The 144,179-nt window shown below is 44.0% G+C and overlaps 1 protein-coding gene and 1 long non-coding RNA gene across 2 annotated transcripts; both read right to left on the bottom strand.

The window, feature by feature from the left end:
- Positions 1-30,587: 30,587 nt before the first annotated feature.
- On the bottom strand, positions 30,588-127,444 carry LOC148542644 (uncharacterized). The gene is made up of 2 exons (XR_015877701.1): positions 126,908-127,444; positions 30,588-36,810 (listed from the first exon to the last, which is right to left on the bottom strand). It is a non-coding gene; the product is annotated as an uncharacterized LOC148542644 (long non-coding RNA).
- A 258-nt stretch (positions 127,445-127,702) lies between these two features.
- Positions 127,703-130,074, bottom strand: LOC148542643 (potassium voltage-gated channel subfamily A member 1-like). Its single transcript, XM_088467449.1, has one exon. The coding sequence runs from the start codon at positions 129,837-129,839 to the stop codon at positions 128,253-128,255; it is 1,587 nt and encodes a 528-aa protein (XP_088323575.1). The 5' UTR covers positions 129,840-130,074; the 3' UTR covers positions 127,703-128,252.
- Positions 130,075-144,179: the final 14,105 nt, after the last annotated feature.

Raw genomic sequence — 144,179 nt, 5'->3', positions numbered from 1 at the left:
CTGACAAGGTTCCCGGCTGCACTAAACACTCTTTCGGAGTACACACTGGAGGGGGGGCAACTCAGGTAAAATAGAGCCAGCTTGTACAGGGGCCTCCAAATTGCCTCTTTTTCCTGCCAGTACAGGTATGGACTGTCTGACATGCCTACTTGGATGCTGTCACCGATGTAATCCTCCACCATTCTGTCAATGGTGACAGTATCATATGCAGTGACAGTAGACATGTCAGAAATTGTTGCCAGGTCCTTCAGTCCGGACCAGATGTCCAAACTTGGTCCTGCCTGCCCTGCATCACCGCCAGCGGGTTGCTTAGGATACCTAAGTTATTTCCTGGCAGCCCCAGTTGCGGGAGAAAATGAAGAAGGAGCCGTTGACGTGTCACGTTCCGCTTCAGCTGACAGTGTGTTCACCAGCAGGCCTTTGCACCTCTGCAGGCTTGTGTCGGCCGGAAAGAGAGACACCACATAGGCTTTAAACCTAGGATCAAGCACGGTGGCCAAAATGTAGTGGTCTGATTTCAACAGATTGACCACCCTGGAATCCTGGCAAAGCGAATGAAGGGCTTCATCCACAAGTCCCACATGCCGAGCGGAACCGTCTTAGCTCCTCCTTCACTTTCTCCAGCTGCTTCTGCAAAAGCCTGATGAGGGGAATGACCTGACTCAAGCTGGCTGTGTCTGAACTGACTTCACGTGTGGCAAGTTCGAAGGGCTGGAGAACCTTGCACAACACGGAAATCATTCTCCACTGCGCTTGAGTCAGGTGCATACCCCCTCCTTTGCCTATGTCATAGGTGGATGTATAGGCTTGTATGGCCTTTTGCTGCTCCTCCATCCTCTGAAGCATATAGAGGGTTGAGTTCCACCGCGTCACAACCTCTTGCTTCAGGTGATGGCGGGGCAGGTTCAAGAGTGTTTGCTGGCGCTCCAGTCTTCGGCACGCAGTCGCTGAATGGCGAAAGTGGCCAGAAATTTTTCGGGCCACCCAAAGCGTCTCCTGCACGCCCCTGTCGCTTTTCAGAAAATTCTGCACCACCAAGTTTATTGTGTGAGCAAAACATGGGACGTGCTGGAATTTGCCCAGATGTAATGCCCGCACAATATTGGTGGCGTTGTCAGATATCACAAATCCCCAGGAGAGTCTAAGTGGGGTAAGCCACTGGGCGATGATTTCCCTCAGTTTCTCTAAGAGGTTGTCGGCGGTGTGCCTCTTACTGAAACCGGTGATACACAGCGTAGCCTGCCTTGTAACGAGCTGGCGTTTCTGAGATGCTGCTACTGGTGACGCTGCTGCTGTTGCTGCGTAAGGTGATACATCTACCCAGTGGGCTGTCACAGTCATATAGTCCTTAGTCTGCCCTGTTCCACTTGTCCACATGTCCGTGGTTAAGTGGACATTGTGTACAACGGCATTTTTCAGGACACTGAGGACACTTTTTCTGACGTTTCTGTTATGTCTCGGTATCGCCTGCCTAGTGAAGTGGAATCTAGATGGGATTTGGAACCGGGGACACACTACCTCCATCAATTGTCTAAATCCCACTGCACTAATGGCGGATACCGGACGCACGTCTAACACCAACATAGCAGTCAAGGCCTCAGTTATACGTTTTGCTTCAGGATGACTGCTGTCGTACTTCATCCTCCTCGCTAAGGACTGTTGGAGGGTCAATTGTTTAGTAAAAGTAGTGGTGTTCCTACTTCCTCTCTGGGATGATGAACGACTCCCAGCAGCAGCAACAGCAGCAGCGGCAGCAGTAGGCGTAGCAATGCAGGATCCTCCAGAGGAATCCCGGATAGGAGAGTCAGTCATGCCAGTGACATGGCCTGCAGGACTACTTCCGATCCTGACTAAGGAGGAAATTGACGAGGAGGGAGTTGACGGTGTGGTTTGCAGGCGCTTGGATACAACAGGACAACGGGATTTAGGTGTCCCTGGACTGCTTACGGTCTTAGCCAAAGTTTCTGAACTTGACAGTAACTTTTTATGAACGCGCTGCAGGTGCCGTATAAGGGAGGATGTTCCTAGGTGGTTGACGTCCCTACCCCTACTTATTTCACCTTTACATATGGTACATATGGCAAGACAGTTGTTGTCCGGATTTGGATAGAAATATTGCCAGACCAAAGAGGTGGAATGTTTGGTCTTCTGCCCAGGCATGACCGTGATGGGCTTTTTCATCCCACGGACAACAACTGTCTCCCCCGAAGCCTGATTTAAACAAACCACATCACCATCAGAATCCTCCTCGCCAACTTCCTCCTCAGCGCCAGCTACACCAGTATCCTCATCCTGTTGTACTTCAACAGTGACATCTTCAATTTGCATATCAGCAAGTGGACTGTGGGTGCTCCTTTCAGCACTTGCAGGGGGCGTGCAAATGGTGGAAAGAGCCACCTCTTCCCGTCCAGTGCTGGGAAGGTCAGGCATCGCAACCACCACCACACTTGGACTCTCCTTGGGGATTTGTGATATCTTCTTAGAAAGCACAGTTCTTCGCTGTGCTTTTGCCAGCTTAACTCTTTTGATTTTTTTAGTGGGAGGAGGGCTTCCATCGTCATGTGAAGCTGAACCACTAGTCATGAACATACTAGGGATCGACCTTAGCCGTTCCTTGCCACTCCGTGTCGTAAATGGCATATTGGCAAGTTTACGTTTCTCTTCAGCTGATTTAAATGTCTTTTTCAAGGTCATTTTCCTGAACTTTGCCATTTGGGATTGTATGTGCCCTCTACTATGACATTGGGCATCGGCCTTGGCAGACGACGTTGATGGCATGTTATCGTCTATGTCATGACTAGTGGCAGCAGCTTCAGCACTAGGAGGAAGTGGTTCTTGATCTTTCTCTATTTTATTTTTATCGGAGAAAGTTTGGTCCTCCATTTATGTTATATCGATTTGATATATACGTGCGGCTAAACACAGAAAATAATTTTTTTTTTGGTTTGGACTGGAGTGTACTTTGGGGGTTACAGCACCCTTTAATGGTCAAGCCAGCCGGCCCTTTACTTATGACACAGGCGCACGCTTGGCACTACTTTGTTGATGCACGTGCGGCTACTGCGCACACAATTCACAAACACAGAAAATAATTTTTTTTTGGTTTGGACTGGAGTGTACTTTCGGGGGTTACAGCACCCTTTAACGGTCAAGCCAGCCGGCCCTTTACTTATGACACAGGCGCACGCTTGGCACTACTTTGTTGATGCACGTGCGGCTACTGCGCACACAATTCACAAACACAGAAAATAATTTTTTTTTTGGTTTGGACTGGAGTGTACTTTGGGGGTTACAGCACCCTTTAACGGTCAAGCCAGCCGGCCCTTTACTTATGACACAGGCGCACGCTTGGCACTACTTTGTTGATGCACGTGCGGCTACTGCGCACACAATTCACAAACACAGAAAATAATTTTTTTTTTGGTTTGGACTGGAGTGTACTTTCGGGGGTTACAGCACCCTTAACGGTCAAGCCAGCCGGCCCTTTACTTATGACACAGGTGCACGCTTGGCACTACTTTGTTGATGCACGTGCGGCTACTGCGCACACAATTCACAAACACAGAAAATAATTTTTTTTTTGGTTTGGACTGGAGTGTACTTTCGGGGGTTACAGCACCCTTAACGGTCAAGCCAGCCGGCCCTTTACTTATGACACAGGCGCACGCTTGGCACTACTTTGTTGATGCACGTGCGGCTACTGCGCACACAATTCACAAACACAGAAAATAATTTTTTTTTTGGTTTGGACTGGAGTGTACTTTCGGGGGTTACAGCACCCTTAACGGTCAAGCCAGCCGGCCCTTTACTTATGACACAGGTGCACGCTTGGCACTACTTTGTTGATGCACGTGCGGCTACTGCGCACACAATTCACAAACACAGAAAATAATTTTTTTTTTGGTTTGGACTGGAGTGTACTTTCGGGGGTTACAGCACCCTTAACGGTCAAGCCAGCCGGCCCTTTACTTATGACACAGGCGCACGCTTGGCACTACTTTGTTGATGCACGTGCGGCTACTGCGCACACAATTCACAAACACAGAAAATAATTTTTTTTTGGTTTGGACTGGAGTGTACTTTCGGGGGTTACAGCACCCTTTAACGGTCAAGCCAGCCGGCCCTTTACTTATGACACAGGCGCACGCTTGGCACTACTTTGTTGATGCACGTGCGGCTACTGCGCACACAATTCACAAACACAGAAAATATATTATTTTTTTAGCACTTGGGGGGAGCACCCCTGATGGACAGAGCACCCCCTGGACAACACTACAGCACCCCTTTAGGACTGGGACACTGCACAGGACTTTGGAGTGGACACAGCCCCTATGGAGAACTGACTGCACAACACAGTCCAGCCAGCCCCTATGGACTTTGAAGTAGTGGACACAGCCCCTATTAACAACAGCAGCACAGCACAACACAGCCAGCCCCTATGGACTTTGAAGTAGTGGACAACAGCAGCACTACACTACACTACACTACACTACACAGCCCTAACTCCCACCCTCCCTCTTCACTGTCCACAGCCGAGTGAGAAAATGGCGCCGACGCGGGTACCTTATATAGGATCCAAAACCCGCGAGACTCGGAAGGCGGGATGATGACGTTTTGCCTCGATTTCAGATCCGAGTCAGGCGGGAAAAGTCGAGCCTGACTCGGATCGGACTCGGATCGGGGGGGCTCGGGGGGGTTCGGATTTCAGAAATCCGAACCCGCTCACCCCTAATATATATATATATATATATATATATATATATATGTGGTTTTAATCTAGCTTGGGAATTTAACTATTAATGTTGCGGCTGAGGTTGGTGCACGTGATGGATTGAAGAATTTTAAAATCCAAGTGTTGCTAATACCAGTCACATGGAATTGGTATGGCAGTTGTGGTGAGGGGTTAATAAGAGGGAGTACTCAATATCCTGAGTGAAGTCTCAATTAAATAGTACAAGGAATATTGGGCCTGATTCAGACCCACTCGCGAGCGGCTGTCCGCTCGCAAGTGGGTCGATGTTGTGCACTGCGCATGCGCACGACGGCGGGAGCTCCGTCGTGCGCATGCGCCAGACGCGACGAGCGATGGACTTTCCTTTGCTCGTTGTGTCTGATCAAAGGGGGCGTGCTGTCGATGTTGATTGACAGCACGCCCCCTTTGGTGGGTGTGCCGGGGGCGTGCCTCCCTGACGGGGGCGTTCCCAAGGGAACGCCTACCGTTAGAAGCCAGCCCACTGACATCACTAGTGATGTCAGTGGGAGTGATTTTGGCTCTGATAGAGCCACAATCACTCCAGGCCTTGCGGTTGAAAACCTCAACCGCAGGCTCCGGCTCGCAGTGGCGATGGTCGCGATGGTCAAGACCATTGCGGCCATCAAACTGCACGCTCGTATAGACTGTGGGTGGTGACCCACAGCTATACGAGCGTCCAGGAGGACGCTCCATAATTATGGAGGGCGGCCCTCATTCAGAGCGTGCGCTCTGCTCAGAGCGTATGGCTCTGAATGAGGGCCATTGTATCTTAAAGGTTTCATTAGGTGATGATTGTTCTATGCAATATGCATCTTCAGACGATGAGACAATTAATCCGTGACTGTATGATACTGTAACTCTCTTTACCTGTCTCACAGATCCTTTGATTACAGTGGGGGTTTTAGGTAACTTGTGGGTATTAATTTTTTGCACTGACTGAAAATAAAAATCCTGTCAGTGTAATCTCTAAATAGGTCTAACACTGCTGCAATTTCAGATAAAGCTGGTAAGGGGCTCTTGACTATGGGTCTGATTCAGTACCGCTCGCAAGTGCATAGTGCTCGCAAGCGGGTCAATGATGGCCTAGTGCGCATGCGCGTGTGCAGGGGCCCCGGAGGGAGCACAAAAAGCACTTGCTCCGTGGCTCACTACAAAACCATTTTGTAGGCGTGGCGGGGGGGGGCGGCTTTACAAACGGAGGCGTTCCCATGTGAGCACCTGCCGTTTGTGGGCAGCCCCAATGACATCACCAGTGATGTCAGTGGGAGAGCTTCCTGCTCTATTAGAGCCAGAAGCTCTCTGGGGCTTGCGGCCACGAGACCCTACCACAAGGGTTTCGTCGCAAGCCCGATGGTCGCGATGGTTTTGACCATCGCGACCATCATCCTGGCCGCTCGTAATAGCTATTGCGAGCGGCCAGGAGGCCGCTCCAAAAAAAAAAAAAACACCCTGATGCAGAGCGAGCGCTCTTTCAGAGCATCCGTCTCTGAATCAGGGCCTATGTCTAAAGGAATTCCTGTGAAGAAATTCTGCAGCCATGAGGTTATTCTCAGTCACGTTACTGACTTTCTCTCCTCCTGTCTTTTCCAGCTATGCCACTTCAGAACTGGATAGTATTTTAGTAATCTAGGCAGTCCTAACCCAGCACCGCATTGTCTCTTGCTGTGTGTCTGAGGAGAAGACTGGGGCCCATTTATCAAAGTGTATTTGAGGTAAAATCCTCCAAAACACCCATTTTCAGGGGTTTACCTCAAATACTAAGTATCCCCCGTATGTATGAAAGAGGGAACGCAGCAGGTATCTCTGATACATAGTATTCCTATCTCTGATACCTGCTGTGATACGTCCATTGCTGCTGGCAGCCGCCTCCCCCATAGGTTTCTATGGGGGATACAATGCTGACAAATTTACCAATATCCAGAATGCGATGCATTCCAGATATTGGCCCTTGCAGCTAACGCCACCTGAAGATGACGTTGGCCGCTGTAGTCTATGGGCTACACCGCGCACTATTAGCTGGTGGAGGGATCCGTCAGAACCCCCCCCGGCTATGGTGGATGTGCATATGCGGTCCACGGGGCTGCGCATGCGCACCACCCCCTGCACTGGACGGCAGTTCTCCAGAGACATCGCAGGGATGGGCTCCTTTCGGAGCCCGTGTCTCTGTATGTCCCAGATGATAAATCCGGCCGAACAGATCTCTTTTTGCAATGCGATCAGGGGTGTTACTGGCATGCCCTGACCGCATTGCAAAAGTGATCATTGATAAATGGACCCCTGTGTGAGAGGAGAGGAGGAGATCTGAATGAGTAGGGAGGAGGAGAGCTGTGTGTGTGAGGGGAGGACTGTTTGAGGGGAGGGAAGCTGAGTGAGGGGGGAGATCTGAGTGAGGGAGAGAGCTGTGTGGAAAGGAATCTGAGTGAGATGAGATCTGAGTGAGGGGGAGTGATGTGTGTGTTTGAGGAAAGGAGAGTTAAATGAGGGGGAACAGATGTATGTGTTTGGGAGGGTCTGTGTGAGGTGAGAGCTATGTGAAGAGATCTGAGTGTGGGGAGAGAGCTGTGTAAGGGATATATATATATACTGTATGTATTTAAATATATAGTAATATGGGGCCCGAGGCGGTTTTTTGTATAGAGACATATGGGGTCTTAATAAGGCTCTGGGACAGAGTAGAAGGGAAGAGGCATGGAGCCACAGGCAATAACATTGAGGGAGGAAGAGTTTGTCTGCTCCCATTATCACCCATGGCTCCTCCTCTTTGCCTCCACTTAGCTGGGTTCCACCTCCCACCCTGGCAGTGACGTCAGCCAGCCCGGGTGGCAGAAATTGATCACCAGTCGCACAGGAGGAGAAAGTATGGCAGCTGTGTCCCTGCTGCTGAGAGGAGGCCTGAGCTGAGTAATGCTCCTGAGAGCCTGAGTCACGGCACCTGTGACTGGGAGGATCCAAAGTTGTGAGTCTGGTGAGGTCACCCCTGACTGCTCTGATGTCACATGCCAATAAGGAGCACTACTGTGACATAGGACCTCATTCAGAGCCGGTCGCACAGAGCGTGCGGTTGGTCTGAATGAGGGGAGGACCTCTTGAATTTTCAAGATGTCCTCCTTTGCGGTGGTAAGGCTGTGGGTTACCACCCACAGCCTTACGACCGCCTAAGGTGATGGTCGCGATGGTCAAGACCATTGCGACCATCGGGGCTTACGACGAGACCCTAGGGTAGTGTCTCCCTTGTCGTAAGCCCCGGAGAGCTTTCGGCTCTGTCTGAGCCGGAAGCTCTCCACTGACATCACTAGTGATGTCAGTGGGGCCGCCCCCAAACGGTAGGCGTTCCCATGGGAACGCCCCTGTTTGGGCTGCCACCCCCCGGCCTGCCTTCCAAACAGGGCGAGCTGTCAATCAACATCGACAGCTCGCCCCCTTTGGATCAAGACCTGCTACGACCGGCGCATCGGCGCTAACGACCGGGTCTGAATGACCCCCATAATGTGTATAAAGGACCCTTTTGTGGCATAATGTCAATTGTGGGCACTACTGTGGGGCATAAAGTGAAAAAGGGCCACTATTGTGTTGTATAACATAAATAAGGGTCACTACTGTGTGGTGTAATGTAAATTTTGGGCACTATATGTAGCTTAATATGAATTGGGGCATTACAATACAGTACTTATAAAGTAACGTTGCTTATATAAATGTTATATTACTGACTAGCTGGGATACCCAGTGTTGCCCGGGTTGAAGACTGGACCTCTGAAGTACATCTGCAGCCTTTATTTGTTTACATTGTCCTCACCTATAACCCCATTCCATTGATCCTGAAAAGAACTCCACTGTTTGCTAACAAACATGCAAACAGTGGCGTTACTACCATGAGTGCAAGGGATGCAGCTGCCTCTGTGGCCTGCCGCTCCCTCTGCACCCAGTAACACACACAAGATAGGCCGGTCCAGACAGGGCCGTCGAGGGGGGCCGGGGTGTCAGCAATGTTGATTTGGTTCAGGCTCGCCAGCTGGCATAATCTGTAAAGGGCATTATTGTGTGGTATTATGCCGTGCCCTCTTCCTGGGCCCGGGGTGGCTTTCTATGTCTTGGTTAAGCCCTTGTATGCAAACACAGAGGCTCTGGATTTAATATGAATTTGCATGAGTCATCAATTTTTCTCAGACACTGAGGTGAAAAAGACACTTTTGTTGCAATCTCACAGGTTTTTGGCAGACTGCCAATTTCCACTGGAGCCAGCCCTGGAACCTGTGTAATTTAAGAGTGTTGCTATTTTTAGTGATTGTGTGTCAGTGTGTGGCCCTGACAAAGTTCAAACCTAGGCAACAACCTAATCCTGGTCAAACTACACCACCATTCCAAATTTGGTGGAGCTAGGTCCATGCAAAAAGGACAAAAAGCTGGACAGATAGACACACTATAGAGGTATATATTTAATTAGTGGAATTACTTTAGTGGGTTGAAATATATGTAGCCCTCCACAGGGGCATATTAAGAGAGGAGGTGGCCCATACGCACTCCCTGTGCGCCCGGGGCCCCTCCTCTCTCCCCACGTCGGCCATTTTCCAGTGTTCTGAGCAGCGCTGACACCAGACGCAGGACCACGGACAGGCAAGTTTTAAATTAATATGGGTGCAGGGTGTGCGGTGCAGGGCCCCCCTGGAGCAAGGGGGCCAGCGTGCCCTGCATACACTGCACCCATTACAGATCCGCAACTGGCCCTCCATACTCCAGTTTGATACTGCCCCTAAATTGTCCATATATGCTGGGCACACCCCCTACCTGGCACACTGGGGGGGGGTGCACCTTGACTATACGTTACACCATTGCTACATACTACACCTCTGAAAGCCTTTCCCAAAAACTGCAACCAGTTTTTTTCAGTAGTTGCTAACTAAAAGCGGGCCAACATATTGCCTTTTGCATTTAGTTTAAAATAAAGAAATAAATCAATATCTAGATTAAATAAATCTTGTGCAAATGAAATTACATTGGATGGAATATTTTAAGCATTTACATCACAAAAGTCTGCTTCAAACTAGAGAGATCAAAATGAGTGAATTCAATTGTAATGAATTTCTTGAAATACTGGTCGGCTGTTCTAATCCCTTAAACTACATGGAATCTCTGCCACCATTATCATTACCTTTAAAAGGGCTATGGACATTTAGATGAGAAAAAATTAAAGATGCAGGTTTAGAAAAATGTAATTCTATATGTTTCAAACAGAGATGTCATAATGTTTCCCAGCGCACAAAGACAAAGCTGACTGTATTTTTATTATACAAATGGGCAGGAACGGACTAGGGCTGCTAAGCAGCCTTGGCAGTCCCCCTGTGCATGCACTGAAAGCTTTGTGGTCTCATCGGGATTTATGCAAGGCCGATATTTACGCAGATCAAACAATTGTTTGCCATTGAGCATGCGTGAAAGCCGGCATGCAGTCGGGAAGCCGGCGAACGTAATCCCGACGGCCCGCTTCCCGACTGCTTTATCCAGGCGAGGGTTAAATGACAGGTGTCTAAATCTAGACACCTGTCATTTTACCGACGCCGGGAGACTGACGCCCGGCATCCCGATCGAAGTGATGCCAGGCGCCTAGCATGGACAGCCGTGGGGGGGGAGGGTTAGGTTTAGGGCTCCTGGGGGTACTTAGGGTTAGGCACCCCCCCTGGGAGTTAGGTTCAGGCTAGGGGAAGGGAGGGTTAGGGTTAGGCATCCCCGAGGGGAGGTTAGGGTTAGGCACCCCCCCGGGGACTTAGGTTTAGGCGGCGGGGAAGGGGGGGTTAGGTTTAGGCACTTAGACTGGGGATTAGGGTTAGGCACTGGGGGTAAGGTTAGGGTTAGGCACCCCTAAGCAGGGTTAGGGGGGGAGGTTAGGTTAGTAAATACTTACCTAGGCACGATCAGGATTTTCACCCATGTCGACTTGCATCCGGCGGTAAATCATACCGATTCCATGAAAGCCATACTGCGAATGCGCAGAGATTGTATTGCAATTATGTTCATACAGAGAATTAATTTGCAAACTGAGTGAAAGACAGTCAGTGTTTGGGGGAGGTAATGGGGGATAGAAAGACGTAGGTGTGTCTGACTGTTTAGATGCCATTTCATGGCTGTGCATAAATTAGCAATTGTGATCTCCTTTGCAGCATGAGAGCTCTAAGTGTGTCATGAGAGCCGTAGTGTTTGAGGCAGGTCAGGTTTGACTTACATGCTGCATCACTGCCCAATGTGCTTCAATTCTACCAATGTTTAGGCTGTTGTACGGTGTTGGACGGATATGAAAAGGCAGCAGTGGACTTTCCTATGCTCGGCTAAGCTTTGAAAGGCATTTGCATGTTTTTAGCAACTGCGATCTGTAAGAGATTGCAGTTCCGATTGCATTAGTGTAATTCTCAGAATCAGGCCCTGAATCTCTTGACAAATCAGATTTAAAAAAAATATATCTTATACTTGTATATAAAATTCTTTGGCCTGTTTGTTTGTCTGTCAATCTGTCTGTCCGGTTATGCATTCGGACACCCTTGCACTGATTGGGATGAAACCAATGCGAGGTGGCCCACTTGGATCCTGGACAGGTTTTAGGGGGTTAAGGGTCCCAGTCGGACCTCCTGTTGGTGTACGCTGGGCAGAAGTTGGGAAGCCTATTCTGAGTCTTCCACTGGATGGATTTGGACAAATACTTCACAGAGTGGTAACATTTGATTCCAGAAGACATACTAGGGGGTTGACGTCCCTTTGGTCCTGCCGTTGGTGTATGCTGGACAGAACTTTGACCCATGGATGCTGGCCAGAACATTGACCTGTTCTGGGCCTTCCACTGGATGGATTTTGATGAAAACTTCACAGAGGGGTGGCAATTGTTCTAGGATGGAGCCTAATGGAGTGGTTGGGGTCCCAGTCAGACCTCACAGCAGAGTGCTTCAGGAAGAACTTTGACCCATGGAGCTTGTTCTAAACCTTCCACTGGATGGATTTGACGACATCACAAAATTTAGACGAAAAGTCCACAGACTGGTAACATTGGATCCCAGAAGACATATTAGGGGGTTGAGGTCCCGGTCGGACCTCCTGTTGGTGTATGCTGGGCAGAACTTTGACCCGGGGAGCCTGTTCTGGGACTTCCACTGGATGTATTTGGATGAAAACTTCAAAGAGGGGAGACAATTGGCCTGGAATGCCTAACTTAATAACATGAAGACACCAGGTACTTCAGCTAGTATAATTTAAATAAATGAACTTATGAAGTTAGCTTTATCACATTTCTTCAAGACTAAGGTTTTTATTTAAAAAAAAAGTCTAAAACAACATTTTCCCAGTATACAGTATAAGCTAGAGAAAGCTGTAATTTTTTTTTTATTAGATATAGTGAAAAGTGCAGAGAAATCACTGATTTTTTCAGCTTTTCTTTTCTCCTTTAAGATTCCGGAAGCTCCCATTGATAGCAATGGGGGCTTCACTGGATCTATATTTATAACTGTTGATACTGTATGTATGTGCTATTTGGCGATGGCATGAAGAGGTAAATAGCAACCCTAGTGGGATTGCAGATACACCAAACAATCCAGGTGCTTAACTAGGTGTCAGGTTTATTGAAGTGTAGTAGTTGTTACTGGTACAGCCATTCTCACAGTGGCACACAGGTTAATCTGAATGGATCTGATCTTGAGCAGAACAAACAGAGCACCAGCCGGTGATGTATGTTGGTAGAGGAGCTGGATATGCAGTATATACAGGCCAATATACACAATAATGTAGCATGGTCTCTGGAGCTAAGTGGAACACGTCCATGTCCCACTGTGGTACTTATACAGTGACAAAAAGACCAAATGGTGACCATCTTGATTAGCAACAATGCATCAACTATGGAGCATTAATGGATGCAGCACAGTAGTGCACTCAATATTTCAACAATAAAAATGAGAAAAGCTTTGCTTCTTTCATCTTTTGTCAAAATAAAATGACCATACTGTGGACAATAAATAAATAAGTTTTCTGAGCTTGACTATTGGAAGGAGGTAAAAGCCGCTGAGGTAAAAGCCGCTCAGTTACATATAAAACATTCAGTAGTTAGAAAATGAGCGCTATCATTGAAAGCACAATAATAACTAATTGATAGACTTTATTCTATCATGGTATTCATGAAAATAATGTTTATTGTCCTTTTATGGACTTGTGGGAGTGGGTATGAGCGGCTTCTTATTTCAGTAGGTGCAAGAACAGCCGTTGTTGGACTGAGAGTGTTGAGTTTCTTTTCTGTCCCTGGCTGCCCCTATCTTGAGCAACAAAGTGCAGATATGAAACAATAATTCATAATGAAGTGTATCTCATTGCACTCTTCTCACAGTGCCAACATATCCGTGCCTCTCATTGTACACCACGTGCTGTTCCCACAGTGCCTATACCTCAGTGTGCCTTATTGCACGCAAAGTACTATACAAATAGGGCAAACATATCCGTGTGCTGTATTGCACGCTACTGATTTAAACTTTCTCCACAATTTTAAATTGGCAAGATCCTTAGTCATACAAACTTCCTAACTTTAATTCCAATATTGTTTAATTAGGTACAATTAAGTCTGAATTGCATTGTTTATTTCTGTTTTCTGTTTAATTGTTTTTGCTATCATTGCTCAAAGTAATTAAGATAGGAGGTTATGCGGGATTTTCACGTAGTGTGGCTAGTTTACTTAATATTAGTGATGAGCGGTTTGGTTTTGCGGTCTTGACTCGGTTCTTTTCGCCAAATTACTGCAAGTTCAGATTAGTTTGGGTTTAACTTATTGGCTATCCAAAATACGTGAGAGCCAGAAAGCCAATATGATGCCATTTTTGAGAGCCAAACATAACAGAGTAAAACCAAACCATTCATCTTTACTTAAGATATACCTGTGACCAGAGGTAATGATTTGAATTCACTAATTGTATCATGTTTTAGTATATACTGTAACATCTACATATATATTGGGAGATGCAGAGTAAAAAGGTAGCTGCATACAACCTCTTGTTGTGTCATTGTCCATAAAGCTCTCAGGAAACTATCATTGTGTACTAACATATTTTCACTTTAAACAAACTAAACATCTCTTCAGGGAGTATCCTCCTTTCCTCTCACACCTTTGGCCCTATTTAAAGTTGCACATATGGCAATTTAATTTATTTTTATTTCCGTACTGCATATGCACATCAAAAATGCGTCTGTATCAAAATGTTTGCGTAGAACCACCACGCCCTTTAACTGATTCATGTGAGAAAAAGACCTAAAACTATTAGGATGCAAATTACTACTAACAACATTTTGGTATGGAAAAATATAGTAAGCAAATCTTCAGGCCAAGGGGGGCAAGACTGTAATATGGCCCACGGATATGAACATCAAGGAGGCCTTAGAAGATGGTACATGTTATAAGAGAAAACTGTTCAATCTGTCAGACTACAACATCATGTTCACCAGGATGATTGACAAAATACTCTGTCATGAAACATGAATATCTCAAAAATTCTGAACCCCAAAACACCTACATTTTACTTACTACCCAAGGTTCATAAAAACCCTGTAGAATCCCCAGGGAGACCAATAGCCTCTGGGTGAGTACGTTTATTAGAATGAGCCAGTATCTTTTAAGATTTACATCTATGGCACCATGTCCTAGACCTACCATCCTATCTAAAAGATAATTCATATGTGCTACGTAAATTCATCTATGTTAAATTAGCAGAAAGCCATCTCCTCGTGACTCTTGATGTTAAATCACTGTCTCGGCCAGGGTTTCTTGGCATGGTGGGAACTGGGTCTTACCTGTGAGGTCATTGTGGCGAGGGGTCTCTGGCAGCGGTGCTGGTGTTTGGCGAGGGGCATTGGCTGCACGGGTTTCTGTGTGGGCACATTGTCACTGAGGCCTGGTGATGCCTGGCGGTGTTTCCGTTCCTTCTGGCATGGGCACTGCCATCTTGCCTCCTGTCATGTGATTCAAGCTGTCCAATCCTGGTAGGTCATGTGCTCATTGCAGCCAGTCATAACGCGGCACTGAGTATTTAGGAAGGTCCAGAGCCTTCCTTCCTTGCCAGTGCAACGTGTTTCTCAGCTGCAGCTGAGAGAGAGTACCTGTGCCTTACCTATCTGCCTGGAAGCATTATTTGTCTGTTACCCTGCCTGCTCCAAACCTGCTGGACTCACCCTGCACCCTCCATTTTCCTATCACCTGCCTGAGTACCTGAACCTGCTGTTTCCCTGCACCTTGCCTCACAGTCTAACTCCCAGCTGCACTTCATTACTTCTGCCTGCACTTCGTTACAGCTCACCAAACCTGCATACTGGACATTTCCTGCCTGGCACTATCTGGACATTCTCCCATTTGCTTCACCACAGTTATCAAGTGCACTTTAGTGCTAAACCTGGACTTTTTCTTTTGCCATTTCCATGTCAGCTAAATCACTTATTAAAACTCCACCTTTTTATTTAAATCTGCTTCTGTGTCTGCTCCTGTCACCACCCCGGGTCCACAACAAACTCAGAACGTCACAGTTTGCACTGGCCACATGGATCCAGCCATGGAACAGGAGTCTGGAATGGATTTATTTCACTGTATTGCTGGTCGTTTAGAAAACCTGGAAACCATGCAGCATCAAATGGCTCAGTTTCTTCAAGAGATGTCTAAGTGGCAAGATAATCTGCAAACCTCGTTAACCACACCTAGGGTATCAGAAAGTACACCTCCTCCTGTGCCTGGTAATACAGGGACCAGGGTATCCCCTCATTTACACCTACCTATGCCAAGCAAATTTGACGGCAATTCTAAACTCTGTGGTGGTTTCTTAAATTAGTGTGACATACACTTTACCTTACAGCCTGATAACTTTCCCACAGCTAGAACTAAAGTGGCATACATTGTATCCTTGTTATCCGGCTCAGCTTTGGATTGAGCCTCCCCACTCTGGGAGCATTCAGACTCACTGCTGGATAACTATGTGGACTTTGTGTCATCATTCAGGAGGATTTTTGACGAGCCTGGACTCACTGTGTCAGCATCGTCCAGTATCATGACCATGAGACAAGGAACCCGTCCTGTCAGCCAATATGCTGTACAGTTTAAAATTTTGGCATCGGAGCTTAAGTGGAATGAGGAGGCCCTCACCTCAGCCTTTTAGCATGGCCTTTCGGACCGACTAAAGGATGATCTGATCACCCATGAGCTTCCCACTAATTTAAATGAGATGATCTCACTCTGCAACAAAAATGACCTACGCTTCAGAGAACATCAGGCTGAAAAGCAAAGAACTAACTGGCAAAGGTCAATTACTCCTCCCTTGCCTACCCGTCCTCCCCATCCTCCTATAGATGAAGAGCCTATGCAGGTGAATCCTCCTATAGATGAGGAGCCTATGTAGGTGAACCAAACCCATCTCTCCAAAGAGGAACGTCAGAGAAGGATGCTAAAAAACCTCTGTCTATACTGTGGAGATTTGGGTCACCTGGTGGCCTTCTGCTCCCATAAATCGGGAAAACGCCCATTCCTAACTGACCCTGGGGACATCAAGTTGGGAATTATGAGCCCATCCCCAAATACTAAAGATTTCAAGATTTCCTTAGCTTTGGATCTTAAGCCTAAGCCTGTTTTCGTTTCTGCTCTACTGGACTCTGGAACAGTCGGAAACTTCATGACTTCTAGTCTAGTGGATAAACTACAGATTCCTTGTTCATCTCTCAAGCATGCAATTTCCCTGACCTCTGTAGATGGATAGCCTCTAGCTAAAGGGGTACTCACCAAAAAAACCGAACCAGTATTAGTCCAAATTGGGGCACTCCACTCCGAGTCTTTAAAATTCTTAGCGATAACTGAGGCTTCCCAATAAATCATTTTAGGTCTACCCTGGTTACACCAGCATAATCCCAGGACAGACTGGTGTTCAATGGAGATCCTTTCATGGGGAATCGACTTGCAGAAATCCTGTCTTCCCCAGATACGACCTGTAAGAAAGACAGTTTCATTAATATCTCCAGCTATTCCCAAGGAGTACCAGATGTTCTCTGATGTTTTTTTTGAACAACAGGCAAATATCTTATTTCCCCACAGAGAATGGGACTGTCCAATCGAGCTGATGCCTGACAAGATGCCACCTCGTGGTCGCACCTATCCTCTATCCTTGCCTGAAACTCAAGCCATGTCTGAATACATCCAGGACAATCTAGCGAAAGGGTTTATTCGACCTTCCAGCTGGGTTCTTTTTTGTCGGCAAGAAGGATGGTGGCCTAAGACCTTGTATCGACTACCGGGGCCTTAATGATATAACAGTCAAGAATCGATATCCTCTTCCACTGATCATAGAGCTGTTCGACAGAGTCAAGGGATCCATCATATTCTCAAAGCTGGATCTGAGAGGGCTTATAACCTCATCTGTATTCATGCCGGTGATGAATGGAAGACTGCCTTTAATAAGAGAGATGGACATTTTGAATACCTTGTGATACCCTTTGGGTTGTGCAATGCCCCTGCCATGTTTCAGGGCTTTGTTAATGAACATTTCCGGGACCTGCTATATGTCTCGGTTGTAGTCTACCTGGACAATATACTGATTTTTTTTTGTCTTCTGTAGAGAAACATCATGAACATGTGAAGGAAGTATTATCCCATCTAAGAAAGAACCACCTTTACTGCAAGTTGGAGAAATGTGTCTTTGAAGTACCCAGTGTGCCATTCCTTGGTTACGTCATCTCCGGCTCCAGTCCAAAATGGTGCAGGCAATTTTGGATTGGTCCCGACCTCAAACCTTGAAAGCCATCCAGAGATTGCTTGGGTACGTCAATTACTATAGATGTTTTATTAAAGGATTCTCCTCATTATTGGCTTCCATCACCGCTCTGACCTGTAAAGATACTAATCCTGCCCTATGGTCACCTGAAGCAGAGACTGCCTTCCAGCTTTTAAAACAGGCTTTTATTACAGCTCCAGTCTTACATCAACCAGATTTGGACAGGCCTTCTTTATTGGAAGTGGATGCGTCTTCAAAGGCCGTGGGTGCAGTTCTTTCCCAGCGTGATGAGGATAATCGAGTTCATCCCTGTGGGTTTTTCACTAAGAGATTCTCCCCTGAAGAAATAAATTATGCCATAGGGGAACAAGAACTCCTGGCAGTGAAATTGGCATTAAAAGAATGGAGATACCTGCTGGAAGGGGCTAAGTTCCCCTTCACTGTTTTCACAGATCATAGAAACCTCCTATTTCTCAAGAATCTCCAGTGCGTGAGTCCTCGTCTGGCCCGATGGGCAATATTTCTTGCTCGGTACCAGTTCACCCTGACCTTCTGATCTGGAGCCCTTAATCAAAAGGCAGATGCTCTGTCCAGATCTCTCATCTGTGATGACAAATCAGAGAATCAACAAAACACCCCTGTCCTGGAGTCAAGAGTATTCGCCACCCTACAAGCACAGCCTCCCACAGGGAAGTCCTTTATGGCCCCGGAGTTAAGGAAGCAGCTCCTCACCTGGGCTCATTCCTCTCGCTTTGCAGGTCACTCAGGTACCCGGAAGACCTTGGAATTTTTAAAGAGAGGCTATTGGTGGCCATCCACGATAGCAGACGTGTCAGAGTTCATTTCTTCATGCTCCTTGTGTGCTCAGCATAAGTCTCCACGTCAGGCTCCGGCTGGTGAGTTGTTGCCACTACCTATTCCGTCACGTCCATGGACGCATCTCTCCATAGACTTCATCACAGATCTCCTGAATTCTCAAGGGTTCACCACCATCAAGGTCGTAGTAGACCGATTCTCAAAAGTGGTCCATTATATACCACTAAAGAAATTGCCTTCAGCTCCTGACCTAGCTCATTTATTTGTTCAACATATATTCCGTCTCCATGGTCTTCCTGCCGAGATAGTCTCTGACCATGGTGTCCAGTTTACAGCAAAATTTTGGAGAGCCTTATGTTCAGTATTACAAGTCAAGCTAAATTTTTCTATGGCTTATCACCCACAAAGCAATGGTTCCACTGAGAGGGTTAATCAAGACCTTGAGACCTTCCTGATAATTTTTATGACATCTTCCCAAGACAATTGGTCTGTATTGCTACCATGGGCTGAATTTGCACATAATGCCTCCTACCACTCTTCCACAAACCAAACCCCATTCCAAGTGGTTTACGGCCTTCATCCTCGGGTCCCTGAATTTCAAAGCCTGCCTGTCTTTGATGTACCTGCTGTGGAAGACATTGTTAAGAGATTTGCATCAATCTGGACTCAAGTTCGTGCTGACCTGGAGAAGGCGTCCTCCCGTTACAAGTTTCAAGCTGATAAGAAGCGTAGGATAGTACCACGTATGCAAGTTGGAGACCAAGTCTGGTTGTCCACCCGAAACCTACGGCTCAGAGTACCATCTATGAAATTTGCTCCACGCTTCATGGGGCCCTTCTCCATCATAGAAATCATTAATCCCTTGGCTTATCGCATTCAGTTGCCCCCTTACCTGAAAATCCCCAACTCCTTTCATATCTCCCTGCTTAAACCCCTGGTCTTGAACAAATTTCACAGAGTTCTGCCTGCTTCTCCCCGTGTCCAGACTGAAAGAGGCGTGGAGTTTGAAGTTTCTCAGGTTCTGGATTCCCGTATCCGCAGAGGACATCTGCAGGATTGGAGGGGTTATGGCCCAGAGGAATGTTGCTGGACTGATGCCAGTGATATCCATGCTCCTGCACTCATCAAGACGTTCCATGCCGCACATCCGGAGAAGCCTGGTGAGTATCCTGAGGCCACCCATAAGGGGGTGTACTGTCACGGCCAGGGTTTCTCGACATGGTGGTCACTTGGTATTACCTGTGAGGTCATTGTGGCAAGGGGTCTCTGGCAGTGATGCTGGTGTTTGGCCAGGTGCATTGGCTGCACGGGGTTCTGTGCGGGCACATTGTCACTGAGGCCTGGTGAGGCCTGGCGGTGTTTCCGTTCAGTCTGGCATGGGCGCCGCCATCTTGCCTCCGGTCATGTGATTCAAGCTGTCCAATCCTGGTAGGTCATGTGCTCATTCCAGCCAGTCATAGCGCGGCACTTAGTATTTAGGAAGGTCCAGAGCCATCCTTCCTTGCCAGTGCAATGTGTTTCTCAGCTGCGGCTGAGAGAGAGTACCTGTGCCTAACCTGTCTGCCTGGAAGCACTATTTGCCTGTTACTCTGCCTGCTCCAAACCTGCTGGACTCACCCTGCACCCTCCATTTACCTATCACCTGCCTGAGGGCCTGATTCAGAGCCGCTCGTAAGCGGCCGCTCGTTCGCTCCGAGCAATGTTCGCACAACTGCACATGCATATGCGCGAACCAGTCATTGCGGTCGGAAATTGTGTGCTCACAAAATAGCGAATGCCTGCTATTTTGAGTGACAGGATGAGGTGTTTGTGGGTGGTAACAGGGGAAGGTGCTTGAAAACGGGGAGTGGAGATCCGAACGCCGGCGTGCCAAACGGTCAAAACGGGCGCTTTAAGGGTGTGCATAATTAACAAAGCAGCGTCATCGACCACGTCACTTGGTTGTCTTTTAGCCTGAACTGCTCGCATGATTGTGATAGGAAAATCCTACCACAAGCACTGCGAGCAGTTCATACGCCTTTCGATGTACTCGATTGATCTAATAAATAGCGGAGATGACGTAGGATGCGAGCGGCCAGGGGGCGTTTTTTAACAAATAGCGAGCGCATGTTTCGTTCGCTCATTCAGACATAGAGGATTCAACAGACCGCAAAGAACGAGCGCTCTACTTAAATATCCAGCCCCTTTTTCTGAACGAGCGAGCGCAAATAGCGTCCAGCTCTGAATCAGGCCCAGAGTACCTGAACCTGCTGTTTCTCTGCACCTTGCCTCACACTCTAACTCCCAGCTCTAACTTCATTACTTCTACCTGCACTTCGTTACAGCTAACCAAACCTGCATACTGGACATTTCCTGCCTGTCACTATCTGGACATTCTCCCATTTGCTTCACTACAGTTATCAAGTGCACTTTAGTGCTAAACCTGGACTTTTTCTTTTGCCATTTCCACGTGTGCTAAATCACTTATTAAAACTCCACCTTTTTATTTAAATCTGCTTCTGTGTCTGCTCCTGTCACCACCCCGGGTCCACAACAAACCCAGACCCTCACAATCACTCTACATGAGCATAGATCACAGAACATGCTCCATGATGTCATCTCCAAGCACAGGCTCTGCACCCATGTGCTGTGTGAACGGCGCCGATAGGGGAATAACTGGTGGCACGGTGGAAAAGGGTCTGGTGGCACGGTGGAAAAGGGTCTGTCCTGGGTCTGACCCGGTTTGTAACTGTTTTCTAAATCCCGGGCGGGTCAGACCCAGTACTTTGGTGGAAAAGTGGTATTAGTTAGTAAAAAGAAAATCTATTATCCTACTCAAGCCTTAGTGTGTTGTGTGTGGGCACAGAATTCTGCTGGATTAATCATAAGTGCTGAATATAATGGTAAAATATTTGGGAATGTGCTTAGTTCTTTTTGTACACACCAAGTAATTTATGAAGAGGAAGACTCTATAGAAACGCAATTTCAACCATTTTCTAGGTCAGCACATACACCACGTGTCCTGCAATGCCCTGAACTGTAGTTGTTGATGTGAACAGCAGAGCCATTTAGGTACCGGGATCAATAATCCAGATACCTTCATTAGTTTCAGAGTAGATTGATCCAGTCATATTATGATAAGATATAATAACACTGAGGACAAAAAATAGTATAGATTCTTTGATTTAGAAGAAAGGTGAGAGTATTAGGTGCACACCGAGAACCATTAATGTAAGGCTTGAATCATGTTGTTATTAAAACTTGACTTTTATTAACTCTTAGTAAATTGCATAGAAACAGTTTTAAAATTCAATAGAGTGGTGAAAAAGATTGGAAATAAGTGATATTAAAAAAAAAAATGTAAAATATTTTTTATGACCACTGTGTCTGTTTTTGCCCTGATGAAGCCGGGCATCCGGTGAAATGTGCATAGGCAATTGTACTTACTGTGTCTCTTTATGTAAAAACTTAAATAATCAATGTGTCAGCTTTAATATATCAATATGTGCTCTAAACATCATATGTGAATACAATGTATCAGCGCAATGTGTAGCGCTAACCTGAATTACTTGTGAGTTTCAGTCCCACTTGAGCATTGTCCTGCCGACTACATGACAACTCTCTCTGCAGTAACAGCAGAGAGATTTAGCAGAGGGACATGCTATACACTAGCGGTAATCCCGAGTGAGATACATGTACAGTGCCCGATAGTACAGGGCGGCACAACACAGACAGGAGGACGCGGCCACGCTATACACTAGCGGGAGTCCCAAGTGCGATCTATGCGCAGTGCCCGGCTAACTGGGAGGCACGGCATAGATAGGTAGACGCGGGCACGCTAACTAGGTGCTTCTACAGCCGCTTGAATCAACGGCAGGGAGAGATCCATATGCCCTATATTAGACATCCATTGTCAATAGGAGGCTTTACAATAAACTGTACATGACATCTGTGTTTCCATTGCATGATACAATTTTATAGCACCAAATGATTACTCAGCTCTGCATACCAAAATCTGTTTGAAGAACATACAAACAGAATTGAGCAACTTGTAGATATCTCTACAAAAGAGATTATTGAAACATTGTTACTTGAGACTTTTGAGATTATACTAGCTATATAAATATCTTGGGATTTCTGCTACATTGTTTGAGGGAATTTATCTTGTTACTCCATTCAACTTGATAACCAATACCACCACAATTGGTGAAGGAAATATTATTATCCTCATGGAGTTTCCCCCGTCTGAATTATAGCACAACATACTGATATATAACACATAATATACAAATAAATAACAAAGACACAAATTAGAGACACAGTGGTCATAAAAAATATTTTTTATTATTTTTTTTTTAATATCACTTTTTTCCAATCTTTTTCACCACTCTATTGAATTTTAAAAAAATTCTATGCAATTTACTAAGAGTTAATAAAAGTTAAGTTTTAATAACAACATGATTCAAGCCTTACATTAATGGTTCTCGGTGTCCACCTAATACTCTCACCTTTCTTCTAAATCAAAGAATCTCTTCCTTTGATTTTATTTGTTCTTTTCATTATAGGTATATATGAGTATACAGTGAGATAGGGAGCAACCCAATATCTCATACGGAATAATATATATTAAAAGATCTGTACCTTAAACATAAATTATTAAATCCTATTAACAATAAGAGACATCAAAGAGACGTGGGAACCTTCTTTTCTTGTAAATACAAGTAAATAAATACATCTATATGTAAATTCTGTGTGGAACTACTTCCATTGTATTATACCAAAAAATAGTAGCTAACTCCAGCAGGTTACTCATGTCTTCAGATGGTAACATGTGCCCTCTGATTCAATCTTGTTAATATCTTTGGGTATGATGGTTACTAAGGTTTCCACCTCATCCCTTGATTTACACAGATTATGTGGCTGGTTGACTTCAATTAGCTACAGGGCTTATACTGCAGGTAATTTGTCGCACTACTCAATTCAATTAGCTGCGGGAACCTGGCCCACTAATAGCCAGAGCCAGGATTTTTCCTCACAGCCACAAGAGCTGCGAGGAATAAAAAAAATGCATTAAAATACAGATTCTGCATTTTAAAGCACAGGGAAACCCATTGATTCCATACTTTATGCAGAATCAGTAGTTTAGCGCCCATTACCTAAGTGTTTACAATGCGTGGAACAGGCTAATTTATTGAATAGCTATTCCCCGTCGGCTAGATCAATATGGTGTGGGGAACATCCTGCGGCTAATTGAATCCCCCCAAGTCTCCATTTCATCTGGTTTTAATCAGCCACAGGACCTGTGCAATTCATATGTGTATCTTATTAAAGGGATGATCTGGCAACTCTAATGGTACTGTAACTGTTAGAGTGTGTGTTTCTCTCATCAGTTAAACTCTGATACAGAGGGCCTGATTCAGAGCCGCTCGTAAGCGGCAGTACGCTCGTTCCGAGCGATGTACGCCCATCTGCGCATGTGTACGGTTTATAATACGCATGCGTGAACCAGTCAGTGCGGCCGAAAATCGTTTGTTCGCTATATAGCGAATGCCTGCTATTTTGAGTGACAGGATGAGGCGTATGTGGGTGGTAACAGGGGAAGGTGCTTTAAAACGGGGAGTGGAATTAAGAACGCAGGCGTGCTTAAAGGTCAAAACGGGTGTTTTATGGGTGTGCATAATTAAAACAGCAGCGTCATTGACCACGTCACCTGGTTGATTTATAGTCAGAACTGCTCGCAATATAGTGGTAGGAAAAACCAACCACAAGAATAGCGAGCAGTTCATATGCTGATCGATGTACTCGATTAATCTAATAAATAGCGGACATGACGTATGATACGAGCGGCCAGGGGGCGTATTTTTCAAATAAACGTCCGCATGTTTTGTTCGCTCGTTCAGACATGGAGGCGTCAACAGAACGCAAAGAGCGAACGGTTCATTTGAATAGCCACCCCCTTTTTCTGAACGAGCGAGCGCTAATTGCGTCCGGCTCTGAATCAGGCCCAGTGTTCTTCCCTAGCAAAGATCCCATTAGGAGGAATTTGTCCTATTCTGTGCTCTGTCACAGAGAAGGTCTTCGCTATTTGGCTTCTATTTCAGGATTTCAGTTTATCAAGGCAATTAGATGTACTGAAACTATAATTCCAAAACAGCCATAAAACTAGCAGTACCATGGTATATTGCTCTGCACTTACACTTTATTGGCAATGCTATATAACCTTCTTACTTTGTTGTCACATCGGCTTGTTGAGGAATGACTGACTGCACAATTCTATATTCCATTAGTAAACACTTAACTAAATGTTTGCATATGTTTCACAGAATCCTGGTTCTGAATTAAACAATGAAGCTTTAAATGGATAGGTTGATTTAACTGCGAAAAGGGAACAGCTGTGATGACTAAATATAAATTGGTGGTATCATTTCAGCATTTTGTATCATGTGGAGGCATTTAGCTGTACCTGTCACATGTTATGAATGATTTCCCTGGGAAAAGCTAATGGTTTAGAATGCAAATCTACCTTACCTAAAAGTCTCTTTTTCACTTCACTACAGGGAGAGAAATGAAATGTTATGTTGTTTGGGGTATATATATATTGTGGCAGTATCACCAGAAATGGCACTGGTGAGCAGCAGATTCTCTGTAGGGCAGGAGAGATCCACCCACACAGGTTAGAAATGCTAAGTTTTACCACACCTAGTGGCTGCCTTGTGGAGAAAGCTCAGGTGAGGGCTAATGAGGCAGACCTACAGTCAGGCTGCATGTGGAATCAGTCCAAGAAGGACTGGCAGCTACAGAGCCCAGTTTGCCTGGAGGCCATTGGGAGCCTGAGTCCAGACCTGCAGGTGGCAGGGAGGACCGAAAAACTCCAAACACTGTATACATTGAAGCAGCTAAGCTGCAGGCTGAGGAAGCCATAGCCTATACAAGGAAGAGACAGGGAAGGCCACCAAGACTGACTGTGTTGTGTAGTTGTGGCAGCCAAGCCAAGCCAGGCTGGAGCTGGCGATAGACCTGCAGAGAAGCAGGCAGAGATTTTATTGGCAGACTAACTGCACCATTATAGTCAGGGGTTAAGAATTGAGTTAGACTCCCTAAATAGGGGCTAGGCTGTTTATTATTTTATTTTCATTTTTGATTCTCCCTGACAAGTAAAGCTCCATTTATTTGATTTTACCACGGAAGTTGTGTGTGGACCCTCATCAAACCACCTAAACACTGCACCAATCCACCCTCTACCAGTAAGTACATGTTAAGAAACTGTTTTTGCAATCACAATGTATGTGGCTTAGATGGATTCTTTGTAGGCCAAATATATACTGTATAGCATGCATTAACAGTTTTATCAAAATGTGGTCACATAGAAAATTATGATAAACAGGTCAGACATTTAAAACTAAAATAAATAAGATACTGTACATGCTGTATAACTGTATTGTAAAAATGTGATTATGAATTGTAAGATGCATAGTAACGACTGCAGGCATGCAACATGCATCAAGTTATGCACCACATGTTTTGTATGAGCTCAGTGATAGGGCTTATTGAGATGAGCAGCTAATGAGCAAAGTATTTGTTCAACCATGTTTATTCATGTGAAAATGTATAGACTCCAAGTCATAATAAAATGATATTGAATTTATGGTCTGCTTCCTACTGGTAGATAACCAGGCATACATTAAAGCTGCATTGCCATCTAATGCTATTTTACTCTCCCCCCTTTACCAGGACATCAAAGCCTGCTTGGTGGTTTGTTTCAAACCCGGCTGGGGACTAGGGAAATGTAAAGCTATGAGGAAGATAACCAAGTAGAAGCCTTAAGCACGGACATTGAGGCTTCTGATTGGTCCTCTCTCCTACACCTCCTTTTGCAGCCATTATTAAATTGATCAACAAAAATAATTCATCACTTCAGAGGGAAATGTGGCTTTAAAGAGCTTCCTATTCCCTAATCAGCCTGCTTGTGATGCAGAACATGCAACAATCCAGTGTATATAGGATATACATTTACATAAATACAGTATATTTGTGATAACATTTCTCATAAGGGCTCAGTCAGTAGAGCAATTAGAATTTGCTAGCACAATGGGACTAATGCAGAGTTGAATGCAAGTTGGCCATAATAGCACCCATATTGAGTATAAGGAACTAGATGAATATATTTTCCCATATGTAGCTTTGTAGTCATCTTTGTGAGCGCATTGCCCCTATAACTATGTTTTGTTTCATAGCCATCTTCATTATCAGGGTGCACTTGCAGCAGCATGTTCCCAGGTGCTAGAGATCTGTGTGAAAACAGGCTTAATTATGGGTTGGGTATGAAATACCAGTATTCGGGATACCTGCTGTCAAAATGCCGAGAGCGGCATCCCGATGCTCAGTATCCCGACAGGGATTGGGTAGGTATACTAACTCTTCCCCCTTCTTAACCTACAAAGCTTTCTTGAAAAAGCTCCCAGAGCTGGAACGAAACGCGTCAAAGGGGTTCTATTGATTGTGACAAGCTCTGACAGTACTTGAAAATTGATTTATATTTATTCTCTATTCACCACCCAACTCTTGCTACAAGAGCTGGGATTGCCAGCTTATTGAGAGTGCTATGAGCTGTGAGCCAGGACGTGTGGGAGAGCAGCGGTAGCTACAGCTACAGCGAGGACACGAAACCGCTGCAAGTTCACCACACCAGCCAGGTAGGCCGCTTGCCTGAGCCATTGCCCCATACAGCAACCAGCTACACCTTAACAGCTGACAGCGTTATCTCAGGGAGAGAGCGGTGCAGCTGCAGCATCGACGGGGACAAGAGACCGCTGTCACATTGCGGTGCCGACCAGGTGTGTGTCCTGTCTGCAACCGCCACCTCAACTTCTCCAGAAAAAGGTGACTTGTAGCAGTGGATTTACATTGTGTGGTCACTATTTGAGTGAGTGTGCCCAAACATACTGAGCGTTATATTCATTTACACAAATATCTCTGGTGCACTACAGATAGCAGCCAGCTACGGATATACTTGTGCAACTGTTGGACATCCAATAAAGGGAGGTTGCTGCCGCTATCGCTACTAATTTACATATTCACTGTGTGATAAGGTGCTTTGGTGGATTTCTAGTGACATAAAATAAACAGCATTTCTATAAAAGGAACTTTTATGCAGCAATCACAAAGCTGTGACTTGGATGAATTGAGTGGCGAGCAACTAATAACAATTGTATCCAGGTATAGATACATTTATTCCAGTGATTCAGAGCTGTCACATCAATTGCAATTTATTTGCTCATTTTATTATTTTTATAGAGATCTACTATGTATATGATTATGTCATATTTATTGTTATGTGTATAATAAATGTTTTTGTGATTCAGAGAAGTTTGGGAGTGGATCAATCAGGTTAGGTGGTTCTCTAGCAGCAGCAGTGCAACCTATTTCTTATCCCTTCTTAACCTAACCCCATACCTCCCAACATGACCCTCTCCAGGAGGGACAAAATGGTCTGGTCCTGGACTTCCCTGGTAATTTATGATTGGTGGCGGCTCCAGGGGTGGGGCTGCAGTACAGTACAATATTCAAATAGGGGAATCACACCAACTACCAGTGAGTCCCAGCCAGTGATGTTTGGCAGTGTTTGAAATGACAATTGGTGTGGCTCCCCAATTTGAATTTTGAACTGCGCTGCAGCTCCACCTCTTACCAGGGAAGTCCAGGACCAGAGCATTGTGTCCCTCCTGAAGAGGGTCATGTTGGGAGGTATGTAACCCTCCATTCTTTCACCCTAACCCTCCTTGTTAGTTCCTAAACCTAACCATCCCCCCTTGGTGCCTAACCCCCTCCATTGATGCCTAAGCCTATCCTCCCCCCCAAAGCCTAATCGTAACCAAGTCATAGTGTCTACCTAAACCTAAGCCTCCCCCCACTTGGCTAACAGCTAAGACGTCCAGAATGTCGGCTGCTGAGATTTTGCATCGGAATCTAAACTGATAGCGGGATTTTGATGCCTATCTTCAATAGCCAGCATCCTGTCCGCCGCTATACTAATTACATCCTCTTAATTATGTGTATGCACAATTCTGCACCGCAGAAGCTCCATGAACACTCTGCTTTCTGATCTCTGCCTATAAGTGAGAATACATCATTAAAGCCATGTTTTACCCCTTCAATCTCAAGTGCGATACAACAGAATTGCAAAAATCTCAGCTTGTGCATGTGATTGGTTCCAGAGCATCACACAGTGAAAACATGCAAATGGACTTGTGTTGAACTTTTCCATTAGCATTTAAAAGTGCACGCCTCCTCTCCATGCTCAGTACTCACCTCTGAAAACTACAAGTGGGCCTTGGAAATGGTAAAACAGAAAATCCTGGATTGGCGCTAGGTATAAGAACCAATAATGAATTCATATATTGTACAGAGATACAGAACAATCTGTAAAAGTAATTTTTACAGTTGTGTAGCTCTCATTCAAGGAATATGTCTACTTTAGAGATCTCCTCAGAAAATATATAAAAAATGAACATAAACACAATCTACAGTGTAATATGTCAAATTGCAGAAAAATTAACCCTGTGTGCATGCACTAGGGATGTAAATAAAAACTGCAAGCAATATGTTTGGTGGAAGATATAGATAATTGCCAGATCCCTGTAGGTAGTGACTTATCGGGAGACACATATGAGGGGAATCGATATGAAAAGCTGGCTGTCGGGATGCCTCCTGTCTATATACTGACAGCGGCATCCTGATGGTTGGTATCCTGACAGGGGTCGGGTAAGTATATTCACCCTCCCCCCTAACCCTCCCTTCTTGTAGCTTAACTCTAACCCTTCCCACCCCACACCCTAACCTTCCCCGTTAGTGCCTAAACCTGTCTTTCCCATTTGTGCCTATACCTAATCCTCCCCCCTTAGTGCCTAACCGTAACCCCCCAGTGGTGCCTAACCCTTCCCCCTAGGGGTGCCTAACCCTAACCTCCCCAAAAACCTAATGCTAACCCCGCTATGCTATCTAAACCTAAGCCCCCCCCTCTTGGCTAACACTAAGGCGCGCCCCAGACTTACCTTTTTTGGGCTGGTATCCTTCTGTGTTCTGGGATCGGAATTAAGATAGGCATTGGTAGTTCAACGCCTATCTGAAGTGCCATGTCACACTTTCAGCGTTGGGATTGATACCGACGGCATCCCGGCCACCGGTCTCATAACTACATCCCATATGAGGGCATATATTGACGTATTTAATGTCATTAGCTCCAATGTCAAGTGTCCACATTAGAACATAAGGTGTCCAAATAAGAACACCAGCAGTAGCAGCAAACAAAGTACTTCCAGAGAGGGGGTTTCCGAATTATCGATTTTAAAATGAGTGTGGCCAGCCCACGAAGAGGGCAAATTTAGCACATAAGAAGCTATAGTCGGTCTAATGCAAAGTACAGTGTATGTAATACTTCAGACATATACAGTAAGTTGTTAGATGTGGCAGTAGTGCCAGCCAACCTGAGCTGTTTTCTTTTTCCAGATGTGGGCATCATTCCACAATCCAAGTCCTGTTCTGCATAGCATATACATTTATGAACACATTGGTCTCCTTATACTGTACAGTGGATAGTGTATGTAATACAGTATTTATGAACACTGAATATGGCCTATAACAGTGTCTCAAACTCAGTTTTTAGGGACCCCTTAGAGTGCATGTATTCCAGAACTAGTTGGTGCACAGATGTATTAATTACTGTCTGTCATAGGTGGTGCTAATTATCTCAATTGTGATACTGAGTAGGGATGTAAAACATGCACTTGTAGGGGTCCCTGAAGACCAAGTTTGGTAAACACTGGTCTATAGTATAGGCCGTAGGGGAGAGTCTAACAAAAATCAACTTTCTGTATCCAACATATTTATCTCATATAAATAACATGTGGTCAGGAAAATGTTAAACATCCCATAATACATTTACATGCGTAATATACAGTAAGCAGGAGATAGAACTGAACTTTCTAAGCACACATTTTCCCAGCTCATGGTAAGATGTCTGTCCCTTGCCTGGCAGATGCGCTCTAGTCTCTCTGGTCCGGTGTGCTGATTGGGCTTCAGATCTACAGACACAGCAGACTTGGTAGTAGATTCTGCTGCCACAAGCACAGCAGCTCCATTCCGCCCCTTATACTACATGTTGTAGCCACAGATCTAGTTAAATTGTTATTAGATACTTTGCTATAGTCATGATTGGAGCTGCTGGTGGAACTGGATGAATTTCTGGTCAGCTCACTGACATCCACAATGACCCAAAATAGAGAGGCAAATGATAGTGTAATATCGCTTTTTATTCCAACACACAAGTTAACATACAATGAGACTAAAGACATGTATCCAAAAAATAACTGAAATAAACTCCATCCACATACAGAGGTAATGTATGTTTTTTTATAACAGGTGTATCGATACTGTATGTTAAACCCGTGTACCGCACAGCAGGACAGCATCCAGAATTAGACCTGAAGTTGCAGTGTCTATAGTCTCAAAAATTGAAGAGCTTTGCATTGTATGACCTCAGGAATACTTGTACAAACTGAGGTACACTTTGGCTCCAAGGGTGATTTTGTACTCTCCAATGGCCATGTTGTGTTCCACAAATTGCATCCACTGTGTACCACTTGTTGTGGTAGAGAATTTAACCCCTAGTAATCTTTCCTCCTGACAAGCAAAAATCATCTGTTTTTCTGAACATTTTTGTGAGTATTACCTGACACCAACATCTAACAGTGAGATAGGACTGCAGACATACAGTAGGCTACCTACAGCATACACATACATTACAAATGTTAAGATGTAGCAACTGTAATATTCATCAAAGATGCCTGTGTCAATGGGGAGACTTTTTTAAAACTTTATTAATCTTCCACAAACTGTATACAACCAGAAAACATTTTAAGAAGCCTAAACAGTTTAAGCTAGAAATAAAATAACTTGTAAAAAAGTTCAGGAACATTGATTATTTTGATATGACAAAGTGCATACATAATTTAAACACATATAACATTTTACGTTACTATGCTTCAACAATTCCTGCATTATGCGTGTGTAAATAAGTACTAATAGAATGTAAATTTATCACCAGGAACCATCTAAAAAAAAGTCAATGTGTGTGTGTGCGTGCGCGTGTGTGTGCTAGTATCATTACACTGCATCTTAGGGTGAACGCTTTTGTAAGCACACTTTTTGAATTACCTCTTCTTACTGGTGTTTATTAATATATTTTTAAAATCTTAGGATAGAAGTAATTGCTGTGTATCTGTCACCAGTTGGCACAAATTCATCTATTTCAGCATGTAGGGTCCTCTTTCTGTCCAAATTATAGGGTCTGTTTAGCAATAATTGCAATATTGGCTCAAATATTTTCAGGCAAAATTGACACATTTATTAGCTATTTTTTCCTACCTTTCAGGGACAGCGGCTGCATTAATGCGCTGACCATGTGGAGCCCTAATAGGTAGTCTTTTTGTGTTTTCAGAAGATTGTGCTGCTCCGATTAGCATTGCACATGTTCCAACTTCAGATCGAGAAGGCACATACTTATGCCTATCTCTTCACAGCATATATAGTGTATAGTGTAAATATTTATATGTACTATAAAGTATATAGCCCTTTCCGACACTTGTCTGGCCATATGACCCCTCCCCATATGCTCCACTGTCTCCAACTAAGCTGTACTGGCTATATTATATGTGTGTGTGTTATACACACCGAGAGCGACATGGATACATACATATCATATGCGCTGAACACTAGCAGTTTTATTCCCGAATGGGGGAAGGAGAGTGGGAGGAGTTACAGCCGCCAGCAAGGACTGATTGGATGAGAGCCATCTGTCCCTGCAGTTTTTAGCTGAGATGAAGATTTCCCTCATATAGTGCCACTTCCAGATGGTGTTATATAAGGTAACTATGTAGGGATTTACTTAACGTTTTTCTGCTTGTGTGCAATGGCTTGCTCTCTACACCGCGATGTTATAGGAGTCAGGCCTAAATGAAAGAAAATAATTGTGTTATTGAAACTTTAGTTTCTGCATGTTCTAAGACCTAAGATACTAAATAGAGCACTTAATCTAAAAAGAAAGCTCTGCTGCTCTCCCCCTGTAGAATCACACCATAGGTCTTGGCATCCACAGTCAATATATTACTGATAGCAATTGCAGCACTTCAGATCAGGCTTACATTTTTGGAGAGGAACAGATCTAAGGAGGCAGTGATGCAGGGATGACCTTCTGTTCACTTTGCACTTTATTGGCTCTATTAAGGCTGAATTCTATCTATCTCTGTCTGTCCATCCATTCGTCTATCTATCTATCTATCTATCTATCTATCTATCTATCTATCTATCTATCTATCGTATCTCTCTATCGAGAAAGTGAGAGAAATAGAGAATGCTCATTGGGTCCTGGAGTCATAGAGAGCAACACTACGCAGACAAAAGTGATTGGACACTGACAGCAAATAGATCAACAAGATTTTACTGACGTCAGTACTTTGTAAGTCCACCACGTGCAGAGACCCTTCTTGGCAAACTGTCCACAAATTCCTGGACAACAGCAGGCGGTATGTTTTGCAGTACAATGACCAACTGTAACACAGAAGGTCGAGTCGGCCTAGAATGTACCCATCACTCCAATTCCTCCCATAGGGTCTCAATGTGGTTAAGATCTGGACTCTGAGCTGTCCAGTCCATCTGGGTTACCGAATTTTCTGTATACCAGTCCAGTGTCACTCAGGAAACATGACAGGTGGCATTATCGTCCTGATAAAAACATTCATTGTTGCCATAGAACTGCCACAATGTAGGGAGCACAGAGTTATCGAGAACATCTCTATACTTCTTATTTTATACCTTCACGAACACGTGTCTGCTGTAGGAGCACAACATTTTGCTTGCGCTGGGGTGTCCAATCACTTTTGTCTATATAGTGTATATCTGACCCTGCTCAAGGGCAGTAGCCACATCTATTACCAAACTCAGGAAGAGAGCAGAGCTTTTTCTCCTGAATGAATTTGGACAAAAATCCCAACAGATCCTGAGTAGGACTCTTCCTGCAACACAGATTATAGATAATACTTATTAATATCACTTTAATATCATTCACTGAAAACAGCCCATGACACTGGAACTGAGAGAAAATATAATCGATTTATTTCTACTAAATGTAATAGCAAAATTGTGGACTGAACGATGTTTGGGAATCTGCGCAGGTGACAGACCCGTTCTGTGCATATGCAGAATGGGTCTGCGAATCCACTTGCAAACTGGCAGCAGACTGTCAGTGATTGACAGTCTGCTGCCGTTTGGGGGCGGTGACAGCCTTCGTTAGCTGAAACGGAGGCGTGTCGCCACCGTTGGGGGGGGGGAGAGGCCAGGATTTCTGTCTGGTGTCAGAGATATCATGGCCTCTTCCGCTAAACTCCGGCGGCTGGCTGCGGGACCCTATGGGTCACCGCAGCTGGCCGATGGTTCCCAGATTCGGTTAAGTAATGCACAGGGGGCGTGATGCCTCCTGTGCATTACCATATCTGCCTAAATGCAGCTTTGCAATTACGATCCTTACAGAATCAGGCCCTGTGTGAAAACAAATTGCTTGTCTGTTAAGGTTTACAATTTATAGGTTCATACACAAAATGGATTGTTTTGTACCTGTGATGCAGTATGTACAAAGATCTACAGTATAGTAGATCTATAGTAAATGCAATTTCAATGCACACTGACACTTCCAAATACCTGATGGACCATGAAGGCAACAAGCAACGTTCAGGTTTTATATAATGCAGGTGTGGTGCCCTTGACTATCAGCTCTGCTTTTGTGTGTAACCTCTGGCATACATCTGATCATGTAGAATTTAGTTTGCAGCTATGGGACTTGCATTATTAAAATGTGGTATGCAAGGGAAAGTATGCAGCCAGGGGTTTCCATCTCAGTGAAATGGCATACCTAGCTGATGAGTGTGTCCAGGGTTCGTAGAGCCACGAGATGCTCACATCCAGCTAACACTTAGTTACCATCTTGGATCAGGTATGCCAACTGCTCATTAATATTGTGATGCAGCCCGAGTTTTCTGTCACCTTTATTGTATTGAAGATGCTAGTGGAATCGTTGTCCCTTATTATTCATGGGAAATGCTTCATGTATTCTCCATAAATGGCTGCAGGCAGATCCGTGTGTGTGACAGTCATCCCCAAGAGAAGCAAACTGCTTATCCCATGTGCTGCAGGCAACTAATGGTTAAATCAGTTCTTCAAGTTCAGAAATGTATACACATTGCAATGTAACTACCATTGTAACCCCCAACTAGCAAATCAGAACAACTACCACATTCACCCAAAGGTACAGTACCTGCACTATGGTCAATTCGCATGCTAGAAAAAGTTTTCAATTTGAGTGTTCAACACCTCTTGAGTCCGGAGCACTGTTTGGACCACTGCCTAGCCATTGGGTCAGTGCTTTTGACACAAAAAGTGCTGAGGTGTTAATTTCACATGGCTGGAGAATTAACCCCATGGTACAGCTAGTCACAGCAAGATGAATTTTCACACTGACATTTTATTTAAGGCTTTTTATATGGAAGTTGCAGCTATCATTTACCACTAACGTAAAAATCTGTATACTTGCTAAACTGTCATTACCTCCACACAATCAGAATTTTATTTATCAGTTTAATGTTTAATGCTAAAGCTGCACACACACACAACGATTTTGTTACCAACAATTTTATGAACGATTTTATGAACGATTATCGGTCAGATTTTTTAAAGTGTAATGAACGATTTTTTTGAACTACAAACGATTTTTGCATATTCACTTAATGAAAATCGTTGAGTTGACAAGTCTGACTAAACTACAAACCACAAATGTGAACGCGCATGAACGATAATCGTTCATCGTTTGACTCAGAAGTGAACGATTTTTTAAAACAATTATCGTTAAACGATATCGTTTAACGACAATCGTTCAAAAAATCGTTGTGTGTGTGTATGCTCTTAAGTCATAATATGTAGACTGATTGTGATTAGGATACAGTTGCCTTCTGTAAATAACCACTAGCATTAATCACAAATAGCTAAAAAATTTTATTTTACTCTGGGGGTGGAATGTTTATCTGCTGATTAAAATATACCTATGTGAGTGTGCATGTGCCTGTGTATATCTGTGTGTATATGTGGTAGGGAATATAGATTGTAAGCTTCAATGGTGCAGGGAATGATGTAAACTACAAATATTCTCTGTACAGCGCTGAGTAATTGGTAGCACTACATAAATAAACAAAAGATATCTATGGTAGTTTTTTAAAACATAGCTGTGAGCAATTTTATTGCTTTTTATTTTGACGTTATTCTGCAAGTTCTGAGGCCTCCAAAGGCCAGTTTTGGATAGACTAATAGTTTAAGGTCCCTTTTAAAATCATGTATATAGTATTGTTGCATGCCTGCTGGGTTCTGCTATGCCGAGTTCAAATATACTGTATATGCACCTGCAGTGGACACTGAATGTAACATTGATCATTAACTTGCAATGCATTTCCTTTTTTCACGCAGACAATGCACTAAGGACACTGCATCAATATGCTCTATGTTGCATCACATTTTTTTCTGCAAATGCAATCAGTTTGGAACACACCAGAGCAGAATGTGGCTGACACACTGCAATAAGCGTGAATGAGCTGGAATGTGTGGCATCTCTCCTTTTATATAGATACGAGGCTACTACTGGAAGTCCATCTTTATATTAGGACTATTTACAAAGTCAGCAGGTAATTATGATTATGTTTTATAAAATGCAGATTGTCTGGGACTATAGTGGATAACATATACACAGGGATCTGTAATCATATGAAAGAGACAGAACAGACATTTAAGCCTTTGGTACTATACACTAATAACGTAATGCTAACACACATAAACATAAATATATTACTGCAGTAACCCAATGAAAAATAAAGCTTGTAGCATAACTGCAGAAAGGACATTGATACATCAACAATGCTGAGTTTTTAACTGTTACAAACAGATGTACATTTTATATTTTCCCATTGTAATCACAACATCAATTAGCAGCACTTAAACTGTTACAGTTTTCATAGTTTTTCTTGGGATGGCAACGATCACAAAAAAAAAAAAATTGTTTGCATCTAGATTTTGTCTTTTCATTCTAAGACATATTGCACTGAATCTGGGTATGTTTCAGATTTCAACAGAATATCTTCACCATAATGCACTTGTGTAGAACAGAAAACTAACAACATTATAAAAATAGAAAGAAAATATTACTAAGAGACCAAATCTTCAATTGGTCGACATACTGCAATATCTCTTGATATGCAGTGTTTCACATTTTGTTCATTCCCTTCTGCTGTTTGAGGCTTCTTCTACTGCAAGTATTTCTTCATGAAGTTACAGTTTACTGTACTTTCCATTTATGGAAAATGACTAAGGCAAAACAATCTTGCATTATATACTATGCCGGCCTTTGGAAATCTTCTTTTGCTGCAAAATAAATAAATTAAATAATTAAAAACAAATATAATAAATGCCCACACAGGATTGCACACATGATTTTTACATGCTGATATCTACACTAAATTTCACGAGGAATACCATTCCAAACTCTATATTTTAAGAAGTAAAGTACTCATCATCTCAGGTACCTGTATTGTATTATTTAAGTCATCAATATTATTACTTCACATAATGAATATTTGTGTGCTATATATACAGCAAATAAAAACATATATATATATATATATATATATACCGTCATCGCCGCAACTATTCTTGAAATCTTCCTTATACCACTCTGCTGCTTGTATTGTTAAGTTACTGTACATATTATTGTATTATGCCATTATACAGATGTACTGGTTGTACAGTACTGGAGGAAAAACTGCTATATAGCATGGACAAAATGCATCATAGATTAAGTCTGTAAATGTAGCATGTTTTGACTGCACTGCATTGCACCATTGAAGAAGATTAATAGAAAGTACTTCCCGGGGTGCACTCACCAGTCCTCATACAATTTTTTTTTTTTAATTCCATATCCATCTAGAAACAAAGCAGCATCTAGATGGATATGGAATAAAAAAAAATTTGTATGAACACTGGTGAGTGCACCCCTGGAGGTACTTTCTATTTTTGTAAGGACTTTTTGGTCCTATTTGGGTAGTCACCCCAGCATATTGTGAAGTATGACGTGAGTGTGGACCAATCTGTGTATATATATATATATATATATATATATATATATATGTATATATATATATAAATATATATATATATATATATATACTAGAATCAAACACATGGGTGTTATGGTCACTCATTAGCATAGCATATCATTTCCTTTGATGTACTCTTACTTTGTCTAAAAAGTAATCTGTAATTATTAACAAGTGAAATAAGTTTTATGGTGAACTATAAATGCTATTTAAATCTTTACAAATTTGTATATCAACAGTTGATTGCTAGTCTGATAACACTTCTACCTCTTTCAAACAGGCAATCAGTAGTATGATAGAGCTGAGCAGAGCAGTATCATTGGGGTCTTCAAAAGAACCCCCATATCGAGAAAGCGCAGTGCACCAGTTAAGTAAAGCTATGTGTTTTGTCTTAACATACTGAACTTTAAGTTTTAGCTAGAATAATTTAATTGTTCTATATCAGTAATGCACTATTTGTTCTATCATTAATATAATTGTTGATTTGTAAGGCAATGTGGTGCTCCACAGCACAGGATATACATAAAATGGATACAAAAGTTAGACAAAACAAGTGTACACATGAAAACAAAAGGCAGAATCGGACTTGCTCATGAGAGAGCTTACATTCTAATTCTCAGAGGGCACAGCTGAAACAACAGGAGGAAGTGTAGCGGATATTGGAACAATTATGAGAGCCCATTAGTGTGGTTATTATAGATGGAAGGATGTAAGCACTAACGAAGAGAGGTGTTTTCAGAGACTGTTTAAATATTTGAAGGCAGTGGTACAGTTTGATCAGCCGTGGTATGGAAAGAGTTTAGTGACACAATAATAGTATAGTAGGCGGGAGTGAGAGGTGGGGCAAGGCACAGGTCAGAGGTAGATCTAAGAGGCCAAGATGAAGAGTATTTTGAGATGTGCCTTGAGATGGATAAATAGGTGATGTTGTTGATAGCTTTGAAGAATATTTCAATTTGATTCTAGAGGAAATATGGAGCCAGTGTAGTGATTTACAAATTGGTGCAGCAGATGTGGAGTGAGGAAAGAGGAAAATTATTTTTACTTCAATATTTAAGATGGATTGAAGCAGGGGTATGGCTTGGATGCCGAGCTGAATGGTAGCAGTGCCATTGAGCTCCTCACTTTGTGGCACTGTTTGTCTACTCTTACAACACCACAGTCAGTGGTCCTGCTCTCACATACCACCTGCTGCCCCTGTGGACATTGTGGTTTGCTGAGGGACGACATTTGAGACACTTGGAGAGCTCAGCATACTGTGGCCAACATGTCCGGACCCTGGCGACAGCTTGGCACCAGACATCAATGTTTCACCAAGCCGGAGCATGTCTGCCAATGGGGAGAGCTGTTTCACTGTCTCGTTGACTACTTCTGATGAACGGCCTTCTGCCCCATCACACCAACAGCTGCTGGAGGATACAGACAACCAGTGAAGATGACAAGTCCCTCCCTGGCTCCCATGCCAGTAAAAAAGCCAGTGGCCATCTTAGAGTACAGGAGCTCACAACGTCTTCCACCTTTGCAGAGCCTGATCATCCCTCTGGATTTTCCCAAGCAAGTCACAGACACAGCTATCCTGGGGTCTTACTTTCCACCCTCTAACAACCCCTATACATTTTTTATCAATAGTTTGTTTTTCATTGCCCTCCTCATGAGATATTGTGACCCCAGATCATGGAACTTCCCTCACCTGCTCCTCAAAACTCTTACATGGAAAGCTGATTTTTGCATATCTTTTTCACTGACTCTCACTCTACAAGTGTATTTGACACTCTTAATTTACATCAAAGGATTTACTCTTCTCCATCGCATATTACCATGAAGGGTTATGGATAATGTTATTATGCCATCTACTCTAGCAAAATCCCAACTCCCCAAACCTGGCAAAATTGTGGATCCCACCTTGAACTCTGCATCCCCTGCTGTTTCTTCTGTACTATTGACACCTTCTACTGCATCAGTTACTGCTTGTCATCCTCACCTACACCTCAATCAACCTCTGCATCATCCGCTTTCCCATTGGCATATGATGACATGCTGCATGCCATTAAAGATACAATGGCTCCTATCATGAAACAACAGGCAGCCTAGTTCACCAAGGCTATTACAGATGTCAAAACCCATCTGGCATCCACTTGTCTCCAAGTCATAGCAAATGAAACAAAAACAAAACGTGAGGAACAACAGCAGGTGGCATCTCTGTGAAAAAAATTTAATAAGGTAGATGACCTGGAGAATGGTTTCCACAGAAACAAATTGCGAGTAGTCAGTCTACTTGAAAGCTTGAAGGGCACTGACCTAGACAAATTTATCCTTACAGATTTACTGCAGATTTTAGGTGCTGCATATGATATCCACAACCATTATTTGGGTCCATCTAAAGACTCTACTCTTCCACGTATGGTGATATTTAGATGCCTCAGCTTCACCCACAAAATACTCATTTGGTCTGCATCATATTAACTAAGTAGGATTGACTGAATGAATCATTGTTTGTTGCTTTTCCAGGATTACTCTTCTGAGGTCACTCATGCTCAAAATGGAAATAACCCTATCTGTGCTAAATTAATCCAGACTCAAAGAAAGTTTGCACTTTTATATCCAGCAATATTGAGGATTTTGCAAGGCAAAGACTTGAAGAACTTCACCTCTGCTGAGAATGCTAAGTCTTTCCTGGAGGAAGATGCCATTGAGTACACAGTCACTTCTACCTGAAGTGCACCCACAAGATGCTTGTTGAGTATACTTCTGATTATTACTGGTTACAGGATCTTTTTTATTGTTTTTGATACTTTACTAGTGAGAATTACTACATAATTCCATTAGTATTATAACTAGAGATGAGTGGTTTGGTTTTGGCTCGGATCTTCCCGCAGAGTTTGGGTCACATAACGAGGCAAAACTTCATCTTTCATGGACATCTTGGCACAGATGTCTGTGAAAGCTGAGCCATGCCTCATTCTGAAATCCAAATTTGGCAGGAAGATCATTTCCAAAATTCAACTGCTCATTTCTAATTAGAACTCATGTTTAAGAAGTTATCGCCCTACAATTTCCCTCTTGCCAAATTTCAAGATGTTTTGTTCTGTTAGGTCTACAGTGTAATCTTTTCTTGTTAACATGCCTTCATTCCAGATGTTTTTCTCTTAAGTTTAGATGAGTAGGTGGGCAGCTCCATTGCCCAATCCATCTCTTCAAACTTCATTCCTTATATCTCATTGTTCCCTTTCTGATAAAGTTAATGTTGCTGTTGCTATATGTCGTGTTTGTTTATGTCGTCATTTATGTTGCCTGAGTGCTACGATCAGCCACATTTCTTTGTTATTACTATTACTTCCTACCTTATTCTTTCCTACTTTCTTTTTCTTCCCATCCCCTGTTCATATCTCCCTTCCACCCATGATCCCAAGCTTTCTCATTGTTTCTCTTCATGGTATCCATTGTTTTTTACAGATTGTAGTATGGCTCATCTTTGGGTTGGATCTCAGCTTTGTTCTTAAGTCCCCACTCCCCCCTATGCCTAACATCAGAATCTACTCCTAGAATGTCCAGGTTATAAACTCCCCAGCAAAATGATGTCAAAATTCTCCTACTTGGTTTGAATGCATGCTGATGTTTTCTCTCTACAGGAGACTCATTTGACTGATTCCAAACACCTTAAATTAATCAAACTCAAGCAACAGGTTGTTGCTTTCTCGTCATATAATTCCAAATCTCCTGATGTTGCTTTTCCTGTATGAAATGGTACCCCTATCAATATTATACAGCTGACATATGAACCAGGTAGCTGTAAAATATAACTTAGAGGGGAGTACCACCCTTATACCTTTGGTAATGTCTATGTCTCAGCTGTCTATGAAAAGTCCTTTTTTATATCAGTTGCTGCTCTGCTTTACCCCTTTTTCGATACTTCCCTGGTGCAGGTGGGTGATTTTAATGTCAATGCCTCACACTTTATGGATAGAGAATCCACCATATATATGTTAAGTGCTTCAGTTCTGATTCTTAATTCACCAAATACTTACCATTGTCGGGTAATCCAGACTTTAAGCATTCACTCAGCATTTATCACTACATTAGTGGAGAAGAAACGCAATCACAGCAATCCGTGACTTTTTTAGCCTTGGAGGACGGCTCTATTTTTTTAAAAGAACTTAGGGACATGTATGATATACCCAACTCAAAGTTTTTCTACATTCTAGACACTACACATTCAATAAGTTACCACCGAGCACCTCTTTTTATTACCTCTGACCCAGTGTCCCCTTCACTCTATTTTTCCCACTTTGTACTAACTATAAGTTTAAATTGAGATTCTTGTATTATGACGTTACCTACTAATGCTGAGAGACTATGGCCCGAGCCTAGGCAGCCTGGACCCATGACTCTCCAGAATGCATCTTGACATCTATGCAGTCCACTATGTGCTTTGTTGACTTAGCCAAGTTGGAGGAAATCCATGTTAAATTTCTTAACAGGGCCTATATTTTGCGAGCCCACAGACATTATATACTACCAGAAGAGTCCAGCCGCTGCCCAAAACATCATGCAGGGTCTGCAACTTTTATACATAATGTTGGCAGTGTACCAAGATAAAAAAATTGGTATAAGCTCTAACACTTTATTACGCAACTACCGGCATTGTTGGTACCATTCGCTTGGGAGGCTTTACTGTTAAGCTAATTTCAATTCCTGGTCACCCAAGCTTATATTTGCCACTAATATCCCCTTTCAGTGATTATTAATTTAGCCAGGAAGGTGCCTATCTCCAAACCCCTCCTCCTGGGAAATAGTGAAAGCAGAGCAACTTTCCATCTTATACTTTGAAAGGCACACCGTGATGTTTGATACTGAAAAGGTATCACCAGATTCTATGAAGGTTTTGCAAAATACCACATTGTCCTTATAGCGTAACCTATCTTGATATTTAAAATAGAGACGAGCGGTTCAGTTTAACACAGTCATCTTCGGATCTCAAAAATGGCATTTTATCAACTATCCAGCTTTCACGTGTTTGGTATAGCCAATAAGATAAATGTGAACTTGTGCTAATTTGGTGAAAAGAACAGAGCCAACTTGTCACTTTCAAATATAGCTGTGCTCCCTAAGGTGAGGAACTCGCCTTCTTTGTGACTTCAATTAAGCATGGTTCCCCTGCCTCCCATTCCTTCTCCTTTTACCCAACTCTCTGTTCTTTGTTTGATTCTTCTTTCTTCTTTTCTACTTATTTTACCCCTTTCTTCTTCTACTTTTAATCCTAATGTATTTAGAAATTAAATCAAGGCTGTGGATTTTGTACAGCCTCTGATCCCCTAGAATTGTGTATGTACACTATGTAGACAAAAGTGATTGGACACTGACAGCAAATAGAGCAGCGAGATTTTATTAACGTCAGTACTTTGTTGGTTCACCATGTGCATTGATTACTGCAGACACTCTTCTTGGCAAACTGTCCACAAGTTTCGGGACAACAGCTGGTGGTATGTATTTCAATTCCGTCTAAAGTACAGTGACCAAATGTGACACTGAAGGTCGAGTCGGCCTACAACGCACCCGTCGCTCCAATTCGTCCCAGAGGTTCTCAATGTGGTTAAGATCTGGACTCTGAGCTGGCCAGTCCATCCGGGTTACCAAATGTTCTGCATACCAGTCCAGTGTCGCCCTAGAAACATGACAGGTGACATTGTTGTCCTGATAAAAACATATGTTGTTTCCATAGAACTGCAAGTGCATGGGCCTCTCTAAGAGGTGTTCTTGTTGAAATTGCCACTTTAAACCCATGTGTAATGGTATGCATTTTGTGGGGGTGTCCAATCACTTTTGTCTACATAGTGTATATTTGCTGATGTCTCTCTTTGTTTATTTATTTATTATAAGTTCAGCTATGTGCAGCATGGAAAGATGGCTGATTCTTTACAAGACTCTATAATTACATTTTGCTACTGCTTATTTGTCGCCCCCCCCCCCCCCGCCATTTCTGTATTACTTTACATATTGCCTTACACATGTATTGTTTTGAATCTTTGTAGGATGGATGGGGCAGGTGTTTTTTTTTCCACAAATTCTTATAAGTGGCTTCAAATGACACAAAAATCAATGTACAGACATTTTTATTCGCACCAAGTTAAACTAGATCATTTATTTACTTGGAAAAAAAATTGTTTTTTCACTTTTTTAATTAATTTTTTATATCATTTTAAACATTTCAAAGCCCCAAATATTTTTCTTTTGGCCACTAATAGATCTATACTATTATTCAATATTTTGCACATGTTTAGGGTACAGGAGGATTTCCCTATTTTTCTACACACTTAACACGGCTAATAACAGACAAAGGGGTCTATTTACTAAGCTTTGAATGGAGATAAATTGAATGGAGATAAAATACTAACCAATTAGCTCTTAACTGCCATGTTACAGGCTGTGTTTGAAAAATTGATACCACAAAACAAAAAGCACAAAAGGGGGCGCTATACTACTAAAGGAGCAATGATGTTAAATATAACAAGTGTTAAAAGATGCTGTAAAATAACCTTAGGAGTCTTAGAGATTGCTGCTGCCAATAGAGGAGCTGACCCTCTTATAGAAACAGAAACAGAGACAACTTAAATATGGAGCGCTATCACTAAGGGACATATTAAGCACAGGTGAATATTAAATCATAATAGAAGGTCCTAAATAATTCACTGGAAAAAATGTAATGTAAAAAGATCATTTTAATATATGAATAATGGATCGAAAAAAAGGGGGGAACACTTGGGTAAAAATAATAAAATCAATAACTAAAAGGGTAAGGATTAATCAATAGTACTAATAAATAAATAAAAAGACATAGACAAATTAGAATAGGTATTAGCATAAATAAAACTAAAGAAATACATACAAATCAATAAAGCCATGTACATTTAAGTATAGGTCATAAACACATTGATAGAAAAAATTCAACCCTGTTTATCATCAATGTCAGATCCGTGCTGATGTGCAACACTGTTGCCAAATCATATTAAAATGCCAGACACTGTTGCCAGTTCATGTTAGCAGTGTTATTGGATTGAAAAAAGAGAAAAGAATAGATAAGAAAAATAAACCACTACCGTATTGTACTTTATTCCTGGACTTCAGGGTACTGGATAGGTTTGTAAATATGCACTGGCCAGTGATAGGCGGATTTAAATGGGTTACAATCCTTATGCACAGAGACCTCTCTGATAATCCACAGTAATTGTATTGAGTAAAGAAAGTCAATACAGTTTGCCAGTGTAATAACATTATTATGATCTTCTCTTTAGTATATGTTATTATAAGAGAAATATTCCAAGCTTCTAAACACAGTCTAAATTATACCGGTAGTATGAGAGACAACACGGAGAGATTATTGTCAGCGCATGCTTAAATCAAATCACATCTTCTGACAGAAAGATCTATCTCTGCCAATTTGATTTGTGTGGTACCTTTATACTCTGGTTCTGTTCGTCTTGTGGGGTTGGTCTAAATGCGAGTGCATCCATGGACAGGGCCATCAGTCCCTTGAAAATTCTGATAAATCAGACGGATTCTCCCTGTATCATGGGCCGGCAGTAATAAGCGGTATTCCAGATATTCTCTCTGTGAACTCTACCCGTGGTCTCTGTAGACTGAGCCAACCGATAATCCTCAGAGGTCTTATTTATTCCAGTGAATTATTTAGGACCTTCTATTACGATTTAATACTCACCTGTGTTTAATATGTCCCTTAGTGATAGAGCTCCGTAATTAAGTTTTCTCTGTTTCTGTTTGAAAAATTACAGGACCTGATTGGCTGATACTTTATCTCTGTTCACTTTATCTCCATCCAAGGTTTAGTAAATAGACCCCACAATTACAGCACAAGTGCTTTTTCCAGTTAAATTGGCTGAGAATAGGGGACATGAAGAGACACAGCAATCTAAATTACCGCACTAAAGAGGCAAGTTAATTCCATTAGCAGTGACATTTTTTTTTCTTTTACCAAGGATAATTGAATATGCCCCTAAAGGAAAGCAAATGGAAAAAAAAAGTATGTGAGAAAGGGTGATTAACAATGTAGAAAGCAGCAGCAGAAAGGTCCATGGAGAAATAACCTTTAAACTTTGTAGAAATAGACCATTGATCATTTTTAACCTACCCTTGATCCTAACCTTCTTTCTAACTACAGACCCCTTTCTCCTCCCTTTTGCCTCCAAACTCCTTGAGCGGATTGTCTACAAATGCCTTATCGCTTTTCTTTCCTCCCACTCCCTCCTTGACCCTTTTCAGTCCGGTTTCCGTTATCTCCACTCCACTGAAACTGCCCTCACGAAAGTCAGCAATGACCTCCTTGCTGCCAAATTCAAAGGCCACTACTTTCTTCTCATTCTCCTTGATCTCTCTGCTGCTTTTGACACTGTGGACCACCCTCTCCTGCTGCATATCCTTCACTCCAGGGCCGGACTGGCCATCTGACAATTCTGGCAAATGCCAGAAGGGCCGATGCCAAGATGGAGATGCAAGGCTGTCGGCAGACCATATCTCCTTTGATAAAATCACATACTGTAGAAGAATCCCTCTCAAAATGGCCACCAGAGGGAGAGGTTGGCTCTAGTGTCTGCCCGGCTGGAGGCGGATTTATTGCTGCCAATCAAAGGTGCATCCACCCCCCCACCCCCGGGGGTCACAAGAGCACCAATATTCCCCCTGCGATCACAGCCCCCCTCCCATGATTACAACACCCCCTCCTCCTGCGGGTGCCCCTCTCCCGCGGTTACAACAGCCGCTCCTCCCACGATTACATCAGCCCCTCCTCCCACGGGTGCCCCCATGCCCCCCCCCGTGATCGCAACAACCCCTCCTCCTGTGGGTGGTGTCCCCCCTGCACCGATCGCAACAGCCTCTCCCCCACGGCCTCTCCCCGTGGGTGTCCCCCACGATCACAGGAGCAACCCTGCCTGATGATGACAACAGCACCAACCTGCAGGTAGGTGCTGATGCTGGAACCCCCTTGCAGTGCTTAGTTTTGTGTGTATATAATTTTATATATAATATATATATATATATATATATGTATGTGTGTATATATTGTATATATTTATATACATATATACACTGCTCAAAAAAATACAGGGAACACTTAAACAACACAATGTAAATCCAAGTCATTCACACTTCTGTGAAATCAAACTGTCCACTTAGGAAGCAACATTGATTGACAATAAATTTCACATGATCTTGTACAAATGGAATAGACAACAGGTGGAAATTATAGGCAATTAGCAAGACACCCCCAATAAAGGAGTGGTTCTGCAGGTGGTGACCAAAGACCACTTCTCAGTTCCTATGCTTTTTGGCTGATGTTTTGGTCACTTTTGAATGCTGGAGGTGCTTTCACTCTAGTGGTAGCATGAGACGGAGTCTACAACCCACACAAGTGGCTCAGGTAGTGCAACTCATCCAGGATGGCACATCAGTGGGAGCTGAGGCAAGAAGGTTTGCTGTATCTGTCAGCGTAGTGTCCAGAGCATGGAGGCGATACCAAGAGACAGGCCAGTACATCAGGAAACGTGGAGGAGGCCGTAGGAGGGCAACAACCCAGCAGAAGGATCACTACCTCCACTTTTGTGCAAGGAGAAACAGGAGGAGCACTGCCAGAGCCCTTCAAAATGGCCTCCAGCAGGCCACAAATGTGCATGTGTCTGCTCAAACAGTCAGAAACAGACTCTATGAGTGTGGTATGAGGGCCCGACGTCCACAGGTGGGGGTTGTGCTTACAGCCCAACACTGTGCAGGACGTTTGGCATTTGCCAGAGAACACCAAGATTGGCAAATTCACCACTGGTGCCCTGTGCTCTTCACAGATGAAAGCAGGTTCACACTGAGCACATGTGACAGACGTGACAGAGTCTGGAGACGTCAAGGAGAATGTTCTGCTGCCTGCAACATCCTCCAACATGACCGGTTTGGCAGTGGGTCAGTAATGGTGTGGGGTGGCATTTCTATGGGGGGCCGCACAGCCCTCCATGTGCTCGCTAGAGGTAGTCTGACAGCCATTAGGTACCGAGATGAGATCCTCAGACCCCTTGTGAGACCATATGCTGGTGCGGTTGGCCCTGGGTTCCTCCTAATGCAAGACAATGCTAGACCTCATGTGGCTCGAGTGTGTGAGCAGTTCCTGCAAGACGAAGGCATTGATGCTATGGACTGGCCCGCCCGTTCCCCAGACCTGAATCCAATTGAGCACATCTGGGACGTCATGTCTCGCTCCATCCACCAATGCCACGTTGCACCACAGACTGTCCAGGAGTTGGCAGATGCTTTAGTCCAGGTCTGGGAAGAGATCCCTCAATAGTCCATCCGCCACCTCATCAGGAGCATGCCCAGGCATTGTAGGGAGGTCATACAGGCACGTGGAGGCCACACACACTACTGAGCCTCAGTTTGACTTGTTTTAAGGACATTACATCAAAGTTGGAGCAGCCTGTAGTGTGTTTTTCCACTTTAATTTTGAGTGTGGCTCCAAAACCAAACCTCCATGGGTTAATAAATTTGATTTCCAATCATAATTTTTGTGCGATTTTGGTGTCAGCACATTCAACTATGTAAAGAACAAAGTATTTAATAAGAATATTTCATTCATTCAGATCTAGGATGTGTTATTTTAGTCTTCCCTTTATTTTTTTGAGCAGTATATATATACATGTGTTTATAAATATATACGTGCATGTATGTATGTGTGTATATATATATATATATATATATATATATATCCAACAAATCTCCTAAAAATAGAAGCAGGCGGCACTCATCTGGACTTGATAGAAACAAAAGGGAGTTTATTGTTCCATATAAGCCGACGTTTCAAGGCCTGAACGGCCTTGTCATCAGGGTGTAAAGAAACAAACAGTGAAACGTGCTTACCTTATATAAGATACCTCTAATGGTAGTGATTTGGGAGTTCAGTGGTATCGAAAGCTGCCAAAGCGTTGTGGCCTATTATTCGCACAGACAAAGATTTACCATCACTCCAGGACAAAACCCCGCTAATAAGTTACAAAAGGGGAAGGAATGTAAAGAATATTTTGATGCGAACAGAGGGCCGGATTCAGAGCCGGACGCTCTGACCAGAGCGCTCGTTCTGAATCAGGGCCCTCCTACATCAAAATGGAGCGGCCTCTTGGACGCTCGCATAGCTGTGGGTGACCACCCACAACTATAGCGAGCGTCCATGATGATGGTCGCGATGGTCAAGACCATCACGACCATCGGGCTTGCGATGGAGACCCTGCAGTAGGGTCTCGCTGCCGCAAGCCCTGGAGTGATTTTGGCTCTATCAGAGCCAAAATCACTCCCACTGACATCACTACTGATGTCAGTGGGGCCGGCTTCAGACGGTAGGTGCTCCCATGGGAACGCCTCCGTCTGGCAGCAACGCTCCCGGCACGCCCACCAAAGGGGGCATGCTGTCAATCAACATCGACAGCACGCGCCCTTTGGTGCGAGACCCGGAGTGACGGCTACCCCGTCGCTAGCCGGGTCTTGCGCATGCGCACGACGGAGCTCCCTCCATCGTGCGCATGCGCAGTAGGGCACCATCGACCCGCCTGTGAGCGTCCTGCGCTCGCGAGCGGGTCTGAATCAGGCCAAGATATCACACCTATGGTACAACAACAGACAGGAAGAGTATATAAGAAACCTGGATGTTATAGATGCTCGTCATGCATAACTTGTGGTTACCTCGTATCAGGTCCACAGTTTAAACATCCACACTCGGGAAAATATTTCGATATTAGGCATGTGTTAACATGCACCTCCAGATTTGTGATATATCTGCTGACCTGTCATTGTGGACTTAGCTATGTTGGCCAAACTACCAGGATGTTTAAAGAACGTATGGCCTTACATCGTTCCTCTATTAAGCTTGCCTTACAAGGAAGACAATCTGATCAGCCGGTAGCTCGGCACTTCAAGGATGCTAATCATCAACTTTCAAGCCTCCGTTATAAAATAATTGATCACATACCCCCCTCACCGTTGGGAGGAGACCGGGCTAAAAAGTTGCTCCGAAGGGAAGCAAAATGGATCTGCATACTAGAGACCATCCACCCAAAGGGACTGAACGATAAAATCGTCTGGTCTGCTTTTATGTAGCAATGGACATTGCTGTGTTGCTATTCTTGGGTTATAGTATATATGTTGATTTGGATATACATTTTGGTGTGGGTGTACACGTAAGGTATATGGACATAGTCGCTCATACATTTATGTACCAACACGCATACAGTGAGATTTAATAAGGATGAATTATCTGTATGTTATAGTTGATGCTAGTCTGCATTATTGTTGTTACTAGCATGGGGATTAGCCCTCATTTATGCATGAAATATGATGCCATCGATTGTAGCATTCAGACCCCATTGTTTCCAGATCCATAAACAGATAGAATATGTCCCTTTTGACGCTTATAGTTCTATAGATTTAATGTTTTGTAGTTGACATTAGTATTTTATGCTTTATGTGCTAATTTTTAATGTTTTCACATCTTTCTCCCTCCAGCCGCGGCGCCTGTGTATGTTGTTATGGAGACTGAGTAGCCGGGAGCTGAATGCGTCCCTGGTTACGTTCCCAGAGTACCTAGCACTTGGTCACTGGATGATGATGTCACGACCTCACGGCGCCCGGTGAACGGAGACACGTGCTCACATTTCCAAATCACTACCATTAGAGGTATCTTATATAAGGTAAGCACGTTTCACTGTTTGTTTCTTTACACCCTGATGACAAGGCCGTTCAGACCTTGAAACGTCGGCTTATATGGAACAATAAATTCCTTTTTGTTTCTATCAAGTCCGGATGAGTGCCGCCTGCTTCTATTTTTAGGAGATTTGTTGGACATATTTTCTCTTTAGGAAGGCACCACGGCAATTACTGTTCTTTTTATCCAGAGTGCCCATCTACATGCAGTTATATATATATATATATAGCTATATATGTGTGTGTGTGTGTATATGTGTTTTTATGTATATATGTATGTAGTGCTCACTCTAGGTCCTACGCTGCGAAGGGCGTCGGACCTAGAGAAGGAGCACTTGTGCGTGTGCATCTGAAAGGGGGCGTGGCCAAGGAAAAGGGGACTTGTCTTTATGACGCGTCACCTTGTCGTTAATCTTGGGGGCGTGCCCGGCACTTACGGATATGCCAGGCAGCCACCAAGCGCTGCGGTCACTGTGAATGGATACCAGGCGCATGCGACTTGCAGCCATTCGCCGCCGGTGACGGCTGCACCGCCGTTTTCCCCACCTGCAGACACTGCGGCAGGTGGGTGGGGATAGAAACCGCAGGCTGTTTCAGCGGAGTGCTGCGCCGGAGGGCATGGTGCTTTCTGCCCTTTAGAAATAGTGCAGGGCGTGGCATCCCGCTGAAACAACCTAGCAGGAACACTGTATGTATATATGTATATATATGTGTGTATGTATGTATGTATGTATATATATATATATATATGTGTGTGTGTGTGTGTGTGTGTTTAAGTATATATACATATGTGTGTGTATGTATGTATAATATATATATATATATATATATATATATATAAATGGGGGCACTCACCAGATTTTAGAAATGCACTAAAAATAAGGTTTATTCTATACTATACTCATCACATCATATGTAGGGCTTGAGGTCTCAATGTTTCGGTCCCCACAGAACCATCCTCAGGTGGCACAACACGACAACAATAGCATCAGGGCATATAGCCCACCCAGAAACCAGCATCACACTGACCCCGTCTATCAGGCCCCTATGAATACCACATAAAGATGCCAAAACCGCGCACCAGCATGTAGCGCATGTGACATACATAACATCCGTCACAATAATTCCATAAAATCCAACCTAAAACACAAAATAACACGTTGGATTTTATGTTCTCTCTCACATGTGCCAGGTCCCTATGAATACTATGGCTCTCATTTATAATTATATTAATCCTTTTTGTATTCCGGATACTTAACTAAGTGCGGTTAATGCCTTGCCTTGCTCTGAGGTATTTGATTATTATGGCTATCTATATCATTCTACTCCTGTTTGTGCTACATGCTGTACTATTACTACATGCATTGGCTATTACTGTTTGATATTTGGAGCTGATTCAGACCCGCTTACTAGGATGCGTTCACTTGTAGCTGGCCGATTGTTGCTTTCTGCACATTCGCACGCATCGCAATGCGCGTCCGCGAACCACCGCGAGAGATAGGGAAGCGTTCGCTCGCCCAGCATAGACAGCCCAGATGAATGAGTGACAGGAGAGGCCGTTTGTGGGTGGTGACAGGGGTAGGCCACTAGAAACGGGAGTGGAGATGCGAACGCAGGCGTGCCTGAGTGTGTCAACGCCGTTTCAGAGGTGTCCATAATTAACAGGCAGCGTCATCATACACGTCACCTGGTTAAAATACACACTGAAGTGATCACAGTGCTTGCGGAAGGGTATAATCAACCTCAAGCGCTGCGATCTCATCCGATGGTGCTCAATGCATGCTCTTCCAGGAGATTACGTGTGCAAGTGGGCGTCTTATGAATGGCTGGTGGGCGTCTACATACACAAAGTGATCACACGCCAAGACACAGTGGGCATGCTAATGCCTTGCCGTGTGATCGCCTGCCTTGCTGGATGAGCGCAGGATTTGCATACGCTGGGTGCGAGTGAACGCATCTAGCAAGTGGGTCTGAATGAGCTCCATTGTTGCCCTGGTTATCTGCTGGCGATTATCACGTGATGCGTGGCTCTGCACACGTGTGCCGAGCCGGATGTTGTTTGCTGGATGCGGATAGATGTCGGTTGGTGAGTGTTCTCTACCGAGTTGGTGCCTTTGAACGCCGTTTTATAGGTGAGCAATATGTTTGATATAATTGGAATTATTGTGACGGATGTTCCGTGTCTGTGTAGTGGGCTCCCTGTGCTGGGTGTAGTGGGTTCCCAGCACAGCATGTGCGGTATAGTGTCCTCTGTGTGCTGGGTGTAGGTTCACAGCACAGCATATGCAGCCATGCAGTGTTCTGTTCCCCCTGTAAAGGTGCCTACACACTAAGCGATGTGGTCACGATGCGATCTTCTGATCCCTTAAACTCTCCCCAGCAGCTCCCTGGCAGTCCTGGACACGATTTGGTGTTAAAAAGTGACAAACGATTTGGTGACAAACGATCTATCATGCATCCTTAACTTTTTCCAGTGCATCGTGTCCGAGATCGACAGCAGGCAAGATCTGAAGATGCAATGTACGACCAGCGGGGACGCGCATCGGCATCGTGAGTGGACACAATTTGCCGTCACGATGCGTCGAAATCTGGCAAATCGTGTAAAATATCGCCTAGTGTGAAGGCACCTAAACTGTGCTGCAGAGGGTGACCTACCTGATATGTATTCCCTGCAGATGGGGTTACTTGTGTAAAGGCCATGCAATTAATTTAATCTTTTGATTTCCTTCATAATATGGCCTCTTTTTTTGGTAACGGTTTGTATTTCTTTTGTTTAATGTTAATAAATATTATTAAATATTAAAGGACTGCTAAATCTTGTCTTCTTTCCAGTATTATTGTTTGGTCTATGTAACATATGGAGCGTGTCTCTGGTATGGAACAGTGGGGGAGATGTATTATAGAGGCACTTATCGTGCCGCTATAACACTTCCTGCTTCACTTCTTTACCAAGGCAATGCAGGAACCCCTAACGATGAGATATATTAACATCTCATCAGTCGGAGTGGGGGATTGATAACTCCCCCCTCCGACGATCCGCGCTAGAGACCACAGTGCATCAGCCTAGGGCTGATGTGTTGTGTCTCAGTCCCGGCCGGCTCCACTGAGCATGCACGGGATCCCGCAAGCATCACGAGATCCTGAGTGCAGCCCTGCAGCCCCCGCAGCTGTGGGGATAGGGCATTGCCAGGCTGCAGCTGTCGATAGCGATAGCTGAAGCGGGCAGAACGGTCAGGCGAACTGACCGTTCAGACATAGTCCTGCCTATCAGTGCTGCTATCTTGTAGATAGCAGCGCCGACAATGACAGGGGCGCATGCCTAACCAATCGATATTTTTTCCTTTGGTCGCCCGCACACACAGTGCAATTATTAGAGTGAATTGTCCCGATAATTGTATAGTATATGCCCAGCATAACACATCGCAGGGACTAGAGTTGAAGCTAGAAAACTTTACCTACGTAATGGTCATGAGACAGGGTGGCAAACTGTCAATGTAACAAAAGTTCTAGTGATAGGTTGGAACTTGGACCCAGGAGGATGGGTACAAAGTAACTAAGTCTCTCTAAGGGCATGGGAGTACAGGAGAGGTGTAACCAATGTCTCCAATAAGCAGCAACCACACATAACTCAACTCACACCTCTTGTTCACAGCAGCTCACACTATAATCATGCTGTAAATGAGAGGGACTTGCCATGCCCTACTATGTAGTCATGCAATCCCACCATACCTGCCAAGTGTCTTGGGAGCCCTGCTGGGACCACCCATTACCAAATGTCTTGTTTCGCCTATGTTTTTAATGGCTGTTATGGTGTATGGCATAATGTGTAAGGGTAAGGGACACTACTGTGCGTTGTACTGTGACTAAGGAGCAATACTGTGTGGCATAATTTGAATTGAGGGTACTATTGTGTGGTCATGCCCTCCCAGTGAGACTACACCCTGTTTTTTTCGAAGCATGCCTGCGGCACGCTCTTCCCCTCCTTGAGGTGTGGAGGGGGGGCAGCAATTCTCTTTATGTCCACAGGGCACCAAAATATGTAGCTATGGCTCTGCGTGTGTACGGGTGTGTCATCCTCTGAGCTCAGCACCCCTGCCCTAAAAATTCCTAAAGTGTTCACCAACCAAATACCAATGTCTGACTATGGCACATGTATGAATCCCCTGCAGGATGAGCTCTGTTGTGTGTATTTTAATACAGAGAATGATGTACACTTGTATGTTGTTCTAATATTAATTATATTTGTAAGAGCAAGTGGTAGGAGTCAGGAATAGTAAGGGGAGTAGTCTATGCTAGGAGCTAGATGCTGACTCCAAGGTGGGCCTGTGTGTTCTTTAAATGCCAGGGCCTATTTTTAGTCCCAGTCCGGCCCTGCTTCACTCCCTTGGTCTACGTGAAACTGCCCTCTCCTGGCTGTCATCCTACCTCTCTGACCATTCTTTCTCAGTTTCCTCTCATGACTCCTCTCCCCACCCCACAGCCTCTTACAGTAGGTGTTCCCCAAGGTTCTATTATTAGACCTCTCCTATTCTCCCTCTATACTTCCTCTCTAGGTGAACTCATCAGCTGTTTTGAGCTCCATTATCATCTATATGCTGATGATACTCAAATCTACCTTTCCTCCCCTGATTTCTCCCCCTCTCTTCTGACTCGTATCTCCAACTGTCTCTCTGCTATCTCTTCCTGGATGTCCCAGTGATTTCTTAAACTTAATATGTCTAAGACAGAGCTGATCATCTTCCCACAATCCTCCCACATAACCTCACTTCCCACTATTTATTTATCAATTGATGGAATAACTATCTCATCTAGTCCCAAGGTGCGCTGTCTTGGAGTTATCCTGGACTCATCCCTCTCCTTCAAACCACATATCCATAACCTTTCACAGTCCTGTAATTTCCATCTCAAAAATATTTCTAAGATCAGACCCTATCTCACCAAGGATGCTACTAAAACCCTCATACACTCACTGGTCATCTCCAGATTGGACTACTGTAACCTCCACCTATCTGGTCTCCCCAAATCCCATCTTTCTCCTCTCCAGTCTATCCTTAATGCTGCTGCACGGCTTATCTTCCTCTCCAAATGCTCTACATCTGCCTCCCCTCTCCTACAAGCCCTCCACTGACTCCCATTCCCTATTAGAACACAATTTAAGGTTCTCACGCTCGCTTACAAAGCCCTCACCCAATCTTCTCTCATATACATCTCTGATCTCATCTTCCTTCACTCTCCCCTCCGCTCTCTTCGTTCAACTAATGCACGCTGCCTTTCATGCCAGCTGATTACTTCCTCCCACTCCCGCCTCCAAGATTTTACCCGCACTGCTCCCCACCTCTGAAACTCTCTCCCACTCCCCATCAGACTCTCCACCTCTTTGCAATCCTTCAAACGGGCTCTCAAGACCCACTACTTCATCAAAGCCTTCCAGCTATCATTATAACTCCCTGCTACATGCTCCTTCCTCCCCATCTACCCCATCTGTGTCACCCCTGTTTGTCTTCCCCCTCCCTTTTAGAATGTAAGCTCTTACGAGCAGGGCCCTCTACCCTCTTGTGCTTCTCGCTACTTTAGTTTCATATACTTCTTACTCACCACTAGGGCACCTAACACTTGGTTGCTTATGCTCTGTTGCTTATCTGGGTGTTATGTTCGCTAATGTAGCAATATAAATTATCCATGTCCGGGTCCTGTATTGTATTGTTCTGTAAGTCGCTTGTCTACAACTTGTTCCACAGCGCCTTACAAAGTACATAAACATTTGTGGAGCCATATAAATAAATGATAATAATAATAATAATAATAATAATAATAATAATAATAATAATACAATTTTAGTGGAATGTTGGTGGTAGAAGTATGATGAGTTCAGAATGGAGTGAGAGAAAGTAAGTAGTAAGGTGTGCAAGAAGATTGCATGCAAAGAAAAGTAAAGAAATTGGGCAGTAGTTGGAGAGAGAAGAGTTGAGAGATGGTATTGTTGAAGGGAGTACATATTTAATTAAGATGGAAATGTGCCAGTTGAGTGATATGGGTTGAAGAGAAAAACTAGAGGTGGGCATAGAGGGAGGGAGGAGAAGTGAGGTAGGATTGAATAGAGTCGAGAAAGCAGGGTAGACTTTTGTTTGGCTATTCTTTACGCAATTTATTGCATTTATATTTTCGCTATATTCATATTTAAACTGTACGCCAGAACAGTCCATGTGAAAATGAGTTGTTCTGGCGAGATCTTTGTTTCCAAACCAAAACTATTTGTCTTGTTATTGATTACAGCATGTGCCAGTTGATGCAGGTGCAGAGAGGGTGCCAAGGTGACATCAGAAGAATTGAATTCTGGAGGAAACATTCACTACTGTTCAAAAGTTCGGGGTCACTTAGACATTTCCAATTTCTTTAAAGAAAAACACTGTGTTTTTCAATGAAGATAACATTAAATTAATCAGAAATATACTCTATACATTGTTAATGTGATAACATTAAATGAATCAGAAATACACTCTATACATTGTTAATGTGGTAAATGACTATATTAGCTGCAAACATCTGGTTTTTAAAGGAATATCTACATAGGTGTATAGAGGCCCATTTCCAGCAACCATCACTCCAGTGTTCTAATGGTACATTGTGTTTGCTAAGTGTGTTAGAAGACTAATGGATGATTAGAAAACCCTTGAAAACCCTTGTGCAATTAGAGAAGCTATAAAACTGGCCTTCCTTTGAGATAGTTGAGTATCTGGAGCATCACATTTGTGGGTTTGATTCTACTCTCCAAATGGCCAGAAAAAGAGAACTTTCATGTGAAACTCGACAGTCTATTCTTGTTCTTAGAAATGAAGGCTATTCCATTTGAGAGATTGCCAAGAAACTGAACATTTCCTACAACGGTGTGTACAACTCCCTTCAGAGAATAGCACAAACAGGCTCTAACCAGAGTAAAAAGAGAAGTGGGAGGCCCCGGTGCACAACTGTGCTAGAAGACAAGTACATTAGAGTCTCTAGTTTGAGAAATAGATGCCTCACAAGTCCTCAACTGGCAGCTTCATTAAATGGCACCCGCAAAACACCAGTATCAACGTCTACAGTGAAGAGGCAACTCCGGGATGCTGGCCTTCTAGGCAGATTGGCAAAGAAAAAGACATATCTGAGACTGGTGAATAAAGGAAAAGATTAATATGGGCAAAAGAACACAGACATTGGACAGAGGAAGATTGGAAAAAAGTGTTATGGACAGACGAATCGAAGTTTGAGGTGTTTGGATCACACAGAAGAACATTTGTGAGATGCAGAACAAGTGAAAAGATGCTGGAAGAGTGCCTGACGCCATCTGTCAAGCATGGTGGAGGTAATGTGATGGTCTGGCGCTGCTTTGGTGCTGGTAAAGTGGGAGATTTGTACAAGGTAAAAGGAATTTTGAATAAGGAAGGCTATCACTCCATTTTGCAAGGCCATGCCATACCCTGTGGACAGCGCTTGATTGGAGCCAGTTTCCTCCTCCAACAGGACAATGACCCAAAGCATACCTCCAAATTATGCAAGAACTATTTAGGGAAGAAGCAGGCAACTGGTATTCTGTCTGTAATGGAGTAGCCAGCACAGTCACCAGATCTCAACCCCAGTGAGCTGTTGTGGGAGCAGCTTGACCGTATGGTACGCAAAAAGTGCCAATCAAGCCAATCCAACTTGTGGGAGGTGCTTCAGGAAGTGTGGGGTGAAATTTCTTCAGATTACCTCAACAAATTAACAGCTAGAATGCCAAAGGTCTGCAATGTTGTAATTGCTGAAGAAGGAGCTTTCTTTGACGAAAGCAAAGTTTGAAGGACAAAATTATTATTTCAAATAAAAATCATTATTTCTAACCTTTCCAATGTCTTGACTATATGTTCTATTCATTTTGCAACTCATTTGATAAATAAAAGTCAGTTTTCATGTAAAACGTGCAATTGTCTGGGTGACCCCATACTTTTGAATGGTAGTGTAAACATTGCTTACTCCAGCAAAAATGTTGGAGAAAAGCATTGATTACATTTACTGAATAGACACTTTGTCTTCGGTTACTGGAGAATATCAGCTGAGGGTGGATTGGAGAGTTTAGGAGGTGAAGTCCATTGGATGTTAAAATCACCTAGGATGGTAGAAGGCAGATCAATGGAAAAAAGAGAGCCAAGCAGCAAAGTTGTCAAAGAATTGCAATACTGGACCTTAGGGCCTGATTCAGAGCCGCTCGTAAGCGGCCGCTCGTTCGCTCCGAGCGATGTTTGCCCAACTGCGCATGCGTACGGATCGTTATACGCATGCGCGAACCAGTCAGTGCGGTCGAAATTCATGTGCTCGCAAAATAGCGAATGTCTGAAAATTTGAGTGACAGAAAGAGGCGTATGTGGGTGGTAACAGGGGAAGGTGCTTGAAAACGGGGAGTGGAGATCCGAACGCAGGTGTGCTTAAAGGTCAAAACGGGCGTTTTATGGGTGTGCATAATTAAAACAGCAGCGTCATTGACCACGTCACTGGGTTATTTTATAGCCAGAACTGCTCGCAAGATTGTGGTAGCAAAAACCAACCACAAGAATAGCGAGCAGTTCATACCCTGGTCGATGTACTCGATTAATCTAATAAATAGCGGACATGACGTAGAATGCGAGCGGCCAGGGGGCGCAGTTTTCCAAAAAACGACCGCAAGTTTTGTTCGCTCGTTCAGACCTAGAGGCGTGAACAGACCGCAAAGAGCGAACGGTTCATTTGAATAGCCACCCCTATTTTCTGGACGAGCGAGCGCTAATTGCGTCCGGCTCTGAATCAGGCCCTTAGTGCAATAAATAACAGCAACATGAAAATGGTCAGGAGAAAATAGATGGAAGAGGTGGGCCTCAAAGTAATTATACCTACAGTACCTTCATGAGGAAGGTGTGCTGCCACTGGCTACAAAATTAACTCTTTGTCCATAGTGATTGTGGACTAAAGAAAAATATCTTTGCCAAAATACACATGTGCTCCAATAAAATAATAGTCCAGGCTTGATCTTGGACAGCTTAGAACAAAATTCAAGCATGGTTGCTGAGTTAAAAGTTAGTTGTGTTTTTCCTTCCCTCACTTATACCATTATCTCCTCACTATCAACAATGGCAACAAACCATTGGGTTTGGCTGTCCTGCTGCTGATTTGGGTATTATGACTGCTAATGAAGCAATGTTTATAAACCTTGTCCTTGTTTTGCAATGTCTTATACTGTAAGTCACTTTTGGTGTTTATACCAGAGATTCCCAAACGCGGTCCTCAAGGCTCCCCAACAGTTCCATGGTTAAGCACAGGTGGTTAAATCAAATAGACTGAGGTACTAATTAAGTCACCTGTGCTTAACTATGGATATTTCTAAAACCTGAACTGTTGGGGAGCCTTGAGGACCGCATTTGGGAATCTCTGGTTTATACTGTTCCTGTTTATGTGCATTGCAAATCAGTGTGGACAAATTGTGTTGCCATGTAAATAAAGGATAATAATAATAATAATAATAATAATAATAATAATAATAATAATAATAATAATAATAATAAACAGGGAAGGTCCCACAAAATGGCCCTTTCCAGCCCTCTATCTTATTCTAATTATCTTGCTTTAGAATATGAATTTTAATTTATACACTGCTGCACAAAACTATACACACATTTTATATCTGCATAACTAATCCTATCAGAGTGCAAGGTTCTGCCTTGTACAAGCTCAGTGCTCTTTCTTAGGTGTTGTGCCCTTATGCCACTCTTAAATTACCTGTATATACTTTTTAATCTCTGCCTGTTGTTCGTTGCTTGCTATAACATTAATAAATTGTTATACAGTGCCTCAGCTAACATCTACTAGCAAATTCACAGGCATAAAATGACTAAGGGGCCTATGAATCAATCTGTTTGTTACATAAAATTATGCAGAAACTACAGTTTCTGCATAATTGTATGTATTGTTCTTATGTACTAAAAGCATAATGCAGTAGATTTTACAGAAATCGTCGGCAAAGTGCTAATTCGCGCTGCAGATCGCAGTCCCCATTATTATCAATGGGGACTACGATCTGACCCCTATGTACTAAACTCCAAAAAGTGAAGCTTTTCGGAATTTAGCCCCAGTAGTTTACACCATCTTCAGATGGTCTAAACTACTGTAAGCCTATGGGGTCTCCCGGTGCAGGAGAGATATTTTTCGATCTCTCCCCTGAAGCCCCCCGGCCGGTTCCGGAAGCTGACACTGTGCGCAGTGTCAGCTTCCCCGGGGGGAGTCTTTCACTTCTGTGAAAGACTTCTCCTAAAGGGATATAACTCGTGGGGACAGCGGTTCCCGCAACTGCTGCCCCTGCGAGTTCCCCTTTGAAAATGAAAATATGCACTGCGAGTTGGATACATAATAATCATGGCAGTACTGTGATTATTAGTACATAGACCCCTAAATGAGGGTTTAGAGACTCTACTCACTAAAATTCCTTTGTGAAACTGCATGCCCTTGATGCAAATATTCTTTATATTATGGGTAAATACCTCAGGATTACTGCTGAATATTTTCTAATCCTCATGGCACTGACATATACAAATACAGGCCTTATTCAGAGATGTACGCTAATGATACACCTGCTGAAGGGGCAGAACTATGGGAGACAATGGAGGCGCCTGCCGCCGGGCTCCAGCTCTGAAGGGGGCACCTCCTCCATTGTCCACAACATATTCACCCCACTTAGGGCTGTAACTATGTACCCTGAATGTACTGTCATGGCCCTTCACGGCACCTGAGAGACCCAGCATATACTAGTGGAGAGCTCCGTGTCAGACCATCAGCTGCTGCCTTCGTCTGTCTATAGCCTGTCTGCAAGTAAATTGCTACATTACAGTGTTAGCGGCTGTGACGAGGGGGCACCAAATTATAACTTGCCTCCGGGCGTCTGACATGAACTTACGCCACTGAGCTGCTGCCAATATGCATGCAATGGTTGTGTGAAAATATGCAAATATCGCAGCCACCGGAGTTTGTATTGAGACGCCCGCTGGCAGCTTTGCAAATCCAACTGACTGCGTACAAAGACGCAGCATCAGGTTACTCAGACTGGCTTTCGGAGCCATGTTTAATGTGTACAGGATCACAATCGCAGCCTGCAACAAGCCCCCAAAATGGTTGTGACACGTGTGCAGTTTGTTGCTACTCTCCCGTTACCTCCCCCAAACACTCCCTGACTGTCAATCACACAGCGGCCAAATCCAGCCGACGATAATGAAACTTATCGAATGAGCAGTGCAACTCAGACACATGCGCAGATCACCGATAATCACTCAGCTGTGTAGCATTGGCCTTGCATCCATCTCTGAGTAAGGCCCTAGGTGCATTCCAGCTTGAATTTGGACATTGCCAGTTCTCATGAGCAGAGCATGCAATACCATACATCGGTATACGTGTAGGAAGCCGGCAGACGGAATGCCGAATATTTAATCCCGACGAGGGATGAATGACAGGCGTCTAAATCTAGAGCGGATAGCGTGCGCCGCAGCGGAAAGCTGCTGGGGGGATTAGGTTCAGGGCTCCCAGGGGGGACTTAGTGTTAGGCATCCCCCCAGGAGGTTAGAATTAGGCTAGGCGAGGGAGGGTTAGGGTTAGGCACCCTTGGGGGGAGGTTAGGGTTAGGCTAGGGGGAGGGAGGGTTAGGCTTAGGCACCCTCGCGGGAGGTTAGGGTTAGGCACCCCCCCGGGAGACTTAGGTTTAGGCGGCGGGGAAGGGGGGGGTTAGGTTTAGGCTCTTAGAGGATTAGGGTTAGGCACAGGGGGGGGAGGTTCGGCACCCTAAAGGAGGGTTAGGGGGAACACTTACCTGGGGACGATCAGGATTTCCTCCTCTGTCGGCCAGCCGCTGTCAGGATTCATACCGATTCCCTTACATCTCATGTCTGCAAGTGTTACTTTTCACAATGATTTTAAATTTAGTTTTAGTCTTAGGGGCCTATTCATCATTACTAAAAATTCTCTGGAGATAATTAGGTTTAGAACTCGCATGGAGTTCTACTTAATTATATGTGGAATTCATCATTCCACCTCTCCATAAGTATCTATTCCGAAAAGCTGTCATTTTTGCGATGACAGCTTTTCGGGAAATAGATACTTTTCCCTGCCTACACTACCTTATCGCATCTGGAAACAGTGCTGCGCATGCGCTGTTGCATCTGCAAAACCAACGCATGCGCAGCACTGCCTATAGATGCGTTAAGTTTATGTGATAGCGGTCTGCCCTACACAGAACAAACACACAGCCGCCAGCGGCAGCTGTGTGTTTGTTACAGCAGCCAATGAGAGTCACACAGACTCTCATTGGCTGCTGCACGGAGGGAGCCGGCTGGAGCTCACACATGAGCTCCTTCTTCCGGCTCCCTCCTCAGCGTGTGACAGCAGAGCGGACGGCGCGGGAGCGGGGATACAGGTAAGTTTTTATTTTTATTACTTTTGTAAGGGCTGGGGGCGCTACTGGGGGGGGGTCTGCTACTGGGGGTGCCTGCTACTGGGGGTGCGGGGGGGCCATACTACTGGTAGGGGCCTGCTACTGGGGGGGGCTATACTACTGGGGGAGGTCTGCTACTGGGGGTGTCGGGGGCCATACTGCTGAGGGGCCTGCTACTGGGGGGGTCATACTACTGGGGGGCCATACTACTGGGGGGGGCTGCTACTGTGGGGGGCTACTACTGGGGGGGGCCTGCTACTGGGGCAGCCTGCTACTGGGGGGGGGCTGCTACTGGGGGGGGCCTGCTACTGGGGGGACCTACTACTGGGGGGGCCATACTACTGAGGGGCCTGCTACTGGGGGGGCATACTACTGGGGGGGGCATACTACTGGGGGGGACCATACTACTGGGGGAGCCATACTACAGGGGGGGCTACTACTGGGGAAGCTTTCTACTGGGGGGGCCATACTACTGGGGGGGCCATACTACTGGGGGGGCTGCTAATGGGGGGCATACTACTGGGGGACATGCTAATGGGGGGCATACTACTTGGGGGGCCTGCTAATGGGGGGCATTCTACTGGGGGCACTGCATAGGGGACCCTACTACTAAGGGGACTGCATAGGGGGCACCACTGCTGGGGGCATTGTGTAAGGGACACCACTACTGTGGGCATTGTGTATAAGGGGCACTACTGTGGGCATTGTGTAAAAGGGTCACTACTGTGGGCATTGTATAAAAGTGGCACTAATGTGGGCATTGTGTAACGGGGCACTACTGTGTGTCGTAACATAAATAAGAGACACTACTTTATGGTGTAATGTGAATCAGGGGCACTATGTGCGGTGTAATGTGAATAAGATTGTGCACTGTGACTCCTTGGGCCGTAGCCCACTATGTAAACAAGTACTGTGACTTTGCTGGCCGTACCCCACTGGGTGGGTGCACTACTTTTCATTTATGCCACTGCTGTGTGGCAATGTGTCATAGATGTGCTTTATACTGTGGTGTCTGCGTCGCTGCGCCGCTGCTTTGTCGCTTAGTAACCAGTCAGCTCACTGCAACCTTTGGCCAATAATGTTGAAAACAATATTATAAGCTGTGAGGTGGTCTAAATTGACTGGAAATTAATGTTATCGAGGTTAATGATACTCTAGGAAGAAAAAAAAGACCAATTTATGTGATTTTAGCTTTTTTTGTCAATTCTTGTAAAAAAATCCAAATCCAAATCCAAATCCAAAGCCAGTCACCGCAGTTTGGCAAATCCAAATCCAAAGCCGGACGACGAATTAGAACCAAATCCAAATCCGGCAAAAATGGTCCGGCCCACATCCCTAGTTTAAAGTCACATTTTAGTCTCTGTTTTAGTCAAGATTTAGTCAGCGGACCTGTCATTTTACTTTAATTTTACTCAATGTTTCAGTCACAATTTTTGCAAACCGTTTAATGATCCTGTAATGGACTTTACCTCAGAAGTTTTCTTTAAAATTCCCTTGAGAACTTGAAGTCAGCATACCTTTCCTGAGTGAGAATGTGTTACATACTGCAGTGGTTCCCAAACTTTCTATAATCGCGGCACCCCAGAGTATCAATATTTTTTTCATGGCACCCCTAAGCCAAAAGTTTTATTGGGAAATTCCGAAAAAAATTAATTATTAAGTAACCTGTCATCCTTAGGTTCAGTTATGTGGTGGTGGTGGTGGATTGCGCTTCTGTTTGTCCACATATTTTGTTTTTATCTCTTACATTGACTATAAATATCATTCATATACAAAAGTCAAGTCCGCACATTGACCATAAATAGTTTGATTTGGTCCTGGACCACCAACCTGAGGCACCCCTGAGAGTGTCCCGAGGCGGGATCAGTATGATTTACCACCGGCCGCATGGCGGTACAAATCCCGACAGCGGAAGCGTGGCAGTGAGAACCTGACAGGTAAGTATTTTATTCTATTTACTAACCTAACCTCCCCCCCTAACCCTAACCCTCCCTTAGGGGTGCCTAACCCTAACCTTCCCCCCAAGTGCCTGACCATAACACCCTTCTAAGTGCCTAAACCTAACCCCCCCTTCCCCGCAGCCTAACGCTAAGTGTCCCGGGGGGGTGCCTTACCCTAAGTCCCCCTGGGAGCCCCTAACCTAAACCCCCCACGCGACTGTCTGTGCCCGGCCACGGCTTACATTCGATGGATAAGCCGGGTGTCAGGCTCCCGGCGTATGTCTAATGACAGGCGTCGGGATTTCAATGCCGGTCATTAAACACTTGCCGGGATTAAACAGTTGGGATGGCGACGGTCGACTTTTAGACCGTTGGCATCTCGACTGCATCCCCCCGAGGCACCCCAGGGTGTCACGGCACCCAGTTTGGGAACCACTGACTTACTGACTTGTACTCCTCCCATATATCATATACAAATTAATGCCTTCAGTTCTTCAGTTAGTTAGAACAACACAATCATGTTTCCTTCACACAGGTCATATTTATTTTCTGCAAATATCTAGAACACATACTGTACTTGCAGAATGTGTTCTAGAATGTAGTGTATGTAGGTAATTTTGACAAGGGTTTTAAATTTAGTTTTAGCATGTTGATTGTAATGCACTGCACTTGCCATACATACAAATTAAGTAGATGATGACTTAGAAGCAGGTGTACTGTATTGTACCCAAATGAAATAACAATGTAGGAATTAATTAGGAAGGAATTCCAATGCAAAGCAATGTGTTTGAATATCCTCTGTATTGCTGTTAGATAAGTGTATATTATATATAATCCAGAAACCACTTATATGAAAATGAGGATTTATAGGAGTAAAAATTGCAATACAATAAAAATATTAATAAGGACAAATATTGCACATAAAATAAAGACAGTACTAATATCTACTTACTGACATTAATAAATTGTGTAAGCATAATAAGCAGTATTTTACATGAAAACATTACGGATGTAAAAATGTGCTCCGCTTGTGATAAAATACTTTCCGCGTTTGCATGTAGCAAACACATTCATCTTTATTTAACATTGACATTTAGAGCTGTGCTCAGACATCTCCTTCCACCCACTCCAAACTGTAAATCTGCTAAGTTGCACCTTTTAGCTGGATTTAGACTTAACTATAACTGATGCCTTCAGTGTTTTACTAAAATGTATTTTTGCAGACAGAGATAAAAATAAGAACAAGCTATAGACGTACTCAGACTAAAAAAAGGTACATCTTACATTCTGTGTGTGTGTTAAATAGCATCATGTACACCAAGTTATCAAAAGCAGCACCTGTTCTTTGTAAGTGAGGTATGCCCAAGACAAACAAAATGTGAACAAAATGTGCAGTATACATATTTTTTTACTGTTCTGTAGTAGCAGCTGTGATTGTGAAAATCCACGTGATAAAGCTTGGTAGTATTGCCACCTAGTGGCTCAAGTCATTTTTATCTCACTGGTAATGTCACACATCATGTATTTACATAGCACCAGCATAGAGCAGTAACTATACTTTTTGGTGCCCTGCGCCAGAAAGAGCATTGGCACCCTCCATTTTTCAAATAGGGACATATTGCACCCAGAAAAGGGTCATAGCCTCATGGGGAAGGGCCAGGGAAGAGATAGGGGAGGCCAGGAGATGCTTGGGATGAAATAAGAGGAAGCTACAAGTGAGAATGATAATAAACAGATAATTGATAGGCCTGAACAGCGCCCCTTGTCCTGCGGTGCCCTGTGCCATGGCACAGGCCACGCTACCCTAGTTACGGCCCTGCACCAGCACATTACGAAGGGATAAAACAATATTAAAGCAGGAGTGGGTATTAACAAATAGACTGAAATTAAAATGGGCCCTGCCTTCAAGCTTGTATCTATAGATTTACAGTTGGATGTAATATTTTCCTTTGTGTGTGTGAACACTTGCTTTTTTGCATTTGTAAATTATAGGAATCTTAAGATTTGTGCTATCAAAAATAGAGAGCAAGGGTGGGAAGATACACCAGGGATCATTATCAACATATTTGCTCCATAAATATATCCAGAACATAAATGTGTTTGAATTGCCTGGAACAATTGATAATTATGATAAAAATAAATAAGTATATTTAAGCACGCAGAAGGCGCGATTGGCTTTGTAAGGAAGTGGGCATGGCTTCACAAAACACAGAGTATCTGTACAAGGGATATAATCAGAATCCCGACAGCAGGGATTCCGGCGTTCAGAATGTCGACGCCAGAATCCCGACACTTCAAAACACCGTTACCGGCATCCCGACTCGGGTTAGGCACTAGGGTGAGGGTTAGGCACTAAGGTGGGAAGGTTAGGTTTAGGGTGCAGAGAGGGTGAGGTTAGGTTTAGGTACTAGGGGGGAGGTTAGGTTTAGTCACCGGGGAGGAAGGGTTAAGGTTAGGGGCTAGGTTACAGTTACTTAGCTAGGGCCGTCTGGATTGTAACATGATCGGGATACCGGCGTCGGGATTCTGATCATCTTATTCATGTGCAATGCAAAATAGTCTTCAATTAAATCAGGATGATAGGTGGCGTCAGTATGGGTCCGGCACCTGCGCGGATTCCCGACCATCGAGAATCTGCGTTTAGCAGTGCACGTGAATTAAGCCCTCTGAACCTTAGCTATTACCACATTTCTCCTCATCACACAGGTAAATGTTTTACATGCCTGCTCAACATTACACCATATTATACAGTTACTACAGAGTTACTGGCAATGGTTAACCAAAAATATGCTAAAACTAAAATCACCTAAGATGATAACTAACAGACCAGTATTGCCAGAGCAGCTGAATGATTTGCAGTGATTAAGAATAATACAGTTAAGAGTGATAAACAGCTATATAGAAAGATCTTTAAGGATGGAGAAAGAGATCTCTTGATAAATAGACTCTTTGGGCTCTATTTATTAACATTATTTTTACTAAAATAAAGTGAAAAAAGGTGTTTTCACACCATTTTTGCATTATTTTAGTTTCACCTGTAGATATTACAGGGCAATTGGAGTAGAATTAGTAAAATTCTACTCCAACCCCTAGTATCACTCATTTTTAGTAAAGCAGATTGCATTTCCCATAATTGTAATGGGAAATGTGATCCGACCAGAGTTACTAAAAATAAATTGTAAAAAAATACCGGGAGAAGTTCTATGATACTAACGCCACCTGGAGGTGGCGTTATCCAGGGTCTCCCCCGGTTACCGGGCTCCCACTCTGCTCTAACGGGGAGAGCAGAGGCGGGAGCCGGTACCAGTAATCAGCTATGTGGTCTAAACAGACCGCAAGCTGATTGCTGTAAAAAAAAGAAAAAAAAATTGAAAAATTTTTGTTTTACTTACCTGAATCCAGGGGACCGGTGATCGGGCCTCCGGTGATGGCCCCTCTCCGGTCAGCTGGTCTCCCACAGTGCACTGCGGCCTGGTCATCAGGTGATCGGGTCCCAGTGCAGTATGGGAGATCACCTGATCGGGAAGCCCGGAGAAGATCACCGGAGGCCAGGAGGATGCAGGTAAGTGTAATGAAGGGAGGGGGCAGCAACGGTGGGTCGGCGCATGCGCGGGCTCTTAGTCGCTGTATTTTTTCCGAAAATACCGCGACTAGAGTGCGGATGGGATCCGCAGGGACAGAGCTTTATCACAAGCTCTGTCCCTGCAAAGGATTTATAGTAAATCCCTGTGATATTGCCTGAATTCGCAATGCGAATTCACTCGGTAATATCACACTACAATCTGCATTCAATATGCGGATTGTAGTAAATAGAGCCCTAAGTGTTCATTGGCTGCTACAGATTAGCACACTTTGTTATTGAATAACCCACACATTATATTTCTTGACTCTTTGATGGACCATTGTAGATACTAAGTAATATTAAAGCATATACAGTAGATCAATAAACATTAAGGGGTAAATTAAATTTGCAGGGTGGGACGCCATGGCAGCTGCAGCTGAACTTGTCCCTCGTGCCCCAATCTCTTTCCTGACTCACATTCTTTAGTAAAAAGCCCTACGGGTTTGACCAAAAAGCAGCGAGTTTGGAGCTACCGTACGGTATGGCTAGGCGCAGATTGGGAATTTAAAGTGGCCGTCGAAATTTTTTTTAAAACAGCCCTAGGTAGACAGCATGCCTGGCTCAGCACACCCACAGCAGCCTCCAGAGCAGCTCCTGGACTTCCTTCTCGATGCTCCAAATCCAGCCTCTGCTGCTGGGATCATTAATTATCTTGGAGACCACCAGATCCTGCTCACAGGCCCCACCTGCAGGTGCGCAGCACCGGACATTCAAGACTTCGCCTGTGCCACACAAAGTGCCGCAGCGAAAAGTGAAAATGCAGCAGCCGGGCACCTGATAGGTGCCAGCAGGCTGCCTGTCACACAGGTGACGCGGTACTGGGGGTGGGGCCAAGCATTAGGCAGACCGGTCCCATAGTACCCTCGTCCGAGTGGGAACCATCCCAGTAAATTATAAGGCCAATTAGCCCCTGGGTGCAGCATATAGCTACATTTACTTATGGTGCAAACCACCTCGTGGTTAATTGTATCGACCCCTCAGAAGATTTTTGAGAGACAACCTGAATTTTATTTGTTAAAACAGGAGTGGCCTAACAGGTGTGATAATAAGAGAAATGGCATGTTGTAAGGCGAATACTATTAATGTGAGAGGTTCTAAGACATGGCTTGTCCGGATTTTAATCTGGGATGATGGAAGATATGGTACAGTATATTAACTCATATTATTTTTAGTACTTTATATTAATGTGTTAAAAATACATTATGATCCTTGTGTTGATGTTTCTTGTGACTTTGGGACATTGAATAATTCATACTTGTGAATTGTGTTTTAAGTCAGGGTATTAAAATACACAAGGGATGTACTGTACACACCTTGCTCATAAGCAAATATTTTCATTGCAGAATACAAAATGTATGATGATCAATTCAAACCATTCATTATATTAGTTAGCTGGTATCTCATGTGGTTTAACGTCCCTTATGTTCTGAATATACAGTCAACTTTAATAAGGTTAAATGCTCTGAGGACAGATGACATGCAATAGGAGAGCATCCCCATGCAATTAAATAGCTATTTAATACAAGAGCAAATAAAAAATTCCTTGGGGTCTTGGTCAGAGAAGATAGACAGCTAAGGAATTACATGTTATGTAGGATAACTGCACGAGATACTGTTAGAAGATGTGCGTTTGGAGACCATTAGGTTATTCATCAAGCTGATGCAACCTATACAAGAACAGCTGTGGTAAGAAAATCATTCACAAGCTGCTTACAGTGACATCCATTCATTAAAGTCACTGAATCACTCAAAGTAATGTACAGTATGGATGGAAAAAATGTGGGTCTACTTTTTTATCAAATGTATCTGTATCTACTTCACCACAGGGTCCTTCCATGCCAAATTGACCACACAAATTATGTAATAAAACCCACCGACAAGTTTGATACATTTGTATACATTTTTTGCATTTTCTTTTTTTTTTTAAGTTAGACCTGTTTTTCACAAATATGGTAAAGAAAAAAACATTGGTTTTCTCTCTTCACCTCAAAATACTAGATGTACAAAACAAATCCATTTTTTGCACCTAATCGACATTTTTTGCCATTTTATGTCTAACTTCAAGCCCTTAGAGCAAAAAAAAATATGTCATGGTAATGTAATATTTGGTTGGTCTTTCAAGCTGGTATACTGAAGTATATGTCTAAAATGTCATAAATATTGGAGTTGGTGGGTTACATGGCATGGTTGAAGTAACATGGAATGACCCTTGAACAAATATAGAGTAGGTGGTGCATGTCCCCTTTACACATTCCAGGCTTCATTCAAGCAGACAGTTTAAACACCCATTTTTTGGCCCATGACCAAAATTCACATTTGATAAGTAAATCTCACACCTCTAAATACTGCTTTAATATTTTAATTTAAACTTTTGAATGACAATATTGCCACACTATTTCTTTCCTTTATTTTGACTTCAAATTTCTCAATCAACATGTGCACAGGTCATGCTCACTAATCACACTTCAATCTAAAATCTCTGGAGTCAGAATTCCACCTCCGACATTCCAATGAGACTTCATACACAAAAGTAATCAATGAGCTACTCACAGCAAAGTCTAAGGGGTAAATTTACTAAAATGAGAGTTTTTAGAAGTGGAGATGTTGCCCATAGCAACCAATCAGATTCTAGCTAATATCTTCTAGAAGGTGCTAGTTAAATGTTAAGTAGAATCTGATTGGTTGCTATGGGCAACATGTCCACTTCTAAAAATAATTTTTAGTCCAGCCCCATCCATATGGACACGCAATTCCCATTATTAACTTATCATCCTGGCTACTTCACCAGTAAGTGAGCAGGATGCAGGAGATCCACCCTCAAATATGGGGATTCAGGGGACTACCAGAAAAGTCAGGAGTCTCCCTCACAGTAGGTAGGTATGGACCACCCCTATGCATTAACTTGTTGTAGACAAATTTCCTTCTTTTTAATTGTATGGAGTTTCCAGTTATCTGTCTTCTTGCAGTTCTTACCACTTCTAGATGTCTACTGTGCACTTTTGAAGAATCAATCAGAACATCACTAGTTGGTAAGACTATTGTACTTATAAGTTAGAGTCTTATTTTTGAATTAATAACACTTGTACTAATCAGTAGCTTGTCAGTTAGGGGTGATATCTATGTTTCTGTTTGTATTTCATTGTTTCAATGTTTCAGTGACAAAAATCTGGATTCACTGTGTGTTTTAAGCAGCCTTGAAACACTAGATTTACTGACTCCAACAGTCAGTAATAAAAAAGTAGAGTCCTACCTTTAAAACCACAAAAGCCAAACACTTATTTTGTACCAATTACTTTGTTCACCACTTTACATCTCAAATATAAGATCTCCTTTTTTGATCTACCTCTGACCTACATTAATCTACCTCTGACCTACACTTCATCTCTGGTCATCATCTCTCACTCCCATCTATAAAAAGTATCCTGTACTGCTACCAACTTATGGAATTTACTACCACACCTGATCAGACTCTATTACAGGCCTCAAATCTTTAAACACTTTCTGAAAACTAGCTTGCCTACGGCAGCCTATACTACTTATACTAATGCACATGGACGTATCTACATTGGTTGCAGAGTGTGTGGTGCACACAGGCTCCTACATCCAGGGGGGCCCACACCGCACAACCTGCACCCATAGATTATACTTACCTGTCTGCTGAGTGCTGCGTTGTAGCTATGTTACTAGAAATATGTGCACAGAGAAATGGCGCAGGAACCATTTTCCTAAAGAGAATATTACATGCGCAGTAGACTCTGGCACTGCTCGGCACATACACTAATGACAGTGGGTGCCCAAACAGAGACTGCACATGGGCCTCCTCCTCTCTAGAACTGCCTCTTCTAATTCACCCTCACAACTATATCAGTCTCCACTATGACCAATACTCATTTGTTTCAGCTGTTAAAATAATTTTGTCTACTTTGTATGTTGTTATTTTAAGTATGTCCTGTTTTCAACAATGTTCAGTGCTGCATAACACTTTGGCACCTTACATGTCAATAGTAACAATTAAGTATTATATAGCTCTATAGCTCAGCAGTATTACCTTCCAGCTAAGCTGAACATTCAATTTAACAAAATTAAATCTATCATGTTTTTTTAGTACACAGTCAGGAACATTACAAATATCCTGCATTAAATATGGAATGCTCTGATCTGCACGTCTGCCTGTCTTCTCAATCAAAATTGTTATCATTGTACTGAACAAGTGTTTTTGTTAGAGATGTGCGTGGACCCGTTTTTAGATTTTGGTTTTGGCTCTGAAACCATTTTCATATTCTGGCTTTGGTTTCAGTTTTACACAAAACATCTTGTGTGTTTTGGTATTAGATTTCATTGAAACTGGTCAAAAACAGGTAAAATCATGTAATTTCCAGATTGAAGTCTATTGAAGAACTGCTCATTGGCTGTGAAGCAAGGACTCACCTCTCTCAGCCAATGAGTGATCTCAGCCAATGCATCTCTATGGGAAATGTGACGGCTGAATCGACATTTGGTAAGTACTGTCCTTAGAGGACAATACTTTGTCCATGGGCTCCGCGTTTCTGCTTTTATATTTTTCAAAGACCACGATTCCTACATGGAATGAAGAGGACCTGAACCAAGGGCTGGGTGAGTATGTTTTTATTTTACAGGTACGATTATGGATTCTACTGGACAAGAGGACAGACCGGTGAGACTTGCACATAGGACAAGGTAAGTATAAAGAGTGAGTGCAGGTGACTGTGAGTGAATAAGTGAGTGTATGTGTAATAAAATATTACAATCTACATGTGTGTGTTCTGTCATTTTTTTATATTTCTTTTACAGGAGGACTAGAGGCACCAACAGGCCCTTAATGCCCTGCATGCTGGTACTTGTAGTTCCACAGGTACAGGCATTCTAGGGAAGCTTGCTGGGACCCCTAGATCCTCTGAAAAAGACAATATTAGTTTTACAATATTTATTAACCCTATCAACCCTCATCCACCAGCCAGGGATGCGGGGGATAGTCCTTGGCTTTAGCCCCAGCCTGGAGTACCCTGGAGAGGGGGGACCCCACATCTCCAGGGATCCCCAGCCTGGGCTGACTAGATTGGGATGAGAATACTATGGCCAGGGGACCTGTGAAGCATGTCCCTTGGTTGCGTCACTACACCCCCCGCTAGTGGATCCCAATACTGGTTCTAAAAACACAGGGAACCTCCACACCATTTTCTCCCCATATTTTTTTTTTAATTAACCCTTAATTTCCTTTAAAACTGTTAAACACACTGCTTAGAAAGGGGTCTATTTTAAACTTCTATTTTGGACCGAAGTACTTACCTTCTGGATTTTGGCGGTCGGGGTGCCAGCGCTGGTATTCTGATAAGTGTCGGGATTCCAGCATCTGCATTCTGACCACATCCCTTTCCATTCATCATCTGTACATTTCTGTGAAAATACATAATTATGTTTTTTCCTGGCATTATTATTATTACTGCTAATTGCAGGCTAGTAGAAGCTGGAGCAGAGGATGCATTCGGTATGGGATCCCGGCTGCCGCTTGACCGGCAGTTCGATTCCCGGCTGCGGGAGCCCGACAAAACAGCAGAGCCCAGCAGCGGAAGACCGACAGCGCTGGAAATCCCGATCATCCCTAAGGTATGTATAAACTAACCTAACCAACCTCCCTAACCCTAACCCTCCTTAGGGGTGCCTAACCCTAACCTCCCTCCCCAAGTGCCTAACCCTAACCCCCCCTTCTAAGTGCCTAACCCTAACCCCCCTTCCCCGCTGCCTAAATCTAAGTCCCCCGGGGCGGTGCCTAACCCTTAGTCCCCCCCGGGGGTGCCTAACCCTAACCCTCCCTCCCCCTAGCCTAACCCTAATCCTCCCGGGGGGGTGCCTAACCCTAACTCCCCCCCAGGTGCCCTAAACCTAACCCTCCCCCCCGTGGCTGTCCGCTCACAGCGCCCGGCATCCCTTCGATCGGGATGCCAGGCGCCTGTCTCCCGGCATAGGGAAAATGACAAGCATCTAGATTTTAGATGCCTGTCATTTAACCCTAGGCAGGATAGAGCATTCGGGAAGCTGGCGATCGGGATTGCGGCCGCCGGCTTCCTAAACGTATCCCCAGAGGATGTGACACTTGAGTCATGGTCTGTTAACTTTTTCACAAGGATCTTTATACATGTCTTAAGATCTGATTAATCTTGAAAAAAGACATTACATAGGATTTAAAACTAGGATCAAATAAGATTGACAAAATGTACGCTTTGCAAGCTCTTGCACATCTTTGGGTAAATGTGAAAGGAATGAAGAAATTGATTTACTTGGCCAAAATACAACATCTTATTGGTTGCTATGGGCAACAACTCCACCTTAGTAAATATATTCCTCAGTCTGCACTGTGAAGCACCGTCCAATGAGTTCTGAAGCATTTGGCTGAATATGAGCATATAATATTGCCCGAAACACTTCAGAATTCATTCTGCTGCTTTTGTCAGCAGTCACATCATCAATAAATACAAGGGAACCAGTTCCATTGGCAGCCGTACATGCCCACGCTATGACACTACCACCACCATGCTTCACTGATGAGGTGGTATGTTTTGGATCATGAGCAGTTCCTTTCCTTCTCCATACTCTTCTCTTCCCATCTTTGTCTCTTCTGTCTATAGGATGTTGTTCCAGAACTGTAATGGCTTTTTTAGATGTTGTTTGGCAAACTCTAATCTGGTCTTCCTATTTTTGTGGCTCACCAATGGTTTACATCTTGTGGTGAACCCTCTATAATCACTCTTGTGAAGTCTTCTCTTGATTGTTGACTTTGACACATATACACCTACCTCCTGGAGAGTGTTCTTGATTTGGCCAACTGTTGTGAAGGGGTTGTTCTTCACCAGGGAAATAATTCTTCTGTCATCCACCACAGTTGTTTTCCGTGGTCTTCCGGGTCTTTTGGTGTTGCTGAGCTCTCCGGTGCATTTATTTCTTTTTAAGAATGTTCCAAACAGTTGATTTGGCCACACCTAATGTTTTTGCTATCTCTCTGATGGGTTTGTTTTGATTTTTCAGCCTAATGATGGCTTGATTCACTGATAGCGACATCTCTTTGGATCTCATATTGAGAGTCGACAGCAACTGATTCCAAATGCAAATGTCACACCTAGAATCAACTCCAGACCTTTTACCTGCTTAATTGATAATGAAATAATGAGGGAATAGCCCACACCTGTCCATGAAATAGCTTTTGAGTTGATAGTCCCATTACTTTTGGCCCCTTAAAAAGTGGGAGGCACATATAGAAACCGTTGTAATTCCTACACCATTCATCTGATTTGGATGTAATTATCCTCAAATTAAATCTGAAAGTCTGCAGTTAAAGCATATCTTGTTTGGTTCATTTCAAAGCCATTGTGGTGGTGAACAGAGGCCAAAATATGAAAATTCTGTCATTGTCCCAATATTTATGCACCTGACCGTATATATATATATATATATATATATATATATATATAATCTTTTCCAAATGAAGGGGTGGGACTTGAAAATATCACAAACTTTATTTCATAGTTCTTTGTCCTCACAAAGGTCTGGATGGAGTACGAAATGTTGATGGGCTAAGTCTTGTGAACTATGAAATAAAGCTGTGATATTTTCAAGTCTGGTGAGTGCACCCATTCCTTCGTTTGGAAAATATATATTGTGGATCCTGTGCACCATGAATTGGTGTGGCACCCCAGCCATAAATTAACAGGATGGAGTGAGTGTGGACCAATTGGATGTTATATATATATACATATATATACAATACAAATTTTTTTATTTATAACTTATAAACATCTTCTTTGTTTATTGTAATAATTTTTATAGTTAACTTAACACTCATCAGCTTTGTGGAGCTCCCTGAGACTGCAGGGAGATGGGAGATTAGGCAGCAACAGCTCATCCTCGCTTTTGTATAGTCAGACACTGCTTGCAGAGCTGGGGGCAGGGCAGTAAGCTGCACAGAAAGAGAGCTAATAGAGGCATGCCTTGAGCACTGGTGGACACCTCCAATGTGTCATGTGACCAGGAAGTGCACTGCAGCAGCAAGAGAAGACACAGTGATGCAGGTAGGAGAATCAATGGACACTGAAGCTGAGTGTAGTGAGGGGGAGAGTTACAGTGAGTAGGGGATGAGATAAGCTCTGAGCACTCAGACCCATCTCCATGTGTGCCTCCCCAGCCATTGACCTAACCGCACATCACTGGAGTGCAGAGACCTAACACACATACACATACATCAATCCTTCCTGGGCTTCGTGTAATCCCCTCCCCTTGGGATACAAGACCTTTCTAGCATGAATTTTTTCAGCAATCTGCTTCAAATGCTCTTCTGTGGGATCGGACAAGATGGGCTAGCCTTCACACCCCCATGCACATTAATGAGCCTTGGATGCCTTTGACCCTGTCAGTTCACTTGTCCTTCCTTGGACCTCTTTTGTGGGTTGTGGTACTAACCACTGCATAAAAAAGAACAACCCACAAGAGCTACCATTTTGGAGATGCTCTGACCCAGTAGTCTAGCCATCACATTTTGACTCTTGTTAAAGCTGCTCAGATCATTATGCTTGCCCATTTTTCCTGCTTCCAACACACAATTTACAGAACTGACTGTTCACGTGCTGCCTAATATATCCCACCCCTTGATAGGTGCCATTGTAATGAAATAATGTTATTCTCTTCACCTGTCAGTGGTTTTAATGTTATGGCTGGTGGGTGTGCGCACATCTACAGATGTGTCCTAATACATCTAGTCTCAATAAGCCATGTGGCACGAGTAAGCGGCGAGATGCAAGGCAATTTTGCTAGCACCAGCCATTTTTTTTGTCGAAAATTAGTCTTAGTCACAATGCAAAGTACTAGGATGCACCAAGAAGCTGTGCTGATTAATTTGATATGTGACACTTGTATATCTGTGTGCGACTGAGTCTGTATACGTGCACAACAAAACTTGGCATGGAAAAAACCATTGCCACTGCATAGTAGCACTTCGTATATAGATTCAGAGACTCAGGCGCCTATTCATGATGTTTATTATTTAGGTCCGTTTAGACCCCGATAATTAACACTCTAACTCTCCATGGAATCCAAAACAATTTATCATTGCTCCGGCGTGGTGACAGCTGATGCAAAATCAGCTGTTCCCACGAGCGGCTTCACTGCTCCTTTCGGAGCAGCGAATCTTTAAAGGAGAGGTCCTACTTCAAGCTTCAGGAGTAAGTTGTAGTATACATGCGTGACGAACCGACGTCCGGCAGAGGGATCTGAAAGGATCCCTCTTCGCAACCTGGTCTGCAGGTTACGATCCACAAGTGGGAGCATTCACCATCTGAAGATGGCGAAAGCTACCACACTCAAGGTCCGAAAAATATTGTATTTTCGGAGCTTGATGAATTCTATCCCCATACTGGTGTATGGGGACAGCGGGCCATTCCGGGAGAGGAAGGTAAGTAAGAGATATCTGTGATACTAGTGTATGGGGACAGCAGGCCATTCCGCCAGTGGAAGGTAAGCAGGAGATATCTGTGATACTAGTGTATGGGGACAGCAGACCATTCCGCCAGAGGAAGGTAAGCAGGAGATATCTGTGATACTAGTGTATGAGGACAGCGGGCCATTCCGCCAGAGGAAGGTAAGTAGGAGATATCGGTGATACTAGTGTATGGGGACAGTGGGCCATTCCGCCAGAGGTAGGTAAGCAGGAGATATCTGTGATACTAGTGTATGGGTACAGCAGGCCATTCCGCCAGAGGAAGGTAAGCAGGAGATATCTGTGATACTAGTGTATGGGGACAGCGGGCCATTCCGCCAGAGGACGGTAAGCAGGAGATATCTTCTTGATAAATGGCCCGAACACCTAATATTACAATTTCAGGTAAAAATTTTCATTTTCACCTGCTTTTGTAAAAATTAAGTGATGATGAATAGGCCTCTCAGTCACATACAGATAAACAAGTATTATATATCAAATTATTTAGCACAGTCTCCTGGTGTGTCCTAGTTTCATAGCATTGTGACTAGTATGCATTTTTGGCAACAAAAGACACAAAAAGTCCCCCGTGCTAGTAAAGTCACACAGGACCTGGCATGCTTTTTGGCGCAACTACAACAATGACTTACAAGGACACATCTGTATTTACGAATGGAACTCATGAGTGAAGCATGATGTGAAGTATAATAACCATTTAAACTGATTCTGTTTTTTTCTACTGAAGACTGCTGAGTTTGATAGAACATAGGCCCTCATTCAGACCCGTACGCTCTGAGCAGAGCGCACGCTCTGAATGAGGGCCGCCCTCCATAATTATGGAGCGTCCTCCTGGACGCTCGTATAGCTGTGGGTCACCACCCACAGCCTATACGAGCGTGCAGGTTGATGGCCGCGATGGTCTTGACCATCGCAACCATCGCCACTGCGAGCCGGAGCCTGCGGTTGAGTTTCTCAACCGCAAGGCCCTGGAGTGATTTTGGCTCTATCAGAGCCAAAATCATTCCCACTGACATCACTAGTGATGTCAGTGGGCCGGCTTCTAACGGTAGGCGTTCCCTTGGGAACGCCCCCGTCAGGGAGGCACGCCCCCGGCACGCCCACCAAAGGGGGCGTGCTGTCAATCAACATCGACAGCACGCCCCCTTTGATCAGACACAACGAGCGAAGGAAAGTCCTTCGCTCATCGCGTCTGGCGCATGCGCACGACGGAGCTCCCGCCGTCGTGCGCATGCGCAGTGCACACCATCGACCCACTTGCGAGCGGACAGCCGCTTGCGAGTGGGTCTGAATCAGGCCCATAATACATCACATTTATGAAAAAATGAAATTCTGCTTACCACAAGAAAAAGTACACATTCATAAATGTCTAAAATGTAAACCTTTACACTGTCTAAATAAATATGTTAGCTCTAAAACGGTTCTGCTACAAGTTACCAAAATAGCTCCTAATACTAGAAACAACTTGAAATCTTCTATTGAATCCTCAGAAACAAACTATTGCTGAAATTTGACAGACAGTATGTTTATCTTCCTTAGCAACATCTGTAGCCATGGTAGCAAACAATGGACTGCAATGCTTGTTTCTATGGTTACAGGAAATGGCAAGGACGTTTCAAGGAGAGGTCCTACTTCAAGCATCAGGAGTAAATTGTAGTATACAGCATAATTATTTTTACTGAGCAAACATATTTTTGAAAGGGTTTATTTAAAAGATGAATATGTTTGACTGGTTTAGTTATCTGCCTATTACTATAAAATAATGCAATAAAAAGCATTTGTAATTTGTACTTAGACATCATAAATGTGCTAAAAGCTAGAATAAACATTATCAGACATTATATTCTAGTGCACAAAATGTCATGATTTTTTGACGCATGTAAGTAGGTATAGATAGATTTGTAATAGTAAAGATAAGTGTTGACAACTGTGTTTTTTGTTTGCATACATTTATAGCATTTACAGTATATTGCCATGATTGCCTGATTTGTACACATGTGCGGCCACTTTTCCATTGCAGCCTGCTTACCATTTTATGTGTGAATCAATCTTTGCAGACTAATACCAGTGGGACTGCATGTGGAAGCCCGTTCTTTGGTTTGCAACCATCATTTTTGCTTTAGTATCTGGACTTACACCAGTTCCTTGTGATTGCATGGTCACTGCCCACTTCAATCACTGGTGGTCTCCGTTTTTGTGCGAATACCTGATCTGGCAACTGCACAGAAGCCACATGCTTTCTTTGGCACATGCTTAGTGTGCTGATATCTGTGAAATTTGTGTGCATTGAGACTTGCGTTCGATTCAGATTAAGCCCCTATGTAAGCATGGGTTTATTTCTTTTCTGCTTTGTTTACATATACTGTATTGCCTAATGTTGTCCTAGCTGCGCAGCCTATTCATGGTCAATTCTGTGTGATTTAAAAACATGGACTTTGTCAGCCTCCATACCTGAGATATGAGGACATTTGCACTAGTGCAGGGGTTCCCAACCACGGTGCTCAAGGCACACTAACAGTCCAGGTTTTGAGGCTAGCCATACTGGAGCACAGGTGACTTAATTAGTACCTCAGTTATTTTGATTAACCATCTGTGCTCAAGCCTGGATATCACCAAAACCAGGACTGTTAGTGTGCCTTGAGGACCGAGGTTGGGAATCACTGCACTAGTGTATGATTTGCAAATAATGAGAATCCTGCAGGCTTAAATGTCTTGATTAAAATATAAAGTAATGACTTACACTTTGCTAGATAGAAGCAGATTTCCAATAGCATAAATAAGCACTAATAACGGGTTGGGTACAATTGGACGAATTATCATGTCATCATTCATCATGTCTACATTAATATGTCGACATGATGAACTGTCGACAAGCGGTTTCTGGTGGTCTAGTGGTGTCTTACCGGTGTCTCCAGGGCCTTCCTCTGGGTCTTTTTAGTTACATGAGGATCAGTTCGGGCAGTGCTGTCTTAGCAGGGGCGGTCACATATTTTTCCCACTATCCATAATCCCTACCGTAACCCCCTCTAGTGTCAGACACTAACCCCCCACCCAAATCCTAATCCTTATTCTCCCCCCACAGCCTAACACTTCCGGCGACACCTAACCCTAACTGTGGGCATCCTCACACTGTCGACATTTCACATGGCAACAGTTTAGATGTCGACATTGTGGACATGATAATATTGTAATGTGAACATGTCGACATGGTGTCTGTCGACAATTTGAACCATGTCAACATTACAATGTTTCCTGGATCCCTCCCAACACCCCCCCACAGTGCACACGTCCTTTTGTGCATGCGCAGAAGGACACCAGAGGGACATCTGGGTCATGAACCCATAAGTCCCTTTATCGCAAAGAACAGCTCTTACCTGGAGAGCTGTCCTTTGCACATTTCTAAGTACATACCGGCTATATTATCACTGGTAAGTACACGATAATTGTATAATATTGCGGTCGTGATGCTTAGCACATCCCACCCAGGGACACAGCAGAACAGCACAGTCACCTTGGATGCGACTTTGTCAGCTAAAGCCCAGCTGGCTGTATTCCATGGGACCATGCCAGGTAAGTGGTTAAAGAAATCCACAAAACATCTGTTGAGGAGTACTTGAGGACTGGTAGTGAGGACTCCTGATAATAGAATATGCCATAACGATACCTCATCCCCATGGTGTCTTCAGAAAACAAGACACAATTCCTTCATTGTTCAAGAATTTATGATGTTGTCTTTGTCATTGGCTGTGTCTTTAATTCAATTATGTTTGCGTTTGTGTATTTTTAAAATGTGTGTATTTTGGAAAATCAAATACATAATTAAATTGAGTACCTAATTGTGATCTAATCACTTGTAGTTTGAGTTAAAAAAATTCTACAGACTGTAGAAATAACCTTCAGGGTTTCTCATCAAGTAAAATACCTTGCTTTGAACACTAAAGCTGGCCACACACTAGACCAACTTACATCCAACCAGCCAACTTGTTAATTGGTTGGAATGAAAATCTGGTAACGTATGGGAGTAAATGATGATCAGCAATTTGCTCCTAAATGCCAGAAAAGAGATGAAAATGGTCGTCAGACAAGTTTGTTAAATGTTTGATCTAAACTATTTGTTCAAACAACAGTTTTGGCCCATTATCCAGCATTTAGGAACAAATTGCTGATTGTCATTTGCTTTCATACCTTACCAGATTTTCATTCCAACCAATTAACTAGTTGGCTGGTTGGACAGATAATCTTTAGATGTGTGGCCAGCTTTACTCAACAGTAGCATTATGTTAAGTTCTATTTTCCCAACATAGGTACTGTATATCCCTTTCTATCTCATTTTAATATCACACAGAGCAAAATTGTGTTTTACCAGTGTAGGTGCACAGATGCATGCATAATTGCAGCTAAATAGCTAAACATTAGGAAGAGCCTTTCATCCAAATTAAAAATAGCTCCTACGAAAATGATACCATCTTGCAGCGCAAAGCCACACGCATAAGCCTAAAACTACACGTAAAAGCAGTCGTGTGGAATGTACAACAGTGGAAGAATTGATTTTGCCCCAAACTTTCTGTTTTTGGCTTTCCAAATGAACCTAAACTAAAAGCCCTATATAAACAGCAACACAACACAGAGGGAGTAAGTACATAGTAACATAACATTACAAACTGTTTCTAGCAAAAATTATGTTTCTCTTTAATAGATGTGTTTATGAAGTCAGTGATCTTTTAAAAGAAATGAAAGCATAATGTCAATGTAACAAATGAGCACTTCCATTTAAATGCAGACCCTCCAACATGACCCCTTATATCAGGTACAAAATGCTTTACTCATGGACTTCCCTCAATTATGATTGATTGCACCTGTGTTGAAACATCTTTTCCTCATCAATTAACTAGTTCAACACAGGGTACAGCAATTATAAATTAAGAGGGAAGCCCAGGAGCAGAGCATTTTGTACCTGACGGAAGGGGTCAAGTTGAAGGGTCTGTTTATGTTAGAACCAAAACAACAAAACTTCACATAACAGACATCTATTCAAACATTTAAAATTGATGGTCAATTTATACTTATATTCCTTTCACACTGAGCCTCTAACCTGGGATACTGCCAGGGCAACACAGGTGCTGGCTTGGTGTGAAAGGGTTAAGCTGGGTTTTGTGGCCTGGTGTTCCAGGGACCGACCCGGATACACTGCAGTGTGAAAGGGGTGACCCGGGTAATTCTACTCAGGTTATATTTACGAGCTCATTGGCAATTTGAACGCAACACCCACTTTTCATGACTCATCACCAGCTGTCACCCCAAACGCTGCCAAACATCTCCAGCCAGGACTCACAGGCAGTTGGGTTGGCTCCTTTATGTGAATTGTGAACTGCGCTGCAGCCCCACTTTTAATGACTCCGCAGGACAGACACGGGTGCAGTGTGATAGGGAACGACCGGGAATAGCCCAGGTCCAATGTGCAGTATAAAAAGGGGTTTATGCAGCTGTGACAAGGCTTGAAACCATGTTCATTAACCCGGATCAGACCGGGGATTTAGGCGTGAAAGGGATAAAACTTATTTACTTAGGCTAACTTACTTCTAGCATCTCAGCTTTTGTTTCTGGCAGTACTTTGAACAGCTACTCTATATAAAAATTCCCAGTGCTTTTTTAACAATATTATTTACAAGCAGTTAAATTTTTAATAAAAAAAAAAATCTGTTATAAAATATTCACTCTTATACCCCTTTTACACCAGAGCAAAAACCTGGGTAATTGCTGGGTCTACCCAGGACGCAGCTCAGTGTAAAAGGGTCCATGAAAAACAACCTGGGTCAAGTGACCCAGCAATCCAACCCAGGTAGCTACCAAGGTCGGACCCAGGATGGACCTGGGTAATGGTGCAGTGTAAGCAGCGCAGCCTGGGTTATCTGACCTGGGTCATGCCTAAAATGAGCTGATTGGTGGTTGTGGATCAGTCACCTCCCACTTTTTATGACCTTACAAGTTTAGCAGAGCAGACCCAGGTTCAGTGTGAACGGGGCTGAGCTGAGAATAACCCAGATCTATGGTGCTGTGTAAACGGTGTCCGACCTGAGTTGGACAAATGTCTGAAAAACCATGGTCGGACCCGGGTTTTGGGTGGAAAAGAGGTATAAGTGACCTGGGGTGTGAGCTCAACAGGTACATAATTCTGTTCCATCCAATGAATACTAAGGTATGATAGTACAGTTAATCTTCTATGAAAATATACTATATGATTCTTTGCACTCAGTGGCATGGAGCCACGCTTTCTTTATATACAGCATTCCCTTATGCAGGATATTTGTTTGCCAAACATATTTTGTTACTTGTAGATTTGGAAGTGCAAATAAAATATAATACAATAAGGGGGAGAAGTTTCAAAGTTTGAATAGAGATGAAGTAGGCAGAGATAAAGTACCGACCAATCAGCTCCTGTCACTTTACAGGCTGTATATAAAAAATAACAGTTAGGAGCTGATTGGTTGGTACTTTCACTCTCTTTAAGATTTGATACATCTTCTCCTAGAATTTCAAAATATCTACTGTATATGTGATGTGATGTAACATTTTAAAAACAAGTTGAAAATACCTTGCCTTTCCCTGCAAAACTTCCTCAACTTGTCTGGACTCTGGCCCTGATTTAGAGGCGCTCGCTCTGAATCAGGGCCGTCCTTCTGAATTTTTAGAGCGGCCTCCTGGCTGCTCGTATAGCTGTGGGTGACCACCCACAGCTATAGCGAGCGGCCAGGAAGATGGTCGTGATGGTCAAGACCATCGCGACCATCGGGCTTGCGACGAGACCCTTGTGGTAGGATCTCGTTGCCGCAAGCCCTGGAGTGCTTTTGGCTCTATCAGCGCCGAAAGCACTCCCACTGACATCACTTGTGATGTCAGTGGGGCCGGCCCCAGACGGTAGGCGTTCCCATGGGAACGCCTCCATCTGGCCAGCCACGCCCCCGGCATGCCCACCAAAGGGGCGTGCTGTCACTCACAATCGACAGCACGCCCCCTTTGTAGCGAGACTCATAGAGCCACCTCCATCATGCGCATGCGCACTGGGCTAACATTGACCCGCTTGCAAGCGCATAGCGCTCGCGAGCGGGTCTGAATTAGGCCCTCTGTTTAGAATGAGGCTAGGAAACTTGTGACTCATTTTAAATTAACATTATTCTGTCTGTTATGCTGAAAGTAATGGTGCGTACACACGGTACGATTAAAATGGACGATATGAACGATAACAATATCGATCATATTGTTATCGTTCATATCGTGCATCGTATGATCAATATTGATATCGACCATCGCCCGTGCATGCAGACCAACCTGGTCGATATCGACCAGGTTACTATAGGGACCTGCGATTGTTGATCACGGATCACTATAGTCATTGGTGAGTTTGTGGTGTGCTGGATGATCGATATCGATCAGGGCCGTAGCTAGGGTATTGCGGCCAGTGCCATCTCACAGGGCACCACAGGTCAGGGGGCGCTGTTTGGGCCTGTCAAATTTCTGTTTATTATCATTCTTCCTTGTAGCTTCCTCTGATTTCATCCCCGGCATCTCCTGGCCTCTCCTATCTCTACCCTGGCCCTTCACTATGAGCCATGGCCCTTTTTTGGGTTTACTATGTCCCTTTGAAAAATGAGGGGGGCACCAATGCTCTTTCTGGCACAGGGCACCAAAAAGTCTAGTTACGGCTGTGATATCGATCGCCCAGCACACCCGGGAGATTGAACAACCACATCGTTATCGTTGTCGAACATCCCGTCTGTACGCACCTTTAGGAGGGAATCCAATTGCAGGTGGGATATTTAAAAAATGTATAGAAATTATATGGCACTCTCCTAATAAGGGCAGAATGGAGGCTGGCAGCTCTCCCAGGGGTCCGCCAACACCCAGAACCTAGAGGTAGTATATAGTGAACAAATGATAACGCCAAAATGCCTGTATTGGACCTGTGAGACACATATAAAAGTGTAGAGAAAATAACAATGTATTTATTATAATATCACAAGGATTATTCCAATAAACAGGTCAATTTGCTAATCATAAAATTCCATATATAACATATTCTGCATGCAGAAAATATATCCAAATAACACATATATAAAATATATAAATAAACCATCAGCTGAATCAGCTAATATAAAGTGGTGGTTACTTTGGATCAGCTTATTGCTAAAATCTAACCTCCAAAATCACAAAGTGGCATGTGCATAAAACAATGTATCCTTGCACTAAGCAAACACAGTGGGCCTGATTCAGAGCCGAACACTCTGACCAGAGCGCTCGCTCTGAATCAGGGCCCTCCTCCATGAAAATGGAGCGTCCTCCTGGACGCTCGCATAGCTGTGGGTGACCATCGGGCTTGCGACGGAGACCCTGTGGTAGGGTGTCGCTGCTGCAAGCCCTGGAGTGATTTTGGCTCTATCAGAGCCAAAATCACTCCCACTGACATCACTAGTGATGTCAGTGGGGCCGGCTTCAGACGGTAGGCGTTCCCATGGGAACGCCTCCGTCTGGCAGCCACGCCCCAGCACGCCCACCAAAGGGGGCGTGCTGTCAATCAACATCGACAGCACGCCCCCTTTGGTGCGAGACCTGGGTCTCGCACATGCGCACGACGGAGCTCCCTCCATCGTGCGCATGCGCAGTGGGGCAACATCGACCCACTTGCGAGCATCCTGCACTCACGAGCGGGTCTGAATGACCCCCAGTATCCATTCACAATGATTCCTAGAGTACTCGACCAGGATTCCAAAGGTCTAACTTACTCAGTGACTCAATAATATTAGCAGCTCATGTTATAGTTCCACAGAATCAACTATTATTATTGCTGTAATATGTGAGCGGCTGATAATATAATTCCACAGAGTCAGACCCACCAATATTGTGTCCGCAATATAATCCCCCTCCACCAATGTCAGTGGCAAAAAGTCTTAATGGTAGTAATAGTAATCACATTACCTATGTGGGATCAACCAATGTTATTGCCACAATGTTATTCCTCTCTCCAAGTGTCAGTGAGAGGGGGGCCGGCTTGCATTACACCCCTGGGACCCACCGTGGTCGATCACAGAAGGAGAGCTGCTTCGCCGACTTTGTGCGCTCACCTGGTTCGTGTGAAGTTAATTGCAGGCCAGGTCACACTGCTGTCACTGCAGCTCAGGATTAGTATACTGTTCCCACCGGTCCCTTGACGGCATGTCAAGTCCTACTGTAAAAGTGCACTCAGGACGGAATCAGTATGATTTACCGCCGGCCGCATGGCAGCCTGGCAGTGGTAAAAATCCAGATAGTTCTTTTTGGTAAGTATCGCTAACCTAATTCCCCCCCTAACCCTAAATTTCCTTTAGGGGTGTCTAACAATAACCTCCACCCCAACTGCCTAACCCTAACCCCGCTCCAAGTGCCTAAAACCTAACCCCACTTCCCTGCAGTCTAACCCTAAGTCTCTCGTGGGGGTGTCTAACCATAACCTCCCCCCGGGGTGCCTGACTCCCCCTTCCCCTAGCCTAACCCTAACCTGCGGGGGGGGTTAGGTTAGGGGCTCCGGGGACGACGACGTAGGGCTAGGCACCCCCCCGGGAGACCCTAACCTAACACCCCCCCTGCGGCTGTCCGCGCCTGACACCCGGCTTACCTTCAATCGGAATGCCGGGTGCTGGGCTCCCGGCGTAGGTCTAATGACAGGCGTTGGGAAGCCGGGACGCCTGTCATTAGTACCTTGCCGGGATTTGACATTTCGGAAGCCGGCTGTCGGGATTTCGTCTGTTGGCATCCCGACTGCTTCCCCTCAGGACTTACACAGACTACCCGCTGCTGTGACTGCATTCAGGGGAGCCATGCACTAGTGCGTCATGAGCTGTATCCTCCAGCTATAGTTGCCGCTTGAGGGGCTGCTTCATGTGCAAACGATCCACTCTCCCATGGGAAATAGCATGCTGTAGATAAAATGCTCTAGCTGCGGCTAAGTTAAAGTTCCAGAGTAGAGTAACCTTATGGTCAAATCCAAGGAGTTGACCGCAGTAAAGCATGCACAGGCTGTGTGGTCACCAGTGAAGAGTCAGATTAGGAGATTTGTTCAAACCAGTCTCCTGTGATTCAGCAATACAAGACAGATGTAGCTTCTTGATCTAGAGACACCCTTAATGCATTTCTTTTGCCCTTAACCTGCGGCGATGGGTTTGGCTATTCAATCACATGATTGAAAATGGGATGCGGTGATTTCTGGGACCCCGGTGGCACTCCTCCCCCCTCCCCTGAGAAATAGTAAAGCAATTGGAAGTTTCCAATTAGCTTAATTAGTCCTTAAAGACTCACCTACGAAGTTCTGTCTTCTTCCTCCAGCATTGGGAGCCAGGTCTTCTGCAGCAGGGTGGGTATCTGAGTGTTTGTGAGTGTCGGTAAATGTGTATAAGTGAGTGTGTGCATGTGTGTGTGTGACCCAGGGTATGTGTGAGCGCCTGTATACCCCCCCTGTAGCCGGCACTGGGAGAACTGCATCTCCCAGCAGCATTTGCGCCTCTCACCAGCCCCTGGAGCCTCCCAGCAGCCCCTTCCCCAATGACAATATGGAGGTAAGGCCTCTGGGAGCCGTGAAGACTACCGGACAGGTGAGTATTTTTTCTTTATTTGCCGTGGGGTATTCAGAGCTGAAGGGGCCTATCCACTAGGCGGCTAGAAAGACCGAGGTGCGGTGCCCGCACTGAATGGCGTTCACTGAACGTCATTCAGTGCAGGAGCCCGACCAGCTATCTCTGAACATGCCGAACCTGATGATCATTGTCAGGTTGACGGGCATGTTCTGTAGATAGTTGAGGTCGGCAAGGACCCAGCATGCACGAGCATCGCTGGTCCTTGCCGGCTATCCATTACACCACTTTCTGTACGATGTGACCAAAACCTCCTGGTTTTGGTTGGATCATGCAAAAAGTCGTGTAATGGATAGGCCCCGTAACTCATATGAAGAATTTAGCAACTTTGTTTATTATTGTGTCAGTTCTGCACCATTGGATACAGATTCATCACTCTGCTGAACTGTTTAATTATCAACTGTGGTATAGATAACACACAAATATCCTCTGGCAATTCCACATCAGTGTATTTCCTATATGCATTTATTCTTGTTTTTATACAATTGATTATATGTATTTAATAATGAACTGGAATATTAATTATTATTATTTTTTTTTGGCATAACTGATTTTCTTTATTGTTTTGGTACATGGTTATTTTTATAATTTTTATGTTTATTTATTTATTTTTGTTGTCCACAGCGCTGTTATTTTTTCTTTTTATTTATTACTTTTGGTTGGCTACCTTTTAACAGCAGTGTGGAACACTGTTTTTGTGTTTACATTTGTGTATATTAGAAATCCAATTTTTCAGTGCCTGTGGCTATATTCTTTTTTCTTAGAACTGTTAATTACACTTGAAAGATGCTGTGTAATCTATCTATATCTGCTTCTGTACATTTTGCTAGATGACTTTTGAGTACATATTATGATATGCTGGTGTGTAATGTGCCAGTGGTTCTAAATATCAACAAGTATTAGTGTAGGTATGGTATTAATACAGGATGTAGTTATGAGACTGGCAGCCGCATGGCCGCCGGTCTCAATCCGGACAGCGTAATCCTGGCAAAGGATTTGACATAGTCGTCGAAATACCGACGCCTCTGTTAATCCTGACGCCGGACTGATCATCCTCTCTGCCGGGTAAGTATACACTTGGCCCAGGGATGGCTGGGTTAGGTTTAGGGACCCCCGGGGGGACTTAGGGTTATGCACCCCCCTCTCCCCCTGGGGAGGGTTAGCGTTAGGCTAGGGGAAGGGGGGGTTAGGGTTAGGCACTAGGGGGGAGGTTAGGGTTAGGCACCCCTCAGGGATTATTAGGGTTAAGGGGGGGTGTAGCATATTTACCACCGGCAGTCGGGATCTTCACCTGTCGACCTGTCACTGTCGTGATTTCAATCCCATTCCTATTAACACATATTACTAATTTGGCTTTACACTACTTTTTTTGTAAAATAAAGTATGATTTTTAGAGATAATTGAAGCATTAATATGATACTATTGTTGTAGCTGATGTGAGGGATCTGATCAAATTCTATTTCTCCTTGCTGTATATGCAGAATGATTAAAACAGAAAAAAGAGAAAGAATATTCCTACACGGGGCACTCACGGATATTAATATGATTGTTCAGACAGAAATTATTACAGTAAATAGGAAATGATGATAGATTTAAAATATAACTTTTAATATAAAGTCTAAAATATAGCTAGCGAAATATCTTTACAAAAAACACACAAAATATAAAATAAAATATACTATTAATCTCCAATTTCCAATGTTGTCTCTGTTCTCACCACAATGGTCTATATATCATTCCAAAGATGATGTACGTTAATATATATATTGACCTCATAAAGGGTCCTCTATTCAGGCCAAATATTATAAACATATGAAATTAGTATCATGTATTGGTTAGAATGACTGTGTAAATTAAACCCAATAGATATAACCTGATGCAGTATAGAGTAGTATTATTTATAATTATTCCACCAGATCAATTGTAATATCAATCCTAATGTAGGTATACTTAGTAACACTATATATTGTTATTATATGTCAATCAAAAATGTGGTAACTGATCCACTCAATCCTTCAATCGCATGCTATTAAATGGGCTATTATTCCTCCCCATAAACAATTCCTATTAATAGGGATTGCAATTGCGACACTATAAATCTATGATATGTAATTAATGATTCACTCATTATAAGCATACTAAGGTTAATATATTAATATTCCTATAACATTATTCCCGTGATCAAAAGGATAGACTTATGTGGCTATAACAATTTTATTCCACTCCATGTGTGATTTTAGTATTTAGTACATATTAGCGTCAATGCTTAGCTCACATACACAATTGATCCTAGATCACATATTTCTTATAGGGATAGTTTAACTCAGTATCCAAATGTATCCAGAGGAATCATCTAGTGTCTTAGCTCTATAGTCCCTTGACGCTAATATGTACTAAATACTAAAATCACACATGGAGTGGAATAATATTGTTATATTATGCTTATAATGAGTGAATCATTAATTACATATCATAGATTTATAGTGTCGCAATTGCAATCCCTATAATACTATAGGGGAATTGTTTATGGGGAGGAATAATAGCCCATTTAATAGCATGGGATTGAAGGATTGAGTGGATCAGTTACCACATTTTTGATTGACATATAATAACAATATATAGTGTTACTAAGTATACCTACATATTACAATTGATCTGGTGGAATAATTATAAATAATACTACTCTATACTGCATCGACCCACTCCCAGGTAATATCTATTGGGTTTAATTTACACAGTCATTCTAACCAATACATGATACTAATATCATATGTTTATAATATTTGGCCTGAATAGAGGACCCTTTATGAGGTCAATATATATATTAACGTACATCTTTGGAATGATATATACACCATTGTGGTGAGAACAGAGACAACATTGGAAATTGGAGATTAATAGTATATTTTATTTTATATTTTGTGTGTTTTTTGTAAAGATATTTCGCTAGCTATAGTTTAGACTTTATATTAAAAGTTATATTTTAAATCTATCATCATTTCCTATTTACTGTAATAATTTCTGTCTGAACAATCATATTAATATCCGTGAGTGCCCCGTGTAGGAATATTCTTTCTCTTTTTTCTGTTTTGATTACATTTATTATTCCTGGGTGCACCTCCCTATTATTAGAATTGCAACAAGACTTAAGTATCAGGGAAGGATTAATTTACATTGAGAATCTGTGCGGGTATTTTGTTCTGTTCTTATGCAGAATGATTGACAGCTAATGCCACCTGATGATGGTGTTAGCTGGTGACTTCAAGCACCGACAAATAAGTATTTTCAGTGTTTGATACATCATGCAGTTATACTCATTCCCATTGCCAAATGAAGAACAATACTTTTTTTTACGGTGCAGACACATTACTTTAGTTTCACAGGAAAATAGTGTAAGATATCCTAAGAGAATTGCATATTAAATTTCAATGATCCTAAAAACAAACGTAAAACATGCAGAAAACATTGATTCTGCATGTTTTCTGTTTTCAAACTATTTCACACATCTCATTAAAACATGATCATAAACATATGGTGCTATTTATAACAGTTACACACCACTTACAAAGTCACATGTTGGGGTATATTTACTAAAGTGAGAGTTTTTAAAAGTGGAGATGTTGCCTATACAACCAATCAGATTTTACTTTACATTTAGCTTCTAGAAGATAATAGCTAGAATCTAATTGGTTGCTATGGGCAACATCTCCACTTCTAAAAACTCTCACTTTAGTAAGTATACCCCGTTGTCTTTCTTTTCTTTAGACTAAGGTTTCTCTTTTGTCATACTGACCTGCCAACAATCTTAGGGGCATATTAAAGTACCAGCAGTATTTACAGTGTCAGGAAAGCTCCAGGTTTAACGCCCTGACAAATACAAGGAAAAAATATTTATTTTGTGCGGGAATGCAGGACCTAATTGAATAGGTCTAGACTGACAATTGGCTGTTAGGTAAACCAGGGCCAGATTAACAATGGGGCGGATGGAGCTACAGCTCCAGGCCTCCAAATAAAAATAGGCCCATCAACATGACAGAATGATTACCAGCTACCTAACTGCCCATAAATTTTAAGTATTTAAATAGTTTTTCTAGTCCCCCGTCCCCCCCAAAAAAACAAAATTATGCAATTTTTCTATTTCTATGTAGTTAGGGAGACATTGTGGTCATAGTTTAGGGGGTGTATACACCAAGGTGACTGACCACAGCCACACAGCACTGTTCACAGCTCTTCCCCTTCTCAGTATAGGCCCTTGAACATTTTCAGCTCCAGGCCCATGTGGGCCTTAATCCGGCCCTGAGGTAAACCCTGTGGCTACTTGGATACCCCATAGTTTCTGTTTTAATTTATTCAATACCATTTATTTATATAGAACAACCATCTTATGCCATGTCATACAGAATATATTTATAATGGTTCTTGCCCTTGGAGCTTACAAAAATTAACCATAAAGGAGCTCTATTTGGAATTTAACCTATTACTCCAATACTCTGATTAATTATGCTAACAGAAGTGTAATCAGTCCCTCCAGATGTGTTCTTCAGTCTCCATGCCAGTTGCATCAAACATATGTACAATATTCAGCTAGTCTGCACAATTAATGTTTAATTTACATTAGGTGAAAATGGTGCGGCTGTTCAGGTAATCCGCCAGGGCTGATATAGCACTAAACAATTATTGCCTTTCCAGGTTTGTAGCAAATATTTAATTATAGGTAAACAAAGATCACTAAGTACAGGATTGCTGACAGGTCAGTCAGTTCGTGACTATTCCACTTAAATGTTATATTAATGATCTATTGCCCTTTACTATACCTGTATGGTGGGAACAGTGCTGGTGCACTTATGAAATGACATATTCAGAGTGACTCGGTAAGTTCTTTCTAATGAGGTGCAAATGCAATTCAAAAATGAGCATCAAAAATATGTCCACATAATTAAAGAGCCTGATTCAGAGTTGTACGCTAATAGCATCACTGCTGTTTGTTTGGACGCAGCAGCGATGCTACAATATGCTAATGCCACAGGAGGCATCCGAAAATGAGTGCTGTGTCTGAAGACACAGCATCGGATCACGACCATCGGTCACGATACCCACAATCACCGCCCATCTAAGTTTAAGCTTACGCAGAATGGGCAACGATCACGGAACTCCTTTGCCATGGCCAGAAAATATGCGTCGGTAGACGCAGACCCTGGCATCGGCACTCCCACATGTCTCCGTTTTGGGGAATGGTCCCTGTCGCCGCCCATTCCTTTGGGTCACAGTGGCATCGCAGCACATATGCACTGTGGCTCTGGTGCATCCTCAAGTCCACTCACCATCAGACTTGTATGCAAACTATCGGGTTTGCCAACAAGTCTGTATCAGTCCAAAAGTACAAAAACTTGCCTGGAGCATTCCATACAATGTGATGAAATGGTGACCCAGTTGTAAACTCTAACTCATGTAAAGCTTATAAGCTCAAATGCAAGGAATCAGAGTCATGTTTAAGCATTGCCCACCATTTCTATAGTTAACCCTATTATTAAGTTACTATTTTAAAGTACTAATGTTTAGATGCCATTTAAAAGATATGTTCAGTTTCTGATATCTGCTGCCCTGATCCGTTACCATCTTTAGATGTTCTTGTTCTTTGGGAGATTGCCACCTAGCAACAGTTTGTTGGCTAGGGCAGCAAACATTCTGATTCTCAGCTGAAAGGCAGGGAGGTTACATTTTTACATCACTAACCTGCTGACACTTACAGTGAGGCTGCATCTGCCCAGCCGTCTAGGTTGTGTACAGGTTGCATGCACACTAGCAGCTGGGCGGGGCTACTGCTGAATGAATCAGATTTTATCTCAGTGCTGAAGGATGGAGGAGTACAGTCTCAGGGGTCTATTTACTGAGCTTTGGATGCATTATAAAGTGAATGGAGATAAAGTACCAGCCAATCAGGTTCCAACTGCCATGTCACAGGCTGTGTTTAAAAAATGACAGTTAGGAGCTGATTGGTTGGTACGTTAACTCCGTCCACTTAGTCTCCATCTCTGACTGACACACAATTTTTCTTCTCATATATGGTTAAAATAGACAGAAAAAAACCTTGGCAAAGGTTATTTCAGTGACCACTACTCCCTCATCTGAGAAAAGTATTGTTCAGCGGGAATGAGAAATCATTCAGCCATAATACCTGATGAGCAATTTATTTGACATAATATGGTTAGTATGTTATTATCAAAAATATATAAATACAAATAATATGGAATTCTCACAGGGACACCTTAAGGCAAATCTATTTTTTAATTCCATGGAACTGCCTGTAGCAGGCAAATATATCCTGACAGGAGCTGACAGAACAACACTGCCAGTAGCTGGCATAATGCCCCAACCTGGTGCTGGCATCAAGTGGAGACCCAACATTTTATTCAAAGGTACTCTCATGAGTAACCCATCTATAAAGTCACCTAGGAGTTTTCTGTCAGAGATTGATGATAGAAGATACGTTCTGGATTCTGTGACAGATATTGGACCTGATTCAGACCCGTTTGCTAAGGTGCAATCGCTCGCTGCCATGCAATTGTTGCTCAGTGCGCATGCATATAAGTCGCAGTGTGCATGCGAAAACCAGTCATTGCGATGGGGAATCGTGTGCTCGTAGCACAAAGCTAGAGCGCTACTTTGAGTGACAGATAGTGCCGTTTGTGGGTGGTTACAGTGGAAGGTGCTTGTGAACGGGGGAGTGGTTTTGCAGACGCAGGCGTGTCAGACCAACAAAATGCCATTTAAAGGGCGTGCATAATTAGCAAAGTGGCGTCATTGTACACGTCACCTGCATGTATTTCAGCCAGCACTGATAGCAGTGCTTGCGGTGGGGTAGAGCTACCTCAAGGGCTGCGAGCAGCTCCGATGGCTCTCGATGTTACCAAATAATCCAACAATTCCAGGACATGATGTGTGTTGCGAGGGGAAAGGGGGAGTCTTCATATACTAGCGAGCACTCAGTGCCGTAGCTCGCTAAGACATAGAGGGCATCCTTACGCCACGCAGTACGAATGTGGAATTTGAATATCCGGCCCCTTTTTGACAGCGAGCGGCCGCATCTTGCGAGCAGGTCTGAATGAGCTCCATAGTGCACATCTTTGCCTCTGACTTTAGTAGACTCAATCATACTAAAAATCCACATAAAGGATTGTCACTGTGTCATCATTATCATCATCCTCTCAGGTAGTAGTTGTGAGGAAATAAATAATAATCCCTCAGAGGTAAAATTGGATACTGATCATAATGGACCATTTTCTGAGGAAGGCACATGTTCAAGACAGATGTTCCCACTAAAAATAAATAAATCTTAACAGGGATGCCAGCTCAGCCACAGACACAAAGTTCCCTGATATTGCCTGTAGTAAGCAAAAACATTTGGAAACCTATTTTCTGAATAAAGGATGATGTGACTGCCGGCCAATCTAACAAACACTTTCCCTTCCTGATTATTCCCACAATACTGAATGGGAATCCTACTACCAGATCGCAGGGATGGCTCTAGCTGCCAGGACACCTCCAGCAAACCTATACTCATCACTGGATGTAGTTACGAGACCGTCTCAATCCCGACATCCAAATCCAGGCAAGGGATTTAAGATAGACGTCGAAATACCGATGCCTATCTTATTTTCGACGCCGGAACACCAAGGATGCCAGCCCGAATGATGGTAAGTCCGGGGTGCCCTTAACGTTAGCTGTGGGGGGAGAGGGCTCCCGTTAGGGAGACTAGCGGGGATAGGGGTGGGTTTGGGAAGGGGAGATTAGGTCTAGGCACCCCTAGGGGAGATTGTTAGGGTTAGGCACCCCCAGGGAGATTAGGGAAAGGCAACCCCCCGGGAGGGTTAGGTTTAGGAAGCGGTAAGGGGGAGTTAGAGTTAGGCACCCAGGGGAGAGGTTAGGCACTAGGGGGGAGGTTAGGGTGAGGAACCACTAAGGGAGGGTCTTCATCCTGTCGGGCAACAGCTGTCGGTATTTCAATCCCATTCCCTCCTCACACTGGGCTTTGTATGCATATTCTGAGTATTCTGTGTAATATTTCTAAACAGGCTGCCATGTCTACACTTATATTACGGTGCTCAGGCATCAGGTCTGCCCGATTTGACAACTCTTTTCTCCCAGTTATTGATACAGTTCTTAATACATTATTGGGTGATTAACTGCTGAATTCACAAATAAGAATCTGAGAAAATGATTATTAAAATTACAGTTGCAGTACTCCCTGCTAAATGTCCTTGACTAGGCAGAAAAGGTAGGATAATCTGACTGCTCCTTTTATAAACTTTCTCACTTCCTTCTAAAAGCTATCAGTAAGGTTACTTTATTGTGGGTCAAGCATTGAAATATTTGACAAATTCTAGAATAGCAAGACGGCTCACTAGAGCAGGTTTACCAGAACTAGTACAGGTTGAATATCCCATATCCGAATATTCCGAAATACGGAATTTTTTGAGCATGACTGAGATACTGACACCTTTGCTTTCTGATGATTCAACATACACAAACTTTGTGTAAGGCACAAAATTGTTAAAATATTGTATAAAATGACCTTCAGACTGTGTGTATAAGGTGTATATGAAACATAAATGACTTTTATGTATGTACACAAATTTGATGCACAAAATTGTTAAAAATAGTGTATAAAATGTATGTTAGGCTGTGTGTATAATGTGTATATGAAACATACATGCATTCTGTGTTTAGACTTGGGTCCCATCTCATTATGGTATGCAAATATTCCAAAATACAGAAATATCTGATATCCAAAATATTTCTGGTTGCAAGCATTTTAAATACAGGAAACTCAACTTGTACCTAAGACTCTGGACTATTGTAGAGATGTGCGATCCAGTTTACTCGGATATGTTAGGATCTCAAAAACGGCATCATATTGGCTATCCCGCTGTCACGTGTTTTGGATAGCCAATAAAATTAATCCGAACTAATCCGAACTTGTGATAATTTGGCGATAAGTACTGAATAAAATCAAACCCGCACATCTCTAGACTATTCTAGTCTCTTACAGGCAGACCTGTTTGGATCAGAGTATCTGTCAAGAATAAGGTCTTGTTATAAGTGGTGCGAAACTAGAGCTCAAAGTAAATACATGAAGCCCTTCCTGCAAGGGTATCATGCTTCCACAGAGTTTAGTAGATAGATCTTACTATAGACAAAAATGATAAGCCCCATACAAGTTGGTGTCAACTTGCCATTCATTTGATTTCTCATCAAAGGCATATACTGTACACTGCTTGAGATCCAGCCCCATCTGAACAAAATCTTACAAACAGTACTCTGACCAGAACAAAATACAGGTTACGACCTCATTCTTGAATAGATGACCAGTCACTTCCCAATCAAAAATAAATAAAAATGATTCAGATGTGTCATTCAGTCCAGTATGTAAGAGTGCTAAACAGCTTTTCAAAACCCAAAAGATTCATTATGGAGAGTTTGAATGACATTCCCTATTTACTAAACCAGAATGGTTTCTTTGTTAAAATAGATCTCCAGAATGCTTTCCTCTCCTTCTCCATAAATCTAAACAACAGAAAGTTACAGTTTTATTGGAAAGTGCTACTGTACCTGTGTTCTGTCATGTTATTTTGCTTATCAAACACACCTTATACATTCTCCACTGGAACGAAAATAGTCACCTCATCTCTCTACCTGCATGGAGTCAAGCGAGTGGTATACACGGACAATTTGCTAATAGCAAAAATTATACACCACCTGCCCTCCCATGTCATATGGGAGATTTCCAATTGGGATTTACTGCCAATTCTAAATTTCAGGCCTGTGTTAAACCCTCTTCTGATTTTAACAATAGCATCAGATGTGTCTCCACTACGATAGGAAGACAACACAGAGCTATACGAGGAGAATGGTCAGGGGAAGAAAATAGCCTTCATAGAAGTACTTTAAAACTGAGAGTTGAGAAAATAACTTTTCAATCCCTTTAACCTCCTAAGACACACATTGCTCTGTTTCTTCTCTTCACAATATGACAGCCATGTCAGTGATCGCAAATACGCGCTATAGTGCGTAATTTACCTGGTATTGAGGACCGGGTACTCACTTTTTCAGAATGGGTGGGTCCCCGGGGACACGCTTCGCTGCGGCCAATCCCTGGCTCCTCATTGAATGATTGACCCTGGCCCAGCTGTAGGCAATAAAAGGCAGAAGGAACACTTTGGCGCCCTTACTGTCATGCTGCACGCACTGCAGGGACATACGGCTCTTGACCTGGCGTGACGACGACAGCCCCTGCACCCGGAGTGAAGACATCCTCACATAAGTGTAAGCAGGTAAAGGCTGGGGGTTTAATGGTGACTGTTGTTCCGGGCCGGCTTAAGGCAGAGCGGCTGCACAAAATTTCTATAGTGGGCGCTGTGCAGCGGCCGCCGGGACCCACACTCAGGGCTGCCAGGAGTGTTTGGGGTGCCTGCTTATCATGTCTGCACCAGGGGAGGGGGAATTGCCCGAGGGCAGCCGGGCAGCTGTCCATACTCGCCGGCCCGGCAGCATGGAGTGATATTTGTGACAGGCAGCCTAGCAGAGAATCAGATTGACTGTCTGTCACTACAGTGAAGCGGCTGTGCGGTGTTCAGTGTGGTGAGCAGGGAAGGTCCAGAGACTGCTCACCACACCGATGTACAAAGTACTGCAGAGCTGACTAAGAGCTCCCCACAGCCAGCACACTGTAATGAGAGGCACCCAATCTGATGTAACTGCTGCCGGGCGATGAAGAGTATGTACAGCTGCCCCAACACACTGTTTTTATTTTGTATTCTTTTCAACCCCAACCCCCATATGTGCCTTGGCCCCAAACCCCATGTGTGCCTCGGCCCCAACCCCCATGTGTGCCTCTGCCCCAACCCCCATGTGTGCCTCTGCCCCAATCCCCACGGGTGACTCTGTCCCAAACCCCATGTGTGCCTCTGCCCCAAACCACATGTGTGATTCTACCCCAACCCCCATGATTGACTCTGCCCAAACCCCATGTGTGCCTCTGCTCCAACCCCCATGTGTGTCTTTGCCTGCCATCATGTGTGCCTCTGCCCTTCCCCCATGTGTGCCTCTGCACACCCACTGTGTGCTTCTGCCTACCCCAATCTGTATCTCTGCCCAACCCCCTCATATATAAGCCTCTGACCACCCAGCCTTTGTGAGCATCTGCCCACTTCCCACTATCTGTGTGCCTCTGATTGGGGAGCTCTACTTCTGTCATTTATACTGGCCCCACATATTCTGATGTAAGCCTGCCTGCACCCACAGTGCTGCATCCTTGTACCCTGGCAGAGCTGGACTTTTCCATGTGATTCAGATCCTGCAGTGACCAAGAGGTGGTGATGCGTTGACATTACGTCACGTAGCTGCATGCCGCCTCCTGCTACAGTGATTCAGTTGCACAGCAGGGCAGGCTGCAGTGCAATTAATTTGAATCAATTAGTTTATATTTTTTCCTGTGGGGGTCAATGTGTTTATATATTTTTCTGTGGGGGCCAATGTGTTTATATTCTTTCCTGTGGGGGCCAATGTGTTTATATTCTTTCCTGTGGGGGTCAGTGTGGTTATATTTTCCCTGTGGGGGTCAGTGTGGTTATATTTTTCCTGTGGGGGTCAGTCAGTGTGTTTATATTTTTTCCTGTGGGGGTCAGTGTGGTTATATTATTCTTGCAGGGGTCAGTGTGTTTATATTTTTTCCTGTGGGGGTCAATGTGTTTATATTTTTTCCTGTGGGGGTCAATGTGTTTATATTTTTTCCTGTGGGGGCCAGTGTGTTTGTATTTTTTTTATCCATTCTGAGCCAGATCATGTGGGTGTGTGTTTTTTCCTACCAGGGCCAATGTCATCTGCTACATGCTTCATGGGCTGTAGCTGCTAAATTGTTAGATTTAGAGAAAACCTTAATTTAGATGGGACCCAGTATGTGCAAGGTAGGACCCCGAGGGGTCCCTGGGACCCAGATTTTTTTTGGCTCAGGGCCTGATTCAGAGCCGGACGCTCTGAACAAAGCGCTCGCTCTGAATCAGGGCCCTCCTACCTAAAAATGGAGCGGCCTCTTGGACGCTCGCATAGCAGTGGGTTACCACCCACAGCTTATGCGAGCATCCATGATGATGGTCGCGATGGTCAAGACCATCGCGACCATCGGGCTTGCGACGAGACCCTGTGGTAGGGTCTTGTGGCTGCAAGCCCTGGAGTGATTTTGGCTCTATCAGAGCCAAAATCACTCCCACTGACATCTCTAGTGATGTCAGTGGGGCAGGACACAGATGGTAGGCGTTCCCATGGGAACGCCTCCGTCTGGCAGCCACGCCCCCGGCACGCCCATCAAAGGGGGCATGCTGTCAGTCACCATCGACAGCACGCCCCCTTTGGTGGGAGACCCGGAGCGACAGCTTGGCTGTCGCTATGGAGGTCTCGCGTATGCGCACAACGGAGCTCCCTCCATCGTGTGCATGCGCATTAGGGCACCATCGACCCGCTTGCGAGCGTCCTACGCTCGCGAGCGGGTCTGAATTAGGCCCTCAGTGCGATCACTGTATGTCATACATAAACAAAATGGAGAAAGCTTTGGACATTTGGCAGGAGACCATAGAAACAAACATAACTCTAAAAGCTCTGGACCTGGCAAATTCCCTTTTTGCTCATTGACTACCTTGACTTCCTTATCAGATATTGGGTCGGGATGCATGACGTGAATGTGATGCATCCCGCCACTCATCGCAAGCATAACCGCGTTTACTAATGCCGTCAGAGCCGTAACTAGACTTTTTGGTGCCCTGTGCCAGAAAGAGCATTGGCGCCCCCCTCATTTTTCAAAGGGACATAATGCACCCAAAAAAGGGCCATGGCTTCATGGGGAAGGGCCAGGGAAGAGATTGGGGAGGCCAGGAGATGCTGGGGATGAAATAAGAGGAAGCTACAAGCAAGAATGATAATAAACTGATATTTGATAGGCCCAAACAGGGCCCCCTGACATGTGGTGCCCTGTGCGATGGCACCGGCCGCACAGCCCTAGCTATGGCCCTGATTGCCGTATGCTTTAAGAAAATCACAAACAACAGCTCTCCCAGTAAGTGCTGTCCATTGCGATATAATGATTTCCAAGTTTCAAACCCGGGAGTCCTTCAGTGCATATGTTAAATGATGCATGTTCTGCGGGGGGTGCTGGAAGGGATGTTCTAGTTATTAGGAATGCTGCCAGTAAGCTTCTGAAAACCTGATTCAGTGAGCAGTAGTTCCGCTCAGCTGCTGGTGTGGATGTGACCTGTGCACAATCTAACTTACTGGGCAGCTGCAGCTTCACTGTTAAGGCGCTTATCTACCAGATGATAAATTGGACAGTTTGAACAATAACGTTTTCGTTCATCATCCGCAATATTGTCCAGTGGATATGCCATCAACGACTAGTGATGCGTGCTCCCGCTGGTCATTAACGACATCTTTCATCGCTCGTACTTGCAGGGCAACAAGACGATATCGTCAAGTTCTGCAAGTACGGGGATGAGGGAGGGTGACATCACTTAACGATATCATTAATGATATCGTTCAGCGTGGATGCTCAATGTTGTTAACGACATTGAGGCCGTCACTGCAGGGCAAACACTGGACAATATCGCTCATGGAGCATATCGTCTAGTGGATACGCGGCATTAGTCATACTTGCTTACTTTTGAAAAAGCATTTCAGGGAGATTGTGAGAGCAACACCTATAAGCGCAGTGGTAAAATGGACGTGTACTGCTACATCTGAGAGGCGTGTCAAATGTCCAAATGTAAACAAGCCCCAAAGCAGTTAGTAAGAGCTATTTGTTGATGAAAACTCACTGATACATTTCAGGGCTTGCACAAGGGGTTCCATATAAGTAGCCAAGAGAAACCTTATATGAAAATGCATGTTGCCATATGGTTCATTGTGCCTATAAAGGAAATGGCACTGATTATAAATGGATGCAGTCTGGATACCGACGGGCGCTATCCTGCCCGCCGATATCCCAGCACTGCAAACCCGACATGGGACTAAAGATAGGCGTCAAAATCCCGAAGCCTATCATTAGCCCCACTACGAAATCCCAACACCCGCCATACCGAAAGAAGGTAAGCCGGGTTTCTTATATTCTAGCCGCAGGGGTGGGGTTAGGTTTAGAGACCCCCAGGGGGACTTAGGGTTAGGCAACCCCACAGGAGGGTCAGGGTAGGGAAAGGGGAGGTTAGGGTTAGGCACCCCACTGGGAGTCAAATGACAAATGATGTAGGGGTCCCCCGTATTCAGTGCAACCAGCACTGGGCTGTGAGCCAGCCTTGGTTCTGGAAATACATGGGGGAAATAATGCGTAGGGTCCCCCTGTATTTACGAGAACCAGCACCTGACTACAGCAGTAAAGTGGTCCTAATTGAGAATGTCAGAAAAATGTGACAGTTGAAATTTTATATTACTCCCAAGTCTTCATTTTTTATGTTTATGCCCTGAAATTTGGCATGCAGCACCGAGCGACAGTTCTACCCGTTCCATATTTCAGCTTGGTATCTTCAATAGCTTTTGAGGTGTAGCCCCTTAAACACTGTGCCCTCCCTCTCTCTATCTCTCTCTCTCTCTCCTATAAGTTAAATGTTTTAGAATACCCCATTCAAGTCCAGTGAATAAGCTGCAAACTTCTATGGAGGCACATATTACACATGTTATCCATCTAAACATGGTCACCTGTCTCAGTGCAAAAGCATCTTAAGATGCAGTTGCTGCCCGCAATATACCCATTTCTGCCTAGCCATCCACGTTACCACCCAGAAATATTTGATTACAGAGTGTGGGATAGAAACAAGTACATAATATGCAGGGCCGGCTCTTGGGGTGTTCGACTAGTGTGGTCGTACAGGGGAGCCACCTCACTGTCCCGCTGTTCAACCCGTGGGCCGAAGTGCACCGGGAGGTTGTGCACCCGGAGTAGCTGAATGGATGCACCAGCCATGTCACCATTGGAGATTGCACCAGGCTGATGACCTCCAGGTCTTTTAAAACTGCAGCTTCTCCGCTCCATATTTTAGATAGCAGGTGCCGTGGTGGAGTGAACCCCAAAAACAGGGCAGGGACGGGTGTGCAGGTATTATGTGGAGAAGGAGAAATTCTGAGGCTGGTGTTTGAACGCCTCTCTAGCCTTACCTTCCTCCGTGACAGACCAAGTCCCGCAGATGTATGGGTAAATGAAAATCCAATTGCTCCTGATTCCCAGAAGAAAAGTGCCAATGTCCGGCAGTATGAAGAACAAGTTTTGGCAATGTGTAGTATTCCCATTTTTTGGGGTTACCTCCACCACGGCACCTGCTATCTAAAATACGGAGCGGAGAAGCTGCAGTTTAAAAGAGCTGGAGGTCATCAGCGCAGCGGGCTACCTGGATAGACGGGGACTTTAAGCCGCGTTACACGGCGCTAAGTAAGTGCTTGTATAAGACTTGGATTTCACTACATCAGCAGCACTTACCTTTTTATATGGAGACCTAATCAAGACTTCAGTCTTCCAAGTGTAAATTGTGGACATAAGAGTATCCATTTATACCATTTATACTTATATTTTTGTGGATTACAATCCAGTGAGATCTTTATGTCATTCAACATGACAGCTTTATGTAGTCTTTATTACAGCTATTTATGTGTACACATCATTTAATGTATGTTAAGAGGTTTTATATATGTATATTAGATTAGTCTGTGTAGACTTCTGCAGAAGAATTGTAACTTTTTAGTATATGTTTTATTAGTATATGTTGTATTAGTATATGTTGTATTGTAACCAGGTCTATTTTCTTGTACAATTTGTATAAAGAATTATGAATCTTATATTATTTTTGGTGTCTTGAATCCGTTTGTTGATTTTCTGCCATATTTAGTCCTTTAACAACTCCAATATTTAGATTATTAGCATAACACCGCCTTGTTCCATTTAATGGAACTAGTTTTGTATCTCTGTTTCATATCAGTAAACTAGCTCGTTTCTAGAAGTAGCGCCATACTTGCCTACACTCTTGGAAGTCACAGGAGGCTCACGATTTTTCGGTTAGCTCCCCGCACCCCCGGAAGAGTAGGCAGTTCTCCAATATCCTGCACACTTCCTAGTGAAGCGGGCAGAATGGGGAATTTGCGGGTCCGTGAGGAGGGGCTGGGGCTGGGCTAAACAAGACTATTTGCATCATTTAGTGTGTGGGGCCTAATTACGCAGACAGTCCGTCTCTGCCCTCCGAACCGGGCTGCTCCCGGAGAGGATTAATACACAGTCGGTAAGTATGGGTAGCGTAAGCAATGTAATTAAAAGCTTCACACAAACAAAATTGCAACATGTAATAATGGCCTGATTCAGAGATGGACACAAGGAGCTGTGCAATTCCGTCCATCTCAGATGCAAATGCAGAAGGAGGTCAGACACCTCCTTGCTGCATTTGCAATCCCAGCACTGTGATCGATGTCACAGGCTTGGATCCACATCGCAACCAGGTTGGTCCTTTGGTCAGACTGTGGGAGCTGAAGCTTCCCACAGCCTGACCAGGTGCTGTTCACATAAGAGGCCAGGAATCTGCATCCACCGACACAGACCCTGGCCTTCCCCCCCCCCCCCCCCCGGAAAACGGGGACAAAATGCCCTGTTCCAGGAATGGTGACCTGGCACGCACCCGCTCAACCCCCAAATGCTGCAGCATGTCAATCATCCAGCGATATTACAGGACCCGTTCTGCACATGCGCAGAACGGGTCCTGTGCATTGACATTGGAGATGTACATAAATCATCGGATTAACATACAACTCTGAATCAGGCCCTAAGTACGGTAATCATATTCCTCACACTCACAGCTGATAACTGTAAGCGAAGTTTTACAGAAAAAAATAGAAATTTGTATTTTACTAAAAGAGGTGGTTGTTTGTTTACTAAGACCCCTTTTACACTAAAGTCGGACACGGCTTCATAACCTGTTTCCACTGATCTTCCACCTGAGTGATTCCAGGGTTGGACGCGTTCACACTGCACCCGTGTGCAGTGAAACTCTTCTGCCGGCGCTTGGAGATGACATCATCTCTATGTTCTGGGAAATCCAGATCTCCCCATGCTGTAAAAGGGAACTAGGTCGTCCGACTTGGGTAACCCATTTATACTGCCCCTTAATCCATGTCAAACCCTGCTTACATCCTGGGTTGGATTGCCAGGTCACTGGACCCGGGTTATTTTTTTGGAAGCTGTTTCCACTGAGGCCCGACCTGGGTTGACTCGTCAATAACCCAGGTTTTTGATTTAGTAGAAATGGGGTATAAGCTGCCACTTCCCAAGTATTTACGTCACCAAAATTGAAAAGGGCAATGCTTTAATATCAAAACACAGGGTCTTTTACTGTTAAATGCATTGCCTTTTTACATTTTTGGATCAAACATGCCGGGAAGTGGAGACTTCTACAAGCTGCTGCTTAGTATACAAACCCTTTAGTGAGTGATGCTAAAGTGAAAGGAGTTTGAACTTCTGCGCAGTGCCCCTGCCATGTATTTGCGTAGTTTATGGATGTATCTTACGAAAGTACATATGTGCAAATATGGACAAACTATCCAAGTGTAACAATTTAAAACCACAGTGTTATTGTGTACATCAAGTGCACTAAATCATCACCAGTTGCTGTAGGGAGTTGATCATGTATTTGTGCAGTTACCTATAGACGTGGCAAGCGTCAAATTAGTTAAACTTCTGCATGCTGCCACTTGAAGGAAACATCACATCATAACAACAGTAATTCCCAATAATGAAAAATATGCAATATATTTTTTTGCCACAAGACGGCACTATGACAATTCCAGTAGGCAGATGAATGAAAAGTACACATTCTTATGGGCTTTGAGAATAAAATTAATATACCCAGTTTCTGGCATAAGTAAATTAATTGGCCACATCTGTGGTCTGAGAGAATGTAACTGTCCGTAACTTGCAGTAAAAGACAAACATAGCTGAATAAGTGGTTAGTGGTGAACTTCATCATCTAACATCCGCTCAAATCACAAATACTGCACTGTGTACTGAAAAACAAGAACTGCTCACCCAAACTCAGTTTTAGAATTATAGTACTGAACCAGAGCTAGACCACTGGAATGGCAATGGTGTTACCCCCATGGCCCCTGTGTGAATTACTCAACTGGATTAAGTAAGAAGAAATATAAAGTAATTAGGATCTGATATTCCACTTGGACTATTATGGATTAAGAAAAAAAAATATTTTAATCTTTTTTTGTTTTTTAAATAAATTGGTAAACGGGAGCTTTGGACATGCTTTTTTCTGCCCCCAGTATTAAATGCTTATCTCTCTATCTACGTTATCATTCTCTATGAAAACTTGGCTCGAAGCAAGTTTTCACGTCAGAACTGCTACAAAACGATTAGAATACAATGATACTGTTTCTTTTCCTTTAGCTGTGCTAGAGCTGTGAGTGGGAATCAAAATATAAGAATGACGAAAAAAGCTGTAGATATAAATTGACTCAATAAACCCTTATTTGTCTAATACTGGACAACTGATAAGGCTGATAATGTTATGTGAATGACCAAAAAGATAACAGTCATGTAATAATTTGCTTGAATTTGATCAGTATGGACATACTGGAACAATTTGGCTGCTAAGCTTTTGTTCAAATCAGACGCTGGTGCTTTTGCCTGCTGCGTGCACAAGGTGGTAAACTCAGCCTGTCTGGCCAGCTTACACATTAGAATGCCCTTGCACCACTACCACTACCAAATATAACAGGGAAACTAGCAGCATTAGGTTCCCATTATGATATCCAGCAGCCACAGTAGCAATTGCAAGACTGATGCTTCTGTCATACAGTACTTGCTTCGGCCCATGAGGCCATGCCCCCTGCCTATGAGGCCACGCTCCTATTCCCGGCAAGCACCTTTGCCAAGCACTACAACCCTCCCCGCATCGGGTGTCCAAGCAGGGAGGGACGAAACTGCCGATAGCATTAGGGTTAAGGTCGGGAGAGGGTTAGGATAACCAACAACAGGTGTCGGTATCCTTACCCTGTTAAGATGCCAGCATCGGGATTTTGACCGTCGGGATGCCAAGCACCGTCATCCTGTTCCCATCCTTAATATGGATCAGGGTCCCTAACACATCTGTCCAGCATAGCAAGAGAGTAAAATAAACACAATATTTTAAAATAAACTTTAATTAAATAAGACTCACCAAAACCCTCATAAACCACTTTATTACATAGTAAATAAATTACATTACTTTATTGAATCATTGTAGTCTAAATTAAAAGAAACAAAAGTTCCACCCCCTAATAGGATAGGGAGACAATACTGGGAATTGTGGGTCTGCAAAGAGAGGGTGGGGCCAATATGATATGGTTCATGTCACTTTAGTCCCACCATGGACCCACAATTCAGTGCATTCTGCAGCGACAGGCAGGGCCTAATGGGATAAAGACCCAGGGCCTGATTCAGAGCCGAACGCTATTTGCGGACGGTCGTTCAGAAAAACGGACCGGCTATTTAAATTGAGCCCTCACTCTTTGTGGTCTGTTGACGCCTCTATGTCTGAGCGAGCGAACGAAACATGCGTCCGCTATTTTGTAAAGACGCCCCCTGGCCGTTCGCATCATACGTCATCTCCGTTATTTGTTAGATTAATCGATTACATCGAAAGGCGTCTGAACTGCTCGCAGTGCTTGTGGTAGGTTTTACTTCCCGCAATCACTGCGAGCAGTTCAGGCTAAAAGACAACCAAGTGGCGTGGTCGATGACGCTGCTTTGTTAATTATGCACACCTATTAAACGCCCGTTTTGACCGTTTGGCACGACTGCGTTCGGATCTCCACTCCCCGTTTTCAAGCACCTTCCCGTTACCACCCACAAACGCTTCATTCTGTCACTCAAATTAGCAGGCCCTCGCTGTTTTGCGAGCGCATGATTTCTGACAGCAATGACTGGTTGGCGCATGCGCATCACGACCCATATGCATGCGCAGATGTGCGAACATCGCACGGAGCGAGCGAGCGGCCGCTTCCGAGCGGCTCTGAATCAGGCCCCCAGTCTCTTCCCTGAAGTGGTCATCTGAAACTCCTCTACGGGCTTCTGCCAGAGAGGATGAATGGAATGTCTGAAAGTATATTTGGCAGGGAAAGGTGGTACACACCGTCTGTTTTTTCAGTAATTACTATCGGTAACATCTGTAGTCAGATTAAAGGTAGCATTTTCAGTTATCTGCTATTCAGATATTTTTTTTTCTGCAAATGCATTTCTCTGTTCAGACTACTGGTGCTCATGATTCATTTGATTTTAATTATGTTTTTAATTATTATTGCCAACATCAGTCATTCAAGGTAAACTGCATAGACCTCTTATATTTACAATTATTCAACAGCAGATCATATGGTTAGCAATAGTACTGCAAATGTATCAATCATTACTATACTATATGTGCTATGTGATAGTAGATTTAACAACATTTAAAGACAAATTTACTATTTCATCCATACACTGTATATATCATTTCAATAATTTTGTTCCATAAACTGTAATTTAGTTCTAGCAACAAATCACGGTTCATCAAAGCACCATTCTGTATTTCACTAGGAATTCCCTCATTCTGTTTAACTCCTTGCACTGCTAGTGCAAACTGATGCACCGTGGCCACAATCTAGGTGCATTTGCCTACATGGCATGTATTTCATTGCCTATAGTGTACTTCATTTATCTGTGGTGAATTAGAAGAGTTCCAGATTGTAAGCTTTTTCTAAAAAGGGTATTGTATGAGGGCCTGATTTAGCAGATTGTATTTGGGCCTGATTCAGCAGTTCACGCAAGTGCTCTGCTAATCGCAGATACCTGATTATCAGGAATCTGTGAGTGCGCAGGATCCATTCTGCGAGTGTGCAGAATGGGTCCTGCGTAGTTGCACGCAGACCCTTGAATGTCTCTGCCTGATTGACTGGCAGAGGCCTTTTAAGGGGTGGTGTGGGGTTGGCTGTGTCATACACCTCCTGCTGCATTTTCCTAATAGCAAGGATCGTAATTGCAAAGCTGCCTGTGTGCGATCCTTGCTGAATCAGGCCCTTAGTACCTAAGATACCACCTCTCCAATTATTTTTCCATTCAGTGGCAGAACTACTGCAGGGGTTCACATGTGATGGAGTCCCGGGAGGGTCCTGGATGTAAGTGAAAGCTGGTACTGCTGGGTCCCATTAACTACATGCTTCCCTTGAGGCCCCTGCTCTACTCTCATAAAAGCAAAGTGAAGCCCTCTTTTGACAATGTATGGGTCCAGCAAATGTGAAGTGAAACCCCAGAACAGATCCGCACATGCTCAGTACAGGCCCCCAGCAAAGCACTCTTCCGCACCTGGCGCCCTTTGTTTGATATCAACTTAGGAGCAGCATTGAAGTAGGCATGTAGATTTGATGGAACAAGACAAATATTTGTTAACAAATTTATTTTTACATTTCAACAGTTTTAAAAATGGGGGGAAAAAAAGAACATGACATGATAGAAAACTCAAAAGTCTGACTTCTGCCAAGTAGTGTATGTGAAGAGGGATTGAAAATCAAAGTAATACATTGTAAAACAGTTGGACTGCCACACAGAGATGTGTCTCACATAAGAATCTTTCCTAGTTAATTTGACAAAAACCATCTAACACTAGTACCATACCTTCCAATGTTTATATATAATGAGTAGTGTATGAAAATGGTAGGTAACCACGCGTCGTGGGTGCACGGTCATGCATTACAGGGTTGTGACCAGCACTCCTGATGCACTGGGTCACAACTTGCTCGATTCTGTTCCCCTAAAAGGACCCTTAATTCTACCAACACAGCCGTGCATGGCTGTGTAGAGCCTGTGGCACAACAACAGCCCCCACAGACCCTGCGGTATTTTGGGGGCGCTTTGGGCCTGATTAAGGGAGGTGGGGCACGGGGGCCGTAGCTACGCCACAAAAAGTTGATTGTGATCCAGTTACTGTGAACGCTGGCCTCTGAAGTGATCAGAGTCTAAAGAAGTCCATCTGCCTCTGAGGAAACTGTCATACGACAGGGAAACGCGTTAGGCGATACACCTGACACTGCTACTGGGACCTGTTTCCAATACCACAGAGGAACTTTTGTGAATCCCACAAGTCTTTTTTGGTTTCATTACAACCTTTATCCAGCGGTTCTTCTGCCCCAATGTGGGTGAATCCACTCCAGCTCATCGTGCACCAAGCTGCAGCATTTATATGTGATTGTGGAGGTACCTCTAAGCATTATGATGACAATTGTTCTAGACTTTTCTGTGTGATATACAGCAAGAAGGTCATCACTACTTATACCGCTGTAAGACTACTGGGACCAACCTATACCAACTGTGGTAATTATAATAACATTTAAAACAGCAGGCACTGTTTGATACATTTGATGCTGCTGATTTTACTCAAGCAATCTTTTGAATGAAGTAGCAGGTGTCAAGTGAAAATAACACTTTCCAATATTTAGAAGCTTTTTGAAAAGCTACAAATGTTTTATATATAATATGATTCATTATATGTGATTTTAATTTCTGAAACTTAAATAATAGAAATATTTTTATACAAGATCACACAGCTCTATATTGATTTTTATATTATTATTCTTCAAATAAGAAATATAAGCATATTGGTTATATAACTCACAATTGAACCAGGTTAAATTTTTAGCACCATTCTTTTTGTTTTGTATTTGGTACAGCATTCCCAGTGACGCAGTGCGCAGGTGACGTAATGACATAACCAGTGATGTGAGGAGCCTGCACGCCTGCTTGATCCATTTAGAACCAGTCAGCAGCAGCGGGAGCCCTGACTGCGTGGAGCCAGATGTGCCAAGCGTAGTAAGGTAAGTACTGCACAGGCGTGTGGGGGCCCACTGGGGGTGTCCTGCACTGGGAGGGGACACTAGTACTGGGGTCACTGCATAAGGGGCACAACTACAAGCAGCACTACAAAAGGCAGATGGGCACTACTACAGGACTACTACAGGAAGCATTGCATATGGTGCACAACTACAGGGGGCACTGCATAAGGGGCACTACCACAGGGAGCATTGCATGAAGGGCACTACTACAGGGGGCACTGCATATGGTTCACAACTACAGGGGGCACTGCATAAGGGGCACTATTACAGGGGGCACTGCATGGTGGGCACTACTACAGGGGGCACTGCATAATTGGCACTAACCTGATACATACAGAGTTTACAAGTTATTACCTATGTTCCCAATAATCTGGTTCTACATGGACATAGAAACTGCAACCTGTCTTCAGCTGAGGTGACAGACTGGCAGGAGCTGAGAGGAGGGTTGGTGATGTAGATCTTTCAGGGTGGGATATAACTGTGTGGCACAATGTGCTATAACAGGCATAATTGTGTGGAATAATGTGTAACGGGCATTACTCTGTGGCATAATGTGTTAAAAGGGGCATTACAGTGTGGCATAATGTGTTGTAAGGGGCATTATGATGTGCCATGATGTCTTGTAAAGGGCATTATGGTGTGGCATAATGTGTTACAGGGGCATTACGATGTGGCATAACGTGTTATAAGGGGTATTACTTAGTGTGGCATAATGTGTAAAGGGCATTACTGTATCACAAAAAAATTTTTTCATAGTTACGCCACTGTGAAAAACATACTTCCCAGCCCCATGAGGACAAAGCTTTCTGATCCACCTTGAACTAGTCAGTGTAGAAATAAAGAAATCCCATCTCTGACCGTCGTCCCTAATCCATTGCCGAATTAGTCCAATGCATGGAACATCGACATTGAGTCCATCTCTGAATCAGACAGTTACTTGCTTATTTTACTTTATATGGGAAACACAACTTTCATACCATTGTAATACAAGTGCAATTTAAAAAATACATTCTAATGTAGGAAAGTGACACGTAATAAAGGGAAATCTGAATCCTCTCACTCTAATGATTAATTTAAGAATAACTGAGGCATTTAGGATTTAAAAAAAAAAAATCAGAAAATATATTTAAATAACAAAGTCATAAAGTTTTGAAGTGACATATTTATTCTTATTCTGCACATCTCCTGTGGATCCACCCTCCCGATAAGGTAGGCAGTATGATTTCCTGCGGGAAATTCCCAGAACCACAATGTGGGTCTGCAGTGATGTCTGCATGAGACAGATAAAGATTTACACAATATTAAAAGCACTACAAAGGTGTATTACTTTACCTATTAGAAATTGCATATTTGTGGTATATTTATCATTCTAATAGATATTAGCTACAATTTCACTTTAGAAACCCTCATAATATCTTATTTTTTTAAATCGTACAAGTAAGCATGTAATGGGACCTTACTAATAAAGGGCCTGAATCAGTGGTGCATGCTATTGCAGCTGCGACTGTGTCTTTATGCTAATGCCACAGTCGATGGACTTCGTAAAGAGATGCCCACTGGCTGTAGCGCAAATTCGCCACTGTGCATTGGAGGTGCAAAATCATCTTAACATGGTGTCAGTGCCACTCATATTTGTCTACTCTCCTGGAAGAAAAAAGTGGGCAGGATGGGGAGATATATTGGGAATTGCCAGTCCATAGGGAGGGAGCGGGGCTAAAATGATGTCTAATAATGTGTCAGTCCAGCCCTGACCCCCTAAAGTGGCCAGCTGTGTCTCCTCTCTGGGCTTCTCTCAGAGAGGAGACTTTCAAAGTAGGCAGGTATGGTGCAACTGCAGCAAGAGACGCAGTGGTTGACTGCTGCACGCCTGCATCTGGCTGGCCACCCACTGTTACCACCCAGAAACGCCTACTGAAAATTGCCTCTCTCTGGGCATGATTCAGAGGTGCTCACTATTGCAGCCCCAACTGCGTCTTTTGCCACAGCTCAACTGCATCTTTATGCTTATGCCGCAGCCAATGGGATTCGTACAGAGATGGCCACTCTCTGCAGAGCTAATCCACCTCTGTGCGCATTAAGATGCACCATCAAACACACCATCGGAGACTTCCCAGCCCTATGGCAAGTACAATTTCTCCATCTGAAAATGGCCACCAGGGTCAGTGCAACTATCACTGACAGCAACACATCCGCGATATGCCCACACCTGGATAACCACCCCATTACCCCATGGAAATTACATCTCTCTATGTCCAAATTCATTCTGGGGCTCCTGGTATTGACCATCGTGCAGTGAGACTCGGACGCATGCGCACACAGGAAACATCAGCCACTTGTGTGCAAGATCGACACTGTCAGGCCTAAAGTCTTTAATACTCACCTGAGAAGGTGATAATATACAATGTCTGACTGTCACTTTAACTTTGTTTTTTGAGAATAATACAACTGTAGTGTTAATTTTTCTTATGCTTTATAGAAACGTGCCACTTTTATATATGGGCTTACTACTAAGAATATTTGATTTACCACAATTAAATGGAAATATTAGAAATATATAGAAATGTTTGTCAATGTGTAATAACTAGTAGTACATGAACCACCCTTCAAATAAAGTATTATTTCACTGGTAAAGGAACAGTGCTTTCTCCTATGCCACTTACGCCTGCTGTATATCAGTGGGCCTGATTCTGAGTTAGACGCAAAGTGGCTACAAGTGTGGATGGTTTGCGGCAGCCAGATTTGCTGCCTTATGTTAATGTGAGTACCCAAACGGCTTCAGGTGCATAATCACAACGCCCATTGTTTTTCTGTCTGCAGCCACAACCAACATCATTAGTATTGGCACTTATAACCTACCCTATACTGGGTGCAAAACATCCATCAGAAATACAAACGCACATAGGTCCTCATTCAGAGATGAACGGAAACCTGATGATTTGGGTAAACCTATGATGGTGGGATGCCTGCGCATGTTCAGGTCCCATTCTGCGCATGTGAAGAACAGGTCCTGCATCATCGCATGCAGTGCCCCCTGAGCTGCAGTCTGATTGTCAGGCTGCAGCCATTTGGAAGTGGTACCCAGGGCCGGCTCCAGGCATGCTCCGTGTGTGCGGCTGCATAGGGGTGCCGGGGTCCAGTTGGTGGCGTTATTATTTTATGCTTAGGGGGAGGGCGCAGTGAGAGAAGGGGTAGAGGGGGATCACGGGACGGCGCTGGGTGCCGAGACACTTAGCGCCGGCCCTGATGGTAACAATGCAGACTTCCTGGCCTAGGGTATGGGGCAGTGAGGGCCAATCTGAGAAAACTCAGGGTTACTCAGATTGCCAATGGTCTCGCAGATGATCCGATGCTACATCTTAGGATGCAGCACTCAGATCTGCAATGCTGTCAGAAGGCGTCTTTTCTCCTCAGAAACCTCTACCTGAATTAGAATATTTTCACATCGCTGTTGCATCCAAAGACTCAGCAGCGACGTGACCTGTGTCCATCTCTGAGTCATGCCATAGTCTGGCTACATGCCCATGATACTCCCAAGATACGGATCTCTTGCATGTGTTCGCAAGGTAGCCGACCAGTTGACACCCAGAATTTCACAGAGAGAACTGGCTGTGCATGAAGCTTCCATCAAGGTTGTTATGCATGGTGCAACACATCTGCAGTTAGATGCATCCATTTTTGTACTTGTGTGCTACTCAGACTAAGGTCCAATATACTTAACCTTTCAGTCCCATCACCACAGAATCAGGCATTTGTTCCACTCTGGAGAGACCAGCTGTAGAATATGGGATGTAGTTATGAGACTGGCGGGCGCAAGGCCGCCGGTCTCAATACCGACATTGGAATCCCGACAAGGGACTTAAGATAGGCGTTGAAATACAAACGCCTATCTTAATCTCGGCGCCGGAATGACAAAGGACGCCAACCCGAACTATGTAAGTCTGGGGCGCCCTTAGCATTAGCCGTGTGGGGGAGGGTTGTATAGGGAGTGTAGTGGGGTTAGGGTTAGATTTTTTGGGGGGAGGTTAGGGTTAGGCACCCCTAGGGGGGAGGGTTAGGCACCACTGGTGGGAGTTAGGGTTAGGCACTAAGGGGGGAGACTTAGGTTTAGGCACTAACAGGGAGGGTTAGGGTTAGGCTATAAAGAGGGAGGGTTAGGGAGGAAGGGAGGAGGGTAAGTACACTGACAGAAGGCATCCCGACAGCCAGCATTACGTACCATTCCGTAGAATATATGGCTGGGGCTTTCCCTGCATTTAGATGCATATACAGTCGTATGCACAGCCATCTCAGATTAAATTTTTTTAAACATTTTACTTTTTTTATTGTTTCCATTCTCTAAACAAACTGGGGCTGTACTTAGGGCCTGGTTCACTACTGTACGCAACTGCGTATGCAATATCGATTACGCACGCAGTTCAACTGCGATAGTATGCTAATTATTGCAATGGCTATTCCCTCGCAGCACTACACAAGGACACCCACTTTACTTACCACACATCCGTAATGTTTAGCAAGACTGTGAAACCATCAGTACAATCGAGTATCATCACAGCCTCACGCACACTTGCACAAGCTCTGACCTTACTCAGAAATTGCTATCTTCCACGCACGCTATCAGGCCTCAGACTGCGTAGTGTATGTCTCTGCAATGGTGTTGAAACACACTGGCACGCCTGCATTCGCCCATCCACACCCTCCCCCCCGTCCGTCCGTCACCACCCCCAAACGGCACTTCCTGTCAGTCAATCTGCATTGGGTCAGTGTAGTCATTGCAATCACAGTCCCGATCGCAATAGCTAGTTCTCGCACGCGCACTGTGATGCATATGCAGGACGCAACAATCGGCTGTTTGTGTGCGTATTAGCAACTGCGTTCCTTGCTGAGTCAGGTCCAATGAATGAACAATCAGAACCTTGTGTAATCTGGTGATGCTTTGACTTGGGATAACACTAGGTGAACCCTGATATGTTATTACAAGGTTGTCTAACCTTGGCTATTACATACCTCCCAACTGTCCCATTTTGGTGGAGTAGTCCAGATTTCAGTGCATTGTCCCATAACTGGAAATGTATGTCCTGCTCTGGGAAGTTGTTAGGTATGTTCCATTTACAGCTAATCTGCGTAGCAAACAGGTGACCAGGGCCTGATTAACCATTAGGATGATTAGGTTGCAGTGGGTCATGAAGGACAGCAGCTACTTAGTTACAAGCATACACACAAGCTCGCTGCATCTTACGGGTCAAAGCCATCTTCTAATGACACTGCAACGCCATACAGAGAAGCTGGAATGAGCAAGCACATGCAACCATGACTGAATAGGTTAGCTGAGAGCATGTAGGAGTGGACGGACAACTGTTATAAGTGAGTTAACATATAACAAGTGCTGCATTTGATTTAAAAACCAGGGGGAGAGTGTATTTGTGCCTATAGCTATATGTAGCTGTGGTACAGTGTAAAATGGTGTTACATTGACACATTCATCCAATGACAGAAATGATGTGCAGTAGTCACCAATGTCCCACAAACATGTCAGAGCTCATGTGCTTATGAATCAGCAGAATGGTAATGTTTGGCTATGTCATTTTTATATTGCAATTCCTGCGCTATGTCCTACCATAATGTGCAAGATCCAGGGACATATGTAATTGTCATCAAATGAGATAGGTGGCTGGAGGAGAAGAGGGAGATACTAAGATTCAGTCATGGGGGAGACCAGTGCCATAAGCAGGGCGGTATTCTCCAAGTTCACCGGCTGCAAACAGCCCAGCTCCGGATCAGGGGAGACCCATAGGGCCTGATTCTGAGTCAGACACATCTGAGAAAATGGACGCAACACTCGTTTTCAAGCCAACTGCGCATGCGTCTAAAGTGCATATACAGCATAATCAAGTCATGTATGAAGGTGCGTGCAACATCTTGTGCAAATGGAGACATTTCTGGATGGCAAGTATCAAGGCACATGGAGCAGCTATTTCTGATGGGAGTGTTGTGGGCTTGTATGTACATCTCTGTGCGGTTCTGAGTCGTGTGTATGGGGAAGGGGCGTCTGTTTCAGTCAGATCTAGCATGTGGCTGGTGCAAGTGCTGATACTAATGATGACGGCTGCATCTGCAGACGCTATAACAATGGGTGGGTGGGATAGGCTTGCAGTTTTCAGAAGCACAGACTTGCTACTTAGGGCCTGAGGGCCTGATTCAGAGCCGGACGCTATTTGCGCTCGCTCGTTCAGAAAAAGGGGCCGGCTATTTAAATTGAGCGCTTGCTCTTTGCGGTCTTTTGACGCCTCTATGTCTGAGCGAGCGGACGAAACATGCGCTCGCTATTTTGTAAAGACGCCCCCTGGCCGCTCGCATCCTACATCATCTCCGCTATTTATTTGATTAATCGAGTACATCGAAAGGCGTCTGAACTGCTCGCAGTGCTTGTGGTAGGATTTTCCTACCGCAATCATGCTAACAGTTCAGGCTAAGAAACAACCAAATGACGTGGTCGATGACGCTGCTTTGTTAATTATGCACACCCTTAAAACGCCCGTTTTGACCGTTTGGCACGCCTACGTTCGGATCACCACTCCCCGTTTTCAAGCACCTTCCCCTGTTACCACCCACAAACGCCTCATCCTGTCACTCAAATTAGCAGGCACTTGCTATTTTGCGAGCACTCGATTTCCGACCACAATGACTGGTTGCCGCATGTGCAATACGACCCATACGCATGCGCAAATGTGCGAACATCGCTCGGAGCGAACGAGCGACCACTTACGAGCGGCTCTGAATCAGGCCCTGATTCAGCAAGGAACGCACACGCTAGCAGAGGCACCCAGCTGCTGCGAGACTATGCTAATCAATGCATATGCACGGAGACCGCAGCACAAGATGCAGACGCCCAGCCCCGTATTAAACCACCCATCTCCCTTTACTCACAGCCTTATCAGTATGCAAGATAGCGTAAACATCGGTATCATCGAGAACCATTGACCACATTTGCATAATAGTGGTTGACCAGACCTCATGCAGGATCTTGGCAACTTCCTGTGTGCACGGAGTCTCATCACTGCGTCCGTCGCCGCACTGGCTTAATTATGGACACCCCTAAAACGGCGTCCCAACGCACAGGTATGCCTGCATTCGCACGACCACGCCCCGTCACCACCCACAAACAGCACTTCCTGTCAATCAATATTGGAAGGGTTCTGCGTGCATGCTGTGTGTAGTCTGTGTACGCTTACCAGATCACAATGGGTACTTCATGCAAGCGCAGTGCGATGCATACCCATGCGCAGTACGGATCCATCGGCCAAGTGCGTGCGTTCTCTCCTGTGCGTTCCTAGCTGAATCAGGCCCTTAGTTCAGCCGATTGTCGCATTAACATAAGAAACGAGTACAAAGCCGCGGCCATAGGAAAAAGTAGCCGCAGAGGCGTCCGACTCAAGCCCACAATGTGTGATGTAATGGGGATGGGAGCTACGAGTGTACTAGCAAAGAGCTGCTGAAAATCTTAATCAGGCTCTGCACCTTCAACTGGAAAATGCAGCAATAATTGAGTGTTTGAAGGGGAGGAGGAGGTGGCTAAGGGGCATATTTATTAACATTATAATTACTAAAATAATGTGAAAACAGGTGTTTCACACCCTTTTCACATTATTTTAGTATCATATAAATTCGTGAAGAACTACCCCAATGCCTTCAATTCACATGATTTTAATAAACAGATCACATTTCCCATACTTGTAATGGGAAATATGATCTGCTCAGATTTGCTAAAAATACCTAGGGAAGCCCTGTGATAATAATGCCACCTTCAGATGGCGTTATCAGGGCTTTCCCCTGATTCCCCGACTCCTGGTGGAATTGGCATGAAATACCGCTCTTTGCATGGCTTGCGGTTCGATTCCCGGCAGCGCGAAGCCCAACAGCGCTGGAAATCCTGATCGTCGCTAAGGTAAGTATAAACTAACCTAACCTAACCCCCTTACCCTAACCCTCCTTAGGGGTGCCTAACCCTAACCTCCCCCCAAGTGCCTAACCCTAACCTCCCCCCTCTAAGTGCCTAATCCTAACCCCCCCTTCCCCGCTGCCTAAACCTAAGTCCCCCGGGGGGGTGCCTAACCCTAAGTCCCCTAGGGATGCCTAACGATAACCCTCCCTCCCCCTAGCCTAACCCTAACCCTCCCGGGGGGGTGCCTAACCCTAAGTCCAGCCCGGGTGCCCTAAACCTAACCCTCCCCCCCCGCGGCTGTCCGCTCACGATGCCCGGCATCCCTTCGATCGGGATGCCGGGCGCCTGTCTCCCGGCGTCGGAGAAATGACAGGCGTCTAGATATAGACATCCGGGAAGCCGGTTGTCGGTATTAAGGCAGCCGGTTTCCCGATTGTATACCCTCCTGCTCTGCTCTAACAGACAAAGCAGAACTGGGAGCTGGCCCCTGTGATCAGCTGTGTGGTCTAAATAGACCACAAGCTGATCAATGCAAAAAAAAAAAGAAAAAGTAAAAAAAAAAGAAAAACTTACCTGCATCCAGAGACTGGTGATCGTCCAGCTGGTTTCTGGGCTCCTGCTCTGTGACCCTGGTCAGCTGCTGCATAGAGCAGCCGACCGGGGTCACAGTGCAGAAGCCCGGAGACCATACTTGCCGACTCTCCCTGATTGTTATGGAGACCCCCTGAAAGAGTAGCAATCTCCCCGACTCGTAATTAATGCCGGCATGCATGCGATGAGTGGAGGGATGTATCGCATGAAAATTGCAATGCATGATGCATCCCACCCATTGTCAGTAGTTAGCCGTAAATCAGTAGTGGCTTTAATCGACTTTGGATTGGATATTGGTATTAATCTTTTAAATAAATAGGTTAATAAATAATACTAGTTTGTCATTGTGGAAATAGTAACTGAAAGTGTTCTCAGTAAGCGGAGTGGCTACTTTTAAATAGCACCAGATGATTTAACCTTTTCATGTCCAGGCACCATGCTTCCTAAAGAATGTAGCTTAAAAGATGTAGGAATTCCCTGTTCACACCTTGGCAAAAGCAGAGTATACCTGGGTCAAAAAGTCATCCAAGATTAAAAGAAGCTTTTGTAAGGCTGACAAACACATCAATTTATACCCCTTGTAAGGTCACCTCCACTGTCCACCATCAGTCACTGTCAAGCTCTGTCCTGTTGAATGCACAGAAGTACAGTGATAGCTGCCGCATTGGCGCTCCTACTGTGCATGCACGGCCATCAAGCAGCACATGTGTCAGTGAGGCCAAAAGAGAGGAATCCTCCCTCCAGTACATTTTTTTAAAAAGTAGCCCATAGTCTACTGGTCTACTATGGGCTAATGCCATCTATCGCATTCCGAAACTTGGTAAAATGACTTGAATAGCAGCACACATAGAAATCTAGGTTAGTAATGAAGGCATCTGTTTCTAGTTAATTCCTGCAAAATAATAATAATATGCCCCTAAGTCTTGGTCACAGGGTATGCAGTCGGGAAACCGGCTGCCCTAATACCGACAGCCGGCTTCCCGGCTGCTTTATCCCGGCGTGGGATAAATGACCGGCGTCTATATCTAGACGCCTGTCATTTACCCAATGCCAGGAGATCCGCGCCTGGCATCCTGATCGAAGGGATGCCGGGCGCCGCGAGTGGACAGCCACGGCGGGGGGGAGGGTTAGGTTTAGGGCACCCGGGGGGGACTTAGGGTTAGGCACCCCCGGGAGGGTTAGGGTTAGGCTAGGGGAAGGGGGGGTTAGGGTTAGGCACCCCCGGGGGGAAGTTAGGGTTAGGCACCCGCCCGGGGGACTTAGGTTTAGGCAGCGGGGAAGGAGAGGGTTAGGGTTAAGCACTTGGGGGGGAGGTTAGGGTTAGGCACCCCTAAGGAGGGTTAGGGGGTTAGGTTAGGTTAGTTTATACTTGCCTAAGGGACGATCAGGATTTCCAACACTGCCGGGCTCTGCTGATCTGTTGGGCTGCCGCTGCTGGGAGTCGAACTGTCGGCCACGCGGCAGCCGGGATTCCATACCGATTCTGGTCACAGCACACAGAAGCAAAAAATAGAGATCTCACCAATAATCAGGGTGACACAGCGGCCAAGAGCCATGGGTTTAATTAAATCCAGGGCACTTTCTGTGTGGAGTTTGTTTGCTCTCCCTGTGTTTCAGTGGATTTCCTTCAACAGTACAACAAATACTGGTAGGCAAATTGCATACCTCCTAATATTTCTTGTTGGGGAATTGGCACAAAAGTTTGTGCCACTGCCACATCAAAGGAAGGGGGGAAGGTCTTTTATCATGTGCTGGACAGCTCATACCAGCCACCCAAACCCTACCCGGTCTTGATCTCTATGAAAGGGACATACCTCTCAAACATGTTACGATTGGGTCGTTGGCACGGGGTCCTCATATCTGTGCTATCCCATTTAAATTGGGCCAGTTGGGAGGTATGTGATTAACTTCTGACTAAATGGGCACTAGTGTGTGTGAGTGGAAAAGGTAAGGAATGGTAAGGAATTTAGAGAGTAACCTCTAATGAGGAAGGGACTGATGTAAATGATTAAATAATCTCTAGAAGGAGATGCGTAAAGGGGCCCAAACATTTAAGGCCATGATTCCCCGTTCTGTCGATCCAACAAAAATCGCAAACCAATCAGCAGATCGGTGGCCATCGATGATCAGCGATCCTTCATTCCAATTATTTTCAGGTTAGAATTGGGGAATCAAGATTTTTCAACATGTTATTGTTGGCAGAACGGGGACTTGACGCGATATCAGATAGATTTATGGGCCTCTTAATACAGTGGTGGTATAGAAATAAACAATGGACTTAAAAAAAGAAAAAGACAATGCAATGACTAGCTATTTCCAAAACATCTGTGCATCACTGCAGTCCTAAATGGTTGTGAGGTCCATATATCTAAGGCCCCGATTCCCTGTTCAGCCATCGATGATCAGTGATCCATCCATGGACTAGAAAAATTTTACATGTAAAAAAGCCCTGACTCACCGATTCCAACCATTTTTGGGTTGGGATTGGTGCATCAAGATTTTTCAGCAAGTTGAATATTCTGATTCTCCAACCCCTCCATCGGCAGAATGGGGGAATACCACAATAGTGGCTAGATGTATGGGCCTCTGAACCACAGGCAAATGTAATACTCACCTGCCTTACTGAAGTCACCAAATCATCCATCTTTGCTCAGTTAGGTTTCTCATATTCCTATCTCCTGAAATGTATAGGCTAATTTGCTGAGCAATGCAATGTGTTTAGTAATAACCTTCAAGGGAGCATTATTGGTTTAATATTGCTATCTGCTTATGTACTGTTGAGTAGGTGAGTGTGAACAACTTGCATATATTATGAGGGAAATTTTGAATAAAAAATGTATCTGCTGCATATCTGAAAATGAAAAATGTATCTGCTGCAAAAAATTTATCTGCTGCAGTCCCCCATTTTTTACTTCAAAAGCAGTCCCAAGAAGGCTTTCTTGTCAAATTTTCCAAGTTTTGTAATGAGAAGCATTCTGCAGCATGGCCTGGTACCGAACACCATCTGGGCTACATTCCACAAATAGTACTGGGAGAGGGATACGTAGGATCCTTCCCCGACACTCACCACTCGAGGATGCATGTTTAGCAGACTGCACATGCACAGTTGTGCAGTGGCAATAGAAAACCTTAAAAATCAGATAAGTGTTAAGCTGGGTACACACTGGGTAATATACTGGCCGATCAATTGATTGGCCAATATATCTGCTTCCCGTCGAGACATATCTGTCCATCGGCTGTGCAGTACAGCCAATGCGATATGTCTGTGAATGCCTGCGTTCACCGTCATATCGCGGGTACACACTGCCAGGCGGGCAGCAGATACATTGGCCGATTAATTGATCGGCCAATGTATATGTCAGTGTGTTCCCAGCTTAAAGGCGATCTGCAGACTGCCCGTACACATGCAGCGGCAGCATATCACATTGTAGCGGGACCCACGGCTGCCTAGAAGATGATGGACATTCAGTGTGTATTAACGACCATCATCTACAGATATATCTGCAGATCACTTGATCTGCAGATCTATCTGTTCAGTGTTGAGCCGGCTTAAGGTACTCTATCACATAAACTAAAGCAGATAGGTAGGTTGTTGAATAAACACCCTAAGGGTATACTTACAGAAAATATATAAACTAATGGTGGACTTAATTAATCCTTTTAAATTTAAAGTAAATGTCTGAGCCAGAGAATGACAGGAAGCACTGCAATTCTATAATTAAATAGTTGGATGTAAATAGGGTATTTCTATACAGCAATGCAAATTACATTAAGTGGGCATAAAGTAGTGGATTGTAATATGCTTTTAAATGTATAAATCTTATGCTGGGTACACAATGACCGACATAACAGCCGTTCTATTGAATGGCCGATATATCATATGTACGTCAGCCATTGTGTACCAGTGATATATTAGGAAACAACATCGTTCACAGACATATCACGTCGGTTGTGCAGCACAGCTGATGCCCCATATATCTGCAGATATATTGGTGCATAGTGCTGTGTATATGGGCGGTCAGCCAACTGCCTGTACACTTGCTGCATGGGCCGGCGGTGATTAACAGCTCAACTGGGTGGGCGCATGTAAATGTGACGGAATCGGTATGAATTACCACCGGACGCAAATCCCGACAGACATGGGTGAAAATCCTGATCGTCCCCAGGTAATTATTTACTAAACTAATTTCCCCCCCTAACCCTAACCTTCCTTAGGGGTGCCTAACCCTAACCTTCCCCCCAGTGCCTAACCCTAATCCCCCCTCTAAGTGCCTAAACCTAACCCCCCCTTCCTCGCCGCCTAAACCTAAGTCCCCTGGGGGTGCCTAACCTTAAATCCCCCTGGGGGTGCCTAACCCTAACCCTCCCTCCCCCTAGCCTAACCACCCTAACCTCCCGGGGGGGGGTGCCTAACCCTAAGTACCCCCCCGGGAGCCCTAAACCTAGCCCCCCCGCACGCGGCTGTCCGCAGCGGCGCCCGGCATCACTTCGATCGGGATGCCAGGCGCCGGTCTCCCGATGTCGGTAAAATGACAGGCGCCTAGAATTATTTAACCCTCATTTATCCCTCGCCGGGATAAAGCAGTCAGGAAGCCGGCTGTCGGGATTACGTCCACCGGCTTCCCGACTGCATACCAATGTGACATCGGTCACAACGAATCTGGCAGTATGTATACAGAACTTATGTTCTGAACAGTCTGCAGATTTATTTGCAGATAAGTCGAACTGCAGATATATCGGTCAGGTGTATACTCACCTTTAGGCACATAAGGTACTTGATATGTTTATGGAAAATTTGCTAAGCAGAGCTATCTATGCATGACAGTATTGACATCCATTGCCCTAATGTATGACTAGGTAGCCTTTCTCAATATTATTTACACTGGGAAGTGACAAAATTTATTGACATTCAGAAGGTCAACATTCAGTATGTCAATACCAGAATGTCGACAGGGTCTGAATGTGGACAGAAAGAATGCTGACATGGTAAATAAGTCAACAACCATTATGTCGACATGCCTTTAGAACGACAAGGTTAAATGTTGACATGTTCAAAATGTTGACATTTTCCATGTCAACACCACACTGTCAACAAATGGTTTTTTTTTTAGCTTACTTAAGACTAACCCTAGTCCTAAACCTAAACAAAAAAAAACAGAAAAAAACATACGTCGACATTTGGTATCGACAAGTTGAATGATGACAATTTGAATGTGTTGACATTTTAAACTTATTGACATATATGCATGTCGAAATACTGGTTGTCGACTTATTGACCATGAAAACATTCTGACTGTCGACATTCAAAAACTTTCGACATTCTGCTGGTGCCATTCTGCTGACTACTTTCTGAATGTCAACAATTCGACCGGATACATTACAGTGTAAGGTGCACTGTGGCAGCCAATTATTCTATACTGGATAAATTATATATTGATAGATAAATCAGCCTATAAATTTAGAATTATGTACAAAAATATTACTAAAGGTGGGTAACATGTTACCCTGTAAAACAATTTAATATATTTATAAAATATATTAATGTTTTACATTTGTTTTTGCTCCTCTACATCATTTATACCAATATAATTAGTGCAGCTGAGATAATTCATACTATCTATACATTTGCTAAAATCTTTGCTTTTTGTTTTCTTCTGTCATGGTCACTAAACAGTAAGCAAAATAAGTATGCCCTATAATAATATTTCTTTAGTATTTTATAATGTTTTTATATGTGCATCTTATCTATATATTAGTAGCAGTTGTATTCATATAACGAACAGGTATAAACAATGCAGTGTTTCTTTCCATTGTTACTCAGAAATAGGAGCCAAAACTTATGGCACAGAGGGTCATCTGATACAGCACAATGCTTTTTGTGTTTGGGCAAGGTTTTGGAGTGGATACAATCGGAGGAATCTCATTGGGTACCTGATATTTTATTTATGCTTCATGAAATATGTAGAAAAAGGCATCACTTAAAGATGAATAGATGAATTCCATAAGGATTGTTTCACATCTTGAAACACTGACTTATTTGCTTATCGGAGCGCATTGTATGCACTAATACAAAATCATGTCTAAACTCTTCTTACCTCTGTCTTCATCAACCTCATCAAAACAACTTAACCAAATGACTATCTATAAATTGTTTTTTTTTAACATTGTGATTAAATAACACAATAGAGTCAGAGGACAAAGTCAAATTTTGCCATGCACACATGTACATAAACAGCACTGTGTGCACTGAACCACACTTAAATTTCCACTTCACACCCGATTTAACACCACTCCTGACTAGACACTGAAATCCATCTGGTTTGTGCCCTTAAGAAGCTCTGCAGTCTATCGGAAACAAAGGTCATGCTTCCGAATTAGCTTCCCATTTATTAATATAAATAGACTGAATCAGGTGCAGAGAGCTCTACAAACCTCTCCAATAGCTTTCTGTACATCCACAAAGTCACCATCTGCACAATAAGGACAAGAGAACAAAAAGAGGCACAAATACATCTCCAATGTAAATACATAGCTTTTGCACTGCATTGCATTGTCACACTGTGCAAAAGAGCAGAGTGGATCAATGAAGTGGAAACCCTAATGCTTAGCCCTACTAGAAAACAAAAAAAAATTTCATTGACATATTTGTATACTCACAAACAAGCAATGTGCTTACTATATCTAATATACTCAAAAGGAATCCCTTGTCAGCAGGTGGAATAGACAAATGTTCCTGAGCCACTTCATAATAAATGCTGATGAACAATAAGAATTTAACAAGAACAAACACTATATTTATGACAAAGGGTTACGTATGACAAAGGGTTACTCAATTAATATTTTAAATCAAAGATGTTGACTCGAATATCATTTTATGTGGGGATAAAATCACTATTCTAATTATAAAAACTGTAATATGTAAATGTTATCACATTATTTTTCTGAGGTTACACGTAAGCATGTTACTCTAGAAGTAAACAATATTTCTATCAGAAAGCTTACCTCTCGTGCGTTCTGCCACTCCCTGTGATGAAGGGGTCTGACAAGACCAGTTCGCATTTCTAGTGCTAGGTACCTTCAGCCCCTTAGTTTTCTTCATAAGGCTTGTTTATTTGCAGTACAAAGTCATGTAAGTGCTGATGTGTTTTCCACTTATAAAGTGCTGTTTTTTAATGCTACAATTGATTTTGTATGGATAAGCATCTCCTTTGTGTGGGGGTTCCATTACAAATGGGATATATTTAAAGACCTTAATTTTCCGCTTTCATTAATTGCATTTGTTTACCCTTTCTTAAATATATATATATATATAATTTCCACACTCATTGTCTTGGTAGGATTGGTGTTCCATTCACAGTGCGAATTGTATTGGCTCTCCATCTCTAGTTTGCAGGTAGGGTCCACATTTTCATATCTAATTTGCAAATCTCGGTGGGATTAACTTTCTTGAAAGCGTTTTCCCAACAGCAGCAGCAGCAGCAGAAGCGTCTCTGTAAATTGGAACCATCTGGATGGTTGCTATGGGAACAGGGATGCCATGACAACTGGGTTTCCCAGGAAACTCATGTTGTTATGGAAACTGCATCACTTGGGTCAGAATTAGTAACTTCCGATGAAAAGCAAGTCCAGCAGTTTAATCTTCTTCTGCCATGTAGACTGTCACAGCACAACAGCATCCCCAGTGCAGAGCACAGCAACACACCCCCTGCTGCATGTGTGACACAATGTATCTACTTCTACTCTTGGCACTATTACAGTAATTGTACACCTTTTGTGGCAGTTCGTGCTGCTGGGTAGCACACAATTATTTTATTTTATCTGCAACCTAATTCAAAGGAATTTCTTGCAGTGTTGATCTACTGAATGTTGTCAATTAAATGATAGTGTGGTAGGAAAATCAGATCATCAATCTGTGATCCATCTTTTTTTTTTTTTAAGGGATCTATGCCCACAAAATAAGTTTGATGAGAGTAATCCAAATGTGAAGAATATAACTAAATCTGCTTTATAAATCGAGGCTTACAGTAGGTACAAACAGCGATCACTCGCAAACAAACCCTCGTTGCCATGTGCTTCAGCATTGCCAGCTCGCTCCTGTGTTGGATGTATGAGGGCACCTGGGGGGAGACTGAAAGCAGCACTTTGTCAGAGGGTAGAGAAGAACCAGCGACCTTCCCGATTCTCTGTCTCCAAATTATACAAAGTGTTTCCTCCTCCTGGCACAGCACCACTCGGATCCCACGGGCAGTGCCTCCCTACAAAATAAACACTAAAAAGTGGGACAGGTTGATGCCGATGGTGGTGACACTTGTAGCGGAGTTTTACACATCCCAGATCCCGACAAGTGTTACACGTCCGTAAAGATCTTCTTGGTGGTGGCACAGTTTGGGTTGCTTGGGGTGCAGTTGGCAGTCTTGAAGCCGGGCTGTTGGAAGGGGCCGGGGCTGGCCCCCTCCTCTATTACCATGTACTCCGACTTGCTGAGTGTGGAGTTGCTGCGGGTCTTCTTCAGATCCTCGTTAGAGGAGAGGTGCTGGCAGCTACCCACATGCAGGTACTGAGCCTGCTCCTCGCCCTCCGTCTCCCGGTGGTAGAAGTAGTTGAAGTTGGAGACAATGACCGGCACCGGTAGGGCGATGGTCAGCACCCCAGCGATGGCACACAGAGACCCGACTATCTTCCCCCCTATAGTGACGGGGTGCATGTCTCCGTAGCCCACGGTGGTCATGGTCACCACTGCCCACCAGAAGGCATCGGGGATGCTGTTAAAGCCTGAAGACGGGTCGTCAGCCTCTGCAAAGTAGACGGCGCTGGAGAAGAGGATGACCCCGATGAAGAGGAAGAAAATGAGCAGCCCCAGCTCCCTCATGCTGGCTTTAAGGGTCTGCCCCAGGATCTGTAGCCCTTTGGAGTGCCTGGAGAGCTTAAATATGCGGAAGACCCTAACCAGGCGGATCACCCGGAGGATGGCCAAGGACATGGCCTGCTGCCCGTTGCCTTGTCGCTCCGCCAGCTCAGTGCCCAGGGTAATGAAGTAAGGGATGATTGCCACTATATCTATGATGTTCATGATGTTCTTAGAGAAGGTGGCCTTGCTGGGGCAGGCGAAGAACCTGACGAGCAGCTCGAAGGAGAACCAGATGATGCACAGAGTCTCCACCACGAAGAAGGGGTCTGTGAAGGAGCTGCTCAGGTACGGTCCGGTGCCATTCACCGGCGGCAGCACGGGGCCGTTGTACTCCTTGTCGTCCCGGAACTCCGGCAAAGTTTCTAGGCAGAAGATGACAATAGAGATGAGGATGACCAGGACGGAGACGATGGCAATGCCCCGGGCGGGACCCGAGCTCTCTGGGTACTCGAAGAGCAGCCACACTTGCCTCTTGAACTCGTTAGCGGGCAGCGGGCGCTCTTCTTCCTTGATAAATCCCTCGTCCTCCCGGAACTTCTCCATCGCCTCCTCCCCCAGCTCGTAGAAGCGGATCTCCTCCGAGAAGATGTCGATGGGCACATTGACCGGTCTGCGGATCCGGCCCCCGGACTGGTAGTAATAGAGGATGGCATCGAAGCTGGGTCGGTTCCTGTCAAAGAAGTACTCGTTCCGCAGCGGGTCGAAGTAGCGCATCCTCTTCTTCGGGTCCCCCAGCAAAGTGTCCGGGAACTGGGACAAAGTTTTCAGCTGCGTCTCGAAGCGCAGCCCGGAGATGTTGATGACCACCCGCTCGCAGCACTCGTGCTCGTCCTGCTCGTATGCAGCCGCCTCGGAGGAGTGGTGACCCGGGAGGGCGGCCGCCTCCTCAAGGATATTATCGCACGCCACCACGGTCATGATTTCCTGCTCGCCGTCCGTGTAGCCCGGGTTCACGATGTTGCTGTTGGTTCGGTGCCTGGTGGAGGACGGCGGAGGCGAGTGCAGGAGGCTGAGGTGCTCGTCCATAGAGGTGAGGTAAGGGGAGGGCGGGCAGGGGAAGCGGCGGCCTCCTCCTTCTGCCCAGTTCCAGAGCCGCCGGGTCCCCTCCCCGCTCTTCCTCCTTCCACTGTGGCTGTCCCCCTGTCACACAGCCCGACGTACAGCTCCCTCCTGTCTCCCAGCCCAGGGATTCCGACTGTCTCCGTCTGCGCTGAGTTATATAGCTCTGCCAGCTGCCCCGCCTCCCAGACCAGTAGCAGCGCCGATGTCCCGCCCACAGAGAGCGATCTGCGAGCCTGGGGGAGAGAGGGTACGGGGCGCCTGGCGAGCTCTCCCCGCTTACGGACCAGTGCTCGGCTACAGTACATGCAGGCGACGAGTCGCTGTCCGGCTGTTCCGACTAGCAGCAACGTGAACTGAGTACTGACTCAGCCGGGGAGCCACAGGGTGTACAGTACCTGCCCGGTGCGGTGTGGCTGTCACTAGCATCGCCCATAATGTAATACACATTTCCAATATACAGTATGTTGTGCACGTCACAGGAGAATGTACTGGGACAGCCCTGCATGTGCATTACAGTCACCTAAGATGTCAAACATGATCTGTCTGTCGGGCTGCATGTAGGAAAGTAACCCATTCCTCTGTACTGTCAGTGTTACACGCAGCCACTGGTGGGATGTACAGCACAGCATACACACATAGCACACTACATACATTGCTCCTGTGCTCTGAATGTGCTAGGATACTGTACACACAATAATAACATCACAGGCTGTTACTTTCTATACACTTCTATACAACGAGAGTCACATAACAGTATATGGAAAGTATCTGACGTATGTAAATATGACTCATTGGTAGTGACTGTCTGGGCTCGTTTTGTTTTAGCTCAGAATGTTGTGTTCTTAGGGCCTGATTCAGCAAAGATCACTATTCCTCTAAAACGCACGCACCGCAGTTGCCAATATTTGCGGTGAAATGCAAATGTTTGCAATCGCATTGCGATCACAGCTTACTATAAGGACGCCCACTTCCCCTTACACACATCTGTATACTTGGGTAACATAGCAAAATAATCGGTAACATAGAGAAACATTGGACCCATATGCACAGTTAAGGCAGGTCAGACCTCACCCAGGAATTGCTAACTTCAGCACACGCTATGAACCCTCATGCTGTGTATGGTATTGCAGTGGATAATTTATGCATGCCCCTACAACGGCGTTGCAATGCACTGGCACGCCTGCGTTCACCCGATCACCCCCCATCACCACCCACAAACGACACTTCCTGTCAATCACTCTGCTTTGAATCTGCGTAGCCTATGCAAAAGCATTTACTACCTCACACTGCGATGTATACGCATGCGCAATGCAAATTAATCGACCGATTGCTCTCGTCTTTGCTACTGCGATTCTTGTTGAATCAGGCCCTTAGATTTTTCAAAACAATTTATTGTATATATTCATTGAGACATTAAAACCAAGCATTTTCTTCTTATGCATCTTTACATAACAAAGGTATTATCTATTGATGCAATGTATGTTTTTTAAGTTAGTTTATTTGTACAGTAAGTTTTCTTTAAAAAAAAACCTAATGTTTAAAATACAGGCGTTTCTCTGAATTAGATCAGTGATAGCCTGCATTTTGCAGTACACTCTGGTGGCTAAGGGGCCCATTTATCATTGAATATTTTTCAGGGGTTTACCTCAAATATTAAGTATCTCCCTGATTTATTAAGGAGGGACCGTAGCAGGTATCTCCGATTCCTGCTGTGAACCCTCCATTACCGCTGGCAGCCACATTCCCCATAGGTTTCTATGGGGGATGCGATGCTGCCAGATTTATCAATATCCGGAATGTGATGCATGCCCGATATTAGCCCCTATGGCTACACACCGCATAATTAACTAGTGGAGGGTTCCCTCGGAACACTCCCCTGGCAATGGCCGATGCACATGTGCAGTCACCGGGGCTGCACAAGCACAGCCATAGGCAAATGCATTGGGGGGTTCCATCTGCCTTGGAAATCCCCCTCCCCAGCACACACCATGACCACAATGGTAATAGTAATATAATACAATGTTACTAATGCTGCATGTTCTTCTCAATATCACAAATGAATTGATTAGCAACACCTGTGGATCTTTTCAAATGTGTCAGCCAGTAATAAATATACCTGTGCACCAACTAGGAGAGGTGGAAAACATGCACTGTTAAGGGTGCACTGCTATAGACCATCAATAGAGTTAATTATTAATACTGTATAATAATACACTATCCAGTGCATAAGGAGACCAATATGTACATATATGTCCAGGGCAGTGCTAGGTTTTTCTGCTGCTCCCCCAGACTCCCGGACTTGCTTCATTCTCTGGAATGGAGCCCACATCTGAAAAAAAAACATTCTGCTGAGACAAGATGGGCCTACTGCCATATCTAATGGCTTACTGTGATTGCTGGTCCTGTTTATGCTGGAATTATGCAACACAATATACTTTGTATGATGCATATTAAAGCTGGATAAGTGCTAATTATAACCACTTCATGGACTGGCCACACTCACTCTAAAATCAAGCATTTGGAAACCCCCCTCTGGAAATCCTGCGTTTGCCGCTGCGCAGCATCCCTGGGACTGGCCGGAAGCTGTCCGAGCACATCGCAGGGATGGGCTCCTTTTGGAGCCTGTGTCCCTGTATGTTGCGGATGATACATCCGGACGTTATGATGGCATATTGCAATGCGATCATGGGGCGGTACTGACATGCCCAGATCACATTGAAAGTGCAATCATTAATAAATGGGGGCCTAAGAGTGCTGTCAGTGTTTTGCATAAGCACCAAAATTGTAGTCATACTGCTGCTTTTATTACTTGTATAGATGCTGAAAATCAAAACGTGAAATCTCAAAGCTTCCTCCAATAATGTAGCCCTAGCTAAGAGGATCAGCACCATGGAGAGCGCATAACAACTTTCTTGGAAATAAACAGTATGTTCAATTCATCAGGGACATTTTTTTTTCTGGCTGCCATTGCTTGTCATGTGTTCCTGGCAGTTGACATTTCCTTATTACACTTTTTCTAGTAACTGTGATAAAATGAAATAATCAGACTGTTCTTTACAGCGTAAACTAGAATCCAGGGGCATAATAAGTGATTTGCCAGACTGTGGGGTCTATTCATGTACATTCGTGGTTCAGGTGTGATATGTTTCTCTATATATCGAATCAGTTTGATGCAATATATATGTTTTATGTTGTACAGTAAATTCATACATACTGTACTTACCTTATGGGCGAAGAGAAACGATAAAGAGGTGCCTGCGATCCTGTCTTCTCCTGCGGTCCTCTGATCTTCCGTGGTGTCGGAATGGAGGCAGTGCCTGAGCATGCGCCGGCATTTGTTAGTAGGTCCTTACTGCCCATCGCCAGCATCTGACATCTGGTCCTGTGTGAGCATGTGCCAGAGTCTGAGACCAGCAGGTCACAGCAGACCTACTACAAAGGACACGGGTCAAGAAAGAGGAAGGGACTAGTGCAAGGTGACAGGCAAGGAACAGGAAAGTATTCAAGTATCCTGTTCTTTTTGTTTCACAGTACAGATTACTCCATCCTGAGCAGCTTAACCGAAAGCTGAGCTTTCTATTGCTCTATGAATTGCTATTCAATTCAGTGCGCTGTTAAGTCCAACTAGTCCGACTTAAGTCAGAGAATGCCGGAAAGCGTGACTAATGCTGGGTGTTTAGTGTTGCTGACCAGAATTTTCTGACTAAAGTGCTGTCTGCGAGGACGGGTGCAAGAAGAAATCCTTTAATCGGCCTAACAGCTCCTTCCCAGCGCTATTAACAGCGCGCTGAATTGAATCGCCCCAATTGTACTCTTATTTTAGATATATTTGATAATACACTCTTTGTACCATAATCTCATTTATGAAGTGCAAATAGAAGCAGGAGATAAATAGTTTATCTTATTGTTTATCACAAGGTGTTTATATTATGAGTTTTTATTTATCAAAGAATTTCTAGTGAAATGGTAAATAGCATTTTCACTAACCATTTTTTTCGCCTTATTTTACTTGTATTTAGCAATGATATATTCCATGGCGAGCGCTAATGGTATTTGACTTGTCAGCGTTGTTTTTAATGTTGAAGCAGCGCTGATGATAGATGGAAAGCCCCGTGTGCTGATAGACTGAGCATGCGAAGTCGGGAACTCTAGACCAGCATAAGCTCAGTCATGGGTCTCCAGGCACTGCACGCAGGACAGGTTTCCGGCATCGTAGTACTCCTGCGCTGAGTAGTCCTGTGGCCGCTGCAGGGGTATGGAGTAGCTGTGGCCGGGACCTGAGAGGCAGCAGATCACGATCAGATAGGAGTAGAGCAACCGTAATCCTCCAAACCGGGACCCCGCAGTGAGCAGTGTCCCGGTTTCCATGACACTGGCACCCATCATACAGTGGGCCCCGACTCCAGAGCAGAGATGGACGGAGGGGGAGGAGACAGGGGCCTGGCATGCACTACACGGAAAATGCGGTAAAACCCCTGTTTACCGCATTTTCCGTATGCATGAATCTCCTGGCCGTCAGGCTCTGATGCGGAGGGTAACTCCAGCTTTTGCTGGCATTACCCTATAGAAGCCTATGCGCTTCTAACGCATCGCGCTGCTATGAGGGATCCAATCGTATCCCTCCCAGCAAGCCCCGCGGCCGTCGCGTCACTTAACCTGGAAGTCCGCGGTGCAGGGCAGATCACAAAGGACAGCTCTTATCGGGAGAGCTGTCCTTTGTGCTGTTGATCGCATATGTTAGTGCATATGCAATCAGCAGGGAGGCGGTAAGTACTGCGAGGTGTTAGTGCATCTCGCCAACAATGAATAAGAACATACTGCAGTGGGAGGAGACTTCTGGGTGCCGGGAGGGAGAGCGCTGCCCAGACACCGCCACACTTCTGTTTATCAGCGGGAAGAAGCCAACGATTTGAAATAAGATAAACGAGCGCTATTTTATAAATCGCGCTCGTTGATAAATTCATGCTCCAGCCATCTGCTATGAGGGGGCGAAGTGCTGATAGCACTACTTAAAAACAGCGCTATCAGCTATAATAAATACAGACAGCAGTTATTTATCACTGAAAACAAGTTTTAAGAGCAAAACTAATTTATAATGGGGGCACTTATGTGTTGTATTTGGATTCTATGCATAACAATAACATATATGACCATGTCATATAATTTTGTTTCAATAATAAATGACCACAAATGCATTTGTGATGTATATATGTTATGTAAAAGTAGAAAACACTTGTGACAATATAAAGACTTATTATAATATGGTTAAAACTGTCACATATAATAGAATACATTAGTTATATGCTATTAATTATTCTATCTGTCGATGCATTTAGTACTCTAAAATTACTTCAAAGTCCTAATAAATAATTAGAACTAGAATAAGTATAGATATAGGCGACACTCTGGGGACATGACAAACTGAAAAAAAAAACTGCTGTCACTGCAGCATTTGTTAGTCTAACATTTTGGTTTACTACCCCTTCTTTGTCCCAGAGTAAAGGTTTTAAAAAAACCTACAGTAAATGGTGTGTAGCACCCCGATTGTGTAGTAAAGGAATGTGGAAATATTTTTAACTCTTACCGAGGTGAGTGGAACCCTCTTCCTTGATTTGTCCTATCTTTGGTAGGTCAGGGAGGCTAGGAGGGTTAAACTGACACAGGAAGTCATCACTTCATGTTGCAATTAGAGTTACACTTTATTGCAGAAAGCTAATAAAGGTTTGACAATGCTATAACAATACACCTTTAATATGTACACTAGTAAATTACACTTTCAACAAAATGAATATTTTATTTCACTGGAATAGCTTTATACTCCTTGTGTCTGATGGAACAGCAAACAACAAACACTGTTGATACCAATGGCTTACCTCAATGCATATACAAACACTTCAGGGACCAAATAACATTTAATTTGTACAAGTTGTAAATCTCCTAAGAGATTTACTAAACTATAATAAAATTTCTCACTAAAGGCTCATACACACTTAACAATAGGCTCCATGAACGATATTGTAAAGCTTTTCCCTTTACCTGCCGGGTTCAATGTCAGGAACGACATTGAGCATACACACTGAACGATATCGTTAACAATATCGTTCAGTGACATCACCCTCCTGATATTGTCAGGTTGCCTTGCATGTTCGGGCAACGGCAGACAACATTAATGATCCGTGGGAGCGCGCATCGTTAACGATATCGTGCATACACACTGGACAATATTAAACACTATGAACGATAATGATATCGTTATTGTCCATATCATTCAATTTATTTAGGATGTTGCTTCCCTGTAGGGCACCCACACAGGTGCTGGCTCCCCCTGACAAGATTTGGCTGCCTTAGTAAGTTAGCGCTGGCGCAGCTCTGCCCTCTCAGGTTGTTACCTCAGGAGACTCAGCCTAATTATTAGTGCTTGTCTCTTATTTCTACCCTCCCAGTCACATGACGGTCAGTTTCTCGCTGACTGTACACGCTGCTGTAACTGACAACTGCCCTCTGCACACACAGCACAGGCAGAACTCCCCATTCCTGTTAGACATGGGAGAGTCCCTGCCACGAGCACAAGCAAGTCATCACATTCCCAGTTGGGATATACCAACCTCTCCTCTGTGAGGGGGTTCACATACATTCATAAATGTACTAGCAATATGTATGTATACCTAACACAAGGGTATACTTATACAGGGCTGCCATCAGGGGGGGACTGCTGGGAACACAGTCCCGGGCCCAGAGAGAGATGGGTCTCGGGTGGCAGCGGTGCGCAATGCAGGTGGCAGACAGTCACAGGAAACAATATCGGCTACGCTTGAATGAAGTATTGAGTTGTCTGTGAGCCAATCACAGCTCACGGAACAGCAGCCAATCAGGAGTGTCCACTCCTGATTGGCTGCCGTTCTGTGAGCTGTGATTGGCTCACGGCCTTCTCCTTATTCCAAATGCTGCGGCGCGGATGCTCTACCTCTACCTGCTACCTGGTGCATTCTGCACTGTTGCCACCTAGGCCCCCTCTCTCTCTAAAAAAGGTATGCTAAACCCTGCCCTTTGCCCCCACCCCAGTCCAGCCAGCCATCATTCCCTCCCTGCCTCCCTCCCCCTCAGTCTAGCCATCCCTCTATTCTGGCCACCCTGCCATCCCTGCACCAACCATCAGTCCAGCCAGCCTGTCTTCCCTGCCCCAGTCCAGCGAGCCTTCCCTGCTCCCCACCCCAGTCCATCCAGCATGCCCTGTGCCCCCCCAGTCCAGCCTGCTTTCCCTGCCCCCCCCCAATTCCAGCCAGCATTCTAGTCCAGCCAGCATTTTAGTTCAGCCAGCCTGTCTTCCCTGCACCCCCCCCAGTCCAGCCAGCCAGCCTGTCTTTCCTACTCTGCCCCAGTCCAGCTCGCCTTCCTTGTGCTCCCCCCACAGTTCAGTCAGCATTTCCTGCGCCCCCTTTGTCCTACCAGTGAGCCTGCCTTTCCTGCCCGCTGCCCCATCCAGCCAGCTTTCTAGTCCAGGCAGCCTGCCTTCCCTGTGCCCTCCCCCAGTCCTGCCAGCCAGCCAGCCTGTCTTCCCTGCCCTGCCCCAGTCCAGCAAGTCTTCCCTGTTCCCTCCCCCCCAGTTATAATAACAATAGCCCCTGCAGCCCAAATGTTGAGACTTTAAACTGGTTTAATCACCAATTGATGCCCCTCCAAAGTAGCTCCACCCACATTATCCACAGCTCCACTCCCTTCTGTCCCATACCCCAGGGTGAGGTCCTGTCTTTTTTTCAGTACCGGGCCCCACATTTTCTGATGGCAGCCCTGTACCTATAAACTATATTTATGTAAATAAATACATTTTAATGCATCCAACAGTTGTATAACATATGTAGAGTAATGACACATACATACATGTATGTATGTATGTATGTAGAGTACCAGTCAAAAGTTTGGACACACCTTCTCATTCAATGGTTTTTGTTTATTTAAATTATTTTCTATATAGTACATTAATACTGAAGACATCAAAACTATGAAAGAACACATATGGAATTATGTTGTAAACAAAAAAAGTGTTAAACAAATCAAAATATATGTTTTATATTTTAGATTCCTCAAAGTAGCCCCTTTTTGCTTGGATGACAGCTTTGCACACTCTTGGCATTCTCTCAATCAGCTTCATGAGGTAGGCTCCTGGAATGGTTTTCCAACAGTCTTGAAGGAGTTCCCAGAGGTGCTGAGCACTTGTTGGCTGCTTTTCCTTCACTCTGTAGTCCAACTCATCCCAAACCAGCTCAATTGGGTTTAGGTCAGGTGATTGTGGAGGCCAGGTCATCTGACGCAGCACTCCATCACTTTACTTCTTGGTCAAGTTTCCCTTACACAGCCTGGAGGAGTGTTTGGGGTCATTGTCTTGTTGAAAAACAAATGATGGTCCCAGTACGCGCAAACCAGATGGGATGGCATGGTGCTGCAGAATGCTGTGGTAGCCATGCTGGTTAAGTGTGCCTTAAATTTTGAATAAATCACCAACAGTGTCACCAGAAAAGCACCCCCACACCATCACACCTCCTCCTCCATGCTTCGCAGTGGGAAACACACATGCAGAAACCATCCGCTCACCTTCTCTGCCTCTCACAAAGACACGGCGGTTGGAACCAAAAATTTCAAATTTGGACTCATCAGACCAAAGTACAGATTTCCACTGGTCTAATGTGTTTCTTGGCCCAAACAATTCTCTTCTTCTTGTTGTTGTTCATCCTCAGTAGTGGCTTCTTCGCAGAAATACGACCATGAAGGCCTGATTCACGCAGTCTCCTCTAAACAGTTGATGTTGAGATTTGTCTGCTACTTGAAATCTGTGAAGACTTTATGTGGTCTCTAATCTGAGGTGCTGTTAAGTAGCGGTTTCTGAGACTGGTAACTCTAATCAACTTATCCTCTGCAGCAGAGGTAACTCTTGGTCTTCCTTTCCTGGGGCGGTCCTCATGAGGCCAGTTTCATCATAGCGTTAGATGGTTTTTGCAACTGCACTTGAGGATACATTCAAAGTTCTTGAAATTTTCCGTATCGACTGACCTTCATGTCTTAAAGTAATGATGGACTGTCGTTCCTCATACAGGATATTTTTTCATACTTAAAAGATTCTACGGCATTATTGCGACATTTAGCGCTAATTGATATACTTCCACCTGATGTCATTATGGTCACCTTAGATGTGACTAGTTTATATACGTGTTTCCTGCATGAGGCGGATATACGTGCAGTTGAAAGGTTGTTGGTTGACAATTCCAAGTTTGAGGGTCCCGATTTACAATTCTTTTTGTCTCTATTGGAATTTACCTTGAATTATAATTATTTTCTTTTTGATGGCATTTTCTACAGACAAAGGACGGGGTGTGCCATGGGCTCTGCTGCGACCCTGTCCTTTGCCAATGCCTACATGTGGGAGGTAGAAAAGAGTTTGCTTTTTGATGATGCTGCTATTTCTCAATGTATGTATCTCTACTACCGATACATAGACGATTTACTAATTTTCTGGTGTGGAGACGTCAATATATTATGGGGCATCATAGATCGTCAAAATGCATCATCGAGTCCTATTAAATTCACATCACACTTCATTGCCAATGAGATTCATTTTCTCGATATTAATATCAAAATTGTTAATGCACGGATTCAAACTTCTCTATATGTTAAACCCACTGACAGGAACAACCTTCTATGGTACAATAGTTTCCATCCTCGTAATACTGTATATGGTTTACCTTATTCCCAGTAAATTAGAGCATGTAGAATTACTAGTGACAAGGAAGAAACAATTAAACAACTGGAGATTATGACCAACAAATTTCTTGACAGGGGTTATCCTAGGAAAGAGAGCACGAGCCAAAGCCCTCTCTAGAAATAGAGAAGATCTATTACGATTAAGGGTCAAAAAGGGTCTCCAAAATAGGGTGCCCTGGATTAATCAGTTTAATGTCAAAAGCAAACATATCAACTCAAGTTAAGCAGCTATGGCCTATGGTTACAGCTGACCCTGAAATATCTTTGTTGCATAATACTAAGGTAATGCCTAGCTATACACGTAGTTGCAACATTAAAGATATTGTCACAAAATCGGATATTACATCATTCAAGACACAAGCAAAACATTTTCTCAACCGTAAAACAGGCTGTTTTAAATGTCTTGGTTGTACTACCTGAAGTTTTATGCAGGTAGGTAATTTTGTGTCACACCCTTATTCAGGGAGGAAATTTAGTATCAATTGGCCTTTATCCTGTAGTTCACGCTTTGTAGTGTATATTCTGTCTTGCCCATGTGGTTTGCACTACGTGGGCAAGACAGACCGCCAGTTTAAAGAGAGGATGGCGCAACATCGGGCCGCTAATAGAGCTGCCCTCTCTTCTGGCTATAGTGAACAACCTGTTGCCAGGCATTTTGCCCTCATGAGACATGGCATTGCGACAGTTCGCTATAAAATAATTGATCAGGTGCCAGTTTTATTGAGGGGAGGCAACAGGGCAAAGAGGCTTTTACAACTGGAATCTTCTTGGATCCATAGGTTAGATACATTGGCGCCATGTGGGCTCAATGAATCAATGGGTCTAAATTGTTTCTTATAGAGACAAACGGTGCCACAGTTCCTAGTGAAGAGTTCTTCATTATTTCTATTTAGACATAAATATTTTTGCATCAGCTTAAAAAGATTATTGGATTTGTCTAAACGGTGTGATCTATTATACTCGCTATTTACCCATGACTGCGTGTCGACTTCTGATTCTGTGAAAATCATTAAATTTGCTGATGATATTGCAGTCGTCGGGTTAATTAGCGGGAATTATGAGTCCCATTATAGAAAAGAGATCAAAAAATTGGTTTCTTGGAGTGGTGATAATCACTTGCTCCTAAATGGTGATAAGACAAAAGAACTGGTAATTGATTTTCGTAGGAGATGTTTAGAGCAGAAATTGCCAGTGTCTATTAGCAATCAGGATGTTGAGACAGTTGAGTCTTTTAAATTTCTGGGTATCCAGGTTGCGTAAAATTTGACATGGTCTTTAAACACACTGTCCCTAATTAAAAAGGCGCAAGAGTGCTTGTTTTTCCTAAGACGTTTGAGGGCTTCAAGAGTTAGTAAAGTAACCATGTTAAACTTTTACAGATGCTCAATTGAGAGCATTCTGAAGCTTGGTATTATTATCTGGTATGGCAACTGCACAGCGAGTGAAAGGAGTGCATTGGAACGGGTTGTTAGGACTGCTAGCAAAATCATTGGCGTGCAGTTGCCAACTATCCATGATGTTTATGGGCTTAGGGTCCTAATAGAGAACCAAGAGTATCATATTGGATCCAAGCCATCCATTTCATGAATTGTTTGATAAGCTTCCGTCTTTAAAGCGGTTCAGAGTACTACGGGCACGTACGAGTCGTTTGAGGGTTAGTTTTCTTCCATCTGCTGTGCGCATGCTGAATGCTATGAATGTATCTCTTAGTTAATTTAACATCATTATTTTATGTAACTGTCTGTAATAACCTTTACCATGGATTGCTATTTCACTGTTTTTTAGCGTGTTTTTGTGCAACGTAATTTTCGTTTGTCAAACTTGTTTTGCTGATGATAACAAATAAATACAAATACAAATTTGCATCTAAATGAGTATAATATGAAGGGGACTTTATATTTGTTCGATCACGCGTACTGTATGTTTGTAAGTGCTATATTTTGCGGTAATAGAATGCTTTGTTATTATATGTGTATTTTTTAATATATTGTTCACGCTGGCTATATAAATAGTTGTAGTAACATCACTGAGGTTTGTTCCTGACAATACTGAATTTTATTGATACACATAGTTTAGATATTGGTCCAGCGGCATTAGCTATTAATGTGATATACGTAGTATGCTTATATTTTTGCATTTTCACATATTAGCACTTCATATGGTTTTTCATCTTTAGTCACATGCATCAGTGCACTGCTGTATTTGCATTTATCATTTATTATATATTAGTTTTTCAGTCACACCCATGGTTTGTTATGGATATGAGCACAGATTTAAGAGTTTTCTGTATGAGATTAGTGCTTTTGTTTTCACATTCTTTCACTAATGTTTTTTTTTTTCATCAATCTGTTTTGTTTAGCTCATCGCTATGGCAACGGTTGGGCTGCTTGTTGCCTCCGTCAGCCGCAGCGCCGGTGGTGACCACGTGGGTGCGTGACACGCAGGATGTTTCCGGCGAGTCCTGCTGCCCTAGTTCCGGTCTTATCCCCGGCGCGAGGGGCGAAAGGAGCAACGCGCTTCCAGAGCGGTAAGCTATTTAATCCTGTTGTTTGTTTGTATATGTTATTCTGTCGTTTGCATCCTGAGGAAGGGACGTATTGTCCCGAAACGTTGATGTACCAGCAATAAAGTAACTTGCTATATTTCCTAGAAGACTCTCTGAGTGCCACCTCTGTGTATGTATGTGTATATAAATATGTGTGTATATATATATATATATATATATTTATATATATATATATATATATATACACACACACACACGTATATATATATATATATATATATATATACACATACACACATATACCTACAACTAACTCCGTCTCCCAAGCTAGCACAGTATTTTTAAAACTCTACTTGTTTTTAAAAACGTACCCACAATGGTAATTGCTCTTCATCACATTATGTAAAAAAATAGCTATTTAAATGCGATTTTACATTTTTGTTCAAAAATTATATTGAATCAAGTTTAAATAGCTCTTATTTACATAATTTGATAATAAAAACAAATGGACAAGTTTGGGGACTTTTTAAAAAAAAAAATTGTCCAGTTAAGTGGTTAAATACAGTGACCAACTGTGACACTGAAGAAGGTCGAGTCGGCCTAGAATGTACCTGTTGTTCCAGTTCTTCCCAGAGATTCTCAGTGGGGTTAAGATCTAGACTATGAGCTGACCAGTCCATCCGGGTTACCAAATGTTCTGTATACCAGTCCAGTATCGCCCTGGAAACATGATAGGTGGCATTTTTGTCCTGATAAAAACATTCATTGTTTCCATAGAACTGCAAGTGCATGGGCCTCCCTACGAAGTGTTCTTGCCGAAACCGCCACATTAGTGGCCATTTGGAACTTGTGTGCAATGGAATGCTGTTCGCTTGCGCAGGGGTGTCCAATCACTTTTGCCTACATAGTGTATATATAGTGTAAACTAGAGATGAGCGGAATTTTGAGATCCATGACGAGAACCAAACGTGCGTTCGGTTCCCCTGCCGGCTCCGGATCTCAAAACGAGGCTTAACCATAGAGATGAAATCTCGCAGCTCGCCATTTCACTCCGGCTGTGTAGACTGAACAGGGAGGGTGGGTAGTGTATGGCTGGGAGGTACTTACCTGTGTTGGTGCTTTCCTGTGCAGATGGACAGTTCTATGGAAACAATGAATGTTTTTATCAGGACAAAAATGCCACCTATCATCTTTCCAGGTCGATACTGGACTGGTATGCTGTGGACTGTCTGCTGTGTCCTGGGCTGGTGCACTGCTGATCCATCTGTTGCTGTCACTGCTGTGCTGTCTGCTGTGTCCATCTGGGATGGTGCTGTTGCTGATCCATCTGGGCTGGTGCTGTGCTGTCTGCTGTGTCCATCTGGGCTGGTGCTGTGCTGTCTGCTGTGTCATCTGGGGTGGTGCTGTTGCTGATCCATCTGGGCTGGTGCTGTGCTGTCTGATGCATCCATCTGGGCTGGTGCTGATCCATCTGGGCTGGTGCTGTGCTGTCTGCAGCGTCCATCTGGGCCCAAGTTCTGGACCCCAATTTTTTTTTTTTTAAATAGTGTATTTTTTTGTGTAATATTTTTCTGTGTGTGTGCGTGTTAGGCTTAGCCGCGAAAGTTACAGCAACGCAACCTAGTGTTGCCCGACTCCGGTCGTCATCAATCTGTGCTCTGGGCCCAAGTTCTGGATGCGAAAAATAAATAAAACAAATAATGACTTTTTTTGTCTAATATTTTTTTGTGTGTGTATGTTAGGTTTAGCCGCACAAGATACAGCAATGCAACCTAGTGCTGCCTGACTCCAGTCTTCTCATCAATCTGTGCTCTGGGCCCGAGTTCTGGACCGGAAAAAAAAATAAAACAAATAGGGTCTTTTTTTGTCTAATATTTTTCTGTGTGCACACGACTGCACGTGAGTGAATTTTGTAACCGCACCTTGGCTACACTATTGGTGCTTGTGACACTGCTTCAAGACCGCAGAAAATATGGAGGGCTGTCACTTGACAAGAGAGCAAGGCCAAGAACCACGTGTTGTAGCTGCCGACAGCAGTCATCATG

This window comes from Taudactylus pleione, unplaced genomic scaffold (assembly GCF_031769625.1).
Source record: "Taudactylus pleione unplaced genomic scaffold, aTauple2 ptg000010l, whole genome shotgun sequence".
Taxonomy (NCBI): Eukaryota; Metazoa; Chordata; class Amphibia; order Anura; family Myobatrachidae; genus Taudactylus; species Taudactylus pleione.
Note: the sequence above shows the minus strand (reverse complement) of the source record. Positions and strands in the feature narration are given on the sequence as shown.

What these genes read in the sequence shown, in the direction of transcription:
- LOC148542643 (XM_088467449.1), bottom strand. Translation starts at nt 129,839, where the DNA reads ATGGACGAGCACCTCAGCCTCCTGCACTCGCCTCCGCCGTCCTCCACC.